Source organism: Mytilus californianus, unplaced genomic scaffold (genome assembly GCF_021869535.1).
Source record: "Mytilus californianus isolate M0D057914Y unplaced genomic scaffold, xbMytCali1.0.p SCAF_12, whole genome shotgun sequence".
Classification (NCBI taxonomy): Eukaryota; Metazoa; Mollusca; class Bivalvia; order Mytilida; family Mytilidae; genus Mytilus; species Mytilus californianus.
In genome coordinates this window covers 65,231,680-65,375,858 of record NW_026262604.1, presented here as the reverse complement: position 1 = coordinate 65,375,858, position 144,179 = coordinate 65,231,680, and the positions used below count along the sequence as shown (strand labels likewise).

Here is a 144,179-nt window from a genome sequence, read left to right as displayed (position 1 = left end):
TTGCTTATCAATTATCTCTTTACTAAGTAAGCTACATTAATAAGAGCAAACACTAGCTTTTCAAGTCAAACAAGAAATTAATTCATAGAGATGTGTGCTTACAAAATTGAATTTATTCAAATGGCAAAATCTTGTCAAATTTAATCATCATTGTTCATTATTAAAGTAAAATGCACAATATTTGTCATACCAACTTTCATTTCTGAGATTAATATCCAATTATTCATGTAAAATATACAATACTTTGTTTATAAATATGTAAAGCAGCAGATACAGTCAGCAACCTGAAGAGAAGAAACCCCAATTTTTTTTTCAAAATGTTTACTTTCATAATCTATAAAATGCAAAAGTTTAAAATAGCCTTCCAAGACGTCATAATTATTTGGACTATAAAATACCCTGAGAAATTGGACAAGGGCTACTGTGCTAGCTAATCTAATAGTTTTACATAATAATGATCTTAAAATTCAAAATTATGTCACTTTCACTTATAATTTTAAGCATTATTTTTTTACAGAATTTTTGTCATTTTTTTGGTAAACTTATCCTTTTTCTGTATGATATTTTCTAGGCTTCAACTTAGAAACATAGGCTTGAGTTAAAAGGCTTTTTTACTTTGAAGAAACTAAATTGTGACTCTTGGTCCCACTTTATTAAAATATAAAATATAAATGGTCAGTATTATTATTTTTCAGAAAGATTATTTAAATTGTATACAGTATGTTTTATTGAATTAAACATTGTTAGAAGAAGTTACATTAGGAGTGATCCCATATCCCATTATAAAAATTACAAACTGAAAGTAAATTTCATCAGCCAGGGCTAATTTATATCAATTCAGCTAGGTTTCTAGATGTAATTTTTACCAATTTTTTGTCTTTTAATTTTTACCTGTAATCCTTCTCTGAAAAGTAGAGAAGTATCTCTTCTTAATATTATAATAACATAGTTGTTAATCGACTTTCTTTTAATTTTCTTCTTGATTTTTGTAAAATAAACTCCTTTTTATTCATTTTGGTGGGTTTTTATTTTTGACTGGTGATATCAAGGGGAGATACATGTTACCACTTGCACAAATCGGCAAAAAAAACAACCGCTTCGTGTTGAACATAACTTGACGTTTGCGTATCCAAAACTGTATTGCCTAGATATTCATATCGAGTGTTTGTCTTAATGAGATGCTTTATTAAATTTAAATTCAGCCCATCATTTTTAGTTTCCTCGAAAATATTTAGATTTTTCGATCAGGAGCATTGACAATTTTCTCACAAACTTCAAGTTTGAAGATAAAATAAAGAATAAAGGACTTTGAGTTGATGTGTAAGTTTTGACGAGTTAAATGTATGTATATTCAAGATTATTTTGGTCAATAAGTTTTTACCATGACAGTAGTATTTTAGTGAGTAAAAGTGAGGTTTGTCTCATCCGTAGTTTTACTGAATTTTCACGGTCACGTGACTCTATTGTTGCTGATAGACTTGGGGTCAAACCGTGACCTGCTTTCCAACTGAACGTAGTATTTACAAATCGGCCTAAAATCGGCCCGTGGCACAGAATACGTTAAAGTTATGACTGTCCATTCAAAATTCTAATGCAACTATTTTGTATCAATGGTTCTGATTGGATGACAGTAAGCGTAAAATTCTCTATGTCCTTGTCTGTAACTAGGGAAGCCGACATTTTGAATTCCGGAATGTATTGACATGTAATTTCTCCAATAATAAGCAAAAAAAACTTACATTTTGTACCTAAAATTTTCTTTTAATCAAATTTTATTCCATTCTGAAGCGGACAAAAAGCCAGAAAACGCCCGGTGTTTACGTTGGATGCCGGAAGCTTACCTATGAAGTATTGTTACTTTCCTTAAAAGTCCTTATTTATGAAATTTCAGCATTTTACCTTCAAATATGCAAGAGTCGAACCAAATTATCTCAAAAAGTAAGTCATGAAGGTATATTTTGTTTTGCATAATTCAAAAGAACACATCGAAATTGACCTTCTTCCAAAATTTCAAGAAAAAAATCAACGAGGGATCTCTACTGTATCATATGCCCTTAAAAACTATTGAACTGTCTAGATATTTCAAAGAACCATGCTCTACACAAATTGATTTTTTGGGGGGATTTCAATTTAATTTTTCATCATTTTTTTTTGGGGCGAAAACTTTTAGCAAAAAAAAGAATATAGCCAAATATCAGATGCATGGGGATAAGAATCTAGGATTTTTTTGTTATAGCCTCAACGTGGAATTACATTTTGCCAACTTAATACGAGTTCTTTTCGGTTATTATGGAACGGACACTGTAATTTAGATTTACAAAGTTGGGATGTAAGAAGGGAATTAATAAAAAAAATTATGATCATTGAATAGCAAAGAAGAAAAAATCGACAGCAAATAAAAGAACCACTGGTATTATACATCTACTCTAAGATCTCCATTTTTTTTTTATTTTTTAAGGCCTTCTCCTAATTTGAACGAAAGAGATAAGATTTAAGTCATTTGATTAACCCCTGAAACACTGATGCATTTGTTTTATTTTACGTGTTTGTCAAAAGTTACTTAATCATAAACTCACTTTACTATGTTAAGTTTAGGGGTGTGTCTTTTAGTGAACAGTCCTTTCTGCAATACGGAACAGTTATGAATAAAAGGAGATGCAGGGGGTATAAATCAATGAGACAGCAAGCAAACAACAAAACCCCAAATAGACATATAGATGACATTTTTTGGTATTAACGCAATGTGTCATGCCCTAAATAAGTTTTTCCTCAGTCTGGTTAAAATGAAGATCTGTCGTAATTTGCTAACTCCTGTTTATAAACATAACGAAACCAGAGATCTATATTATTTTAAGATGATTGGGTTTTCGTTTAGCAAATGTTGTTGTCTTCTTTATGATCTTACAAGAAAGGGGAGAATATTATATATACAGACAATTTTCAATTTATATTTTGATTGATTGTGGCTTTCTAAACATCTAGTTTGAAACATAATATTTTATTAAAGATTTTTATTTTAAATTTCTTTCGTTTAAATGGGCCATTTAGAATAATATATTCTTCAACAATGGTTACAGTGTGAATGTGCTTTAATATTTAACTAACAGATATAAAAAGGATGAGGAATTAGTATATGTATCCCCCCTTTCTCCTGTAATAGTTATTTAGATTTTGATATATCGTCATGATGTTTTGTTATTGTACAGAAAAAATATATCAGGTTGAAGGCCGTACGGTGACCTACACTTGCTCACTTCTACGCCATTTGATCTCTGGTGGAGAGTTGTCCTGTTGGTATACTATTATATAATAGTCTATAATTTTTTTTTTTCACTACAAAATCATCGGAAAACAATAAACTTTCCCCTCAAATTACACCGATTATGTGTTTGATTTTACTTATTTTGGTTGCTCTTACTTGACCGAGTACCATGATGTCCAAGGTAACCAGTCGACAAATTATATAATACGGAGTCAAAAGTCGGTAATATGAAAATAGTCTTTTAAGTCCACAAGACGCCTGTTTTGTCTGTTTCAAATGAAAAATTGGAAACCAAAATAGTAACAAAATTGAAGAGCATTAAAAAGAAAAAAAAAATAACAAAATGCAAATCAAATTCAAAACATAAAAATGCACTAGTTACGTAGTATACATAAATATACAGCCTGTACTGATTAGTTACTAGTATTTTTTATTTACTCAAATCATAAAGATGCAAACTACTAGTAAATCATATTTTGCAAATTCATTTCATGATTTGTTATTTATATTTGAACTTAATTGCATCTTTGATTCAAATTGTTTTTTTCTTTTTCATAATTCAGCCTCTTCTGATAAAATTTTTTTCAAAATACTACTGTTAGATTTTATACTGAGTGATGTGCTGATTTTGTGAAGAATAAAGAAGAACAAAAGAGTCAATTATGACTTAAATATCTATATTTTGGCCTATACGTAACGTTTATGCTTTTAGAAGTTCGGAAAATGTCATGACATTGAATTTTTGTCGATTATTATTTTATTTTTGTGTGGTCTCACATTTCAAAATTTGAAATGAAAATCTTTGTATATATATATATATATATTTTAACAACAAAACCTTTTTAGAACCAGTTTGACAAATTAAAATATATATATATATATATGTTTAGTCACAGTCTTTATGGTGTTTAAGATTCGGAATTTAAGATTATTCAAAATTATAAATTGTTTAGAATACTTTTATAACACCTTTCATAAATAAGTATACATAATAATGAAGCTTATTCACTCAAGATTTGGACCCTACAAGTTTTATTTATGTACGAGTTACAATTAGACGATACGAGGTAAAAAACCAAGAGGTGTACACGTTCACAAGAAAACGGTAAACTCTGACCTTTTATCACGTGACCAATGTCTTGAAATTAGACGCCATTAAATCGTTTGCCGTTCAACTGAAAAAATAAGATGTTTTATGATTGATTGTCAATGAGACATCCCTAAACCAGAGACCAACTGACATATACTATTTAAAAAACATGTTTTTTGTCAAGCTTATCCATAAATACTAAATATGTCTATTAAAATTGTGTTGGTTATAAATATTTATCAAAATCTTTATTAATTTATTCTTATAAGCATTTTGCAGCCATCAACTACTAAATGAAGACGACGGTGAGTGCCCGATAGTATCCCCGAGGAACCAGTAATGACGCACCTAAGGTTGTTTTGTCTCTGCATTTAATCTACCATTTAAAAGAATTAGAAAAACGGAATGGAATAAAAGATTGGTAACTTGTTATTATATTTCAATCATTAAACAGTTGATATTTGAAACAGTAATAGCAATAAAATTCATGTTTGCTAACATTACAAACGGACTGCCAACTAATGATGGGTACCAGTAATGACGCACTGTAAACAAACCAGTAAAAACCACTTGCACGTAACTGATAATCGAAAAATTGCTTCAATCCGGATTCTTTAAAATTAAAACTGTTCAACAGATTCAATTTTATTAACAACTTTTGATATTTTCATTCACTTTAATGATCATAATGATTGTAACACCAAATTTTTAATCAATTTAAATGTAACCTATATTTTGGTATATAATTGTTCAAAATTTAAGAAAGTGATATACATATTCCATATATTTGAAAATAAAAAGTAATTGCATTCATTAAACAACATTGACAATAATACATTTATCAATGTATACTTCATACATTGAATGAAAAAAAATCAATAAACCATAGAAAATTATATAAGCGACGATCATTTGTTCTACAGTGATTCCCGCTTAAATGTAAAACCATGTCACATGACAGTCACGTGATTTGAAAAACACAAAATGGGGAAGCATACGGTTACCTACTTTTCTTGACCAAAGTGGAGATAGGACTGATAATCTTTCGGGGAAGGGTAGAATTTTTTTGACCTTAATAAAATGGCGGAAATTGCATTGTCTTTAATATTTTAAGCAATAATAACATTTCTGGGCAGAGTTTTAGGCATCTTTGTTGTAGTCAGATGACCTTCAACATCATGTTATGTACAGCAAATGTTGATGACGTCACGGCTTTTGTTTAGAAATATAAAACCGTTAACTAAATCGGTGCGTCATTTCTGGTCCGCGTCAAAACAGGTACCAAGACGATAATTTATGACATAATATCTGACTTCATTTAGATGAATTTCGTTGACGTCACGAAACGCCAAACCCTTAGTACAAAACTTGTCAATATTCTTAATTTTCATAAAATCTTCTGTTTGTAATGTATGGTTTCACCCTCAGGTTTTGTGTAATGCGTGTCCAAAATACACCTTATCGCTATTTGTCCGCCATTACTTGACATCACACAAGTTCCCGTAAAATTTTGACGTAATAATAGAAAATATCTGACGCCACAATGGAAAAGTGATTGTTGTATGACGTCAAAAGTTCGAGCGGGACTGATTCTCGGGTCAAGCGGGATTAGCGATAAGGTGTATATTCTACTTACCTTGAACTTTCTTGAAATGGCATACCGCTTCACAGTAATAGACGGTCAAAATATACACCAAGAAAACTAGTTTGACAATATTCCTCATATTAATACCTCTGTATAACAGCTGATGTTATGTAGTAATAAGTCGTTAACTCGCCTTTTGCTGCCAAAGGGACGGTTTCTACACACAAAACTTGCTGATTGTTTAGAGCGTCAAAGATTCATGGTGACGTCACAATACAGAGGAGCACTGAACAACGTCAAAATACGGCACCAAAAGGACGATTTTGGCAGGAATGAAGCAAACTGAATTTAATGCATTATTTTTATACTTAAAACTGATGTCAACAAATGATACAGGATCATAAGCTTGTTAGTATTATAGTACCAACTCAATTAACGTGTTTACTAGTTATGAAGTTCGACATTTTCATGCAAAATGTCGCAAACTTTCGAGAAATTTGTTAAAACTTTTATTCATATATCTTTTAATCAGTATATGGGTCATTTTCAAAAAATGTCGAATTTTCAGTACACCCATGCTAAAAATTTTTATTTCTAATGGGAAATGCATTTGTAAGTGTTTAAATGAAAGTTTGTAAGATTTATGAGTCAGAACATTAATAATAAACACGATTTAATCTATTTTGATAAGATTAAAATATATTTAAGTCCTATTTTTGCGTAAGGGGACGACCATTTGATACTCTGGTGGGGGCCAGGAGGATTTGTTTTGGATTGGTTATTTTTTTTTGTGAACTAGAAGAAGAGATTATCTATTTTCTGCACTATTGAAGCATGATTTTTCATTTTCATTAAAACAAGGGACTGATTATTTATTTTCAAAATCATATTTATAATATTTGAAAACACAATTTTTAAATTATTTTTTTTTAATTCCTAAATAGATAATACATGTATAGTCAAATCATTATGTACCATTAAATCAGAATTAATCCTCCTCCTCTTTTAAAAGTTATGTCCAACATATTTGCCGAGCGGAGCGAATCGGTGAAGGTTTTGGGAGCCGCTGAAGATATAGAAAAATGATGCAAAATCTTGCTTTCTCTGCGTTTCCCAGATCCTTTCGTAATCTGAAACGCAAGTTCTGTTAATTATTTTTTCAACAATGTTTTGGTCACACAGCAAAATATATAGATTCAGTGTAAGACTTTTAGTTTTTTATGGGACAACATCAAAAAACCAATATGTAGGATAAAGCAAAAAGTGTAATTCACAAACTTAAGTATGTGGCTGCTTGTTTTTTTTTCTTCTCAGTGTTTTGGCTTGCAGATAATCTTTTTAATATACCTGTCAATTATGTGTGTTTTTTTTTCTCAAATTAAGTTAAGAGGGGCTGCTTATCATTGCTATAACAATGTCAAGTAAATTTTTATAACACATTTCAATTACAACTTGATGAACTTCCTAACTGAGATACAATTTGAAATACATGTAGTTTGTAAAATTAGATAAAAAGTCCTTAAATAAAATAAAACTCAAGTTTTAAAAAAATTACTAAATTACGAATGGAATGTAACACTAAGTGAATAAAGAAGGGCAATAAATGAACAAAAGACAAACCCTGGAAAAGATAAAACAACAAACAACATTATAGACAAATAACACTGAAAACTAAAATTAAATGAGAAATATGGATCCCGAAAAACGGGGGCTATGTCAGAGGGTAAACAGAACTTGCTTCTTGCAAGGCGTTTGAAGTAAAAACAAATTGATATGAAGACAAGCTTTTGTTTTTGAAATTTCCTACCTGAGGCATTTGCCTCAATTTATAGTTACAGCCCTATACTGAAAGTGAGGTAAATGTTCCTAAGATAATATACATCTAGTTAAATGAAACCCGTTTTCAGACATTTCAAGTACATTAATATTTATATAATGTATTATAAAAAAATTTGGTAAGTTCCCGAAAAAAAATAGGAAAAAAGACGAATTTTGGAAGAATCTTGTGCGATTTCTTACTTTAGAATAACATTTATAAAATGGCTTAAAAGACATGCCGAGTTATTTATTTTCAAACTACCACAGAACAAACCATTCATTTTTGTTATTATCAAGGCTGAGTTATTTATTTTCAAAATCCTCCTGCCCCCCCCCCCCCCCCCCACCAGAATATCAAATGGTCGTCCCCTAATTTATGTGCGTACAGTGTCCGAGTAACACATTTCAAATGATTTTTTTCCGATTTTCTGATCGCCTTGATATCTGCAAAAGGGACTTTTTAAGAACGTAAATGATAACTCTAACGAAAAATCGTAGCTTCTTTATTATTATATGTAAAAAAAAATTCTACAAACTAAATTCAATCGTCCTCAGTCCATATGCTTCTCTTAGGTCGATATAACCTCGTATCGACCTCACACAAAGGCTATAATTGTATAATATCACTAACGTACATTCCTGTTACCAATAAAATAAAGACAAAAGTAAACCAACGTGCGAGGGATTTACTTGATGTTGGGTTTATTTGAAAGAAAGAACAATTGCTGAACATTATGAATTGCTATCTTAGACTTGCATTACTGGTGGTTATTTTTATAACCTTTGTAAACCAATTTTTAGAGGCATTTTTCAGTACAACATGGAAAATTGGCAAATAATCTATTATTTCACAGAATGAATATATATAGAAGTTTTTACTATTGAAAACCATCTTATTGGCTACGAAAAACAAGCTTAAAATTTTATCTAAACCTTTTCTAAATAACCCGAAATTTCGTTTGAACATGGTAACAGGAGAGACAAAATATTGCACCACCCATCAAAAATGTTTCAATATATTCTTGTATGACATTATCAAGATTGCACCATTTTATATGTTGTTCTATAAGTATACTGTTTGTTTTGATTTGCTAATGACGAGGGTTGTTTGAATAAGTAACTTTAAATCAATTTTGCAATTTCAAAATTCGACATTTTTTGAAAATGACCGTGACCCATATCGTAATTAATATTATTAAATATTATAATCGCAATCCTTATAAATAATCACAGTTAAGAGAACTGGAAAATATTTGTAGGGCTCAAATGCCGCGATTGACTTCTTAAGTATTTTTTGTAAAGGTACACAAATGTAACACGATATACTTGTATTGTGATATGATATTTCAATACATTTCAGACCTGTTTCATCATGAAGGCAATAATCTAACAATATTTATTTTCATTCGAAATGGGGATGGTTAATTAATAGGTGACCCAACGATTTCTCTTCCTATCCAACGTATCATCCTTTCCCAGTGGCAATCTCATTTTTCAGACATTAATCTCAGATATTTTACTTTTTACTTTATAGGACCTACTGAGCATCAGATTTATTGTTCATTAGATCTCAGCCGTCCTTAATATTGCATGAAATATTATACCTGCCACTGAACGTTGAACAATTTATCAATGAACGAATTTTAAAAGATATTTCATGTATGCCAATTCAATTACAATGTGTATTTCATCATAGAAAATGGAAATAAAAATATAATATTTTCAAGTCATGAATAATAATTGATTCAGGTTCACGTGTAAACAACAGCAATTAATTTTAGAATTTCTACACTAATTTTTCTGTTTATCAAATTCATATTTCAAACATTTTTCTATAAAATTTTGTGCAATAATTGGTCAACAGAATAATAATAAACATGATTAAGAAATAAACAAAATGAATATGGATAATAACGTTTAAAAATTCTTTCATCGCCTACCGAAACAAGGCTTGGAATGAAAAATGTAATCTGACACATATAATACTTTACAACACGAAGTCGGCTGCTCGGTGTTTTATTTATTTTTATTTGTGACGGCGTGCACAAAGTTGAAGGCACCTCAGTGTAAAAGGTGCTTTTAAAATTAGTTTTATACAACCGTGTTTAAAATATCTTTTAAATAGGAAGTTTTTTTATGATAAAATGTTGAATGCTAGCCATTAAAATCCACATTACTAATAAGGTTATCAAAATTAAATCTATAAAGTATGAAACGAACATATAGAGAAAACGGCAAAAATATGTGAAACTTGTAACATTAAATAAGCATAAAATAGAGTTTTTGACCTAAAATTTATACAAATTCAACATATTTTCCCGCATTTTCGTATAATAGAATTTTTCGGATTCGGACTATGACGTCATACGAAATTCACTGTAAAAAAATTAAAAAGCGGCCATGGAGGATGAGTTTGGAATGTAGTTCGTTATGTGTAAGAAGTAGTAATTTGGAAGTATTAATATTCGAAAATGGAAGAATCGGTAAGAAAAATATTTAATTGCTATTTTTTTATTTCAAAATAACTTAATGTTCCAAATGTGCATAACAAGAGGTTTAAAAAGATCTGCAAAATATGAATGATTCGATAGTCCAGGCTGAACACCTGAATTTTTTCAATGTCCAGCTATTATGTTACAATTTAAAGAAATGACGTTTTAACGCTATTTTCTGAATAGGGTTCACGACATAGTCGCTTATTATTTCCATTACACTGCTCTTAGCATATATTTATTTATATTTCCAGAATGTGCATATGCTGTACTTTGTTGTTAAAAAAAAAGAAATATGTTGAACGTTTATGTTTACAGATATGTGTCCAGTGTTTTTGTTACACGTTTGTTTTCTGGTGAAAAATGCCGACGTCGTAAATGATTGAAGTAATTTGAAGACGTTACGTTTGTTGACTCAGTTTTATGCACGCCGTCTTGTATATGCCTATTCTTATTGGGTGCCGTTGTTTTGTTTATACAATTTTTTGAGAGATGCTTTACGGTATTTATCATTTATAACTAAGCTAATCAGATAACAAGGATAAATATATTCTAGTATTTCAGAGGTGGTTAATAATCAGCTATGCATATTACTTGACAAAGATAAAAAAAAAGCGCTTGTAAAATTAATAGCAATGAGTATATTATCTTCATTTTTTAACAATAAGAATAATAAAAAAAAAACTATATTTCAAGTTAAAAGTTGTATTTTGAAATAATGTTATATTAAAAACATAGTTTATAACAAACTTAAGAGCAATCATTTTTATAAAATTACTTTTACGTCGCTTTTTCTAATTACGGCTAAATTGACGCGGGAAAAATTATGGACAGCGGGAAAGCGCTGTTATACAGAGAGGCACAAGTTTCGCAACGTCACATATAAGAGACGTCAAGTTGCTTTTTGGCGCGAAATACAAGCGGGAAGCCACTGACGCAGGAGAGTTCCTTTAGACGTTTTTGATCACGTGATTTAACGTTAGAGGTAAACAAAATGACGATTTTGATCTGCAAAATCGGGAATGAAGTTTCCGTTTTTGCTCTTTATGTGTTGATTCTATGTTGGTATCCAAGCATAATAATCAAATAAAATCAAACTTATACGATTTGTGACAAAAACAACATTAACATAATGACAAGAAAAAAGCATGTATAATTGGGGGGTGGGGGTAGGAGAGGCCCTGATCCCGAAATCCCGGGCTTAAAAACATGGAATCCCGAGGTCCCGAATTTAAAAAAAAATAAATCCCGTCATCCCGAAATTCGAAAAAAGAATTCCCGGATCCCGAAAGGATCAATCCCGAAATCCCGAGCTTAAAAACACCCGATCCCGGAGTCCCGATAAAGGTCCTACCCCCCTCTATAATCATATTAAACAAACTAATGAAAATAGTTCAAAATTCAATTATGAGTCCGCTATCCTTAGTGCCAATGACTTTTTAATAAAGGAACCTATGCTTTCTACCTGTTTTTGTGTTGATGGGCAAAGAATATTTATCATTTTTTCATTTTCATTGAGGCTATCAAAATTTTCTATACTTTTAGCCTTTGTTAATTTTTCAATAAAAACGGGTCTAAAGGAAGCGTTTTTCCTGCAATACAAAAGAAAATGGTTTTCATCCTCAATTGTATTGCAGGACTGACACAACCGGTTTTCCCTAGGGATTTTTAGGTGTCTCCCTTTTTCTATTAATAAATTATGATCACTTAATCTTAATTTAGTGATATTACGTCTATTTTCAAATATATTAGAATTCAGATATGTTTCTATTTTATTACTTTGTTTTAATGTTTTATATAATAGAAGCTTACTGCTATTATCTATTTTCTCAAATTTATGTTTATATAATTTTTCTTAATGATTAAGGAGTTTAACTTTTAACTCAGTTTTAAGTGTTTTTATTTGGTTTAGATTCTTACACTTCTCAATATGTTTAAAATCTACATTTGCTTCCTTTGCAATGTTTTTTTATATACGTAAACCATGTGTAACATCCTGCTGAGTCTAGATTCTTTGATAGAGCGAAAGCCTCATACAATAAGGGATTTATACAATTATTTAGAAGTCTTGTTAAATATAGTAAACTTTGGACATTTATTTTTAATTCTAATGGATAGCGACTTAATTCTTTCCTAACTTATAAATTTGATGCATTTTTTCGTGTTCCCAAAATATATTTACAAAATGATAAATGAAGTTATTCAAAACAAGTTTTATCAGTAAAATCAAGAAAGTCAATTTCTTTATGGGATACATTTGCCCTCTGGACAGCTCTATATAATGTTATATATGTATCCATAAAAGTAACCTCTGAATTATATGTAGCAATTGGTTCCACCATAGTATTAAACAAACTACATGCTACTTTAATAGGGATATTATTTAAAGAACCAGCATAGGATTTAATAGCAAACATTACCTTTTTCGCCTTTTTTACTAGTTCTTCAGAGCTATGATTAAAATTACCATTACATTTAATAAGAATACCTAAAAATTTATATTCTGAAACATTTATCAAATTTATATCTTTATATTTAACAAAAGATTGTTCTAATTTAATGTTTTTGTTTTGCAAAATCATAGTTTTAGTTTTGTTAACATTTAGTGTAAGTTGCCAGGTGTCACAATATTCTTCTAAATTATTTAAGCTATTTTGCAAACCTTGTTTATTTTCTGAAAGTATAAGTAGATCATCTGCAAACATAAGACAATTTACCTCAGAAGAAACTAATTTTAAAGGATAATTATCATTTTTTTGAGAGTTTACTTTCAATATCATTTATAAAAAGTTAAACAAAGAGGAGCTTAAAGAATCTCCTTGTTTCACCCCTCTTGATATTTCAAAAAAGTCTGAGTGTTGATTCTGCACTTTGATAGCCGATTTAGTGTTAATATATTGTTGTTTAATAATATTTTAAAATTTTTTACCAATTCCTAGGTTATAAAGTTTATAAAGGAGGGCTTTTCTCCATACGGAGTCAAAGGCCTTCCTTAGATCTACAAAGCATGCATATATTTCCTTTTTATTGTTATGTAAATATTTATTTATTAATGATTTTAATACAAAGACACTGTCAGAAGTCCTATGATTTTTACGAAAACCAAATTGACTTCACTGACAGCAGCTTCCATTTTTTTATAAGTCTTTCATTTAAGATAGCATTAAATAATTTTGGTAGACAATCTATTAAGGAGACACCTCTATAATTATAAGGGTCGCTTTTATCTCCTGCTTTGTGTAACAAAGCTACAAATGAGTTTTGCCATGAAGAAGGATAAATACTTGTATTTAATATCAAATTAAAGAGTTTGACAATACTTTTCAGTGTTACATTTTTACTATATTTTATAACTTCATTTATTATATTATCTGGACCTAATGATTTACCCTTTTTTAATCTATGTATTAAATTTTTAACCTCTTTACATGTGATGGGGGCATCAGTTTCTTCTTTAAATTCTATGTATTCTCAAACTCCTTTAATTTATTTTCTATTTCCTGGCTAAAATTTTCATCACATGATTTTGGATTGCCTTGTTGTTGAATGTGTTTTTTAATTTTATTTTCATCTTGTAAAATTGGTGGAATTTCCTGGTCAACTTCTTTTTTCTTTTTAAATTTTTTAATTATATCCCAGTAGTCTTTTGGTTTTTTATTAAATTTATCTGTAAGATTATCAAAAATGTTCTTCTTATATTCTGCTTTCTTTATTTTAGTCATTTTTCTTAGTTTTTTTATCATTTCAAAGTATTTGTTTTTCAAATGATTACTAGGACATTTTTTAATTTTATTTCCAATTCTGTTTATTTCTTTTTTGGTTTCATCAACTGAATTATCTGACCAAACATGTTTAAACTTTTTCTTTTTCCTTTTTATTCCTGTTTTTTTTTTATTTTACATGAAATTTCAGAGATTTTTTCAAATATTTGTGTTAACTTTTCTTCTGCTCCATCAACACCTTTTTGACATTCAGAAAAATTTTCTAGTTCAAAATTGATTATATTATTTTTTATTTGTTCCGAAATTAAGGCCCCATATAAAAGATTTTCAGAATCCTCTTTCCAAATGTATTTTTTTACATTTTTCCATCTTTTTTTATCCAACTGTATATTAGGATATATTTTTATATCACACTTTAAGGTGACCTGTATCTGTACATGATGTTTACTTGGAACATTATTTATCCCCTTTTTAAGCAGTTCTGCTCAGAAATCACAATGTGACGTAAAAATGATGTTCTGGCAAAAGTTACATCAATATTTTCTGGCTTTGGCACCTTAGAAAATAGTAAAATATTCCCTTGAATTGTGATATACTGGTCGCATTTTATTTATTTCCACTAGAAAAATTATTAGAGATCGTGTTCATGCTAATAAAATAAGGATATTTGTTAACCCTCTGAGTACCAAGCGGACATATATATGTCCTCCACCGGCCGAGTCCCAAGAGGACATATATGTCCATTTCACCATGGACCACCTTGTTATGAAATACAATCGAGTAGAACTCTGTAAATAACCAACAGAACTTATAAGTATGTACTCGTTATAAAACCTTGTTCTCCGCAAACATTTTATACATATTTCATGCAGATCTATCCGGGCACTACATCCAAAAGACCGTCAATATTTTGAAAAATATTTTACATTTCTCCATTTTATAGCTTTCATTTTCTTTCCGATTTTACTTCTTATAATCTGTGAGGTAATTTATTCTCAAGCTGGATTTTGATTTTATTTACAACAGATTCGATATTTGCATTTGAATATTTTTTTGGTATATTTAAAAATTAAGAATATTGACAAGTTTTGTACTAAGGGTTTGGCGTTTCGTGACGTCAACGAAATTCATCTAAATGACGTCAGCTATTACGTCGTAAATTACTATCGGGCACTCACCGTCGTCTTCATTTAGTAGTTGATGGCTGCAAAATGCTTATAAGAATAAATTAATAAAGATTTTAATAAATAACCAACACAATTTTAATAGACATATTTAGTATTTATTCTTGGCATGGATAAGCTTGACAAAAACATGGTTTTTGAATACTATATGTCATTTGGTCTCTGGTTGAGGGTTGTCTCATTGACAATCATACCACTTCTTATTTTTTATAATTTTGAATAATCTTAAATTCCGAATCTTAAACACCATAGAGACTGTGACTTAACATATATATATGTCAAACTGGTTCTAAAGAGGTTTTGTTGTTAAAATATACAAAGATTTCCATTTCAAATTTTGAAATGTGATACCACACAAAAATAAAATAATTATCGACAAAAATTCAATGTCATGACATTTTCCGAACTTCTAAAAGTATATACGTATAGGCCAAAATATAGATATTTAAGTCATCATTGACTTTTTTGTTCTTCTTTAGACTAGACAAAAAATCAGCACATCAGTATAAAATCTAACCGTAGTATTCCGAATTTTTTTTATCAGAAAAGGCTGAATTATGAAAAAGAAAAAACCCAGTTTGAATCAAAGATGCAATTAAGTTCAAATATAAATAACAAATGAATTTGCAAAATATGATTTACTAGTAGTTTGCATCTTTATGATTTGAGTAAATAAAAAATACTAGTAACTAATCAGTACAGGCTACATATTTATGTATACTACTAACTAGTGCATTTTTATGTTTTGAATTTGATTTGCTTTTTGTTATTTTTTTTTCTTTTTAATGCTCTTCAATTTTGTTACTATTTTGGTTACAAATTTTTCATTTGAAACAGACGAAACAGGCGTCTTGTGGACTTAATTAAGGTTAAAATGAGAGGAAGTGGTATAATTATAGTATACCAACGGGACAACTCTCCACCAGAGATCAAATGGCGTAGAAAGTAGCAAGTATAGGTCACCGTACGGCCTTCAACCTGATATATATTTTTTGTACAATAACAAAACATCATGACGATATATCAAACTCTAAATAACTATTACAGGAGAAAGGGGGGATACATATACTAATTCCTCATCCTTTTTATATCTGTTAGTAAAATATTAAGGCACATTCACACTGTAACCATTGTTGAAGAATATATTATTCTAAATGGCCCATTTAAACGAAAGAAATTTAAAATAAAAATCTTTGATAAAATATTATGTCTCAAACTAGATGTTTAGCAAGCCACAATCAATCAAAATACAAATTGAAAATTGTCTGTATATAATATTCTCCCCTTTCTTGTAAGATCATAAAGAAGACAACAACATTTGCTAAACGAAAACCCAATCATCTTAAAATATTATAGATCTCTGGTTTCGTTATGTTTATAAACAGGAGTTAGCAAATTACGACAGATCTTCATTTTAACCAGACTGAGGAAAAACTTATTTAGGGCATGACACATTGTGTTAATACTAAAAAATGTCCTCTAGATGTCTATTTGGGATTTTGTTGTTTGCTTGCTGTCTCATTGATTTATACCCCCCGAATCTCCTTTTATTCATAACTGTTCCGTATTGCAGAAAGGACTGTTCACTAAAAGACACACCCCTAAACTTAACATAGTAAAGTGAGTTTATGATTTAGTAACTTTTGACAAACACGTAAAATAAAACAAATGCATCAGTGTTTCAGGGGTTAATCAAATGACTTAAATCTGATCTCTTTCGTTCAAATTAGGAGAAGGCCTTAAAAAAAAAAAATGGAGATCTTAGAGTAGATGTACAATGCCAGTGGTTCTTTTATTTGCTGTCGATTTTTTCTTCTTTGCTATTCAATGATCATAATTTTTTATTAATTCCCTTCTTACATCCAAACTTTGTAAATCTAAATTACAGTGTCCGTTCCATAATAACCGAAAAGAACTCGTATTAAGTTGGCAATATGTAATTCCACGTTCAGGCTATAACAAAAAAATCCTAGTAGATTCTTATCCCCATGCATCTGATATTTGGCTATATTCTTTCTTTTTGCTAAAAGTTTTCACCCCCCAAAAAATGATGAAAAATTAAATTGAAATCCCCCAAAAAATCAATTTGTGTAGGGCATGGTTCTTTGAAATATTTAGACAGTTCAATAGTTTTTAAAGTATCACTTATCACATGAATAATCCTATGTCAAGCTCTGGGTATTTTTTTTTAGTAGACTGTTTTTATTTTTTCTCGCCTTGGTGAACGGGACGTTTACTCCGGCCTATTTTTTTTCCGCTGACGACCTGCGGTCTGAAAATGTTCTCCCCGCTGTCGACTGAAAAGCCGGATGAAATCTCAAGTAATAGCAAAGTAAGAATAATTGAACTTTATTGAAAATAATAATACCCCAATGGGATTGATGGCATACGTGAAACGTGAACACATTACACGATACATCACAAAAATGATAAAAAAAAAGAAGAAATGAATTATTGTGCGGCCAATCTATTAATTCACAGCATATTGTTTAGTTGCTTGTGTAATGATTTTGATACAATGTTCCATTTATGAAGAGATATTGTAGATTTCGGTACTATTTATATAGTAGTATTCAAGACTTCGACACTTTACTTCTGAGTTTTTACAACAAAAGAGTAATAAATATCTTTTTTAGTATTTTGTTTCTATAATAAAACCTTCTTTAAGTTAAATATATTTCAGCAAATATCAAATATATTTCAGGAAATCAAACTTTGATAGTATGGAAAAAGAACTTTTGCAATCAATAACACTTTACACTAAACAAATCGATAAAACTATAACCGTTTTACAAGCCATTGACTGTACAATAGTATACTTGCGGTATTTTCAAGTACCTGCAAGCTATTTTATTTCGACGTTTTACACATCAACGTCACGAATAACACTCTTTTTGATGACGTCATATGCCTTAACGATACATTTTCATTTTGAAATGAAAATAAAATAACAATGTTTTGTAATGTCAACTAAGTAATCTTGACGTTTACAAACTCAAATACACCAATAACGGCATACTAGGTCAGGAATGTGTATTCAAAATATGCAGAAAATATGCATCTTACCTCGAAAGAAATAGGGTTTTCCATGTATGAGGGTTAAGGTGGTACCTAACACTACAGGGAGATAACTCTGTAAAAATCAGCTAAACGTTTTAATCACGTTGTATTGTTAAGGAAATATTAAGCTTCTCAATGATCAAAATTAGTTTTTGTCAAACTGCTATATAACCAATGAAATTTTTCTGATAAAGTGGTTGGTTCAAATTTTTTGAAATTTTTATATTTTTGTCAAAGGGTCAAAGTAAACATTTTGTGAAAATTTTATGAAAATTAAACGAGCCAAATTAATATTAGTCAATGTGTTGGGTACCACCTTAAGGGATGAAAATGTGACAGTTATCAATGCCAGTCCGTAGAGTATGAATTTGTCTCGAAGCGGTAGAAATCCCGGTGTTCGTAACACCTCCGGATTTTTCATAATACTCCTGAGAAAAAGACGTTTCTCTAATGATGCCCGAAATTAAAGAATATTATTCCACTTTCTCAAACTTCTTTCAATATTATAACGTTCTATCGTGTTTTATTACATATTTGTGCACTGAACAGTTACACAAAATATATTTAGAACAATTACTGTATTTATTTTCCTTTTCAAGTAAGACATTAGGACACAACCAATTAAAAAATCATAAGAATATATATAATATTCCATAATTTTAGTATAAGTACACAACACTTTCTGATACCAAATTTGGACACTTCTTTCTCTAATAGTGATTTTAAACACAAAATCAATGTTCATTATGCATTTGATAATAGTTATCAAAGGTACCAGGCTTACAATTTAATACGCCAGATGCGCGTTTCGTCTACATAAGACTCATCAGTGACGCTCAGATAACCGCAGAAATAAAAATCAAAGCGCGAAAGCGCTGTAAAGGCAGTTAATTACAGGTTGTGTATATTTTTTGTCCAGTTATATCATTATCTTGCATAAGACAGTGTACTTATCAGAGGTGGCTTCCAGTATTTAAGATTTAGAATTCTCTAATGATATTGAACAAGTTTCATGAATGCCATATGCATATTTTGAGCATTATATGAAGGTGATTGTTCCAACTTGTTTATGAACTAGTGCATTATGTCTAGTTTGTACCTTGTTTATCTATGTTTATAGTCAAATACTGTTTAGGCATTTTCTTTTTAGGAATAAATACAAGTTATCAAATGTATTTTATTCAAATGTGCAAATGTGGTTTGTTACTAGTAAGCATGGATGATAGTTGTTTAATTGGCAATCATACCACATCTCCTTATTTGTATTATGATCTATATTAAACGACCTCAGGTACCAAAAAAAATGTATGTAACTAAACTATGATGGGAAACCTTTGACTTCTTTCTTTTATATAAACTTTGGATTTGGTAGCATAGAACTATGTAGAAGACTCCTGTTGAACTTATCGTTCATAGATGACGTTGTCTATCTATCATTCTATATATGTATGATGGTATTTACCTGCTATCCTTCGATTCAACAGCTTTAAGAATATGGTGAAAACTTGTGTATATGCCATGTATATGCAACACAGCTCATGGTAAAGTATGCCAACAAGAATGCTGGTATTAAATCTCAGTACACGTTACTTTGATATAATTAACTTGCACATAGTATACATTTGTATGTGTGTATCTGTGGAGTTACATATTGGATATACCAATCATATATGGCATGGTTGATGATAATAGATATTGGCATAATTATAAAATACACTTTATATGGATATGTTATATTTATTTCATTTGTAATCTATGGTAACATACAGTCAATCTCAAGATATCTATTTTAATCTTAAAAGCAATGTAATTTAACAATGGGTTACACATTTTCTTCCTGTACATCAGAAAATAAATTTGAACCTTGTATATATGATTTTCTGTACCTCACCATGGTACGCACTTTTAAGACATAAAAGAACTTTTCCTTATTAATATAAATGAACTATTCTTTATTATTGATTATATAAGAATATTCAATGACTTCCATCCTATGAAAAGTAGCTCATAACGATTGCTTAGTCACTGTATTGTGTGTATTGCAAGAACATCAAGTAACATAATGTTAAATGTACATTGCAACATGTCAACTCTTTCGATGACAATACTTTTTCTATAAACGATATGTAACTCCAAGCAAAATTATTTAAGAAATAATTCTTTCATGCCATGCTTTATGCTCATTTTAACATGGGTAGGCATTATATTTGTAAATATCTTTATACCGAGCGTTAGCGAGGTGTAAAATATTGACAAATATAATGCCTACCCATGTTAAAATGAGCATAAAGCATGGCATGATAGAATTATTTCGATTCTGATAGGAATATTTAGAACTTTTGTACTTCGAAGCGGACCTATAATACACATCCAAAAGGCAGCCATTTTGATTTGATGAACCAAAAACGCTATATAAAATCAACAGTTGAACGATCAAAAAATTAATATATAAACGTAAACTTACTTTTAGAATGATTTTATTTAATTTCCTAGCGAGAAACACAGACAAAACTATCCATTTCGACCTCCGGCGTTGTTCAAAATACAACTGACGATGCAATTTAAATTGTGACGTCAATCACGTGCAGCCCATGTTTTATTATAATTAGAACATGGCTTTGTTTCCAAAGCGAAAGAAGGACGTCATATTAGAATTCCAAGTATAAAGTAATTTATGAATGAAAAAAGGAGTTCTTAATTAAGAAAAAATGACATCTTGAAGACTCGTTGTTTGGTCACTGTCATAATAGTTGTCTCAATATATATATAGCATTTTAACAACCTCTCCATATTTGTAAGACAATAGAAGAAAATAATTCAACCCAAAATCAAAAGTTGTAAGATCTCTAAAATTCTCTACACGGTATGTGTTTATCTCATTGTTAGAGATTGTACGGTTACAGTTACACCTGTAACTGCTTAAGGTAGATAGGGTGTCTTCCTCCATTTTGGATTTTGAAATACCAGAAAACAATCGGTCTAAATCTTTAATAAAAGGTGCAAATTTTGAGAGTAGTGGGTTATTCATGTGTAAGAATTTTCATTTCAATATAGAAAATGACATAGTTTATCATATTTATGGTTGTATTTTACAAAAAAACAGAATGCTTTTGTTTGATTCTATTTTTTCCAACTTTGCCACATAAGGGGAGGCAACTCAGATAAAGTTACTTTTACAATAGAATGTGTTAGGAATTTACCTATTTTATTATGTAGCAAGAAAACGGGTCCCGTGACCCCATTTTTTCTTTTTCTTATCTGAAAGCATACTATTAAAGCTATCTTCTCATATTTTATCAAAATTCTATGGTGTAGTTTTCGTTTTATGGCAGAAAATTGGGTTTTCCATGCATAATCTATACAAAATCTGTCAATTTTGCACAACCTGTAGCGTAAAAATAAGCCCCGTGACCCATTCTTTTTATTATTTTTTTTAAAAGCATGATATAAACTACATTTTGGCATATTATTAAAAAATTCTATGGATTATAATTTAGACACCCCATCTACCGTAAACCCATTTCTTATGCACTTTGGTTTGATAAACTCACTCAATATATCATACCACTGTGGGCACATCTCCTTATTTTGATATGCATAATAATTTACATGTACATGTAATTGTAAATATATATATCAGAACAAAATTCATTGCGTCACTTTCATTTATGCATCCTTTGGCACAATACAAGTTCTAAAATTACACCACATAATCAAAACAGCTAAATGTTATTTCAGATGAAAGTTTTGTTTCAGTTCCATTCATAGGATTTGTTAGAATTTTGTATGTTTTGCCAAGTCCAATAATTGGCTCTACATGCATTTGTTTATTGGAGACTTTTCTATCCCGTATAAGAGTTTTCGAACTAATTCTGTTTCTCTTTTTGAAAAAAAGTTGAAATATTGACGGCAACATCCATTTTAGCAAACAAATCTTGCACATTAAAACCTTTATCTGCCATCACACTGTCACCTGGATCACATAATTGAACTATTCTACATCATTCAACTATTTGACGGTCACTGGTACAACCAACATTTGCATTAGAGATATAGTTGACTAAACCACCAGGTGTCGAACATACAAGTATTTTCAGTATTTCTGTTTTAATATGATGAAAAGGTTGCCTGTTGAGCTCTAGGAGCTTAACCGAGCTTTCGGTTTTTTCACGGGACATTCTGTGCTGTCAATAATAATCCTAGTTGTAGGAAACATTATTTGAAGTCAGATGGCGAAAAATATCTGACTAAATCACTAGATGGCCAAGTGTTAGCTCTAGCCTCTCGCCACTGTTTAGACATAAAAACAATCCATGTACATACACAATATTCTTAACACTAGATTCAGATATTGTTTTACAGTTTAGTTCTTTTGTTTTCACGGGAAACTGCCCTGATTTTTCTTTTTGCGGACGATTCAGTCTCTTGCTCATTTTGCTTGGTCCAGGAAAATAGGCTGTGAATGGCAGTAGACATAAGTCTCTGTATGGTGGGAACTTCCATTAGCAATGTATACTCTGTACTACCTGGCAAAATATTAACTAGACTTATTCGTTAAAGTGGATTAAACTATGTATGCCTGATTCAATGTATGTTATGCAAGTCCAAAGCCTAAAAGGAAAAACAACGAGAGACTAATGCGACACACGTACCTAGATAACTATAATTTAGATGAGAGCATGTCATTGTTTTGTTCCTGTTAACATTGTCATTGATTTTTCAAGAAAGCCTATGAGGCATAGCTTATGCATTCCTGTCATTACTACATTATCATAATTACTGCTAAAATAATTCTCAGTATGATATACCTCTTGCAAGAAATCATTATAATTGTAGCATTCACCAAAAAATCTCAAACAGATCACATTGAATCGTAATCAAAATAATTATGACGTCTTGAATTAACCACCCCCCCTTTTTATTCTAAAACGATAATTGCGGTTGTAAACAGACTTTGGTTTATTCGCAAGGCTATTATATATATAACTGTATATATTTCAAAAAGAAACTAAAGTTTTGCCATGAATAGTTTCCTGCACGTAGTCGTTTTCAATCAAATGTGCCTTGCAAACAACAGCTGATAATTTGAGATGGACTCCACGATTTCATCGTGTTCTCGTCCAATCTGGAATGGGCCATGCCGTTGATCCAACTTTTCCTTCTTGTTAAAACATTTGGAAATGCATGTCATCCTCTTAAATGACATCCAGGTACACAACAACAAGTACTAGGCATCGTTAATTAAAAATGTCATTGTAAATTTGCCCAGTGCAGAAACTGGAAGTTAAGGAACAGGACCGGGTACCACGGCGCCACCTATTCAGGAATGATAATTTGCCACTTTTTATAACTGATACCGAAATAACAATAACGTCATACGGCTTCACGTGCATAAACAGAAATGCGCTTTAAATTGTATAATATGCATTATAATTCATGTTCAGTTGACCTTTAATTGTTAAATCAACGACTCACTGAAATGATTTGAAAACATCTAGATTGCAGATAACACTCGAATTAACCCAACCTCTTTCCACACGGAATTAAAATAATTCTAGTTTGTCAATCGGTTGACTGCTAATAATGCAAAATACAAATATATCAAAAGTTTTTAAAACTAACAAAACACAATGATCGTTTCTTTATTTCCCAATGTAAATGAAATGAAACAAAAAACATTTATTATCACAAAATGAAGAGGAGAGAATTCAACATTTCCGGATCTACTTAAGGCCAAATAACCCCCTACGTAGATATGACGGATATCGCGGAATGAAATATTAACCCGGCAACCAGAAAGGCATTAAAGCACTGCCTTTAAAAAGCATATTACTTAGGGATTTCTACACTAGTTATATGTGTTTTACCCCATTTCAAACAAGTTAATGCAAAAGTTGAAGTATTTTTGTGGCTGATGATGATATATTTGATTTTGTTTTAATCAAGTTTTTTGTTTGTGTTCTGTCATTTTGCATTGTTTTTGTTTTGTTGTATTTTTTTTTTTTTTTGGGGGGGGGGGGTCAAATAAATCTGTCATTTGAATAATATGCATTTATGCTTAGATGTACAACAATATTTGATTAGTAAATAGAACCAATTATGAAGTTCTGGGAAATGTCTTCTCAGGAACAACCCTTTTATTGAGGTTCTTCATTTTGAATGTTGTTGATATAGAAGTTCTGAAATCGTCAACATACAGAGATTTAATCAATCTGAGAGAGCATGCGTGTTATGTTCCAGTTTTGCATCATTAAAACATGATAAATTTGTTCCAACCTATTTTTTAACAAGATTTCAGAGTTTGGATACTTGGTATCTAGTACTGATTTGTGTCTGTACCTTTGTCATATCAGACAACAGAAAACAGCATTGTAAAATTCTGCTTGTATGTCCATTTTATTTCAATTTGTTTTTTTTTTTTGGAATACAAATGAGATAAAACCATTTGAATTTGAGTAACATCAGCTGAACAGAATGTACTGGAACCAGCAGATTTTCCGGCAATTAGCATTTTTTTCTACGTCTCAGCCAAAATCAATCATTTAGTGATTTTACTTTTTAGTAGTCTAAGAGCAAAGAATGGTAGGGAATATGAAAATTGTGCCATGGTACTCAGTACCTTTCGAGCTATCATGTAAAAAAATGACTCATAATGTCAGATTTTACAAACAACATTGACATTAATTATCCTGAATGTCGTATAATATAATAATCAACCAATAAAAATAGAAACCGTTGAGCCCATTTTGTAATCTGTAGTTTTGCACTGTCTCAATACAGACAGCCATGAATGTAGTGTATACCTTTGGCTTTCAATTGAATCTTTGTGATGATTTAGCTTTAAATTAAATTATGTCTTGTATTTTGATAAGAATTGCAAGACTTAGGTCTTTTATAGCTTAACATATGGTATGGGTTTCGCTTATTGTTGAAGGCAGTTCAGTGACCTTTAATTTTTTACATCCTCATCCTTTGGTCTCTGGTGGATTTCTTTTCAATGGCAATCATACCACATTCACCTATATCTATAATAATGATTGAAATGCTTAATAGTTCTTGTTATGATAGACCAAATATTTTTTTTCATCACTATTCCTTTAATTTCACAAAAAAAGACTGAATTACCAGAACTGTTTTTTTTTATGAAACAACTGCATTTCTAGAAGACACAAACTATGGTTTATGATTTGAATATATCAAATACAACAATAGTTCAAATCCATAAATGAGCAGGTTACAATTGATTTTTTCACTCTTAAGATAAAGAAGCAGAAAAAAGCAGCCAATACTTTTTTTAAACCAAATTCAAAGTCTTAATAGCTACCAGGTTGCTGAGATTAACTTTAATTGTCACAGAAAGTTGGTGTGTCCTCATTTTCTAACAACAGCTGGATATTTGTTTAATATACATGTATAAATTGATACATACAAAAAAAGATAAAAAGAATGAGAATACATGATGAACAATTTATTGAACTACAAGAAAATTGTAACTGAAACACATGCCATGGAACTATACACATTTTATACAACTTGCCACATTTTCAGAAGATCCCACCGAAACGGAGGTTTAAATTTTTTAAATAAAACACAAAAGAGTATGGTTGTCCTGTTTTTAGCAAAATATTTTTGAAAAAAACATGATGATCTGCCAGATCTGGTCACAAATACATGTATAAAAAGAAGATAATTACACCAATAAATAATGAACTGGTAACATTCACATCAAAAAACGACAGAATGACCAGCAATCACAAATACAGGTACTAAAGGTGCAATACCAACTTTCCCAAGACGGCATAAAATGACTAGCATTCACAAGTACAGGTACTAAAGGTGCAATACCAACTTTCCTAAGACGGTATAAAATGACCAGCATTCACATATACAGGTACTAAAGGTGCAATACCAACTTTCCCAAGACGGCATAGAATGACTAGCATTCACAAGTACAGGTACTAAAGGTGCAATACCAACTTTCCCAAGACGGTATAAAATGACCAGCATTCACAAATATAGGTACAATGTACTAAAGGTGCAATACCATTTTTTCCAAGACGGCATAGAATGACTAGCATTCACAAGTACAGGTACTAAAGGTGCAATACCAACTTTCCCAAGACGGCATAAAATGACTAGCATTCACAAGTACAGGTACTAAAGGTGCAATACCAACTTTTCCAAGACGGTATAGAATGACCAGCATTCACAAATACAGGTACTAAAGGTGCAATACCAACTTTCCCAAGACGGTATAAAATGACCAGCATTCACAAATACAGGTACTAAAGGTGCAATACCAACTTTCCCAAGACGGCATAAAATGACTAGCATTCACAAGTACAGGTACTAAAGGTGCAATACCAATTTTCCCAAGACGGCATAAAATGACTAGCATTCACAAATACAGGTACTAAAGGTACAATACCAACTTTCCCAAGACGGTATAAAATGACCAGCATTCACAAATACAGGTACTAAAGGTGCAATACCAACTTTCCCAAGATGACATAGAATGACTAGCATTCACAAATACAGGTACTTAAGGTGCAATACCAACTTTCCCAAGACGGCATAGAATGACTAGCATTCACAAGTACAGGTACTAAAGGTGCAATACCAACTTTCCCAAGACGGCATAGAATGACTAGCATTCACAAGTACAGGTACTAAAGGTGCAATACCAACTTTCCCAAGACGGCAGAGAATGACTAGCATTCACAAGTACAGGTACTAAAGGTGCAATACCAACTTTTCCAAGACGGCATAGAATGACTAGCATTCACAAGTACAGGTACTAAAGGTGCAATACCAACTTTCCCAAGACAACACACAATATTACCAGTATCATTAAAACATGAAATAAGATACCATGGAATGACATGTAATAAGCAAATGTTTCAAGGTAAACAAATGTTTAATTAACTATATTAAACATTCAATCTTTTCTCCTTTGAACTTTTCAAGAATATCTTTGAATGTATTGTAAATAACTTTTTTTCACATAGGATAAAATTAATTAAAACAAATTTAGCACATTTAAGCCTCTTCAGATTTTTATTGATTAAATTTTGTCTCTTGTCAAAGGAAAACTATGATTTTCCTATAGTTTAAAATTTATTTCTTAAAAGTGGCAAATAACCTAAACAGGTAGTAGAGAAAAATACTATGCAAGATATCATATCTTGTTTTTGATTAAAATGTTCATTCACTATCTGTGGAGAGTCCTTCAAAGACAGTAAACCAATATCTCTGAATTCCCATTCACTTTCCTGAAATAAAAAAGAAAAATGAACATTTTATAACTTAAGTTTTTGCAAGGCAAGTATCAATATGCCTCTTTTATTATCATGGCATGCAGAAAAATATAATAAACTCCTTAGCTTTCATAACGTTTTCATTTTAAATCCAACAACACCATCACTTACTTATTAAGTACAAATATTATAGAATCGATAGTAACAAGATTAGCTTGATAAAGTACAAGTTGTAGAACCTAGTAACTGATGTACATATAATAATTTTTATTATACTTCACGTAAAAATGCAATATTTTGATTGGCTTATACGAGGGTGTTAATTTACTCTATTCTATGGTAAATACTCTATTACCCTTCACGGAGACGCTTGATCAAGTGTGCGCTTTATTGAATACGACTCTAACTCTATTACCCTTCACGGAGACGTTTGATCAAGTGTGCGCTTTATTAAATACGGATGGTTGTTATTTAGTCATAGTTTATTACTTTGAATTTGAAATTTAATTGACAGTAATAACAGAACATTCAGTATAATAAATTAAATAACACATATCTGAGAGGGTGATAGAGCAGATTGTTACCCCTCGAAAAGACATTGTCAACCTTGGCTTCGCCTCAGTTGACAATGCTTTCTCGGGGTAACAATCTGCTCTATCACCCTCTCAGCTATGTGTTATTTATATAATATACATATACATACAATGATATTCAATTGCAAGACATTACAATCCAATCCTTATCAATAAAAAATAATGTATATTTACAAGGCCTTATTCTGTAAACAAGTTAGAAAACTATCAGATCCCTAGTCCATTCAAAACATATAATAACTTTAAGTAAATGCATGTGTACATCTAATCAACACTGTTAAAAATTGCTAGTCAATTTATAAAGTTATTTGTGTAATTGCATTAATCTTTGTACTGATTAAATCCACATACAAATATATTTGAATGTTATGTGTCGCTATTAATAGGCACTTGTATAATCAACATTGTTGATATACTTTGCATTGAAAATTAGAGAAAAATATTTTGCTGTATTTACAAACTACTGTACCTGCCCTTTCAACTTTTTATATAATATTATACATACCTTTATTATCTGTACATCCACCATAAAATTTTCTCAAACCAGTATTTTAAGGATCTGAAACTTGTACAAAGCATAAAGCAAATTAGTAAATTTAAGGTAATTGTTCTTGCTCATTTATGGTAAAAACATAACACAGGAAATTATCTCACATTGTCTAAGCTCAAATTATCAAGTAATAAATGATGTTATCTGGAAATAAAAGACATGGAAATATGTACAGTACAAAATTTGTATTAGACATAAATATTTGCAAATTCCCATTGATGTCTGTTTAAAATAACACCAAAGACAGCCATTCAGTAGTACTAAAAAAATATAAAGTGATTAATACAGTTGTCTCCAATATCTCAAATTTTAAGAGTTATCTCTCTTTTGTGAAGGTTTCAATATATCATTAATTGAAGCCTCTAAATACATGAAATGCACAAAAAACTGAGGTTCAAAGGTTGAGTAAACAATAACAAATTTGAATTGGAAACTTGCAAATCTAGTGGTAGGAATTTGGAAACAAAACTATTGTTAAACAAGACAAACATGACTAATGAATATTGATAAAATAAAAAAAAAATCAGTGAATATTATCAATTTTGCATGAAAGTTATATACAAAAATGTATAAAATAAAACATCCTCATTAGTCCTGAACATTCATACACCACAAAGATATCATATTATTTTATACAAATGCAGTTTATATAACTGGATCAAATAATGTTGACAAGCAAGATTTCAAAACTTGCAAATTGTTCATCAAGTTTAGGTTCATGGCTTCTCTATTAAAACATTCTTTCAAAATAGAAGTGTAAATATCAGTTAAAGCAGAGGTTGGATATAGATTATTACGACAGCAAGCCAACAACACAAATTTCCAGAACATAAAAAAATAAATATGCAGAACTTAACAATTTAAAGAAGAATTATTACAATATATCAAGCTCGATTCCACTTTTCATCTAAAAGCACTGTGATAAATTGAACAGCTTTGCCATTAACAACATATTCATGAAAGTATATTTGTCTGAAAATAAATAAAAAATAAAATCTCTTCATTACTGAAAAGCCAGTAATCATCTGTTTGATCAAGTTCCTCTACTATCCCATCTACTTCAGGTTGTTCATCTTCAACTGGATCTTCGAGGTCTTCTGTTTCATCTGAAATGACATCATCAAGGTCAATAGACATATCTAAAACTTGATCTCCACTACCTGGAACATTAAAACAGTTTACACATTTACAACCTGGACCACAAAAACCATCACAGTTATCATTTTGTGCCTTCTTACATTTACACCTATTTGTTATGCATCCAGTTTTACATCCACACCCTTTAGTATACCATTCTACAGTTTTCTCAACTTTCTGAAAATTTAAAACAGTGTCCCAAACAATTTCTAATCTATTATCAGTGATTTGCCATCCAGATTTTGACAAATCAGATAGTGTATAGGTATTGCTGGTACTCTGACTCCAATAATCAAACACCCAGCAACACCGCATCCAGTGTAGTTTGAGGGCTTCATGGTTTGGCATCATTTCCACTTCAGTGACCACTCTTTCCCACAGCTTTTCTCTGATAGCTGAAAATTCAAGATAAATGTTTTTCATGTAAGTCCCCCTCTGAAATAGAACCAAATAATGATTTGGGAGTAGAATATGGCTGAAATGCAGCACGATGTTTATTAAAATAAACAGAACATATTAACCTGTAAAATGAATGAAGGCCATAATGACCACGAACATCTGCAAAGCTTCCATTTCCTACAATAAAAGAGGCATGCTTTCTAAATACATCAAAAAAAGTCTTCTTACCACAACCTCTGAAATATGACACAAAATCACATCCACTATAGATAAAAAGTAACTGTATACATATCAAAACACTGTTAATTCCCTGTAAAAGTGAATAATTTAAAGTAATACACTTTACAAGTTTGTCCATGGAAAGAAATGAATTATTGTATGGTGAATCTCTCAACTGCACATATACAGTTTTATTCAAATTAGGTACAAGTGGTAAACCTATACAAAATACATCAGTATCAGGGCTGTAGATTATGACTTGATCTGCTGTTGTAACTGATATGCATGTAACCATACTCTAGTATCTGCCTCTTCATGATTACCAGATGCCAAGTCATAATCTACAACCTGACCATTAAATATGGAAATTGCTCTGTCTTTTCTGTCATCATCAAATCCTCCAGCTGTAACAAAACAACATTGGTTAGTAGAAAAAAAAGTCAATTAAAGAGACAAAAAATATTCAGACAAGAAGTTAACCAAAAGTCGTTTTTGATAGCAAACTGCAATAAAGTTTCTCCAGTTTAATAGCAATGGTGTGTCGGAGGAAATACATGTACGTACAACTGGTTCCTGTACAACTGTATTCCTCCGCGTTCTTTCAATGTCTTTTGGGCTAACACCATTCCTATTTGGATCATCAAATAGTAAATGAACCTCATTTGCTGTATATTGATTATAATACTTTATAATCCATCTATTAAAAAGAAAATCACCATAGTCACCAAAGGTCTGGTGTGAGGCAAGTGGACTGGTATTGATAATAAACATACCATCAATAATGAAAGTAGTTTCACTTGATAGTGGAGCCTTAGGAACCTGTGATAAAAAAGCATCAGAATAAATATGTTTAAAGACATTAGCTGCAGTGGCTTTTTGGCCTTTTTCTGGAATCCCTTTTGCATCACACAAAGCAGTCGTGGCAGCTGTAAAAACTGGTCCAAATCCTTGACTGCGCAGTGGCGGATCCAGAACTTTTCATAAAGGGGAGTCTGCTAACTGACCTAAGGGGGGCCCGTTCCAGTCATGCTTCAGTAATTCCCTATATAATCAACCAAATTTTTCCTATGAAAAGGGGGGGGGGGGGGGGCGGCCCCCCCCCCCCCCCACTTCCCTGGATCCGCCTATGCTGCGTTACCACTATGCTTCGAAAATGCAATCTTTTTTCTCAAACAAGAAATCACTGTATTTTGATCTTTAATTTCTTTTTTTTTGCTTGTGAATGGTTAATTTAATAGGGGCAAAAGTTTTAGAATTTCTTCTTTTTCTAGGGGAGGCTTTCCTGCTGTTTCACAAGTTTTAAATAAAAAGCATTTTAAATAATTTGCCAAGTCTTCCTCACCATGCTTTCTGTAATTTGTCAAACTGTCAGTCTGTTCATTGTCAGTCTCAGTTCTGGTAAAAATATGATGTAATTTTTCATTACAGTTTATGACAAACAGTGATGATGTTTCTAAATTGGACATGTATTTGTAAATGCTCTTTTGTTCCGACGTTGGAAAGTTCCGGGCGGAAAAAACTAACTAGCCGAAAAGTTCCGGAGGAACTTATTAACTATACTTACTGTGTTCTTCCTCTGGTTTAAAAGTTCCACCGGAACAAAGTGACTAGTTGAAAAGTTCCAACGGAACATATCATGATTAACTAGTTAGAAAGTTCCTTTTTGCCAAATTAGTCAAAACCGGAACTAACAAACTAGCCCAAAAGTTCCAACGGAACTTATCAACCAGGCAGAAAGTTCCATTTGGAGAATTGATGCAAAGTAAAAGCGCAACATATTATATTTGAACCTTTCAAAGGGAAACCAAGATACTGATTACAAAAGTCAAAAGGAACTTATCAACTAGCCACAAAGTTCCTCTTTGGCAAATAAGTCAAAACCGGAACAAACAAACTAGCCCAAAAGTTCCAACGGAACTTATCAACCAGTCACAAAGTTCCATTTGGAGAATTGATGCAAAGTTAAAGCGCAACATATTATCTTTGAACCTTTTCAAAGGGGAACAAAGATACTAGCCACAAAAGCCAAACGGAAATTATCAACTAGTCACAAAGTTCCTCTTTGTTAGGGTTAGGGTTAGGGTCAGGGTTAGGTTATGGTTAGGGTTATGGTTAACTATTCAACTAGCTGCATTGTTCCGGGACTTTTCAACTAGGTACTTTTTTCCGGAACTTTTCGACTGCACTCGGAATAAAACAACTAGTTTGAAAGTTCCATCGGAACGAAATAACTAGTTGAAAAGTTCCGCCGGAACAAAGTAACTGACGGAACATAGTGGCTGTTACATATTCACAAACTGTTTTTTCTGCATTTTTAACATAAGACATTGTACTTTCTCTCTGATATAAACCTTCTTCTCTTTCATGTTGTAATTCTGACTTAAGGTTATGCAATGTCTTTGCTCTGTAAGGTAAATAAAAAGTGAGATAAGCCAAAGAAGACTGGCTGAAAGAGTTAAGAGCATTTTTGGACTTTAAATTTATTTCCATTTCATGTGCTTCATCTAGTGCTACAGAATACAAATGTTTACCTGAAATTGAAACTGAAAAGCAGCCAGCTGCAAAATGTTTAATAACAGGTTCTGGAAAGGTGTGGAGATCAGCAAGATGGTAGGGTATGAGTCTCTGATAATTTTTCCTATCAAAAGCATGAAATAGACCAGTAATTTTTTTCAGCGACACATTGCGCAAGTGCCAGTTTCTACTACGTATAGAGAAAAACAAACCAAGATAAGCCATAAAATCTAAATGCACAAAATTGTCCCAAAAAGCAAAATTTTGGTTGACTGAGGAGTTCTCATGACGCCAAGTTTTATACTCTTCTAATAACTCATCTGTAAAAAAAGTAAAAATATCCTTCTTTTTTTTCACAAACCTTCTCCCAGACATCAGTGTTACAAATATCAACTTCTCATTCATCTAATGACATATCTGAATAATATCGAATATTAAATCTGAAATTTGAATGTCATAAGGTGCCTCACATGATTTGTATTCAAAAAATTATTTCACCTGATGTCTCATAACTGCTTCCCAAGCTTGTATAAAAAACCTATGAGTTATTGCAAACTTGCTACACTCAGTTAAGACTTTTAACGTAGCTCCATGATGATGTTTAGTAGCAAGTTGCTTCAATCCAACATCAAAATAAATCTTGACATATGGGAAGGACATTTTTTAATATATGCCAATGATGGCAATCCCCAGGGAAGGCAAGTACCCAATCCATGCTATCCCCATATTCTGATTTAAGTTTGAACAAATGATCGTAACTTTTCCCGTCACCTACAACAACAACATAATTAGTCAACTGACCAACTTGAAATTTATCATTTAAAATATATATTCAAAACCTTCAATACCGTTTCTTTGCTGTCTGCTGTGTCATCCAAAATGGCAACTGAAGAAAAATCTGATTTTTCAGTGGTTTCAACTGGAATAGAGAAAAGGTTTTAATACCTGGTAAAACAATATTTTCTTTTTTGAAAAAGTTTTTGATGAAAATCCATATTTTGTTACACTTGTATATAATTCATCCCATTCTGAAATCTCTGCAGATGTTTCATCTAAATCTGAGGGTGACATTACTTAATCTGCTTTTTTACTGGTGGAAGCCCAAATTTGTCTTCTGGATTTACAAGTTTCTGAATAATATCTTTTTCCAGTTTACGGTCTCTGGAATTTTTAACTTCAGATATGTCATGTTTGTTGTTGGTCTGATTTAGATGTGAAATCAGATTGGAGTCATCAAACATATTAATTTTTTGAGTTGGCTTTGGAACCACAGTCTGTATTGTGGTTCCGTGGAACCCACTTATATGTCTTTTCCAGCACATACTACAGAGTAAGCCTGGTTTTTATTAAGGTTATCAAATAATTACATTAGATGTATGTTTCATTATAATACGTTATTCTGATTGGCTAACAGCAATCTCGCGTTATTCCTTAATCAACTTCATTACACAATGAAATTTATCATTCACGATGACACAAGGTCCCACAATAAAGTGCACATGTAAATTAAATAAAAACTTGATAAAAATCGTGTTTTCATGATCCTAGCTAAAAATGTAATTATAAGTATTGAATGCTTCTTTTTGTAACCTCATAGGGTTGTAAAAGCGTTTACCGTGCGCACATTTTTAGAATGAAGCGCTTCGCTTCATACAGAATGTACTTCGGTCAACGCTTTTACACCCCAATGAAGTTACAAAAAGAAGCATTCAATTCTTAAATGAGGCTACAATAAAACTATCTGATAAAATATACCTCTGTTTTTGTTCTAATTCTCTACACCTATTAGTTATGTATCTTCTGAGAGAGTCCTTTGAGATACCAGCCCCTAATCTAGCATTAATGGAAAGAAAAGTACTAGATGAATTAGAAAACTTATCAGCTATGTCTGTATATAATAAATGCAAAGGTTGCACACACTGGGAATTCTGTAAATGAAAAATACAACTTAAAATGTACAAACGTGGCATCATTCTGAAAATATTGAAAAGAGGTTCAGAATAATGTGAATTCCAAGTAAATTGTGACTTCTGCAACATTTTCTCTTCATTATCAGTAGAACAAATTATGAAAATAAAATTCCATAATATAGGGGGGATTTTCAAGATTTCATCTTTACACTTAAAATTGTCAATGTCAGGTAGTCCATCCATCTGGATTTTATCTGATACATATATCTTAACATATTTTTTTAAGATTTTTACAGCATCTCCTAGACTTTGCTCTTGTTTGTTTTTTCTACTTTCTGTTTATACAGTAGAAGCCATTTTTTCTGCTTGAATTATGTTTTCTTTTTTTAATCTTTTGTTATCGTCAATACATCATTTTCCCTAAAAAAAATTTCTTTGGCACATAATGTGATAGGGCTCTGCCAAGACACGACTTCAACATGGTAATTAACCACTGAGGACGATGAAAAATCTTCTGCTCTACACACATGACACATAAGTCTATTTTTTTTGCATTTTTGTGTAAAATACATTTATACTGTTCGTACAAATTTGGTAAAAGCAAGGCTTTTTCTTCTACAAAAGAATTTATGACAGATTCTAGGACAGACCTGAAGGAAAATGAATCTATATTCTCTGTTGTTACCTTTTCAGTGTCTATAACTGTAAAATTTTCCAAACAACTGAATAAGTATTCAGTTGTTTGGGACAGCTGGTCCTCTGCAGCATCTGATCTAGAAAAGGAATTAAAGTTATTGTAACAATAAGGACAACAAATTAAATTTTCCAGATGCATATCAAAGTTGAAGTAACGAGTAAATAGCTCACGTTTATCTTCGCTGACAGTTTTAAATGAGCCAGTGTTCTTTCCAGAAAATTTGTCACATACTATACATTGTACAACAGTTAGGTTAATACATTTGTTCAGTGTATTATAGTGGGAATGACAAAGATGAGAAAAAAAGGTATCACTGGTACTGTATTCTGGAAACTGTGTATGCATAGAAACTGAAAAAGCCTTTTCAAAAACTGCAACATTGATTTCAGTATAATGGTGAATATCTGAACTAGTGCAGCCATCAGTATCTGCAAAATTGGACAAAAAACACTTATTAGTCTCTGTACGGTTTTTTTTTAATGGGGAAACCTCTGGTTCAGTGTGGGAATCATTCTGTACTGTAGAAAAAGCTTTTTTCAACTTACCCTCACATTTTCTGCATATGCAGTCTAATTCAGCAATTTTATAATTTGAAGAAACAAAATTAGTAAAATCTGGCATAAATGCAACACAAAAAAACAAAAGGACAAATAACAGGTATTCCTAACTGTTAATAAGATCATTAGTCAGCAGAATCTGTGCCACTGTGAAAATTATATCAGATAACCTGTACATCATGTACAACTGGACAGGTAAGTCTGTACTCAGAGTAGTTTTTGACGTGTAAATACAGCCATATTTGTCCGTTTGTTATGATGAACTTTAAAAGGAACATTTCACTGAATGAATACATAAAACAGAATATATGAGTGAGGAGCTGGTCTGAAATACTGAAATTTCACATTAAAAATTATAAAAGTTCGTCCTCCTCAGCCTGTTTAGTGTTTTTATGGGGTAACCTCTCATAAACTGGTAAGGAAATTTGTATTTGTGGTCTTAAAACATCTAAAAATAATGTTGTATCATATATTTAACTTAAGATCAACTGTATCTGTAAGGAAACCTATAAAACGGAAAATGGTTTATAATGGGTGCAATAAGGGAAAATATCTGTAATCTTGAAACTGCTTTCTGAAGGTTAATTTGCGGAAGCTGGCGATTGATCTGGGTAGTTATGTGGTTTCACTGATGCATTTATATATAATTCATTTATTTTTAGCATCTACCATTTGATTGGTTTAGGAGGATACAAGTGTGCCAGTTAAATTTAGGCTGGGATTTTACCCGCCATAAATTTAGACACAGACGTCAGAGCAAAATTGACTCGAGAGAACGGCTTGAAATTTAATATTTTCCAAAGAAAATAACATTTCAGCTGTGCAGTCAAGTCTCTGTGACATTTATCTTGAAAAAAGACACGTACAAACAGTCACGGTTAATAGGCAGTAACGTGTTCTCAGTGTATTCCCTGCCACTGTTGCCGCTAGCGATAGAGTTGTTTTGTTTTTGATACAGCGCCACCTATAAGAAAATTCCCCCGATTATCTCCACTTATCGCGCGAATTTTGACATGCAATGATCTGATTGATCCATTCGATCCGTGGCTTCCCGGCTGATAGTTTTGAACGGATGTAATTAGAAAACTGTATACGTAGTACAAGATCAAAGGGCGTATGTTGATTGTTAAATATATAAAAATCGTTACTTATTTTAGTAGTTTTACTATGTATTTCAGTCACTTGTAATACTTGATTTTCAGCCTAATTTGTGTTTTTTGTATGTATTTTACTACGTTCCGATTTGACCTTTGTTGTCTGTTGTTAATTCTTTTTTTAGAAGGGGGCAGAGGATTTGCCACATGTTAGATGCTGTGAGTAAGCTTCACGTATTTCAGGTAATGTGGTACGATTTTTTAACACCCCTCGTCAATTCTAAATATGAAAAAGATCGGTTCGATATCAAATATACTCTTACATCTTCGCTATTCAAAGGTTACGATCCAGTCCCTTCCTATGACGGAAACATGGGAAGTTTTCATATCGAAAGATTTATAGATTACCGAAAAATCCCTTTCACATCAAAAAGTAATTACAGTATTTTTTTGGTGTATTTGTTATTACTATATCATCATTATTTTGTGTGCGTGTGTGTGTGTGTGTGAGGGGAATATTTATGTTATATTTTACTATATGAATAAAGGAGATCAGGAAACTTTAACAATATGAACAAGCTCCACAAATATCGTAAATTGTTTTCTGGAATCTGATTCCAAATTATGAGCGAACGAAAATATTGGTGTTTACACAATAGGTCTCTTCTTCAACAAAAAAACGAGAGAGGAGGTGTCGTGCTTTTGATGGACTTTCAGGTCACAAATTAAATATAATATTAGGGTGTTGAGGAGTAAGCCAGGCTACCAACACACTTCAATAACAACGCTTGCAAACATAGACGTAGGATTTTTCTTAATTTACATTGGAAATCACAACTTAACCACTCTAATGGTTGTGACTGTTATTTACCTTCGAGTTTACCGTTTAATTTTCACTTATGGTTTTGGCTATATAAATATAATAGTTAACTAAGGTTTTCCTTTCCCGTTGGTCGTCGTGAACATGCAACAACTAATTGCTACTGGACGTTAAGCAACCAGAAATCAATCAATCCTTTCCTACTGTTTTCCTCTTCAGTCTTGGTTTGGTGGTAATACTAATAATATGTTACCTGTTTTTTTTTTATTAATTTCTCAGTTTTTATTTCCTTTGTAGTTTGCTCTTTGTATTTCTCAGATGTCTTTCTGTAAGGGAACTCAATGGTCGAGTGGTATAAGAAGTCCAACTACTATATCACTAGCCTGTCATCACTGAGCTTAAATCGCGCACGGTTCGACTCCAATCTTAATTGACTAGGATTGTCGCAGTTTTCGTAACGAAGGTCGGCGGTAACTCCGGGCACTCTGGCTTCCGCCATCAATAAAAAACTGACATCCACAAAACAGCCAATAATGCAAAAAGTTGCGTTAAACACCAATCAATGATGAATTATCCTGTAAGCACTGTTTATTACTTTGTTGTATAAAGCTTCTTTGTAGTACAGTCACCGATTTTAGGAAGTAGGACGGAATTTTATATTAGCAAGTTCAGTCACCGATATTAGAATGTAGGACGGAGTGATTTTATATAAGCAGGTTTAGTCACCGATATTAGAATGTAGGACGGAGTGATTTGATATTAGTAGGTTCAGTCACCGATATTAGAATGTAGGACGGAGTGATTTTATATAAGTAGGTTCAGTCACCGATATTAAAATGTAGGACGGAGTGATTTTATATTAGCAGGTTCAGTCACTGATATAAGAATGTAGGACGGAGTGATTTTACATTAGTAGGTTCAGTCACCGATATCAAAATGTAGGATAGAAGGAATTTATATTAGCAGATTCAGTCACCGATATTAGAATGTAGGATGGAATGAATTTATATTAGCAGGTTCGGTCACCGATATTAGAATGTAGGATGGAATAAATATATATTAGCAGGTACAGTACTTTGAGCTTTCTCTTAGTAACTGAACATTTACTAATATGGGATAATATTGTTTGTTATGTTTTCTGTGTGTGCTTGTGTCCATTCTATTTCATATCACAGATTCATATATTCAACAACAAAAGAAACGCACCACCTCCATTAATTTCTTTGTAGTAAAAAGTTCTATTGCATATAACTTTTTCTTTAAAAGACTGAAATAAGTCAAAATTTTGGCAGAACGTTTCTGAAGTCATAAACACCAAATTCTGTTAAAAGGATTTTTATTTTTTTTAATAATTCTATTTATATTTCTGACATTAAAAAAAAAATGTTTAACCAAAAACAAAATGTTGCCAAATTTGTGAAAACTAAAGTCGTTTGTAACTTTTCATCTGAAAACAATTAAAAGAACTTTTATTTTCAGTTTCTTAATAGAATTCTTGTCTAATGACCAATCTGAAATTGACTCCTCAGACTTTTGATTTTTGTGAAGGAAATCTCCATTGTCGCCACTAAAATAACACTTTCTCTGTAAACTCTGTGTTAATTTCAAGATTATGCTTAAAATATAAGATTTCTATAAAGGACAAGGTACGATAAGCCCCCGTTTTGGCCCCCTATTTTCTCATTTTTCAAATTTTGTTTTGGAAAGCTACTTATTATGTTGAAATATTCCCTTAGGTTTGCAGTTTGTTTGGATGAACTTCAAAACCAATAATTTCAGCAACTAGGTGAGGTGATGGGGGTGAAAGGGCATCAAAAACGCCAAAAGTAGGAAAAATTACGATTTTTGGCCTGTGTTTCTTAAAATTTAATAGCGTGCGCCTACGTGACCCGGAGAAAATTATGGCGATCTAGACAGCAAAAACAGTGATAATGACATTGTAATAAAAAAATTCCTGGGTCACGTTGGCGCAGGCACTTAAAAACTAAAAAATCGTTGTATGGAACATCTCCAAAGTGAATAATAATTACAATATCTGAAAAATAACGGAAAGTTTACCCCCCTCATCTCACCCAGTTGCTGAAATTAATGGTTTTGAAGTTCATCCAAACAAACTTCAAACCTCAGGGAATATTTTAACATGATAAGTAGCTTTCCAAAACAAAATTTGAAAAATAAGAAAATATGGGGCCAAAACGGGGGCTTATCGTACCTTGTCCTTTGAAGCAAAATCAAGAAATTGTGAAACTACTATATATGGTCAGATGAGGTGCGTTATTTCTATTTTTTTAGTGTCCATTAAAACAATCGCTGAGAGTATTGCATGGCAATACATAGTCCCTTACCGGTTAACAAATCATTGTATTGCAAAAAAAATCATCTGAACGGAACAAAATTTGAACTTGATCTATAACTTGTAATGGTTAAACAATATAACAAATATCAAATCAATATCTTAAAGCATAACGAAAAAAGTGTCGAATACTGATTACTTGCGTGAATTTTCTCAATCCAAGGACTATAACTCTGCACAAAATCATCAGACCGGAACAAAATTCGAACTTGATCTGTAACTTATATACCAAATATCAAATCTATATCTTCAAGCACGAAGAAAAAAATTAGAAAACTGATTTGCCGGACTTACGGATGGACAGACAGACAGACAAACCTAAAATCCCCTTCGACTTCTTCGTTAGGGGACTAAAAACAAGAAGATTGAAATCAAATGATATAAAAGTATCAGCACAATGTTAATCCAGCACAATTTACACCATTGCTTTAAATAATAACATCAAACATGTTGGTGGTTTTCTTATTATTATTAAGAAATAAGTGATAATAGTCATTTTGGATAAATATTAAATAATTGATCTTCAAAATAAATATGCATTTAGTGAAAATCAATCGAACAATTCGTCAGTATAAAAATATCATGTGGTAGGATTTCCGAGCAGACAATTATCCATACAGACCAAAGGACAAGAATATGCTCAACTGATATGGCCTTCAATAATGAGCAATATACAGTATAACATGCCACCAAGGGCCGCAGTATTAAACATTTAAATAAAATGCTCCGCTGAGGCGCAGCTTGATACGACCGCAGAGGTCGAACCCTGAACAGTTGGGCCAAGTATGGACACAACATTCAAGCTTGATACAGCACTGAATTTGGATTCTTATTAAATATTTGACACAGCATAGGTTTCTCACACAGAATGAAAGTGGTCTAAGAACTTAAAAAATTTTAATTTACCTATTCAAACCATATCATTATTATTTGCTTTTATATATAAATCAGAAATAACCAATTTTAACCAATGGAAAATTTAAAAGAAAAAAAGGAAAAAAAAAATCCCCCCCAATTTTTTGAACCCCCTTATGATTCATCACCCCCAAACTCAATCCAAGCTTTCCCTGTGTGGTATGGTACCTTGCAGTACAATTTCAGAGAGATCCATACACTTGAACACAAGTTATTATCTGGAAACTAGAAAAATGCTTGTTTTTTGGCCGCTTTTTGGCCCAAAATTCCTAAACGTCTAGGGCAATTACCCCCAAACTCAAACCCAGCTTTCCCTTTGTGATATGGAACCTTGCAGTACAATTTCATACAGATCCATACACTTACACACAAGTTATTGTCCTGAAACTAGACAAATGCTTGTTTTTTTGCCCTTTTATGGCCTCTAATTACTAAAATTTTGAAGGAATTACCCCCAAAATCAATCCCAGCATTCCCTTTGTGGTATGGTACCTTGCAGTACAATTTCAGAGAGATCCATACATTTGAACACAAGTCATTGTCTGGAAACTAGAAAAATGCTTATTTTTGGCCCCTTTTTGACCCTTATTCCTAAAATTTGGAGGCAATTACCCCCAAAATCAATCCCAGCATTCCCTTTGTGATATGGAACCTTGTGATACAATGCCAGAGAGATCCATACACTTACACACAAGTTATTGTCATGAAACTAGAAAAATGCTTGTTTTTTGCCCCTTTTTGGCCCCTAATTCCTAAAATTTGGAGGCAATTACCCCCAAAATCAAACACAGCATTCCCTTTATGATATGGAACCTTGTGGTACAATGTCAGAGAGATCCATACACTTACACACAAGTTATGTCTGGAAGTTACAAAAATGCTTATTTATGGCCCCTTTTTGGCCCCTAATTCCTTAACTGTTGGTACCATAAACCCCAAAATCAATCCCCACCTTCCTTTTGTGGTATTTAACCTTATGGTAAAATTTCATTGAGATCCATTCACTTAAACTAAAGTTAGAGTGCGAAAACTAATGTGTCTTCGGACGACGACGACGACGCCAACGTCATACCAATATACGACCACAAAAATTTTTTTGCGGTCGTATAAAAATGTGAAACCATTTGGAAGAGAAAACGAACGAACTGGTTTATATTATAACAATAACCGAAAAACAAATACATGTGTATGGCAGATAGCAGCAACAGAAACCACTGCCACTGGGATACAGGCTCCTGGCTTGTTACAGGGACATTTAACGTGTAGCAGGGTAAAACATTTTAGTAAGTCTCCGTAATCTTGGACGGGGTTGTACCAGCACTACATAAGCATAACATGAACAAAAATATATCTCTGAAACAATGGTTCTGATTGGCTTATAACTTAATGGACGATCACAGATTATAGAACAGATGATGATAACTTACAGTGACCAATGAAGGAAGTAAAAATACTCCGGAAGTGAAAATACTTCCTGGGTTATAGTAGTGGCGCCCGTAGATTTGATTATGGCGAGTATACATCCGGTGATAAGCCTCGTTCGATGATTTTCATCAACGCGGAAGATTGGACGGGATTGAATATGTATTTTATACTACATTATGTGTTTTATAGCATATTATGATTCATTATTAACAATTTGTGTGTTGTCTAATTAATATTGATATCAATCTATGCAAAAAAATCATCTAAACAAAATTGCAAGGTTAACTTTTTCGGGCAGCTCTATAGAATTCAAGCAGGAACTTACTTAATAAATATTCGTAAAATGTTTAACAGTTCTTTATTTCTTATTTTGTGTTATTGTAAATATACATATAATGTTCAATAAAACAATTGCATTGGATATGGCACAAAGACGTAATACGTCATACAATTGTTCACATACCAAGTAATAATTGTTTCATACAACAAATCCTTTAATTCTTCTGTAAAGGTCCATATAACACAATCATTTGCTCATAACTCAGATTGTATAAACAAATCATAACTCAGAACTACATGTAAGTGCATGCAAGTTAAAATGGCGTTTCAAAAAATATATCAAATAATTACTAGTAAATCCTAAATGGATACAAAATAACAAACATTACATGCAGACAAAATATCTAGAACAAGACAAAATAATATCATAATTTTGAACATGTGTATATAAAAGAAGACAAGAAAGCAGATATATATATATAATAGTCATTGTGGAGTAATGGTATGATTGGACCAATCTGTATTGGAGGAAATTAATGTAAATTCAAACTCCATAAGACATTGGTCATAAATAAACAACTAGGCTTATACTAAAAAAATCTCAATTCAATTAAAACTAACTTTCCATCTAATCATTCAACAAAACGAACTAAAAATCTAAAATTTAAACAAAACGAACTTAAGAAATAGTCACTAATTATCTGTCCAATTTCTTATGTACGTACGCAGAAGAAATTCTGACAAAGTTTGAACTTGATATGATCTGTCAATGAGTTCGGCATGTATGCTGTATAATCCATATCGCATTACAGTTTTCATTTCGAGGTATCGTTAATATTAAACAATACCGTTTGTGACTGTGCGCAATTTCGTGCGCACATGTTAATGACATATCATGGTCGTACTTCGTCTTTGGTTAGAACTCCATGAGGGAACCCAATAGCTCAGGCTACAATATTTTCGAGAATTCAGATTTTCTCAAGAGGATGCCAGAAGTCTTCTGTAATTCGTTTGATATTTGTAATGTTGCAATTACCATCGTCACTTAAAAACCAATGTCCCCACTTTTTGGCACGTAATATCTTATTTTTGTTCCCAATGACCCAGTTATTGTTGATTACATACGGCCGGGATGCCTTTCGTTTCGCTTCTGACATCACATACCATTTCCCGTCTGGATAATCTGCTAATGGCAACTCTTTCTTTTGCAATCCTCCAAGCCGTTTGTTGATTATTCCAGACACATATATCTGGTCGTTGTCTCCTTCAGAAATCAGTTTTCCTGCAGGCATGGATTTAATTTTCTTATCTAACTCATATAATCTTCTGTTCAACTCTTTCCAAGTAAGAATCGTAGGGTTAGTTGGGAATAAATATAGAAAACCAATAGCTGTTAAACCAGGTCTCTCAGACACGGGATTTGCAAGAATATCAGCGTTTTTCGTACTAGATAATACAGGAACTGGATTTTTTATCCACAATGCATCAACCTCAAATAAAAATACCTCTTGATTGATTAACAATAATTCTAACAATACATGTGCTCGAAAGTTTGTTAACCTAACGTATCCTGCATGGCTATATGATTGGTCGCCATTTAATGGCATACCGGAAATAGCTACTACATTTATATCCGGCCATTGGTTCTTTATCGTATCTTTAGTGTCCAAATCTGTACTGATAATCAATACCTAAAATAAAGATTTAAATGCAAATTATACTACATAGCACTAACATGCAAAATACAAAGTTAGTGCTTTTCTTGATTGCTTGTTACCTCAATGACCTATGTCGTCCAAAAACCACAATAACAAGAGGTTCCAAGTAGCGTTTACCGCTTACATCGCATTTTGCCCCCCCCCCCCAAAAAATAAAATAAAATGATACAGTGGAAAAATATAATGTGTGTTGTACATTATTGTTAACCTTTTAAAAATATATTATCATCAAGTTTAACTTAAATTTACAATTGAATGCGTCAAAACTTTGAAATTGCAATTGTGTACGTCAAAACCAGCCTTCATTGTTTTTGAAAGAAAAGGCAATCTATTCCGCTCAGATAAAGAAAGAATACCAACAGCTCATCAACACTAAAATAAATTGCTTCGCCGAGCACAGCTGGATACGACCACAGAGGTCCAATCCTGAACAGTTGGGGCAAAAATGGACACAATATTCGCGCTTGAAACAGGTCTGAATTTGGATTGTAATTAAATATTTGACACATAATAGGTTTCTGACACAGAATAACTGTAGTCAAAGAACTTAGAATTGGTTATATGATTTGAATTTATATTCAATTTTTGCTTTTGTGCAATACACCATGCTGTTGCGAATTGACCCCCCCCCAAAAAAAAAAAAAACACCGTCAAAGTGAGACAAAAATGACATACATAATCACGCCTAAAATTAATATACCTTAATCTGAATTTTTAATAGTAACTTCTAAAAATAAATTGACAGCCAATCACCTCAAGACAATACAACATTTCTTTATACATAATTTAAAAGCAGTGTAAGGGAGGTAATCCAAAATGTTGTGTTTGGATTACCCTCCTTACAATGCTTTTAAATTGTCTTAAGTAATAGTCCATAACTAGGAAACCCTTGTTTCTCCCCCTTTTTGCCCCTCATTCCTAAACGGTTTGAGCCATAACCCCCCAAAGCCAATCCTAACCATCCCTTTGTGGTATGGAAACTTGTGGTATAATTTCAGAAAGATCCATACACTGTTCCACAAGTTATTGTCTGGAAACTAGAAAAATGCTTATTTGGGCCCTTTTTAGACCCCTTATTCCTAAACTGTTAGGACCATAACCCCCAAAATATATCCCAACCTTTCTTTTGTGGTAATAAACCTTGTGTTTAAATTTCATAGATTTCTATTAACTTATACTAAAGTTATTTTCCGGAAACCAAATGTCTTCGGACGACGCTGACGACGACGACGCTGACCTCAACGACGACGACGTGATACCAATATACGACCGCAAAATTCTTTGCGGTCGTATAAGAATGATATGAATTGTAAGGTAAATGAATTTTGGAAATAAAAATAAAAGGCCAGAAAATAGAAAAAAAAATTATAAATCCAGATAAAAATCTGTCTTGTTTATTATTTCAGCATGATTCAGTTTCTGTATTTCCATTATAGTCAATGATTTTAAGCAAAAAATTAAACTAGAGGCTCTTTAGAGCCAGTGTCGCTAACTGGGTCTATGTGCATCTTTATGACCAAGATCTCTTTTCGTGATTTTGTATTGCTGATCCTTTTTATGTGTACAATTTCTCTTTCTACCTACTTGTCCAAAACAAAAAAGAGTAAAAGCAAGCATTCTGAGAGTATTGCATGGAAATACATAGTCCCCAACCTTTTAAAAATCATTGTTTTGGAACAAAATGCTAACTTAATCTATAACTTGTCATGGCGTAAACTCTATTACAAATATCAAATCAATATCTCCAAGCATGACGAAAAAAAGTGTGGAAAACTGATTATTTGCCTGAATTTTTAAGTCTGAGGACCATAACTTCGCACAAAATCATCAGACCGGAACAAAATTCAAAATCGATCTGTAACTGGTCATGATTAAAATATGTACCAAATTTCAAATAAATATATTCAAGCACGAAGAAAAAAAGCGTGGAAAACTGAATTGCCGGACTGACGGATGGACAGACAGATAGACAGACGGACGGAGTGTAAACCTAAAGTCCCATTCGACTTCGTCGGTAAGGGACTAACATTCACCAATTAAGGACACTAATAATCACTCCTACAAAGAGTCTACTAACGATCTCGGCAAAACTTGATCTTTTATTTATTTTTTTTTTTTCAAGATAATAGGAAAAATTTTTATTCATATCACACTATTTTACGTGTGATGATACTAGAAATATCCCTTCAAGCGTGAAATAGATATAAGGCCAAAACCAAAAGAGAATTATTTGTTCCTTTTCATAATGTGTTTTAAACACTTGATATTAAGTCGTCATTTTGAGAGGTGACCTTATACAATGTACCTTTGCATCTCAGTTAAGCAAAGAATAATTTATGGTTAATGCGTATTCTGGAATTATCATTGTCGAATAAACAACTTACAATTTCTATATTATATCACTAAATTCGTTTCAGAAAAATATTTAGTTATTGAAAGTATAAATCAAAAGTGTTTCAAAAGAAGTTTGATTTTTATTAATTTATTGATATGAAAATATTAATGATTTAACTGTTTACAAACCTTAGAATTGTTCGTAATATTAAGGATTTTCTAACCCAGGAAAAGATTACCTTAGCTGTATTTGGTATGACCTTATAACTTTTTCTATTCGAGCGTCACTGATGAGTCTTTTGTACACAAAACGAGCGTCTGGAGTACAAAATTGTATTGAACGGAATAAGCCTGTGACTGTTTTCACAAAAAATCTTACGATTAAAATTGATCGTAAGTTATACTGAAATGTGTATGACTTATACGAGTATTTTTACTCTAAAGATTATTTTTTGAAAAGAGCCGCTGGTATCTTTGAGGAGTTATAATTTTTTTATTTTCAAGTGTTCGAAAATCACAGTATATATAGACAATAACTGTTTAGTGTCTTTAAATATCAGCTGTATTTGTACGAGGCTAAGAAACAGGTGTAATGCGAGCTTCGGCGAGCTATTACTCCTGTTTTGAGCTGAGTACAAATACAGCTGATATTTAAAGACACTAAACAGTTATTGTCTTTATCCTGCAATTAATTTTGTACATTTTTTCCATCCCAATCGTTGAATTTGTTTCTGATAGAAATCGACATGACTTATACGCGGACCGCAATGAGGACCCCGAATTGAACTGTGACGTAAACAGTAATTTAACATAACCGTTCGCTCGCAACAGAAGTGGGATACCAGGAGACTATATACGTCTAGTATACGTATATCGCTTCGTGTTATCTGTACACCTGTATTAGTATAGTAGAAAGGTCGATTGCAGGATAAATATATATTTATAACGGTTCCCATGATCTCTAATTAGGCATCTAATTAGTTAAGACGTAAATTGATTATATGGTAATAGTTTTGAGATTATTTTCAGTAAAATCTAAGAATATATTATTGGTTTCTTATCTAAGATAATAGGATTGCTACAAACATTTCACAATAGACAGTGTATAAACATAACACAAAATTAGATATGGAGTTGAAATGAAATCATTTGCTTTTGATTTTTTTATCCTGTTTCACAAAGGCAACGTGACGACAGCCGTGATCGTATCGACGTATTATAGAAGCTTTCAACCGGAATCAATTTGTCATTGCAAAATAACTTTTATAGACTATTTATTACAGGGAGGTTTATATTTAGATTTTTTCTCCAAACGGTGATGATTTTGCCATTTTCTATCAATCAGACAGAAGTGGTTACCGACTTTGTTCAATATGATAATGTGTCACTGCTGACGAGATAATAATTTTGAGAAAGCCATTGTAATTTGCAACTTATACTTAAGAAAGTTTCATATTTCTAGAATACAGCGTTGAAGTGCCTGTCCCCAGTCAGGAGCCTGTAGTTCAGTGGTTGTCGTTGTTTCATGTCTGTCATATTCGTTTTTTGTTTTGGTATAAATTAGGCCGTTGTTTTTCTCGTTTGAATTGTTTCACTTTTTTCATGCTGGGGCCTTTTATAGACGACTATACAGTGTGTGTTTTCTCATTGTTGAAAGCCCTATGTTGGCCTATAATTGCTTACACCCATTTTATTTGAACTCTGGTGGATAGTTGTTTCATTGGAAATCATACCACATCTAATTTTTATGTTGAGAACATTTCCTCAACCCCTTCTGCTTAGATTTGTTTATTTTCTTTTGTCCCTGTAAACTGTACAGTGAAATTATATTACTTTATTGTACAGTATTGTAATAAATATGATAATAAATATTTAAGCTAATTTCAATTGAAATTATATAGTGTGTCTTTCTATGTTGTAATGTTAAAACGTTGAAACCTGCTGCATTTGTTTGCACCTGTCCTAAGTCAGGAGCCTGTTGTTCCGTGGTTGTCGTTTGTTGATGTGGTTCATAAGTGTTTCTCGTTTCTAGTTTTTTATATAGATTAGGTTTTCCTGTTTGAATTGTTTTACACGGGTCATTTTGGGGACCTTTATAGCTTGCTGTTCGGTGTGAGCCAAGGCTCTGTGTTGAAAGCCGTACTTTGACCTATAATTGTTTACTTTTTACAAATTGTGACTTGGATAGAGAGTTGTCTGATTGGCACTCATACCACATCTTCTTATTTCTATGAATTCCCTAACAATCGGACATATCTCTCTTGCTACTCAATATAGTATGATGGCCAATAAGACAACTATCCACCAAAGTTCAAATGAAGTGTATGATTTATACCTGTTGGTGAATTCCCATGTGTTCTGTGTTACACAACCAACTTAAAGCAAATTGAAGGTAAGCTCCATTAATCAGGGTAACCAGTAAAGGTTTGACATTCATTTGTCTCGCCACAGCCAGGACATCTGCAATTTCTTGTCCGTAAGGCATGGATGAGTTAAATGTTGGTTTAATTTTGGTATCTCTCTGATCTTTGTCTGATTCTAAAGGACTGTTTCCTTCCTTGTCTGGAAAATTTACAACATTTTGCACAGAATTACGGAAGCTTTTGTCCTCAAACAACAGGGTGTATGCCATGAAGAATAATGCAACTGCTACCACCAATAGAATCAGGATTGATGACTTTATTTGCCTCATGGTTTATATCTGTGCCGATGTCATGAATGTACTAAAACTGAAATCAGAAATCAGAATTGAAAATTGGTAATGGTGTCGAGTTCATGCAGATAATGTCTATATCAATACATGTATTAAAATAAGGAGTTGTGATGTGATTGACAATGAGACAACTATACAAACATAATATGAACATAATTTGCCGTTTCAAAATTAAAAGGATTCACTGTTCGTCTACTTAAATAAAAAAGAAACTGAAGGGGACGACTATTTGATATTCTGGGAGAGGGGAGGATTTTTCCATATTGACTTCTAGTATTCATTTACATCAATTGCTACACATGCTTATTTTTTTTCCCGCAGCAAGATCTAGCTAAAATTTATACTTTTGTTCACAATCAATTCCTATATTTTGTGTTGCAGATTATTTATTTTCATCCTGTCTTTGGGCAAAATCATTTATTTTCAGCTCCTACGAGGCCAGCATATTCATTTTCGAAATCCCCCTCCCCCTTTCCGAAACCGAAATACAATGGTCGTCCCATTAGTCATTGGTCGCCGATTTTGTTGGCCAGTATAAAAGATAATGATATGTCGTATAATTGCCAAGGAGACAATTATTCATTAAAGGTCAAAGGACAATGATGTAAACAATCATTTGAACTTTGGATGATAGTAGTCTCATTGGCTAACATACCACATCTCCTTATTCTTTAATTAAACAGGTTACTGTTCGGGCTTCAACAATGAGTAAACACCATACCGTATACTGAAAATGAATGAACATACTAGACTACATATAACTTTTATAAATCTAGGACCTGTCATGCCTTAAAACTTAACTAGATGCATCAGTTTGTCTGTACTCATAGTAGATTTTGTGGTGTAAACATGGCCATATTTTTTTAATTCCTTTTGATGAACCTTAAGTATAAGTGTTTTGTAACTCGCTCAGGGGCGTTTTTAAGATATTTGAAAGAGGGGGCGTAGAATGAAATATTTCGCTGAGCGGAGCGAGGCGAAAATATTTTTGGACCTTTTTTTGCTTAAGAAAACATAAAATAATTAATGAATATGATATATTGCCATATTCAATATAATATTAGCAGATTACGATAGTTTTTTTCTTTTTTTAAAGGGGGGCGTACGCCCATTACGCCCTCACCTGGACCCGCCCCTGTCGCTTGTCTTACATTTAGCGTCACGTGGGTGTTGAGCGCCCACAAACGTATTTAATCCCGCCATATTAATTCATTAATTCGTTATGTGTCTGTGCCGGGTATTTTTCCCATATGATATGGCTATATGAATAATTCGTAAATCCCCACTAATATTTATTTTGTAATACAATAATAGTTACAATAGGTATAAATATACCACTGAACAATAATATTCAAAGAATGAAAACAATTATAAACGAAAATATTAGAACCGAATATTAAAACTAAGAAATAGAAAAACCAACCTGTAAATATACATGATATATATTATATAGCTAATGGCGCATGAGTACAGAATACAGGTATGAAAATATATCACAGAAGGGATTATTTGGCGGTAACTAGAAAGCATGCAGGTAAAAAGGTGTGCTTGATTTGGGTTTGTCATTCGTTAAGCGTCAATGTGATATGATAATGAATATGAATACATGTATAACATGTAAAAACATGCACGATTAACAATCATAAACATAAAGAAATATTCTATGCGGTAACATGTCTGTCCTCAGCAAAGAGTCTGTAATCTAGTACGAGTGAGATAGAGGGGGCGTCTCTTCCTACATAAAGGTATACACAGACGTGACGCTGGTATGGGAAATGTCAAATGCATCAATGGGGTGGACTATCACAGAGATTATATAACAGTGGGTTGAAATTTATTTGTTAATGGATCATAACTGTTCATTTTCTGGGAATATGAGAGTGGGTTATGAAATATATGCACGGGTAGGGATTTTCGCAGAAATCAATATATGAAATGGGGGGGGGGGGGGGGTCGGGGACAACCAGAGCCGGATGTCTGTACCCAAATGTGTATGCTGAAATCCCTCCGTGTAATCTAGTGGTTGTCATTGATTGTTTTTTGCCTTTTATAATTTTTCGTAATTGTTGTTATATAAATTAAGCAATGATTTAATCCTGCATGCACTAACTGTATTCAAATTTCTACATAGTCCTGTCACATTTGACCTTGGAAGCAATGATTTAATCCTGTACTAACCGTATTTAAATTTCTACATAGTTCTGTCACATTTGACTTTGGAAGCAATGTTTTCTTTTTCGTGTAATTTTTCTGATATTTCCTTTCTAATTATTTTGCTATTTGTTATTTGTTATTTTTCATTTGCTGTTTTTACTATCAATGTGCCGTCTGAGGTCATATCGAACTGGTGAAAATAAAAATATCAGCATAAAAACGTGAAAACTGGAATAAGAATGCGAAGTCATATATAGATCCATCGGCAATCAATGACCACTATGACGTCTTGGAAGGCTATTTTAAATTTTTGCTTTGACGCCTTCCTGCGTCGATGTAAGGCGTCAAAAGAAAAAAAATATAATAGCCTTTCAAGACGTCATAATTATTTGGACTATCAATGACCATGATTGTTTATTCCTTTGTTGTTTAACGAAAGAAGATGAAGCCTTCGATTTTTTTTCATTTGAACATGTTGAATGGTTGCACAATGTAACTTACAACTTACTAGTTTATTATAATAGTTTAGGTTTTACTAATTGTTAGGCCGTACCACGACGTAAGGTGCGTGCTCAAACCTTTGTCTTTTTTGTCTTTATACATACCACATCTCCTCATTTATTTATTTTCTTTTAGGTCATCGTGCTAGATATTTTTCTGGCACGTGGCTATCTTTTTAATCGTAATTTTCAGGGATAAATTATATCATCATGATTATTGTTCTTCATCATGTTCATCAAATCATACTTATCATGATTATGAAGTTAAATACCAGACGTCATTACCTGAAGAGCAAATTCCTAAAAGGTTTTCTTCATGACGTAGTAAACATATTGTATAAAAGTATGACCAACATCGAGAACATTTCCGTATTATATTTCAGTTGATGTTTTAGACCTGAAAAATGGAGACCATGTTATTTTTTGGAGATCTTTTGTATTCCGGTTGTACCAACCGAGTTGGCATTTCCACCCATATGCGTGCAACAATTTCTTGTTTATTATAATGTCGTGCACCGTGCTCGGGCATGGTAAGCATAATTATACTGACCATGCAGTGCATTTTTGGAAGTCTGATTCATTGAGGTGGACGTGATTGTATAATCATAATGACCATGCAGTGCTTTTTTGGAAGTCTGATTCATTGAGGTGGACGTGATTGTATAATTATACTGACCATGCAGTGCCTTTTTGGAAGTCTGATTCATTGAGGTGGACGTGATAAGTGATTTCATTTGTTTGTCACTTTGAAAGAATACGAAGTATCTAAAATAACATTTCTATTTTTTCTTCAAATTCCATTTAGAAAATAATTAGATGTCTTGTTACTTATAACATGCCATCATATTTGTACACGATACATGTATTGATATTTTAATAAATCATCTAAAATAGTGAGCTATAACACATAAAGTGACCTATACTTAATAACTTTGTGACTGCATCATAAATAATATATAACCCTAGCTATTGATTTTGTAGTCACTTGGTCTACGATCAAGATTATAGTTACTAAACAAATTATTTAAGACAATATACATGTAACTTTCTAAAATCATAACAAAAATGAATCATACCTTAATTTAACAACGAAAACTATGCCATCAGACAGATCACTATAAACTTCCCCTTTCATACGGGGCGTGGAGTAAATGAGCTTGAAATTAACACAATAAAGGGGTAAAAAACTCTAATAACATTTTTGAAGGTTATGGAAAAACGCTTGTGTAGTGCATAGGACTTTGGGACAGGAAAATTGTGTTAACCCCTCCCCCTTTTTTCCTAAATCCGTTATTTTTAGTGTATAAGTTTCATAACATTTGGTTGAGGCAAACTTAAGTTATAGAGAACGGAAACGAAAAATTCAGCATTTTTTTCCATTTGTAAAGGGGCATAACTCTAGAACAGTAAAAGTGACGCCACCGAAATTCAAACTTGATCCGTGTTTTGTGGTAATAAGCATTTTGTATAAGTTTCATAACCTTTGGTTGAGGCAAACTAAAGTTAGGGAACGGAAACTACTGAGTTTGATAACCCAAAGTTTAAAGCACAAACGGGCTCAAATTAGATAAAGTCAACTATTATAATCATTTCAGATTCTATGATTTAACCTTTTCTTTCAGTACTTAAATTAGAGAAAATTTAAGTATAGTGTTTTATTCATGCATCCATCTGTTTTATTAGTATGCAATGTCATAAGCAAATTATTTACTATACATATTTATAACGTGATAAGTAAACAAACAAACAATAATCAAAGTTGTGTATGGTTTTTAAGAGCAATTCTCTGTAATCACCAAAATATTTCGGCACGCACTAAAAAATATTTGTTTTAAACTTTATTAGTTCAATAGAGTCACATGAGCTTAACAAAAAATATTATTACACTTAGCCCCATATGTTTACCGTTTCCTTGGTAACAGGACTTAAAGTGGCAAGAAAGAGGGAAAATGCAGTGTTTACAAATTATGATCAATTATGTCTAATAAAAAGAAAATGATATAGATATTCAGACATTTAAAACTTTTTTCAGTTTAAAAAAAACAAATAAAAATTGTGTTCAACAGTAAACTTTCTTAAAAAAAATCTATATAGCTAAAATAGGGTAAAAAGTGCAATAAAAGGGGGGTTTTAGAGCCTATTTTGATCAGGTGTTGTAAAAAAATGCAGCCATTTCTTATATTGTTGATTATATGAATAGAGAGAATGGATTAAGGTTATACAAGAAAAGAATAAAAATCAGTGGGCAAACTTGACTGTGTTGAAATTAATTGACCCTGAAAAGTTGAGTTGTCCTGTATTTACCTAATCAAATTACCTCCCTTTACGGAGTTCTCTTGTAGAGAAACAAATTAAAAACAGGAGGGAAAATGTAAACAAATGCAGACAACAATGTTATTTTGCGAATTTCTGAATGTTTTATATTCAAGCATAATGGGAAATGGGTAAATTTTTCACAGTGATGTTAGCCTACACTTATATATATGGTTAAGTTGGTGTGATTTGCTCATATTTTGAAAATATTGTCAGAACAATGGAACTGTGTCTGTACTAAGACAGTGTATTTTATAGTTTATTTTGCTTACCGTAACTAACTTTTTTAATGTATTTATTTATATAATCTTCGAACAATTGTTATAAAATGTGTAGCATAAAAGATTTCGTAGGCAATTGTGGCAACTGCAGTGACGACAGGTATTTTTGAAAATGCTTCCATTGGAAAAAGAGACATGTATAAATTTTTGTCAGAATTTTTTTTACTTAAATCTGACATTACATTGTACGTCACAACTGAGGATCTGTGATATTCATAGAAATATTATCATCGAAACAACTAACAAGAGATATAGAAGGAAAAATTGTGGTGTGCCTTCAGAAAATGTCATTTTGAAATATCATAATACTACAAAAGCAGTGGATCGACATGTTACACCCGAGATGTTTCAAAGAATTGTTACAAAGACAGGCATTTTCATTCCTATTGGAACATGTAAGTAGATACTATTTACCTAATACCATTTTTCTTTAAAAAAGATACAGTGATAAACCTCTTATAAAAAAGAAATCAAATGCAGCTGTCAGGTACCCCCCCCCCCCCCCCAAAAAAAAAAAAAAAACAACCAAAAAAACCTTAGGGTTACTAATTATCTACCATTTGGCTATGAACCTTAAGCTTATTGTTTTTAGCATGTGACAGCCATATGAACTTCTTTAATACCCCTTTTTTAAACTTTAAAACATAAAATTATGTGAAGTTCTTTGAATCTTGTTTTTGAGAGACAAAAATTATAACATGAAAGCTGTTTCACGTTTCCTTTCCTTTACCAGATTTGTAAGGTTTTGTACATGATAATCACATCATTTCATACCGGTCCTTATGAAATAAAAAATGTTGCAGCAACAATGCTGCAATGTTGCGGCTGCTGATCAGGTTGCCAGAAAATTGCTGCCGGATAAGTGCTGAATGATGCCGCTAGCATCATTCTGGCTACAGTGCAGCGCTATTTCCTTTCATGACAAAAAGCGCCACAATGTTGCCATAAAGCACACATATAATTTTCTCATTCTTAATCTACTAAAATGATGCCAGAATAGAGCCAGAATAGAGCCAGAACATTGATAATGTCATTGATGATGTCACCAGTGTTTGAGCTTTTTACTGTGGTCATGGTGGTGTGTTAGAAGTGGACCATATGTTGCTTGAGCTTATGATTTTAGTGAAGAATTGGGTGTTCATGTGAAGACTTGTATGTAAACTTAGATTAACATGATTAATTAAATGCATTATATAAAAGTTCAATCTCTCATTTAATTAAATCAAGGGAATTGTCTTCTTCCTGATAGACCTGGAGAGCATTTTCAAAAAATCCTAATTAACAGGGACGAACTATCATCTAATGGGGCGAATTGGTACCTTCTGAAACATAAGTGATGGTTTCTCTTCCCTTTCTCAATTTAACCCTCGCTAAAATTTTACAGAGCATCATCATCATGCTGAAAGAAGTTTGGTCAATTATGTCTTTGTAACCCTCTAAAGACGGCTTGAAAGTGCTATTTGTTTGGAAAAAAATGTAGTATAATCACAAATTTAGATTGCTAATCAGACAAAACACAACACCTTTGACTGAAGTGAAGGGGCTCCTGTTGGGATCATGGAAATTACGTTGGTGTTATTGAAGGTATAGATGTTGCATGTTGACAGTTCATGAGTTACACATTTTAACTTTCCTTTTCCTCAATGTGGGAAAATTAAGTACATTACATATAGGAATAACTTCTGAGGACAGAACTTTACTTTCTTTAAAAGAAAAAGTTATAATAATAACCCTGAGCACACAAAAAAATCATAACGTTAACTAAAGGAGTTAAAACTTTTTCTCGGGTATACTTAGCACTAAACTTGCCTGGTCAGACGTTACTTTACCTTTTTAGTCAATAATTAAAGGAAGCCAGAATTTAAAGGCATTAGTGGCGCAATAGTGCCAGAAAACTAATTTGCATACAAAATAAAAAACAATATATGCATTGAAGCCACAACATGTTGCGGCAACGAAGCCACAGCATTTTCTGGCACCAGTGCCAGAAAACTTATTTGCATATGAAATACGCTAATGCAGCATCATTGCCACAACATGTTGGTGCAATGAAGCCGCAACATAGCCCTAATGTTGTCACAACTACATGTATGCACCAGAAGGCTTATATTCCGATAAGGGCGCGGACAGCCTTCTTTTATTCATGTTTACTTGAGATACATGTATGTTTTAAAATTCATGTTTTTATGTACATACATGTACATGTATATGACCCAACAAAAAAGTATGTGGGTTTACTGTACACCTACCTACCCTAATTTCAGTATATGACCCAACAAAAAAGTATGTGGGTTTACTGTACCCCTACTTACCCTAATTTTTGTCCCCTACCCTAAAGTTTTTTTGACTATTTTTGATTAAGTACTGTCAAAGTCACAATGTTGCTCCCATAGACTCAATGTAAAAAAAAAAAAATCCCTACCTACCTACCCTTTTTTTTTCAGCAAGTGACAGTAAACACACTTTTTTTTGTTTGGCCTAAATAGTTTTGATAGTGATACACAGAATGAGATCAATTGTGTATCTATTTTCTTTTATATTACAGCAATTTGTAGACTGTGTACATGGTGTAGAGAAAAACTATTTGGAAATAACAGTATTGAGCATGTTGAGGAGGTATGTCTTTTCATATACATGTATAAATATGATTCCCTGTACACATGTATACTCAATAGTCAATAGTGAGTTTATTGTTATGTCATGTATATATATATATATATATATATGTATGGGATCCAAATTGTAACTACATGTCAAACTGCATATGTACTCAGTTTTACTATGACAAGAATAAGAAGATCTTTCAATTCAGAAATAACATTAAACTTTAAAGTTCCAATTTGGTCTTCATATTCACTAAGCTTTTGCACATTTTATTTGGTAAACTAGTTTCATCATTAAGCATTAGTAAAAAATCTATTAAAATAAAAACCAAGGTTTTAATTGATCTAATTTACATGTACACTTAGGGCCAATAGGGGTTAAACTATGCATTCATACATGCATAATTGAGGGTAAATTAAGGGTAAATTTCTAAATCATTTGTGTATAAAACATACCTCAACTGAACCCTAACCCATTCATATATTACTAAACCCTCTAAGATACATGTAGGTTGGTTTTTGCTTCAATATTATCATGTGTATTCCAGAATTCATTATTGTTCCAATTTCAATTAGAACCTTGTTTAAAATATTCTTAAAAAGTTTTTCTTTTCTTTTAACTTAGGAGAACACTATTGAGACAAATACAAAGAACAAGATTGCAGAAGCTGAAATACTACCACCTTAGAAAGAAAGAGGGTAGGTATGACTGTATATAAAATAGTATCATTGCATACACTTTGTAAGATGTCTCATAAACTTGACTTTATAAGATATCTTGTAAAAGTATTTAAGATATCTTGTATAATATCAGATTATTACATGGCATTTTTCATATCGCATGTATTATCAGCCCTAGGTTTAATATCAGCCCAAGAGCCGCATTGCTTGAGGGCTGATATTGGCCGAGGGCTGATAATACATGTGATATGAAAAATGACATGCTATGATCTTTTTATCATATGCTTCAACAATGGAGAAAAATAACAGATTAATATATTGATCTTTTTACGTGGTTCTTAAATAGCAGTTCAAAGAGTGAAATATTATAAGTTACATAGTGTGCTAGTGACCTAATACGGTATATATGGGGTCAGTAAATTCCATATGGGGTGAGAGCAAAGCTCGAATCCCCATATGGAACTTACTGACCCCATATATACCGTATTACGTCACTAGCACACTATGTAACGAATTTATCTTACCGACTATCTTAACGTGTGAAATTTAGACTAGTGACCTATCAAAATGAGCACTGAAGTTTTCAATACTTTGAGCATTAAGACACTTCTCTCATTGATCATACAAAAACAGCTGCCAACAATAACAACTTGTTAGGTTTAAATGTGTTTTATGAATTCATTTCAATCTTAATCATCAATTTCTTCGTCTGTTGAAATCTTTAAGATGTTTTCTCAATACCGTTTTGTTTTTATAAAGGGACGCAACACCACTTCTAACCGTGTATGAAATAAGCCCCGCCTCCTTTCTAACCTTATATGGAATATAAAGGGGACGTAACTCCACTACTAACCGTGTATGAAATAAGCCCTGCCAACCTTATAACCTTATATGGAATATAAAGGGACGTAACTCCACTACTAACCGTGTATGAAATAAGCCCCGCCTCCCTACAAACCTAATATGAAATATACACAGTCTCCACGCGGACGCTTTAAACCAATCATTTTCCTAGAAATGTATAGGAGGTAAGATAATCACGGATGTCAGACCCCAAATGTTGTACAATCAATATGAAATCTTTCTATCATATGCCTCAACAATGAAGAAAAAAAAACAGTATGGTATATTTTAATACGGACGATAAAAAAATAATTCAACAATATACATAATAAACACTGTTTGGAAAAGTCAACATTTTTAAAGTAACTTTCTTAATTATGTTAAAAATGCATTTATTTTATCATTTGTGTATTGTTTGTTTTTTTTCCATTTTACACAATATACTTTCCAGTATCCAAATAATTGTTTTGTACCCTACTTTGTAATGTTTTTCACTGAAAACGTACCATTGAGGTGTATTTTTCAGAATTTGCCGAGTATTACCGGAATGCCATGTGATAACGTTACGGAAAGGCATGTGATAAAAGTCGAAGCATGTGATAAACCGGAGGGGACATAGAAATACCGGTGTCCGTCCGTCCGTCCAAAATCGGTTTCTGGACTGTTACTTTTGAACACCTTCATATTATTTCTTCAAACTTACACAGTTGAATGTTATTAGGTAAGGAAGATCCCTATTGATTTTGATGTTTCTAGTCATTCAAAGGTCAAGGTCACAAGTGCTTTATGGAAATATTATATTTTAGCACCAGTGGGGGACCCCGGAGCCTCCTCTTGTTTAGTTTATAAGATATCTTATTTATTTTTTTAGATATCTCATAAATTAGATATAAGATATTTCTTTAACTTTATTTGATATCTTATCTTTTTATTCAGACATAGGAGCCCTATAGTAATCAGCTTTCCGTCTGTCCGTCACAAACAGTTTTCACAAAATAAATCAAAAAGGCTATCACAAATCAATGTGAAAGTTTGATGGCTACCTATCAAAAAGCAGGGATATCACTAGTGAGCAATGACTCACAGCACATCTTGTTTTATATTGTGTCTATCAGAATTCATTTAGTATCCAATCTTTTGTAGGCACTTGATAAAGTACCAGGGAAGCGTTACAGGGTGAAGGTTGTTGACACAAATCTTGATTTAGATGTAACCAAGAATAAGGAAACAATAACCAATATTACAAGTTTTTACAACTTTAGATTTAAGAGCAGTCATTTGAGGATGTGGCAGACATACAATATTGATGAAGGTATTACTTTTATATTCAACATAAAGAAAAAAACAGATTACAAATAACATATAGTTTTAAACATAACACAACCACTGAAAATACAGGGTCTGGCTTGTACACAGGTGGGTAAAAGAAGTCTATAAGTACTCAACCCTCCTCCGAAATCCTGGTTCAGAGGTTAAAAGTATATAAAGACAATTAAAAGCAATACCAATACTAAATTCAATAAGCTCAGCACTTCATCTTAAAACATAAAAAATTAAATAATCTTAATAAAAAGGTTGCATTAAGCCTATTGATAAAAGACCACAAACTCCTAGACTAGAATGGATGCTATAAAAATTCACGTAATTTTATATCATAACGACATAAAAAATCTATAGAGTTTATGATATTGAAGTTGGTTATTTTTTTTAAACTTCCATATTGATCAATTTAACAAACAATAAAATGAATACAGGTTCTTTAATTACAATTTTCATTTCAGGAAAGCTTGTGACTTTAAAATCAACAAAGAATTCTGTGCAGTTAAAAGTACTCAATGACTGGACAGAGATGTCTTTTAATGACCTCATTACTGAAGGTAATTTTATAATTATTTCATTTACTAACTGTCATGTGCAAAACTTAAGCACACTTGTAAGACAATGATCATTATTATATTTTGTCACAACAACCGAGAAAACCAACACAAAACTCAATAAACATTGTTATGCATCATTTAAATTCCCTGCTTGTGGGTTACAGGATTATGGGTATCGACAGAATCTTATTATAGATAATCAGGCTGCCCATTGTTGAAAGAGAAATTTATACATGTTGTATTGTTGTCCTTTTTAGGTCACCTGGCCCATTTTGAGTCCGTCTGGCATAAACTTTTTAAAAAATCTTCTGATACAACTTGGCCAATTGGAACTGAACTTGGTTAATGTAGTAAATTTGAATTTTTCTATTTTTTTGGGAATCAATTTTTATTTTATTTATCCTCTTTTTAGGAACAGAACAGGCTTCAAAACAACAGAAGCAGACATTCATTTGGCTGCATTCAAGAGTTCAAGAACCAGATTAGTCTTGATCAACACTTCCTTCAAGTCAGCTGTGAATATAAGCTAGAGAAAGGCCCATTAAAAGATCAGGCAAAAGTTCTATATGCCCAAAAGCTGTCAAATAATGTACATCATTGTCCTGATATGCAAGCAGTCTTACTAGAAAATGCATGTACTACAGACTTGAGTGCCAAAGAAATGTGACGGGCATTGAAAGTGAAAAAGAAAACGATTTTCTTTAGCATCAAACAGAAAGAATTCATGACGGATTTATTTTATTTATCTTGAAAGGATGCAAGAAGCAGCCATATTGGATTCAACGACATTATATTTTCCCAATAAATAGGCGAAATAGAAAAAAAAAACGCCTACCTTAAACTACTTTTTATAGCTTATATCCAAATTTGAAGCATAAACAAAGCCCCAAAACATACTATGTTACAGTTTTACACTTGAAGTATTCATATGACGTCATGATGTTGCTATGAAGTTTATGTGTCAAAGAAGTCAACAACATTTTGTGGAATTTTTATTTTAAGCAACTATATGTCCAAATAAAAAACAGAAACAATATCTTTATTGACTATTGCATTAGAATGGATATAACTGTATTTTATTTTAAGGTTTGTGGACGTAAATCTAGATTTTACTGTTGCAATTATTCGTTTACCTAGCTCTGCTACAGGTCGCTAGGTAAACTCAATTTGCGACAGTAATATCTACGTTTTATGTCCGTAAATGTCAAAATACAATACAGTTATCTCCTAAATTACCTACACATGATTGCACCAATATGAGTTTAATATAATGAAATTTGCATGTACTTAGAAGGTGTTTTACTTTATTTTAAATATTTAAGTCGGACCAGCATTTTACCCACATTGCTTTATAAATAGCAAACTTTGTTGATCTGTATCAGTTAAAAACTAATATGCACAATCAGTTCTTTCTTCCCTCTGTATTCAATTACAAAATTAAATCTTTAAAAATGTAAAGATACATACTTAATTTTAGAAAGAAAAAAAAATTGTAAAATTTTCAAATTCGGTTACCATAGCAACCATTTTTATTAAATTTCATTAAACAAAACTATTTTTCTGGACTGAAAAATTTAACTGATCAATTTTGTTAAATTGTAAGAAATTTAATGCCATCTTTGTATTGTTTAAATATGGAAATTACTTGGAACATTATTGACTTGTAGAAAAATACAATTTACAGAATTTGAAAATCTTGTGTTTTTCATTCATTAAAAATATTTTTTGCAAATATTTGCCCATTGATTTTATTTTATATTCTGGAAGACCTATATTGGTTCCTTCTAAATATACCTAACATTTTACTAGGAGACGCTGCATTCAAGAAAAAAATTCACTTGAATACCCTGTATTTACGCATTTTTCACTGAAATCCAAATTTGCCATATTAGCATATCTTTACTAGCTGGTAGCAAAATAACTGATAATGGTAAAAGTAAAACATATGTGAATTTCAAACAGCTTAAAGGTCAGTTATATTATATTATTCAGAAAAAAAGGATATGTTACACATAAATCAAGTACTAAACAGTGCAAAATGTTGTTTTTTCACTTTTTCAAGAGTTAAAATATGACCTTTTATTGCTAAAATCAACTTATGTGGTTTCCATGGCAACCAGAATATTCCGGAACAATTTGTTGCCTGTTATTGCCTTTAGGTATGGTACTGGCTATTATATAAAAGTTTCATCAAAATCTGAGACCATGTGTGCCAGACCCTATTAGAATTTCTTTGGTGGTTACAGAGAATTGCTCTTAATCATTAAGAAAGTCATTTTGCTGGAAAACTTAAGACTTACTGTTTTAAACACTTTAAAATGTATTAGGTAAAGCCTGAGACTATTATACTAATAGTATAATAATCCCAGGTGAGGCACCGTCTATATTACATGGACACATGTTATTTAATCATTTCTACTGCACTTGTCTCGGCACACTGGGTTATTCTAAGACGTAGAAGCTGACTTGGCTGCTTTTAATACACTTGACTATACTAAAGTTATCCTTATCCTTGTAACAATTTGTGAAGTTGTTAATCCTAACACTTATAATTAGGAGGCTGTGAACTGTCGTTGAGTCAATGTTTTTCTGCTGTCAGTTTGGATCCACTTAGTCCTAATATCCGCATTGAAATGTTAAATAGCTATTATTTCTTTGCTGAATAGAAAGTTCATAAATGTGTTTTGGCATCAAAATCTTCCTATCGATGTTTTGACAAAAACAATGCACTTTTCTATCAAAGCCGGTATTTACCTTTACTCATCCTTTGCGTGTGACATAGACAGAAGCTATATGATTATCAAGTATTTAACTATCCTGTCACCTGTTTATTTTTCAATCAAACTATTATCACTTGTTAATTTATAGCCGCCGGCCTGGTCAAAATATAAACATGTTGCGTAATCAGTAATGTCAATTACGCTGCTGGATAACTCGGACTAAAACAAAATCGGCCTATCACAAACTCGGACTAGAACAAACTCGGCCTACCATTATCTATATGCAGAAATATATCTGAACAAACTCAGACTACGATTAGTAGATTGTGTGGTAAACGTTTTTTTCAGATTTAAAAAAAAAAACAAACTTAATATAAAATAAAATGCTTCGCTGGGCGCAGCTTGATACGACCGCAGAGGTCGAACCCTGAACAGTTGGGGCAAGTATGGACACAACATTCAAGCTTGATACAGCTCTGAATTTGGATTGTGATTAAATATTTGACACAGCATAGGTTTCTGACACAGAAAGAATGTGGTCTAAGAACTTCAATTTTTTTAATTTACCTATTATGGTCCAATGTCCAAAATCAAAATACATGGTTAGATTCAGCATATCAAAGAACCCCATATATTCAATTTTTGTTGAAATCAAACAAACTTTAATTTTGGACCCCAACTTGGACAAACTTGAAAACTGGTCCCATAATCAAAAATCTAAACACATGTTTAGATTCAGCATATCAAAGTACCCGAAGAATTCAATTTTTGTTAAAATCAAACTAAGTTTAATTTTGGACCCTTTGGACCTTAATGTAGACAAATTTAAAAAACGGGACCCAAATTAAAAATCTAAAAACACGGTTAGATTTGGCATATCAAAGAACCCCAATAATTCAATTTTTGATGAAATCAAACAAAGTTTAATTTTGGACCCTTTTGACCTCAATATGAACCAATTTGATAGCGGGCCCACAAATAAAAAATCTAAATGCATGGTAAGATTCAGCATATCAAAGAACCCCATATATTCAATTTTTGTTGAAATCAAACAAAGTTTAATTTTGGACCCCAATTTGGACCAACTTGAAAACTGGGCCAAAAATCTAAAATCTAAATACATGTTTAGATTCAGCATATCAAAGAACCCCATTATTCAATTTTTGTTGAAATCAAACAAAGTTTAATTTTGGACCCCAACTTGGATCAACTTGAAAACTGGTCCCATAATCAAAAATCTAAACACATGTTTAGATTCAGCATATCAAAGAACCCTAAAAATTCAATTTTTGTTAAAATCAAACTAATTTTAATTTTGGACCCTTTGGACCTTAATGTAGACCAATTTAAAAAACAGGACCCAAAATTAAAAATCTAAATACACGGTTAGATTTGGCATATCAAAGAACCCCAATAATTCAATTTTTGATGAAATCAAACAAAGTTTAATTTTGGACCCTTTTGACCTCAATATGAACCAATTTGATAGCGGGCCCACAAATAAAAAATCTAAATACATGGTAAGATTCAGCATATCAAAGAACCCCATATATTCAATTTTTGTTGAAATCGAACAAAGTTTAATTTTGGACCCCAATTTGGACCAACTTGAAAACTGGGCCAAAAATCTAAAATCTAAATACATGTTTAGATTCAGCATATCAAAGAACCCCATATATTCAATTTTTGTTGAAATCAAACAAAGTTTAATTTTGGACCCAACTTGGACCAACTTGAAAACTGGGCCCATAATCAAAAATCTAAATACATGTTTAGATTCAGCATATCAAAGAACCCTAAGAATTCAATTTTTGTTAAAATCAAACTAAGTTTAATTTTGGACCCTTTGGACCTTAATGTAGACCAATTTAAAAAACAGGACCCAAAATTAAAAATCTAAATACACGGTTAGATTCAGCATATCAAAGAACCCCAATAATTCAATTTTTGATGAAATCAAACAAAGTTAAATTTTGGACCCTTTGGACCTCAATGTGGACCAATTTAAAAACGGGGCCCAAAATCCAAAAACTTAATACACGGTTAGATTCAGCATATTAAAGAACCCCAAGAATTCAAGAATAAAACCCCATTGAAATTGATCAAGAAATAAGCAATTTATACGAAGTATCTTCTTTTGCACAATACTGTGCAATTGAATATTTCTTGCTATTGCGCAATACTGTACAATTGACAATTTCTTGCTATTGCGCAATATTGTGCTATTGGATATTTCTTGCTATTGCGCAATACTGTGCAATTGAAGATTTCTTGCTATTGCGCAATACTGTGCAATTGAAGATTTCTTGCTATTGTGCAATACTGTGCAATTGAAAATTTCTTGCTATTGCACAATACTTATTATATAATAATTTACACATTCTGTTTGGTGTGTATCTCCTACCATATCATTATAATTTGCTTTTAAATATAAATCAGAAATAACCAACTTAAAATGGAAAATTTTAAAAGAAAAAAAAAAGGAAAAAAAGAAAAAAAAAAAAAAAAAAAATCCCCCCCCCCAAATTTTTTGAACCCCCTTATGGTTCATCACCCCCAAACTCAATCCCAGCCTTCCCTTTGTGGTATGGTACCTTGCAGTACAATTTCAGAGAGATCCATACACTTGAACACAAGTTATTGTCTGGAAACTAGAAAAATGTGTTTTTTGGCCCCTTTTTGGCCCCCAATTCCTAAACGTTTCGGGCAATTACCCCCAAACTCAATTCCAGCTTTCCCTTTGTGATATGGAACCTTGTAGTACAATTTCAGAAATATCCAAACACTTACACACAAGTTATTGTCATGAAACTAGAAAAATGCTTGTTTTTTGCCCCTTTTTTGGCCCCTAATTCCTAAAATTTTGAGGCAATTACCCCCAAAATCAATTACAGCCTTCCCTTTGTGATATGGAACCTTGTGGTACAATGTCAGAGAGATCCATACACTTACACACAAGTTATTGTCTGAAAGTTACAAAAATGCTTATTTTTGGCCCCTTTTTGGCCCCTAATTCCTTAACTGTTGGTACCATAACCCCCAAAATCAATCCCAACCTTCCTTTCGTGGTATTGAACCTTATGGTGAAATTTCATGGAGATCCATTCACTTAAACTAAAGTTAGAGTGCGAAAACCAATGTGTCTTCGGACGACGCCAGACGACGCCGGACGACGACGACGACGACGACGACGACGACGACGACGACGCCAACGTCATACCAATATACGACCAAAAAATTTTTAATTTTTGCGGTCGTATAAAAACAAAATATATACGAATTTCGTTATAGTCCGATTTTGTGAGGCTGATAATGTTATAGGCCGACTTTGTTATAGTTTGATACGGGCCGAGATATCAGGATACTTTCGATACACTCGGGCTTTTACGTCTTTAATAAACATTTGTAAATATCGTAGAAAAAATGGCGCCGGAAAATGTTCATTCACGAAATACTTTAAACACGGTTTTTATTTTCTCTTCAACTGGGGGGACGGGATGAGACCCCTGTAACAGGGATTATTGTACTCCCGTCGGGAGGTTCACATATATGGATCTCATGCATGTCTGGGGACTGCCGTAGGAAAGCATACGGGTAACATAAACATACAAAATGGCTGACAGTTCAAAGTATGCATAATTTATAGAGGTCAGACACACCTAATACCATTTACAAACGTAAATATTGAAAAGATTACTATATTCTTAACAATAAGAATTCTTTAATTTCATGAATAAATTAAAAAAGAAAACAACACACACCTCGAAATAAATATCAGGCCCTCTTAATTTTCAATGAATTAAACGTAGAAACTGCTGTCTAATGTAGATGTGTATTGATTTTATCTTCCGCGCAGGGCAGATCCGCGAAGTAGTGTTTGTGATGCCCATTTTCAAAAAATGAAATTGAATTCATTTGAAATGTCGGTGAACATTCAGTCCATTTTTATTCAAGCTGTAAGCTTATCAAAATAGAAGTAACTCAAAATTTCAAAAGCATCTTCCTAGAATTAGTATTCAATCACTAGTTCTACATTATCTTGGAGTCGAACACACATCCTAAAGTAAGATAGTCTGTCCAACTTCCGGTTTGAGGCCGTTGCCATAGGAAAGTAAATTGCTATAGCAAGCTAAAGCAAACTTTCCAAAAATCAGCAATTTTCCATTTGTAAAGGGGCATAACTCTAGAACGGTATAAGTGACGCCACCCAAATTCAAACTTGATCTGTGTTTTGTAGAAATCAGCATTATGTGTAAGTTTCATAGTATTTGGTTGAGGCAAACTAAAGTTAGAAAACGGAAACCAATTTTGGGACGTACGGACGGACGTACAGACGGACAAGGGTAAAACTTAATGCCCCCTCCGCTACGGCGGGGACATAAAAAATCAAAGCACTGTAAGCGCTATAGGCAGTTAACCAAAAACCAAAGCAAAAATAATTATGAAAACTGTGGCAGTGTTGCTTCATTTTTTTTTTAAGATTTGAAAGAACAAACATTAAACATTCGTATATTGTACATGTATGTTTATTTAATGAATTGATTATTAAGGCAAATTAATTAATATTTTATCAAGGTTCTCAAAAGCAATGCATATATCAATGTATATTTTTAATGATGAGTTTGCAATGGTACAAGTTCGCAATGATTGCAGTTGTTCTAGTTGGTAGTTAACGTTGGTACCAGTTGACTTTTAGTGGTACAAGTTGACGTAGTACGAGTTTGTAATAGTATGAATGGACTTGCTTCCCTGGCAGTAACACTGCGTTTGGGTTCTACAGTACAAAAGTTTTGAGACACAAATCAGCCAAAGGTTTACTACTACAGGGATCAAAGGTGAGGTCTGATTGACCTGCCCATAGTAAATGTAAATGATCCTTACCTTCACCAAGCCCATGATGTCACTCCATCCCAAGTTTGGAGTAAAATGACAGGTGATTATAAAACAGTTGGTCAAACATTCTTGGGCTTTACACTGCTTGAAAGATTTATATGTTTTCTTTAAAATGAGCCATAAATAAAAATTTTCATAGGCCCAGAAATTATTAAAAAAATAAGTAAAGTAAATTCAATTAACCTAGACTTATTTTTGCATCAGTTAAATTTTATAAGAAACAAGAAATAATTGTAACAGGATGATGTTACGAAGTCTTCCAAACAGAGCTCCCATAATTCTTCATTCCCATGGTCGCCTGACATTGGGCAAAGTCCAGTACAAATTGGTTAGGTCTAGTAAAGTGATATGCATATGTGACCCCTAGGAGATTGACCCTGTATATCATTCAAATCTTCTTGAAATGACGAACAGGAATAAATATGGTTTAGGGTTGGGTATCTCACCGTTTACAAGTTCTCAAAAAAAGGGGGGGGGAGTGATCCCCAGGGGACTTACCCTGTATTTCATTCGATTTGTTTTATTGTCCCATACAAAAATATATATGGTTTCGGGGTGGGGATCTCAACCGTTTACAAGTTTTCAAAAATAAGGGGGGTGGGGTGACCCCCGTGGACTCCCCCTATAATTCATTTGATTTGTTTTATTGTCCCATAAATGAATATATATGGTTTAGGGGTGGGGATCTCGACCGTTTACAAGTTTTCAAAAATAAGGGGGTGGGGGTGACCCCAGGAACTCCCCTATATTTCATTTGATTTGTTATCTTGTCCCATAAATGAATATATATGGTTTACGGGTGGGGATTTCAACCGTTTACAAGTTTTCAAAAAGAAGGGGGTGGGGGTGACCACAGGGACTCTCTTTATATTTCATTTGATTTGTTATCTTGTCCCATACATGAATATATACTGTTTAGGGGTGGGGATCTCGACCGTTTACAAGTTTTCAAAAAACAAGGGGGTGACCCCTGTGGACTCCCCTATCTTTCATTTGATTTGTTTTACTGTTCCATACAAGAATATATATGCAGTAGGGTGGGGATCTCGACCGTTTTACAAGTTCTCAAACATAAGGGGATGGGGTGACGCTGGGGATTCCCCCAAATTTTCATTTGATTTGTTTTATTGTCCCAACACAAGTATATATATGGTTTAGGGGTGGGGATCGCGACCGTTTACAAGATAAAAGCACATTTTCGAATTGAAGGGGGTGGGATGACCCCCAGGGACTCACCCTATATTTTATTTGATTTGTTCTATTGTCCTGTTATTATTACTGAAGACCGTGTGCGTCTATCACTTACCATTTTCAAGTAATAGTCATTTGAAAATTGAAAAAAAATAAAATCCCATAGGGTTCTATAGTAAACTCCTCCCTTCTTAAGGCCCCTCAAAATACCCCTAAATAGACCCCAAGGCACAAACGAAAGATTGATGGCTCCGCTAGACATGTTAGTCTAACATTTTATGAAACCCTAAGTAAATCTGACAAGCGGTCCGAGTTGTCTCTGGGACGAGTTGTCCACATTTTATAAAACATCCGATCAACGTCGATTTTCATCTTTGTCATTCATAAAACAACAACAACTTTATTGGCAAGTTCAGTCGGAATAATTTAATAAAAGAAAGGAATTTAAATGTGCATACATTTAATTGAAATTAATTGATTAATCACAATCTTCTTAAACGAAAAGAAGATCATGATAAACAAAACTTACTTTATAACATCAGGACTGGGTTGCTCAAAACTATGGCTAAATTTAGCCATTGGTTAGCTTATCCAACGGCTAATTATGTTATCCAGTGGCTTACTATCCGTTGGCTATTTTTCCATTGCTCCAAGGCAAAATGGGAGTCTGGTTAGTAAGCCACTGGATAAGTTACTTAACCAATGGTTAAATGCTACATATTACCCATAATTCATTCTTTTCCTGGCAATATGGAAGCAAAAGAGCAGAAGACAGAACTGAAACGCAAAAGAAGCGAAAACTTCCCCAAGGCTTCCTTGTCATATCTAGTGGATCTGGTTGAGGAAAATCATGAAATCATAAAATCAAAGCACACAAATTCAATAACAAATGCCAAAAAAAATCAAGTGTGGTTAAATATTACAAATTCTGTCAATGCCAGGGCCGGGGGTCCAAAATGGACAGTAGACCAAATAAAAGAGAAGTGGAGGAAGTCTTGCTCCAAAGCCAAACTTGAGGCAAGTGACGTGAAAAGAGTCCGCAATAAGACCGGCGGGGGACCACATGTAGAGGATATTGACGACACGTCCAAGAAAATAATTCTTCTACATGAAGATGCTCCACATTTCTTTGGGATAGACGGCGGGATAGACGTGGGAGTGCTGGAAAAGATGTTTCCAGACGCACAGGGTTTGTATTTATTTTGATTTGCTACTATTTATTGTCTCCCTTTATAAATACGTCACACCCAGTTCATTATTTGGAACGTGGTTCTGCAACACGATAAGATAAGTCCGACACTCAAGTTTGCACACAAAGTCCCATCTCATTTTGATTAATAGCAAATTCTGTTTACAAGTAAAGGTTTTATGTAAGTCTCACCTTTTCCCCGTGGCCATGGCATCGCGTGTATACAAGATAAAGATTTTTTTGTTCACATGATCAGCAATGCTTCAATCACAGGGATTTGTGACAATTTGCCGGGTTTACCTATCCATACGAACCCCAAAAAAAAAGTTCGTATGGATAGTAAACCCGGCAAATTGTCACAAACCCCTGTGCTTCAATGTGATTGAAAGACATGCATATAAATATGGATATAGACTATAACCACTTTATTTCTAGAGCCATAAGCATATAAATATGTGTATACATGCATTAAAAAACAGATATAAATTATAAATATTAATAGTGTGTTACATGTACATATAAACATGCACATAAGTTAATTACACTGATTGAATACCCCAAGAAAAATAATAGAAATTACCAAATTTTTCCATGCACTATTGACCCCCTATAATCGTAGATCCACCTTTTACAATAAACCCCCTCCCCCAACACCACCAGAAAAGAAAAAATATATTTAAAACAAACAAAAAAAATAATTAGTTCATGTCTGCAATTAATTTTTTTTTTTGCCATCCCCTGTTTAAATTACAGTATATTATCAATCATGAGTGTATGATGCAAATATGAGACAAACCTATTTTATTCTGTATGTTTTTATTGTTTTCAATTTTCTTCTTCCCAAGTTTCAAGAAAAAATTAATCATACTAGACCAAGTTAATAATTAATATGTGTCGTTTCTGTTTTATCTAAAAAAAAATAATTTAATAGATAGATAGGAAATTCTCAAGGGGCACTTCCTATATACAATGTGATAGGACGTGCTGCTGGAATAGGTCATCTTTTCAAATATGTGAATAGGTTGGGAAAACTATCAGAAATATATGATTAGGTCTATAAAGTTCCAATAACTTCTTCGTCTGTCATCTTTCTTGGTGTTCCCAGTTGTTTTTATCAACCATTTGTTCTCTTTTGGCACTTTGGTATACCACTCTAACATTACAGACCATAATACTCCACATAAAACCCAAACAATATGGGAAAGGGTTACATTTTTACCTTTGCAATATATAAAAAGGTATATATTTTTACAATCTTGATTATATGAAAAGGATGGGGTAACAGAACCCCAGCGGCACCCCCTATCAATTAAGAATTGGACTAGCCCCCCTCCCCCCTGAGAGGAAATTGTTTTTAACTACATGGTTTTTTTTAAGGCTATGGGGGAAACTTTATAACCTGAACAGTGCTAATTGAAACTTTAGGGTAACTTATTTAGTATAAGCAAAAGTATAGAAAGGAAAAAGGTTTTTTTTTCTGATTCCAAAATGTTTTTGAAGGAGGAAAAATAAATTTTCTAATATTTTTAAATTAAGCCATTTAACATACTAAATTGAAATCTAAGATATTAATTTTTTTCACATTATTCATTTTGCTTAAGGAGAAATATTTAAATTTTAACATGAAAAGGAACCATAATCCCCATCAATGTTAAATGTTTTTTTCGCTTTTATTATATCTCATTATAAATCTGTATGATGAAAAAAAAACCAACAAAACAATGTAAGATGCTGGATTGCTATGAATAATAAAAAAAAATGCCAAATAAAGTTGAAATGGTCATTCTCTAAATTTATATTAGCCCATTGATGTTGTTGTTTTTTAATTTGCGGACAATTATATTTAGACCTTAATCTATTTCTAGAAATAAAGCACAGCAATGAAAGTAGAGAGGAAAGGCCTGTTTTTGAGATGTCACTTCCTGTCAATCCACATACTGCATCTAGTACATGTTCTAAAGGTATTTACTACAATATTTTGTTTTATTGTTTTTTGCTATTCGAATCAAATATCCAAGTCCCTTTGTTGCTGGATATCTGTTTTTGAGATGTCACTTCCTGTCAATCCACATACTGCATCTAGTACATGTTCCAAAGGTATTTACTACAATATTTTGTTTTGTTGTTTTCTGCTATTCGAATCAAATATCCAAATCCCTTTGTTGCTGGATATCGATGATTTTGATGAAAGCCCATTTTATTCATGTTTAATTGTCTAAAGGATATAGACACACAAAATACTGAAGGTTATAGTTAGAAGTTACTCTTTAACCTATACATTTCTATACTAACATGACAATCTTGAACATTAAACTTTTATATATTTAATCTAATGTGTCCCCGTAATGTATTCGTTCCCCCCCCCCTACCCACCCCACGCGCTCTAAAAAAGTACAAGGAGCCTTTTTTTTTTAATATAAACAAAACATTGTCATGACTGTGCCAAAGCCTGTACAACATGTATATCTTTTATAATGTTTTAAAACAATCTTGTTTTCCAGATAGTACCATGAAGAATGACGTAATTACAACAGTGACCAGTACTGAAGTAAATGCCAGTATGTATATGTATTAGATTAATCTAAACTATCTTTCATATTAAATAAGATTTTTTTAGCACAGCTCGAACTGGGTTCTGGTAAAGTGGTAGAATAATGTCAGAATTGGAAAATATCTGTGAATATTATAAGTTCTAGAATTCTCAGAAAATATACAAAACATGTTTTCGGACCATTCCGTTCTTTCAACAGAATTTTAAGATATAATATTCAATTCTGGCCTATACAGGTTACAACATAAAGACCTTCAATTCAGTGCTTCCTATGGCATTTTTATTAATGTTAAACCTAATGTACAAAGGTTAAAAAATACAACCCACTTATTTTATTGTTCTGCAGGTGTAGGACATTATTCTGTTATTAGTAAAGCAAAGGAAATGGAGGCAGATATAATGAAATTTCTGAAAAATTACAAACATATAAAATCTCTACCAAAGATTGGCAATAGCATACTCAATGAGTATGATGATGTAACTAAAAGCATGTCAGATGATGAGCGAGATGAACTAACAGAGTACTTATGCACTTTTAAAGAAATCAACCCTACAGCTTTTGATGTACCCTCCATGATTCATAACACCATTGCATATATCATAAACTATTCTTCAATAAAAGGTATATAATAACTAAACATATCGATAGAAACATAAAGGAAATGGGGCATCCATCCATGACACAAAATCATTACATAGACAATAAACTGCTTTGCTGAGCGGAGCTGGATACGCCTGCAGAGGTCCAACCCTGAACAGTTGGGGCAAAAATGGACACAATATTCAAGCTTGATACAATTCTGATTTTGGATTGTAATTAAATATTTGAAATACTATAGGTTTCAGAATAAATGTAGTCAAAGAACTTGAAATTAGTTATACGAATTGAATTTATATTCAATTAAAGATTTCTTGCTGATGTACAATACACTGTGCTGTTGCGCAATACTTAGTAAATCTGTTGTCAGACTATAAACATATAAAGTTCAATTTATTCTCAATGTCATAATTAGAAATTTATGAAAATCAAAAGGGAGCTTACATCAATAGATATAAACAATTCACCAAAGTTTTATAAGAACTGCTGAAAGCATTTTTGAGTTTTTGTCCCAAAACTGGAAAATCTCCCTTTTCTTATGAATAAAACCCTTTAACTCGGAAACGTAAAATCTAAAATTTATAAAAATCGAAAGGGAGCTCATCTCAATAGATATAAACAATTCACCATAATGTCTTGCAAGATGGTGAAAGCATTCTTGAGTTATTGTCCGAAAACTGGAAAATCCCCCTTTTTTTAATGAATAAAACCCCACAACTCGGGAACGTAAAATCTAAAATTTATAAAAAACGAAATGGAGCTCACAACAATAGATATAAACAATTCATCAAAGTTTTATGCAAATTGGTTAAAGCGTTTTTAATTTAATGTTCGACATGTTGACGACGGACGGACAGACAGACAAAGTATACCATAATACGTCCCGTAAACGGGCGTATAATAATAATACAAAAAGCATAGAAACAGTGCTTTTATTGCTGTTCTTCCTCTTAAGTTTTCATGGGGGTATAAAGGAGTCACCCATTCTATATGTCAGTTGTTTTGCCATGTAAACATACCTACTCCTAAACCTTTCTTTGGATTTTAATGAAACTTTACATAAAGATAGTATACAATGAAGATATGCATGAAAAAATATCACAAAGGACATTTATTTTTAAATCCTCATAACCCTCCAAAATGACAAATTTATTATATTTTGTAAAATAAATTGATGCCAGCTTGAAAACAGTACAAAGAGTGAACTGTACAAATCATATACGCTGTGTGGGACAGACAGACAGATGGGGGTAAAACAATATGCCACATACTCTTTATCACTGATAAGAAATTAAATATATTTGTTCTCTGTAATACATGTACCTTAGTATGCTTGAGTTAACATAATTTAAATCATCTTTTAACAGGTATGACAAAGTCTTGTGAGAAGTTAACAGAATCTAAAACTCAGGAAATACATGTGGTTGAAGACGATTCACTAGTAAATATGACCAGATATGAAAAAAGAAAAGTTGTCGAGGATTACCAGATCAAATGTCTAAAACAAGAGCACATCAAACTGAAAAATGAGAACATTAAATTATTGAAAGAAATTGATCTTATTAATGAACAGAAAGGAATCACAGTTTTGAAGAAGAAACTAATCAAACTTCAGTTAAAAAAGATGAGACTAGACATGAAAGTCGAGAATGAGTGTTAAAACATTTTAGTTGTTCAAAATTATATTTATTTCTGGAGATTACATCTTGAATGACAGTTGAAAGAATTTTAAGTGTACAAAATTGTTTATTTATTAATTACATTTTATGTAATGAGAATTATGAGACATATGAAGTGATTTCAGTTATTTTCTTAAAACTCTTAACTATATTAAGAGAAGAATGTTCGTGTGATATGTTCCCGTACTTGACGCCTCTCATCTACATGATTTCTAATAACAGGGACATCATTTACTTCTTGATTGTCATCTTCCATCTGTTCCCTTAATTTTAACGCAATGTTATGAAGCACTGCACAAGCAGTGATAATTTTTACTGCTTTTTCTGGTTTTGTTCTAATCTCTCCATGTAGGATGTTAAACCTCCTCTTCCACCATCCAAAACACCTTTCTACAATAGCCCTTGTCTTTACGTGTGCTTTGTTGTATCGAACTTGTGATCTGTAAAAAGGAATTGATATTCACATTATTCCAGGGTAAAGCTGTTTTGGATGGTATACATGTATGCAATAACTATTAAGGTTGTTTTAACATTGTTGTCGTTGCAATAGTTCACAAGGGTAGCTCAAAATAAATGACAAATGGTTTAATACAAACATGCACTCTAAAAAAAAAGTTATTGCTCTGAAGACTGCGGCTTGATACGACTAAATAAATTATTTACATGCAAACCAAATAAAAAATTACGACCGTTTTAAACGGATTTTCGAAGGAAATATCGGTTATTAAAATGGTGATGTACGGCAGGCGGCTGGGCAGACCTATGGGCGGCTGCCAAACAGTGTCAGCACAATAACATGAAAACACTTTAACAAATTTAAAAAAAAATTAAATATGTTGTTTCTTGGGACTTAATGAAGGTCTAGTTCAATTTTCAAGATTTTAGTATATCTCCTTTGTGAGTTATCACCATTTTTAGTATCCCAAAGTGGAATTTTTAAATATTTTACCCTTGTTATCTTTTTTATGACTAAGCATAATGTCTTATCTCACAATAATAATTGGAGTGACAGATTTATTTGAAAATTATCTATTTCCTAAGTGGTAATGATTATAAGCTATATTATTAGACATTTTGAAGTTAATTACATTATTAATTATTAATTAAATCTGGGTTATATCTTAGCATATAATATTATTGTAGTGACAGATTTATTTGAAAATTTTCTGTTTCCTGATAAGATCTGTAGGACTGTATATATAAAGTTTGAAATTTACTAGAAGGACTGTATAAATGAAATTTGAAATTTACTATTCATTATTAGACATTTTGTAGATAATTAAGTCTCCCTAAACCATATATATTCCTACCCCCACCCCCCTTCAATTTGAGAATGTGCTTTTATCTTGTAAATGGTTGAGATCCCCACCCCTAAACCATATATATTCTTGTATGGGACAAAAAAACAAATCAAATGAAATATTTGGGGAGTCCCCGGGATCACCCCCGACCCCCTTCTTTTTGAAAACTGGTAAACGGTCAAGATACCTTCCCCAAAACCATATATATTCTTGTATGGGACAATAAAACAAATCAAATGAAATATAGGGGAAGTCCATTGGGGTCACCCCCACCCCCTTCTTTTTGATAACTTGTAAACGGTCTAGATCCCCACCCCTAAACCATATATATTCTTGAATGGGACAATAACACAAATCAAATGAAATATAGGGAAAGTCCATGGGGGTCACCCCCACCCCCCTCCTGTTTAAGAACTTGTAAACAGTCGAGATCCCCACCCCGAAACCATATATATTCTTGTATGGGACATTTGAACAAATCAAATGAAATACAAGGCGAGTCCCCTAGGGTCACCCCCACCCCCTCCTGTTTAAGAACTTGTAAATGGTTCAGATCCCCACCCCTAAACCATATATATTCTTGAATGGGACAATAAAACAAAGCAAATGAAATTAAGGGGAAATCCACTGGGGTAACCCTCACCCCCCTTCTTTTTGAAAACTTGTAAACGGTCAAGATCCCCACGCGGAAACCATATATATTCTTGTATGGGACCATAAAACAAATCAAATGAAATATAAGGCGAGTCCCCTAGGGTTACCCCCAACCCCTCTCCTGTTTAAGAATTTGTAAACGGTCGAGATCCCCTTATTATTTCCCTTTGCACAGAAAATATTATGGATAAAATTAACCTGTGTTTCATTTCAACATAAATTAAATATATATAGGGTTCTTTCAAATGCTGAATCTAAACCTGTATTTAAATATTAGATTTTTGGGCCCAGTTTTCAAGTTGGTCCAAATCAGGGTCCAAAATTAAACTTTGTTTGATTCAACAAAAAAATAATTTATGGGGTTCTTTGAAATGCTGAATCTAACCATGTATTGAGAGATTTTGGATTGTGGGCTCCTTTATCAAATTGGTCCACATTGAGGTCCAAAGGGTCTTATGTTCAACTTTTGTCTGATTTCACCAAAATTGAATTCTTGGGGTTCTTTGATATGCTGATTCTAACATGTACTTAGATTTTTTATATTGGACCATAATAGGTATTTAAATGTCCAATTTCAAGTATTTCAGTTTAACCACATTCATTTTGTGTCACAAACCTATGCTGTGTCAAATATTCAATCACAATCCAAATTCAGAGCTTAAATGTAGTGTCCATACTTGCTCAACTGTTCAGGGTTCAACCTCTGCAGGAAAATCCGGTTTGCTGTCACCCTGACAGCCTCTTGTTAATACATTTAATGCTAAATAATTTTGTTGGAAATTTTTATTTCTATTAGCCAAAAAGTGGGTATTTTTATTTTGAACCCATGTGCGGCAAAAAAATTTTAAGGTAAAAATCGGGGCCAGATTTATTTTTTCTAAAATATCTCAGACCCCCCCCCCGAAAATCAAATGGTCCGTAACTTAGACTTTTAATCTATCTAGAGATTACTGAATGGAGATCATTATTCAGCAATGTTATTAATGGGCTGCGGCGTGTTGGGTTAAACATAATGTCGTAGGTAAATACTGAAGCTGTTAAATTTTTGAGTGAAATAGAGTATAACCTCCTCTTGGGTGGAATTGTGAAATAGGAGTCAATACATCCTTGTTCCATACTTTGTTGTTTTGAAGGCGTCATGCTTGTCATCCTCAGCCTTTCAAATGTGTTACTGTAGTTTGAATTTCAAAATGACTGAGTGACGTTTTTTCAACGTACTGGTCAACTCCACAGTAGAGGATCGCATCATGACTGACATAATCAATAATATATTACAGACTTACACGTAAATACGAGCGAATAATATCTTTATAAGTAACAAATTGTCGCATAAAATATACGCAAACTGTACGGGAAAGTTAACGAAATCTAGTCTGATTAATCATTTTACAGTCTTAATTTAAAAAAAAATGCAAGTAAAAGGAGGCGTACGCCCTCTATGCCCCTCTGATACGCCACTGAATTATATTATAACTAATAATTTCTGTCTGGTATTGGCACACATTTCTTATAACTAGCAATTTTCTTGGGATGCACATTTTAAGCATTAATGGGAACAGTTAAAAAATATTTAATTACTTACTCGGAATTTGGACGTAAATAGGGTGTTACAATATATCTCTTGCACGGGTAACCACTGTCACCAAGTAGGACGCCATCCATATCGTAACCTCTATGTCTTGTTTCCATATATCTACCAAGATTTGATGTCTTGAAAATGAAACTGTCATGACAAGAACCTGGCCAGTTGGCGACAACATTTAGAAATTTTCCTGTTAAATACAAAATGAAAATAATCAATAAATAAAGCAATTGGAATGTATTGAAGTTCCAGAGCAATATAATATTATGGTTCTGGCATTGTTTTAATCTACTTAATACTTGATTAAGACAGATTTTTTTTCCCAATTGCAGATTTATAGTTAAAGGGTCGGGAGGGGGTGAAGATGGGTTGATCACTTGTGTAAGTAATAAACACGTAAGGATATATATATTCCAGGATATTATTTGAGAGTTATAGACTGAATCAAAAACTACAATGTATCCCGCTCAAATAGTTTTTCCTTCAAAAAATAAAAAGAAAAGAAAAACCAAACTGGACTATTTTCTAATCTTGCTCCGTTGGCTTGATCATGGAGGGGTGAATCTATTTTTGATAAAGGGGTGCAATTCTGCATGTCTCTGGTATTTGAAAATATACCCAAATTCCGGCATAAATTGACGCTGTCCTAAAAACTGGCTTATTCACATGTTTTGTCCTGTAATCAGGGTACAAGTGCATGTGCACATATACATTTTTGTTTAATTTGTACTTTTACATATTAAGTGTCATGTTACTCCGATTCCATATCCAGCAAATGTTAATTTGAATATTTCTTTTCAGGTAACAGTTCCTTTTTCCTACTTTTAAATTCTGTCGATTTCTTTGAAAAAACAGAGACAATAATTTGAATTTAAACGACTATTACTTTAAGAGCTAGGTGTAAATTACAGGATAAAACATTATATGAGGGTCTGAAAGCGGGTTTAGAGAAAAGAGAACCACATGGACCCAAAAAAATAAAGAAAAGAGAATAATGAGGTGCTAAAATATAAAGAATATATTTATATATAGAAATTACTGAGCCAAAATATAAAGAATAGATAAAAATTCCATGATAAATAAAGAATACTGATTAAAAAAAATAGATTAAAATTACTGTTTTAGTGGAGGAATTTTTTTTTAAACATTTGTATTGATATTTAGACCTGTTAATATATTTTTTCCCCTATATAATGTGAATACTTAAATTACCTGTGTGATCACACACTCCTTGCACATTGATAGAGTGGAAACCTTTTCTATTCACAAACGCGTACTCATTATCTCCAGAAGGGGCCTGTATCCTAACATGTGTACCGTCAATTGTCCCAACAACACCAGGGAAGTGTGCTACATCGTAGAAACCATCTCTAATTTTGTTCTTTTGTTGTTGCGTTTCTGGCCACTGAATGAAATCTTGTGATATGTTACATAATGCACTGGATACGTCCCTTACAGCTCTTGATACACTGGATATATGGTATCCCATTGTATCCCCTATTACCCTCATTGGGCTACCACTAGCAAAATATCTAAGTGCTAATTGTACTTGAGTGAAAGCTGGTATAGCATGTGACCTCAAAGTTGGTCTGCATAAGTTTGGCTCAATTAAATCAGTAATAAACTGCAAACTATTCTTAGTAAATCTAAATCTGTCCCTAAACTCATTATCATCATATTCTGGTTCCATATGTCGATACACTCGCTCTTTTTCATGTCGTCTGCCAACATTGTAAATCAATCGAAAAGCCATTTTTATCCAATGGCTAAAACTTAACCAGCCAAAAAGTACCGGCTAAATTTATCCAGCGGATAGCACGTTTTATCCACTGGATAACTTTTAAGCAATAGAAATTATCCATTGGTTAAAAGTTAGCCAGTGGATAAGACGTTTAACCACTGGTTAACACTATCCAACGTTTTGAGCAACCCAATCCAGAATACTTACTAGCTTACGTTTCGTGTAAGTTAAAATTACCGCCAACTTAGACTACTATGTATAACTTTATTTCCTCTATCATAGAGATTTGGTGTACATGAACAATATTGCTGCGCCGTTTGCCATTTGGAAAATGTAAACGACTTGCAATTAGAGATTTTCGGCGATGAAATATTTCATACAATTGTTCTTTGTCATCTTAGCCAAAAGCACATGGGATAATAAACTACGTACGGATTTCTATTGAGCACTACTTCCTATGTGCAACTTCAAAAATTTTGGGTGGTTCGACGATCATTTAAGGTTTTTCTGGTCATATTTTTTGTATTCCAGAATTGAAAGTATGAAAAAAGTGCCCAATTAGTTATTAATAACATATTCCCCAGCTAGATAATAACAATAGCACTTTTTACACCATTCAGTGGGAAGAACACAAATCTAGGGTGGTAGCATAAGGCAGCTTAACTGCCAAAAAATGTTCCGATGCCCCCCCAATTATCTATCCTGGACAGTGACTGAGTGTAGTGGATTATATCTGAAAATTAGCCGACAGTTTTTGTTGTGACAGCATTATTTTTCTTCTACTTATAAATCTAAAAAGATAAACCGTCAAAAATGACAAATAACATGGCAAACTTTACAATAATTTCATCAGAAGTCAGTGATCATCTTGGATTTTGAAATACCAGAAAACAATCGGTCTAGATCTTTAATAAACTGTGCAAATTTTTTAGAGTAGTAGGTCATTCATGTGTCGGAATTTTCATTTCAATATAGAAAATGACATGTTTTAGTTGTATTTAAAATCAAAGCATCGTCGATGTTGTGATCCAACCATATTCATAGCTAGTCTGATATTCTTTCTGACCAAACTTTTTCCAATATTTTTTTTTTCTCTTTTCATTTCCAATCTAACTGTAAAATTTCTGTGTTATTGTCAAAAGGTAGGGAATTTTGCAATATCGATGCAAATATTGAAATATCGATAGATATATTAATATTTCAATTTTAAACACTGTCAGATTTTTTTATAAATATTTGCAATTTAATGGAATTGACAAGAATGGAAAGGGAAATCTTCAAACAAGTGTCATATTTTGTATATGCCATTAATAATAATTGGCTTAATAATTTCCAGAAAGAGGCCTTGGAAATGTGCTTTCTCAAAAAAAAAAAATAAAAAAAAAAAATAACTGTTTTTTATCTAAATTGTTGTTCAATTTTCATTAAGAAAAAATTCATTTCCTGTATTCAAATTTAAATGTACAAATACCTAATGCTGAGATATTTCCAATTACTGTTAATTAGCAATATAATGGGATATAAATGGAGAACAAACAAATAAATTGTATTGCAGAAAATGCTCAGGTAAGAGTTATGCAATTTTGTTTATTGTTTCAACCAAATTTCTGATTATTGTAACTAATTAAGCCTGGGGTTGTTTCTAATTAACGCTTACACCTTTGAGTGTAATTATTTGAAAATCATGACAGTTGATAATCATACTGACTCTTACTTGCCTATAGATGGAAAGAATTGGAGTAGCAGCATTTCAAAAAAGAGTGGGAATCAACTTAGATATATTAATACACATGTTGACCTACATTATATTGAACAACAACTTACACTAAACTGGACCCCTGTTGTGTTCACTTATCGCTACACTGACAACAGGTACGGCCTAAATCCCGTGGTCAGAATTCTGACCACGGGATTTAATAATTCGACGAGACTAGTGCATCATGTGCTATGTTTATTATGTAGTATACTGTAGGAAATCAAACGAAAAATTAGCACATTTATAACCCTACTGAGTTCTTAAGGAAATGAAAGATACCGGCTCATTTTGTCAAGAACATGATAACACGCTCGTTGGTCTTTTGTCTGCGCTACCACCAAGGGGTTAATTAACAGATACTTGTTTATTTTGCGGCATCGCAGTATTAATAATTGAGGTCAATTTCCTATCACTATAATTGGTCTATTTTATTAGCGAATCGTTGAATTTGTAAGCTTCGTCCAATTAATGCCAATGTGACAATGGCTCCAACCCGTTCCTTCGGTGCGAATCTATAGATAGAACGGCGGACCAGTTTACAACTTACACAAGCTTAAGATACTAATATAATACTTTCAAAATTCTTATCAACTGATTCAATTGATGCACAAATACTTTTTCAAATTAGTTCATAAATAGTAAATCATTATAAATTTTGATTTACAACATTACAAAGGAACTATATGCAAGTGTATATCTAAAATAAAAGGGTTGTTCGACCAATCTTTTCTCAATTTAAGGGAAAATAACATGTCAAAAGTTGGCAGTTGATAATTTAAATGGTGTAGAAAGTTTCTGCAAGTCATATAAACACATAATTAGTTTCATGTTATGTCTTCAACTTAGTATTCTGCACCATCTCCAAAAACAGAGTGATCGCATAGATCCAGCATGGCTGAATCAAAAAACAGAATACTTTTGTTTGATTCAATTTTTTCCAACTTTGCCACATTAAGGGGAGGCAACTCAAATGTAAGGGCAGATAATTCAAATAAAGTTACTTTACAATAGAATGTGTTAGGAATTTACCTATTTTATTATGTAGCAAGAACACGGGTCCTGTGACCCCATTTTTTCTTGTTCTTATCTGAAAGCATAATATTAGAGCTATCTTCTCATATTTTATCTCAAAATTCTATGGTGTAGTTTTCGTTTTATGGCTGAAAATTAGGTTTTCCATGCATAATCTATACAAAATCTGTCCATTTTGCACAACTTGTTGCGTGAAAATAAGCCCCGTGACCCATTCTTTTTATTGATTTTTTTTTAAAAAGCATGATATAAACAACATTTTGGCAAATGTTTAAATAAAATGCTTCGCTGAGCGCAGCCTGATACGACCGCAGAGGTCGAACCCTGAACAGTTGGTACAAATTTGGACACAATATTCAAGCTTGATACTGTCTGAATTTGGATTGTGATCAAATTTTTGACATAATATAGATTTCTGACACAAAATAAATGTGGTCAAAGATCTTACAAATCTATTGCCCAATACTGTGCAATTGAAGATTTCTTCTTGAAACTTTTCAAAAATTCAAAATTTGAAAATTTTTGGAAAAAAAATCTCCCCCCCCCCCCCCCAACTTTTTGAAACCCTCCTTGGAGCAATAACCCCAAAACTCGATCCCAGCCTTTCCTTTGTAGTATGGAACCTTGAAGCACAATTTCAGAGAGATCCATACACTTAAACACAAGTTATTGTCTGGAAACTAGAAAAATGCTTGTTTTTGGCCCTTTTTTGGCCCCTAATTCCTACATATTTGGGCAATTAACCCCAAACTCAATCCTAGCCTTCCCTTTGTGATATGGAACCTTGTGGTACAATGTCAGAGAGATCCATACACTTACACACAAGTTATTGTCTGGAAACAAGAAAAACATGCTTGTTTTTGGCCCCTTTTTGTCCCTTAATTCCTAAACTGTTGGCCCCATAACCCCTAAAATAAATCCCAACCTTCTACTTGTGGTATTAAACATTGTCGTACAATTTCAGAGCAATTGAAATACTTATACACAAGTTATTATCCTGAAACTAGAAAAATGCTTGTTTTGGGCCCCTTTTGGGCCCTTAATTCCTAAACGATTGGCACCATCATCCCCAAAATCAATCCCAACCTTCCTTTTGTGGTATTGAACCTTCTTACAAAATTTCATAGTGATCCATTCACTTAAACTAAAGTTATTGTCCGGAAACCAATGTGTCTTCGGACGACGACGACGACATCATACCATTATACGATCCCAAAAAATTTTTTGCGGTCGTATAAAAATTCTATGGATTATAATTTAGACACCCCATCTGCCTTAATTGACAAGGATTGTCAACTATGGTGTAACGTTGTTAGTTTGTCTACAATCTTACTTGACAAGGATTGTCAGATTTCCTACCGATAGTCGGTAGTTCTATTCGGTTAAACTCAAGCTTCCTCCTCAAATATAAAAAATGGCCGCCATAATATAGGCAACAAACAAACAAACAAACACTTGGTCGTGCTTTAACACCAATGACCCTGAAGGTTTAGGGAAAGGAGGGGGGTTGAACGCTCGATCACAAACATGGTTATCCCCGCCACATTCTTTATGTGCCTGTCATAACTCAGAAGCCTGTTTATTCAGAGGACATCGTTGCAGTTGCTGTTTGTCATATTGCTTTTCTTTTATTGTCAAGTCATATTGTGATCACCAGTGTTTCTTGATTTATAATTTCATAGTCATTACATACATTTGACTGTAACATCAAACGGAAGATCTACATGTAATTAATAACGAACGATGTTTAATATTCGATAGATATCCTTAATGGCAACAAATAGATCAAAGATCCAAATTGCCGGGTTGTCTAATCAAAATGGTCTTGTAGGATCAATAAGAAAACTTGGATTGGGGAAGGGTCCATTACACACGCAAAGGTACATTCTTGTATACATTTTGCTGAAAATGACTAAATTGCAAAGTCTAGGAAAATATGAAATTATTAGTCAAACAATTCCAAAATAGCAATTAAGTGCAAAACTATCATTTATCAATATATATACAATATTTCTGTAAAGTTTCCATGATTTAGGTTGTAAACTGTATAGGAGGGGTAGATTACACAAAGCTGGTACCAACTGCCGCACTGTAATTATACCTGACGCCTGACGCGTCTGGACGCGTTCAAAATTTGTACACCGAATGTTCAATATTTTAACGTCATATGTTCATGCTTAGAGACGTGTTCAAAGTTTTAACGTTTGTGTTAAAAAATATTAACATGTGTGTTCAGACGCAGTGAACACCGGTGTGCAAATTCTGATCTAAAAAAGAAGATAGTCGTTTGTCCGGTTTTCTATCCTTCCAATTGGCAAATTCAAAAAGAAATTCTTTAAAAAATATGAATGTATACGCAGGATGATGATCTTGTGAACTTTTGGCTAATATTTTAGTAATTGTGAAATATTAAACTTCCAAGCTGGCATATATGTATAGTTTATGAATTTATTTTATTATTTATTTATATATACTAGTTTTACTTATAAGTGACATAATTATGCATATCAATGAGGCCTGTTATGATAATATCGTAATAATCAAAGCACGGAAGCGCTGTAAAGGCAGTTAATTACAGGTTGTGTGTATTTTAAGTCCAGTTATATCATTATCTTGCATAGTACAGTGTACTTATCAGAGGTGGCTTTCAGTATTTAAGATTTAGAGTTCTCTAATGATATTGAATAAGTTTTATGAATGTCATATTCTGAGCACTATATGAAGGCGATTGTTCTCACTTGTTTATGAACTAGTGCATTATGTCCAGTTTGTACCTTTTTTATCTATGTTTATAGTCAAATTAGTTATCATAGGTACCAGGATTATAATTTAATACGCCAGACGTGTGTTTCGTCTACATAAGACTCATCAGTGACGTTCAGATCAAAATAGTAACAAAGCCAAACAAGTACAAAGTTGAAGAGCATTGAGGACCCAAAATTCCAAAAAGTTGTGCCACATACGGCTAAGGAAATCTATTCCTTGGATAAGAAAATCCTTAGTTTTTTCATTGGCAATCATAACACATCTCCTTATTTATATAATGATCTATATTCAACGACCTCAGGTACAAAAAAAATGTATGTAACTAAACTATGATGGGAAACCTTTGACTTCTTTCTTTATATAAACTTTTGATTTGGTACCATAGAACTATGTAGAGTAAATGTACATTGCAACATGTCAACTCTTTCAACTCCAAGCAAAATTATATTTCCAAGCATAAAGTAATTTATGAATGAAATAAAATGCTCCGCTGGGGCGCAGCTTGATACGACCGCAGAGGTCGAACCCTGAACAGTTGGGGCAAGTATGAACACAACATTCAAGCTTGATTCAGCACTGAATTTGGATTGTAATTAAATATTTGACACAGCATAGGTTTCTGACACAGAATGAAAGTGGTCTAAGATACTTAAAAAAAATTAATTTACCTATTCAAACCATATCATTATTATTTGCTTTTATATATAAATCAGAAATAACCAATTTAAAATGGAAAATTTTAAAGAAAAAAAAGGAAAAAGAATCCCCCCCCAAATTTTTTGAACCCCCTTATGATTCATCACCCCAAAACTCAATCCCAGCCTTCCCTTTGTGGTATGGTACCTTGCAGTACAATTTCAGAGAGATCCATACACTTGAACACATGTTATTGTCTGGAAACTAGAAAAATGCTTGTTTTTTGGCCCCTTTTTGGTCCCAAATTCCTAAACGTTTAGGGCAATTACCCCCAAACTCAAACCCAGCTTTCCCTTTGTGATATGGAACCTTGTAGTACAATTTCATAAAGATCCATACACTTACATACAAGTTATTGCCATGAAACTAGAAAAATGCTTGTTTTTTGCCCCTTTTTGGCCCCTAATTCCTAAAATTTGGAGGCAATTACCCCCAAAATCAATCCCAGCATTCCCTTTGTGATATGGAACCATGTGATACAATGTCAGAGAGATCCATAGACTTACACACAAGTTATTGTTATGAAACTAGAAAAATGCTTGTTTTTTTTCCCTTTTTGGCCCCTAATTCCTAAAATTTGGAGGCAATTACCCCCAAAATCAATCCCAGCATTCCCTTTGTGGTATGGTACCTTGCAGTACAATTTCAGAGAGATCCATACACTTGAACACAAGTTATTGTCTGGAAACTAGAAAAATGCTTATTTTTGGCCCCTTATTCCTAAACTTTTTGGGCAATTACCCCCAAACTCTATTCCAGCTTTCCCTTTGTGATATGGAACCTTGTAGTACAATTTCATAAAGATCCATACACTTACACACAAGTTATTGCCATGAAACTAGAAAAATGCTTGTTTTTTGCCCCTTTTTGGCCCCTAATTCCTAAAATTTGGAGGCAATTACCCCCAAATTCAATCCCAGCATTCCCTTTGTGATATGGAACCTTGTGATACAATGTCAGAGAGATCCATAGACTTGCACACAAGTTATTGTCATGAAACTAGGAAAATGCTTGTTTTTTACCCCTTTTTGGCCCCTAATTCCTAAAATTTGGAGGCAATTACCCCCAAAAATCAATCCCAGCATTCCCTTTGTGATATGGAACCTTGTGAGATCCATACACTTACACACAAATTATGTCTGGAAGTTACAAAAATGCTTATTTTTGGCCCCTAATTCCTTAACTGTTGGTACCATAACCCCCAAAATCAATCCCCACTTTCCTTTTGTGGTATTGAACCTTATTTTAAAATTTCATTGAGATCCATTCACTTAAACTAAAGTTAGAGTGCGAAAACTAATGTGTCTTCGGATCACGACACTGACGACGACGCCAACGTCATACCAATATACGACCACAAAATTTTTTTGCGGTAGTATAAAAAGGAGTTCTTAATTAAGAAATAAACTGATTCGCTGAGCGCAGCTGGATACACCCGCAGAGGTACTACCCTGAACAGCTGGGGCAAAAATGGAAACAATATTCAAGCTTGATACAGGTCTGAATTTGGATTGTAATTAAATATTTGACATATTATAGTTTCTGAATAAATGTAGTCAATGAACTTGAAATCGGTTACTAGTATATGAATTGAATTTATATTCAATTAAAGATTTCTTGCTGTTGTGCAATACACTGTGCTGTTGTGCAATACTTAATAAATCTGTTGCCAGACTATAAACAAATAAAGTTCAATTTCTTCTCAATGTCATATTTGAAATTTATGAAAATCAATAGGGAGATTACATCAATAGCTATAAATAATTCACCAAAGTTTCATGTGAACTGCTTAAAGCATTTTTGAGTTGTTGTCCAAAAACTGGAAAATCACCCCTTTTTTAATGAATAAAACCCCATAACTCAGAAATGTAAAATCTAAAATTTATAAAATTCTAAAGGGAGCTTACGGATTGATAATTTAGTCTTAGATGCAAGATTTTTTTATCAGTTGTTAGTGGCTTTGAACTAGCTGTCAGTAACTGCGAGTACTCTCAGATTTGTACTTAGTGTCTTTTTGTTGTTTGGATGTACAACTACCCGACCACGTCCACTTGTATTTGTATTTATCCATCTGATGAGTTTAGCATCTTTCAACTGATTTTTATAGTTCTTTCTTATATTGTACTGTTACACCACTGTCCCAGGTTAGGATCCCGCTAACATGTTTAAGCCCGCCACATTCTGTATGTACATGTATGTGCCTGTCGGGGCCCTGTCCCAAGTCAGGAGCCTATAAAAGTGTAATTCAGTGGTTGTCGTTTCTTTATGTGTTGCATATTTGTTATATTTGTTCATTGTTTTACATAAAATAGGCCGTTAGTTTTCTTGTTTGAATTGTTTTACATTGTCATTTCTGGGCCTTTTATAGCTGACTGTGCGGTATGGGCTTTGCTCATTGTTGAAGGCCGTACTGTGACCTATAGCTGTTAATTTCTGTGTCATTTGGTCTCTTGTGCATGTGTGGAGAGTTGTCTCATTGGCAATCATACCACATCTTCTTTTTTATATTTACATCAACAGATATAAAAAATTCAACAAAGTCAAGGTGAGACAACAAAACTTAGTTGTAAGATCTCTGAAATTTTTTACAGGGTACGAGTTTTTCTCATTGTTGGAGATTGTACGGTGACAGTAACACCTGTTACTGCTTAAACCCATTTCTTGCACTTAGTTTGATAAACTCACTGAATATCATACCACATCTCCTTATTTTTATATGCATTACAATTTACATGTGCATGTAATTGTAAATATATATATATCAGAACAAAATTCATTGCGTCACTTTTATTTATGCATCCTTTGGCACAATACAAGTTCTAAAATTACACAACATACAACAACTAAATGTTATTTCAGATGAAAGTTTTGTTTCAGTTTCATTCATAGGATTTATTAGAATTTTGTATGTTTTGCCAAGTCCAATAATTCGCTCTATGTGACATAGAGACATAGTTGACTAAACCACCAGGTGTCGAACATTCAAGAATTTTCAGTGTTTCTGTTTTTATTTGATGAAAAGGTTGCCTGAGCTCTAGGAGCTTTAGGTTTTATCACGGGATATTCGGTGCTGTCAATAATAATCCAAGTCGTAGGAAACTTTAATTTGAAGTTGGATGGTGAAAAATACCTGACTAAACCACTAGATGGCCAAGTGTTAGCCTCACACCACTGTTTAGACATAAAAATAATCCATGTATACACAATATTCTTAACACTAGATTCAATCTAGAATCTAGACAGTTCAAAGTTGGTTGTATGATGCCTCAATTTCATCAAAGTCATAAAAAAACTGATTTTCAACTGACACCCTATCAATTTGAAAATATATGTATCTCAAACAATGTGCTGCTGGACCAAGTGTGGTCAAAACAAATAAAAATTTAGTATACAACTCTAAACCGGTATAAAAATGCATGGCTGTGTCACGTGTCTTCATTTCAAAATTCTCTGCTGAAAACATAGGCATTGATGGTGTTTGCGTAATTCCATCTGTGAAGCTCAACATTAGCTCGGCAGTTGGTGGTGGACAGTCATAAATCCTTTCTGTAGTATGAATGACTTCTTCAGGAAAACCAACTTTACAATCAAAACTTTCCTCTAGATTTCTACTACAATATTCATCAAGTTTAGTTCTTTTGTTTTCACAGGAAACTGCCCTGATTTTTCTTTTTGCGGACGATTCAGTCTCTTGCTTGGTCCAGGAAAATAGGCTGGGAATTGCAGTAGACTTAAGTCTCTGTATGGTGGGTTTGCGCCCTGAAAAAGGTTATAAAACATTAGATTTTTTATAATTAAATGAACTTCCATTAGCAATGTATACTTTGTACTACCTGGCGAAATATTAACTAGATTTATTCATTACAATCTGGATAAAACTATGTTTGCCTGATTCAATGTATGTTATGTAAATCCAAAGGACAAACAATGAGAGACTTATGCAACAAACGTACATTGTTTGTACCTAAATAACTATAATATAGATGAGAGCATGTCATTGTTTTGTTCCTGTTAACATTGTCATTTATATTTTTCAAGAAAGTCTATGAGGCATAGCTTATGCATTCCTGTCATTACTACATTAGCATAATTACTGCTAAAATAATTCTCAGTATGATATACCTCTTGTAAGAAATCATTATAATTGTAGCAATCACCAAAAAATCTCAAACAGATCACATTGAATCGTAATCCAAAAAATTATGACGTCTTGAATTACCCACCCCCTTTTATTCTAAAACGATAATTGCGGTTGTAAACAGACTTTGGTTTATTCGCATGGAGATTACATATATAACTATATATTTCACAAAGAAAATAGAGTTTTACCATGAATAGTTTCCTGCACGTAGTCTTTTTCAGTAAAACGTGCCTTGCAAACAACAGCTGATTGCATATGAGGCACAAAATGTGCACCAGAATTAAGTAACCTTGTTTTGTAACCCCCCATTGACATAATGGTTACATTGGTTACACTCATACAAACTATCATAAATCATCATATATTCAGAAATTCTCAAATCCTGGTAGATTTGTAAGCTCCATTGACCTAATGGTTACATTGGTTACACTGGTTACACATATGCATATCTAGCTGATTGAGATGGACTCCACGATATCATCGTGTTCTCGTCCAATCTGCGTATGGGCCATGGCGTTGATCCAACTTTTCCTTCTTTTTAAGTCATTTGGAAATGCATGTCCTCCTCTTAAATGACATCCAGGTACACAACAACAAGTACTTGGCATCGTTAATTAAAAATATAACTGAAATAGTTGCACAGTGAAGAAACCGGAAGAAGAGGAACAGGATCCGCTACCACGGCGCCACCTATTCAGGAACGATAATTTGCTACTTTATATAACTGCGAAAATAACGTTAGACGGGTTCACGTGCATAAACAGAAATGCGCTTTAAATTGTATAATATAATTCATGTTCAGTCGACCTTTAATTATTATATCAACGACTGAAATGATTTATAAACATCTAGATTGCAGATAACACTCGAAATTAACCCGAGCTCTTTCCACACGGAATTCAAATAATTCTAGTTTGTCAATCGGTTGACTGCTTATAATGCAAAATACTAATATATCAAAAGTTTTTAAAACTAACAAAACACAATGATCGTTTCTCTATTTCCCAATGTAAATGAAATGAAACAAAAAACATTTTATATCGCAATAAGAAGAGGAGAGAATTCAACATTTCCGGATCTACTTGGAGTCTAATGACCCCCCACGTAGATAAGTTGGATATCGCAGAAGGAAGGATTAACCCGGCAACTAGAAAGGCATTAAAGCACTGCCTTTAAAAATATGTCGATGTTTATCTTATTTCATGATCCGTTCATTTTATTAACATTACATGTTCAATCAGTGTTCAAATCGCTCGAAATTTTGAACACCTCGTGTTAAAAAAAATATACCAGGATACCAAATACCGGAAACAGATATCGGCTGGCGATTTAGGCGGTTAAACGAAGAATAGATACACATAAGAAAGAGAACTGGAGAAGGGACTTCTATCCCATATGAACACGAAAGAAGTAAGTAACAAGTTAGAATAATCTCCATAGTTAGTTCGATGGCTTCCTTGTTATTTTCTCATGCCAGATATATATTTGTAAAATATTCATAACTGTTATATCCAAATTTTCAATATTCAACATAAAAGACGAATTAAAAAACGGGCTTTAGATATAAACGTAAATAACTGTCAGCTTTGTTCTGATGATTTCCTAAACTGATGAATAAACAGTCTGTCTGTTATACAGAATAAATGATGATTTTCGACATCCACATACATTAGCTGAACACTAAGTGTTAAAAGAACTCTAACATCAAGTGTTAAAAAATGAAACACAAAGGCATTAAAAACTGAACACCACACATTCAATTGATGAACACGAAGTGTTAAGAACTCTAACATCAAGTGTTCAAAAATGAAACACAAAGGCATTAAAAACTGAACACCACACATTCAATTGATGAACACTAAGTGTTAAGAACTCTAACATCAAGTGTTCAAAAATGAAACACAAAGGCATTAAAAACTGAACACCACACATTCAATTGATGAACACTAGTGCAAACATTTGGAACACCATTTTTGACTTAGAAAATGCATTTGTTTTTTTATTTGCAGGAATTGTTAGATTAAAATGTTTGAATTAGGAACCGGTAGCCAATAATCCCAAAAAGGTCATTTCTGCATGCTATAAAGTGGTGGAAAAAAGAAAGATGTCGAAAAAAAGTATGACAATATATGTATATTAATAGCTTATGTGGGTGTATCATTTCTATCTGTTCACCTTAGGTCAAGAAATCGACTTTTGTAATTTATAATGTCAAAACTTGCATTTCATTGCTATAGAATATCAATTTGTACACTAGTATATATCGACATTAAAGCATAACAAGCATTGCATAATTTGATGCTTTATGAAAAACTCTCTTCTATTAATTTTTAATTTTATTTTGCAGGATATATAGGCTCATAGACATTCCTTGTTGTGGATGATTTTGACATTGGAAGTTGATAACAACACATAAAATGCCACCCAGTTGATAGCTTTAAGTGAAGATGCACTGAAAAGTGGAGTGTACATTGTATGTGATCGTACAAGAACTGTTGGAATTTGCAAACTTTTAAACTTTCATTGTGACAAATACCTATATCATAAACTATCTAATTATCACATTGACATGCTTTTTTGGTTAGGATACAAATGATGTTGCAACTATCTAGTCATGTAGGGGAATATCATTATTTGTGATATATATTTAAGTCAGTTTAAAAACATTATGTATGTGATTTCACTGACTGTTACTTTGAACACTTATGTCAACTGTTCTGAAAGTTAACATTTGGTGTTCTGAATCTTAATACTTTGGCTTTAAACATGTTCTATGTGTTCAAAAAGTGTTACATGGTTGTTGAACGCGTCGACGTATTAAGATTTTGAACATTCGGACACGTTAAATCGTTGAACACTAAGTGTTAAGAACTCTAACATCAAGTGTTCAAAAATGAAACACAAAGGCATTAAAAACTGAACACCACACATTCAATTGATGAACACTAGTGTTAACATTTGGAACACCATTACACGTTCAAAAAGTGTTACAAAAAAGCGTTCAAGCAGTGTTCTATTTATTAACACTTAGATTTACAGTGCGTGAATTTTGTGGAAAAATGACAAAAGCTGGGGGGAAAAGGGCGAACATCCTTTAACAATATCCTGATATATCAGATGCACTTCAATATATATGTGTCCAATCTATGTGTGCAGTTTCAAATGTCTAGGTTGAAAACTGATCGAGTCGAGTCCATTACATAAATAGGTACTGTCTTCAGTAATTTTTTATAAAATGACTATACGTTTCCAAATTAGGAAAATGAAGAAAAATTCCTCGAGCAATTTCGTAATAGTAGGTTCACAACTTCGCTATTTGTCTGTTAAATGTCTAAGACTATAGCTAGGAGAAGCTGATTACACAAAACAGGTACATACTTTCCCCCGCCAGTCCACCCGAAATCACCATTTTAAAAACAGGTTCCGTACTTAGTCTGCGCAACCTAGTCCGAGACTGTTCTGATGTCTGGTGTCCCTTTTTAGGCCTTGTTGATGCCCTAGCAAGTCACAAAAAAGGCCTTCAGACGTCAGAGCAATCTCGGCTACGTACAAACCTGCTTAAAAGATAAAATTCAATACTTACCACATATTGAATGGTATGGTTAAATCCGAAGTCATACACGCAGTACCACATATTGAATGGTTAAATCCGAAGTCATACACGCAGATGTTGAACCGTTTATCATGTTGAAAAATTAAAGAAATTTAACGAGTTTAAATGACAATCGTATTATGCTAATTTTATCACTAGTTGTGTTCATTGACCAGAGCTATTGTCATCGACCATTTATATAAGAGGATATAGAAGGGGGTCCTCCATTATTTTACTCCTTTAATTTTTATACCATTTTTCTTTATTCTTTATTTATTTTACCATGTTTACCATTATTCTCTATTCTTTATATTTTAGCACCCATTATTCTCTATTCTTTATATTTTAGCGACCATTATTCTCTATTCTTTATATTTTAGCACCCATTATTCTCTATTCTTTATATTTTAGCACCCAATTATTCTCTCTTCCTTATTTTTGTGGCCTATTTTTCTCTATTCTGTATATGCTTGCCCTTTATTCTGCACTTTTTACCATTATTCTATATTCTGTAAACCCCATCTAGACCCTAATATGAGCAACGCCTTTTTCATTAACATATCTAACTTTTACTTAGAGGTGCACTATTAGTGCATTTGTATAAATCAATTCTTTGTCATATGACAGTTTCAATGGGCCATTCCATTTAGTATCTGAAAAGGGGGATGAATGTTTTTTTCTGAGGGGTATCAAAAGTAATTTCTTAGGAGTACCGATTGGCTCATGATATATCTGAGAGGTACCAATTTTTTGTTTTGTTTCTGAGGAGTTTTTTCTTGTCTAAATATGTAAAAATGGGGGGTTGATGGCAAGATTTTTAAGCCATGCATCTGAGGGATTGAAATTTGCCTGAAAATTTCTTAAGGGGTCTTTGACAAGGTAACCATCCCCCTGTTCAGAAATTAGATGGAATGACCCAATACCGTAACCAAGGGTCACGATTGGTGTGCTATCTTTTATACTGGAATTTGCTGAAGATTTATAATAATTGAGGATCTGCATAGAGTTTACATGTTAAATCAGGGATTATATTAATTAAATCCCTGAAATATATCACTACGATAATAGTTATAGGGATTATATTAAATCCCTGAAATATTTCATTACGATAATAGTTATAGGGATTATATTAAATCCCTGAAATATATCACTATGATAATAGTTATAGGGATTATATCAAATCCCTGAAATATTTCACTATGATAATAGTTATAGGGATTATATTAAATCCATGAAATATTTCACTATGATAATAGTTATAGGGAATATATTAAATCCGAAATATATCACTATGATAGTAGTTATAGGGATTATATCAAATCCCTGAAATATTTCACTATGATAATAGTTATAGGGATTATATCAAATCCCTGAAATATATCACTATGATAATAGTTCTAGGGATTATATTAAATCCCTGAAATATTTCACTACGATACTAGTTATAGGGATTATATTAAATCCATGAAATATATCACTACGATAATAGTTATAGGGATTATATTAAATCCCTGAAATATATCACTATGACAATAGTTATATATATAGGGATTATATTAAATCCATGAAATATTTCACTATGATAATAGTTATAGGGATTATATTAAATCCCTGTAATATATCACTATGATAATAGTTATAGGGATTATATTAAATCCCTGAAATATTTCACTGTGATAATAGTTATAGGATTTTACCAAACTCCTGAAATTGTCAGGAATTTCATGAAATCACTATAAATATGGCTTAAAATTTGTAAAATCACTACTTAAAATATTAAATCGACATACATCTATCGGAAGTTGTATTTTTCCAGGTATAGCAAAAGATGTTATTTTTTCACAAACGTAACCAGTAATAACTATTTCATTTATTATGAATAAAGGTCATGTAAGAGGGTCTGGGTGGGATTTAGAGAATAGAGAGTAAAGGGCTTAAAGTGCAGTATGAAGAGCTAAAAAATAGAGAATATATCAAAATAGACAAAAATAATAAATAATAGAGAATAATGGGGGTTTTAATCATATAGAATAGAGAAAAATGGGCAAAGGAGAAAACTAAGAATAGATGAAAATGGTCTTGAAAATTAAAGAATGTCGAAATAAAAGCCCCCGCGTCCAGACTCTCATATATGTGCATGTATACATTGCAACATACGTTGTTGTTTGTCGTCTTTTTTGGATTAAACCTTTACACCTAAACCATGACGTATTGAGATTTGTTTTGTACAACCTCTCTGTGAGGGTCTGGATTGGGTTTACAGAAAAGAGAATAATAGGTAAAAAGTCCAGATTAAAGGATAAAACATATAAAGAATAGAAAAAAAAGGCAAAAAAAATAGAGGATAGAGATAATGATTAATGGGGTGCTGAAATATAAAGAATAGAGATTAATGGGGTGCTGAAATATAAAGAACAGAGAATAAGTATCAAAAGAAATAGAGAACAAGAAATGATTGTAACAGGATGCTGTTACGAAGTCTCCCAAACGAAGCTCCCATAATTCGTCATTCCCAGGTTCGCCTGATATTGGGCAAAGTCCAGTAAAGTTATATGCATTAATGATGCCTGGGGACTGACCCTGTATATCATTCAAATCATCTTGGCATGACAAACCAGAATATATATGGTTTACAGGTGGGGATCTCGAACATTTACAAGATATAAGATCATTGGGGGAGGGGGGACCCCTGGGGACTGACCCTATATATCTTTCGAATCTTTGTGACATGACGAACAGGAATATATATGGTTTAGGGGTGGGGATCTCAACCATTTGCAAGATATTAGAACTTTCTCAAATGGCAGGGGGTGGGGGTGACCCCTGGGGACTTACCCTTTATTTCATTTGATGTGCTTTATCATGATGAACAGGAATATATATGGTTTAGGGGAGGGGATCTCAACCATTTACAAGATACTAGAACTTTCTCAAATGGCAGGGGGTGGGGGTGACCCCTGGGGACTTACCCTTCATTTCATTTGAAGTGCTTTATCATGACAAACCAGAATATATATGGTTTAGGGGAGGGGATCTCAACCATTTACAAGATATTAGAACTTTCTCAAATGGCATGGGGTGGGGGTGACCCCTGGGGACTAATACTTTACTTCATTTAATGTGCAGTATCATGACTAACCGGAATATATATGGTTTAGGGGTGGGGATCTCAACCATTTAAAAGATATTACAACTTTCTCAAATGGCAGGGGGTTGGGGTGACCCCTGGTGACTAATCCTTTTTTCATTTGATGGACTGTATCATGACAAACAAGAATATATATGGTTTAGGGGTGGGGATCTTGACAACTTGCAAGATATTGGAACTTTCTCAAATGGCAGGGGGTGGGGGTGACCCCTGGGGACTAATCCTTTTTTTCATTTGATGGACTGTATCATGACAAACAAGAATATATATGGTTTAGGGATGGGGATCTCGACAACTTACAAGATATTAGAACTTTCTCAAATGGCAGGGGGTAGGGGTGACCCCTGGGGACTTACCCTTTATTTCATTTGATGTGCTTTATCATGACAAACCAGAATATATATGGTTTAGGTTTGGGGATTTTGACCACTTACAAGATATTACAATTTTGTCAAATGGCAGGGGGTGGGGTGACCCCTGGGGACGAACCCTTTATTTCATTAGATGTGCTTTATCATGTAGAACATTTTCAATTATAAAAATTGTGTCTATCACTAACGGTTTTCAAGTTATAATCATTTGAAAAAAAAAAAAATCCCATAGGGTTCTATAGTAAACCCCTCCCTTCTTTTGGCCCCTCAAAGTACCCCTTTTTAGACCCCAGTGCACAAACGAAACCCTGATTGCACCACTAGACATGTTAATCTAACATATTGTGAAACCTTAAGTAAATCTGACAAGCGGTTTTGGAGAAATGTTGCGGACAAGTTCATTAAAAAAAGTGGCGGAAGAGCAAGAATAATAATAATAATAAGAAGAACTGAGCAAAACCAATAAGTCTTCTTAAACTTCGTTTGGGAGACTTAATAAAGAATAAAATGCTCGCAGGGCGCAGCTTGATACGACCCCAGAGGTTGAACCCTGAACAGTTGGGGCAAGTATGGACACAACATTCAAGCTTGATACAGCTCTGAATTTGGATTGTGATTAAATATTTGACACAGCATAGGTTTCTGACACAGAATGAATGTGGTCTAATAACTTAAAAATCTTAAATTGGACATTCACCTATTATGGTCCAATATCCAAAATCTAAATACATGGTTAGATTCAGCATATCAAAGAACCCCAAGAATTCAATTTTTGATGAAATCAAACAAAGTTTAATTTTGGACCCTTTTGATCTCAATGTGGACAAAGTTGATAACGGGGCCCAAAAATCAAAAACCTAAATACATGGTTAGATTCAGCATATCAAAGAACTCCATATATTCAATTTTTGTTGAAATCAAACAAAGTTTTATTTTGAACCCCGATTTGGACCAACTTGAAAACTGGGCCCATAATCAAAAATCTAAATACATGTTTAGATTCAGCATATCAAAGAACCCTAAAAATTCAATTTTTGTTAAAATCAAACTAAGTTTAATTTTGGACCCTTTGGACCTTTATGTAGACCAATTTGAAAACGGAACCAAAAATTAAGAATCTAAATACACGGTTAGATTCAGCATATCAAAGAACCCCAATAATTCAATTTTTGATGAAATCAAACAAAGTTAAATTTTGGACCCTTTGGACCTCAATGTGGACCAATTTAAAAATCCAAAAACTTAATACACGGTTAGATTCAGCATATTAAAGAACCCCAAGAATTCAAGAATAAAACCCCATTGAAATTGATCAAGAAATAAGCAATTTATACGAAGTATCTTCTTTTGCACAATACTGTGCAATTGAATATTTCTTGCTATTGCGCAATACTGTACAATTGACAATTTCTTGCTATTGCGCAATATTGTGCTATTGGATATTTCTTGCTATTGCGCAATACTGTGCAATTGAAGATTTCTTGCTATTGCGCAATACTGTGCAATTGAAGATTTCTTGCTATTGTGCAATACTGTGCAATTGAAAATTTCTTGCTATTGCACAATACTTATTATATAATAATTTACACATCCTGTTTGGTGTGTATCTCCTACCATATCATTATTATTTGCTTTTAAATATAAATCAGAAATAACCAACTTAAAATGGAAAATTTTAAAAGAAAAAAAAGGAAAAAAAGAAAAAAAAAGAAAAAAAAAATCCCCCCCCAAATTTTTTGAACCCCCTTATGATTCATCACCCCCAAACTCAATCCCAGCCTTCCCTTTGTGGTATGGTACCTTGCAGTACAATTTCAGAGAGATCCATACACTTGAACACAAGTTATTGTCTTGAAACTAGAAAAATGCTTATTTTTGGCCCCTTTTAGGCCCCCAATTCCTAAACGTTTCAGGCAATTACCCCCGAACTCAATTCCAGCTTTCCCTTTGTGATATGAAACCTTGTAGTACAATTTCAGAAATATCCAAACACTTACACACAAGGTATTGTCATGAAACTAGAAAAATGCTTGTTTTTTGCCCCTTTTTTGGCCCCTAATTCCTAAAATTTTGAGGCAATTACCCCCAAAATCAATTCCAGCATTTCCTTTGTGATATGGAACCATGTGGTACAATGTCAGAGAGATCCATACACTTACACACAAGTTATTGTCTGAAAGTTACAAAAATGCTTATTTTTGGCCCCTTTTTGGCCCCTAATTCCTTAACTGTTGGTACCATAACCCCCAAAATCAATCCCAACCTTCCTTTCGTGGTATTGAACCTTATGGTAAAATTTCATGGAGATCCATTCACTTAAACTAAAGTTAGAGTGCGAAAACCAATGTGTCTTCGGACGACGCCGGACGACGCCAGACGACGACGACGACGACGACGACGCCAACGTCATACCAATATACGACCAAAAAATTTTTAATTTTTGCGGTCGTATAAAAATGGTATACAAAGTAAAAGACTAAATAAATAAATTATGCAGACTAGTTATCATCGCGGACCCGCCGGTATCGTTTTTCGTTATTGTTTGTGGCTAAATTAGGCATTGATTTTTATTTCTGACTATTTTTTATGTGATGAGTTTTTTAAAGCTATATCTTGGATACTATGATATTTAATATTGTCAAACCGTGAATGCACACAAGGTCACAATACACAGCCAAACTTCTATATGGTTTGATATTCTTTTATCCTCCTTGGATCAATATATATACAATATATAGAAAGTCAATAAAAAAATTGTTTAATGCAAGTATTGAGTTCTGAAATGTGGAGATGTGAACAAGGTTATAAGAATAGAATTCTTCAGATGAACACAAACCAAATATTTTGCAGACATGCAGAATTTTGGAGGAGGGTCGAGATAGGGCAGGTAAAGAAATGGAAAACAATTTTTTTGTTTGGCCTTATCTAAATTCTTATGCATAATTAATGATAGGTCTCTGTTAGAAGACTTTAATTTACATAACTAACTCATTTTATTCAGTATTAAATATCCAGTGCAAAAGGATCATTTGACACAGAAATACACATAAATAAATATAGCTAACAATTTAAGTCACAAACAAATAACCAATAAGAAATACATAAATGTGTAAGGTCCATGATACCATGGACAAGATGGAGGTATCAATAATTTCACTTCGGAATCCATGATTATACCAGAATAGAAAGAAATGTATTATATGTCTCTGATTATACCCACAATATATACCAGATAACATTGTAAATTGCACTTCTGTAGACTCTTTCAAATCTTCAATTTCAAAGCATCAATATTAACTCAAGTATTTTTTTATTTTTTCGTATTTTTTAAAAATTGTATATATCAATCTATGTCTTGTTGTAAGTTTCCTCCTGTGACATAATCTTCAATTTGTTGAAGGCGGTCACTATATGGTAGAATAGAATAGAATATATATAGACTGAATATATTATTGTTCTGCAAATATTTCTAATCGTATTGTTTATGTGTTAATATGTGTTAATATATGCCCTCCTGGGGCCATAATTTGCTAAATTGAAATTCTTATTCTTAATAGTAGAAGATATACTATGCTAAAAACATCTAAGAGAACGATCATTTCAGATTCTGAAAGAAAGCGGGGGGCGGGGGAGGTGGGGTTTGAGGGAATATTCCTTTCACGTTTTGCGAGTCACGCTTTTTTCGTTCTGCTTTACCGCGCTAAATTTATTTTCACTTTTTTAGACGATCTTCTGTTTTGCGTAAGGTTATTTATTTTCAGTGCCAAACAGACCAGAATATTCATTTTCAAAATCTTCCTCCCTTATAAATTTATAAACTTAATTTCCCTTCCCCTACTTTGAAAAACCTGTATATGATGATGTTTGCCAAGCTATATATACACAGGAAACCCATTGCCCATGTTGACATATGAATTTCTACCTATTGTTTTGGTAAATATGACATTAAAAAAAAGTGACCCATACCAGCGGCACGTCTGTGTATACCTTTTAACAGAATGAGACCCCCCCTCCCCCCTTTTTGTGTCCTAGCGTATATCATCATCGGTTACTTTCGGGGGTAGGGGGTGACTGATCACAAAATAACCTGAGGAACAATATAAGATTCTCTCTTCCATTGGGAGTTCAACTGTTGTTTTAATGTGTGACTCATACAGTACATGCTATGAAATCGAATAGTTACTTGTCTCCAGGCAAAATTATGTTAAAAAAAATGTTCTCTCATTAACTTTCAGCATGTAGCCGGGGTTATGTGCTACTTTGTTGATATAAACACACCTTACTGCACGTTAAACTACGACTTAATTTTATTTATAAATAAAGATCATGTATAAAAGGTTTCTTTTATTTAAATTTCTCTTGGTTTGCAATACTCAAGAGTTTTGACTATGATCAACGTTTGTATAAACATGATAAATGAAGTAAATTTTCCTCATTTTTAGATCATGTTGATCATAACCCTTTATCATTTTATAAGTGAATACGTAATGAAATTTGAGGAAGATAATAATATATGTACTTACACCATGTACACAATGTACACAACATGTCGTTCAAAATAGATATTTCCCCGTGAGATATTACACAAAAACTACACCATGTTTGTGGCATGCAAGGATGTACAATTCTATAAATAACCGCAAGTATGCAGAACTACACCACTGTTAACGCATTACACAAAAATCGATTGGCGTAAGGCACTGCCATGAGGGTGTGGATGGGGGTTTATAGAATAGAAAATAATGACCAAAAACATAAAGAATAGAGAATAATGAGGTGCTTTAGAATATAAAGAATCGAGAAATGGGCAAAACGTATAAAGAATAGAGAAAAAATAGCCTACAGAATTAAAGAATATATATAGAAATCAAGGTCCCCCATCCAGACCCTCTGCCATTTGAAACTGTGTACTGACGGCCACACAAAATTAGTATGAGTTTCTCATACATTTATGATTAGCATAATTAGTATAGACCATGCAAAGGTGATATGAAAAGTACAAAGTTCAAATAATAATTATATTGATAAAAACGTGATTTCTTGTCCCAGCCACTTTAAAAAAAATATGTTTGATCTTTACAAGTAATTTTTTGTGCAGTTAATACATTGAATTAGATTTCACATTTGTAAGCAAAGAAACATAACTATTTTTAGAGGGATTAATAAGATATTGATTCCTGAATGGTTCAAAATAACCAAAATGGCATGTCCCTAGACCTCCTGTTCAACATTCATACTCTAAAATATTGTAAAAAAAGGTAGAAATAAATGTTATTAATACTTAATATAAGTTCTTTAATTATTCAAAAGTATGTTTAGAGCTAACATATTTTATTAAACAGTTTTTGACAAAGAATTTTTAATTTTAGAAGGTGTGTCCCTTGACATTCCTGACACAATGTCCACTACGAAACGAAGTCATTAAATTTTGCTAATAAACAGTTTTATAAAATCAATGTTTGCAAGAGATATAAACATTAGGGTCTTACAAAAGAAGTGATGCTTTTATAACGGCAGTTAAATTGTTGGCAAAAAAAATTGAGCACATCAAATGGACCAGAGTGATACCGTATTTTTGTTAATGTCCACTACGAAACGGGTCAAATCTCCTTCAGTATCTGGTTTTAAAATTATGAAAAAAATAACAGTGTACAGCTTAGTACGTGCTTTGATGAATAGAATCATTCTTGTTACTACATGTATAGGGATTGTGGGGGAAAAATAAAACATGTGAATGTGTCCACTACGAAACGGTCCCCTACGAAACAAGTATGGGAGAAAAACGTTTCGTAGTGGACACTACCACTACCATGCAGTCGTTTTTTACTCTTTTTTTCAATTATATTCGTGCAAAACAATTAACAAGGGTTAGTTTCATGTAATTTTCAGTATGTTTTTATCAACATAGAATAGGGTTGATGTCAACTACGAAACATTTTGTCCACTACGAAACTGTTTTGTCAACTACGAAACTCATCAAAATGTCCACTACGTAACATGAGTTGTACATTCATATGTGAAGTACTGTCTAATCTTTATCGATAAAAAATGGTTCTCCAATTCAGAAAAAAAATGAGATCTTTCTAGTATATAAAGTAAAATAAACTGGAATGTCTATAGGAGACATTAAAATGCAATAAGATGTGCGTTTAGAAGCAGTTTCGTAGTGGACAAATGTCCCCTACGAAACAGTACATAAATTATGAAAATAATATCATTTTAAAGAGTATTTAAGACTGCACTTTTTATTTACAAACAGGTCTATAATAGATGTATTCAAAATAACTCTTGAAATAAAATTTTAGACAAGTTGATTTTCCATTTTTTTTAGGTCTGAAATTCACACTTTTATTGAAAAACGCCCATATACAGCTTAATGTTATCACAAAATATATCAAAGTTGAAACACAATTAATTAATGTACAATTATAAATCTTCATTAAGTTTATTAAGCAGTAGAAAGTGTTATGTTACATCTCAGATCATCTCAGAGTGGGATTTACTGTGTACATATATAATGTGTGTTAATGATGACCCGCTGGAATAGGTCGATTTTCCAGCTTCCTGACTTTTGTGATAAGGTTGGGAGTTAATAATATGAAATATATGACGAGGTCGCTTGATTGGATCATGATTAAGTAATTGAAACTAATAATCAGGTATGGAAGGAAATATCCGCCACAATTATACATTTCTTGATTTGTAAAATGCAATTTTTTTAATTTGTAAAATGCAATTTCTTAATTTGTAAATGTAATTTCTTAATTGATAACATGTATTTTTTCCATCCGTTACATGGATTTCTACATTTCTTGATTTGTAAAATGTAACTTCTTAACGGCGTGAATGCTATTTCTCAATTTGTTAACGTATTTTCTTCGTTCGTTACATGAAATTCTACATTTCTTAAGTTGTGAAATGATATTTCTTTTATTTGTTCAATGAAACTTCTTCATTCTAAATCGTAACTATGAATTATAACTTTTATGATTTGTAAAGTGGAATTTCGAAGTTTGTATAGGACGTATATTTGTTTTTTTTTTAATCAAAATAAAGTTTGTTGAAGCAAATCGGCAGTGTGGAATGAAAAAGTACATATTGTGTCTAACCATCCTACAAAATTTCAAAAAAATCCAACAGCCGGTCTAACACGTCTAAGAAGAGTTGCGTCCGAAAAGTGTTTCTATAGTTTCAAATGCACAAAACCTTTTAAATCCAATAACTCCTGTAAAATTTGTGGAATCAAAACGGCAGTTTGGAATGATCAAATCCATATTCTGTATACCTATCGTACAATATTTCAGTAAAATAAACTTTCCGGTCTCAGAGGCGTTTCTTCCACAAAGTACCAGAGACTGACAGACGCATGGATGGACAGACAAATGGACGGACGCAGAGGCGGGGGACATTATAGCACTGTTCTTATTGGTTAAATTTCTAAAATATTAGGATTTTTGTTCCTATCAAAATGGCTTCCTATGTTTTGGTATGTTTGAAAGGAAGACAACATTGCTAAATTTTCTATAACCCTTCACTGTATACTTCCAAGAAAAACCAAGAAGCGGCTTCTTCATTTTTCTTGGAAGTACAGTACATACACGTGTGTATGTTTTTGGTATAACAAAAAGAATGACTAAACATTTTGATTTGCTATTATTGAATTGTTGGACATATAAAGCAACTTGAATCACATTGTAGTCACATTAACATTAAAAAAATAGAAAACTAGAAGACACATCACAATTAAGTTCTCAAAAGTGTGCTTTAAAAAATTTAAAAATCTACTTCAAATAAATATTTCTTATTTATAATATAACTTTAAATTCAATAAGTCAACTAACCCATACCATTTGAATCGCAACATTATTAGTCATATATGAGGACAGATCTACTTAAGTTCTGGTGAAGATCGACTAGGGGGACTCATTGGCTGGAGATGGATTGGGTGGGGATGAATTGCGGCGGGGCCAGAACTACATGATAACGTTTTTAGTAGTAATGTTCTACAAAGAACCATGTTTTTGTTACAACACAACGTTCATTTAATGAAAGGGAGCACCCTTTTTTTATTCGAAACAGTGCATGTATCTATTGCTAAACTGTCTAGATATGGACAGAAAATAAGGACACTTGCAAATCAGCTTCTCTAAGACATGTTTTGTATCAAAGTATGGAAATATTATTATTTACCATGTCTGTTTAAAATGTATGTTTCTTGATACCAAGAAATGTACAGCAGTTAAGATAATTATCTCCGTGTCATTGTTAATATTGTTGTATTTTACAGGAATGGGGAGAGGGAATCCAGTGTTAGAGGAAGAAAAGGGGATAATTGTCCGTAATGGTATAGGTATTGTCGAGCGTAGCGAGCCGAAATTCTTTTTGACGATTTTACGCGAATAAAAATAATATTCTTTTCGATCAAGACATACATCTGATTCAAGATTTGATAATAAATAATTTTTTATAAAAATAAGGAGATGAGGTATGATTGCCAATGAGACAACTATCCACCAAAGTTCAAATAAAGTGGATGTAAGTAATTATAGACAACCGTACGGCCTTCAACAATCAGAAAAAACCCATACCGTATAGTCGGCTATAAAAGGCCCCGACATGAAAAATATGAAACAATTCAATTGAGAAAACTAACAGCCTAATTTATAACAAAATAATTAACGAAAAACAAATATGACAGACATGAATCAACGACAACCACTGAACTACAGGCTCCTGACTTGGGACAGGCACATAAAGAATGTGGCGGGATTAAACATGTTTGTGAGCGCTCAACCCTCCCCTAACCTGGGACAGTGGTGTAACAGCACAACATAAGAACGAACTATAAAAATCAGTTGAAAAAGGTTCAACTCATCAGATCGATACAAAGCAGAAAAAACATCAAACATAAACACAGATTGGACATGGTAGGGTATTTATCCATCCCTCATCTCTAACATCTCTTGACACTTGAGTACAGAACTGAGAGTACTCGCAGTTACTGACAGCTAGTTCAAAGCCATGCAATAACAACTAATAAAAAAAATCATGTATCTAAGACTAAATTATCAATCAGTACACATCCAACATTCAATGGATTTAGTGTAAAGACGTCATTAACAGTCAGAGAAAAACATGACCTTGTGCAATGCCAAAATGCCAAACGATCGACAGATTGTAGTACTGTTAAAGTGCATATGTGTTTAACAAAACTATTAGTATGATTTTAATTTACTGATAACGAAATCGATATTTATACCAATAAAAACATTATTCTAAGATCTAATTACAGTGCTGAATTGGTAACCTTTTAGAATAAGTTTATTTAAAGGATTGATAAGTTTACCCGGATCGTATATAAATTTCCGGGCTCGGTAAACGACATCACCGTAAAATTTAGGATGTGCTATTGAGTATTCCGTCTGAAATAAGTTTTTTACATGTACAGCCAAACCAAATCTTTGTATCTATGGAAGAATTTAGTAAAAGTTTTAAGTAATTTTTGGTAACGAAATCCCTGACTTAATAATGTACCTGTGATACATAGATTACGCTCATTTAAATCCAAAACGTCACTACAGACACGGGCATAACGAACGAGCAGGGATAAATAAACACCGTAAGATGGTGCCAGAGGAACATCACCGTCCAAAAAAGGAAAATTAACAATAGGGAAAGAAAAATCATCCCTTTTGTCGCAAATTTTTGTGTATAGTTTTTCTGGTGTAAAACTGGAATATCTAAATCTACGAAAGGACACTTATTGCTGTTAATATTTGATTTACTTAAAGTAAGTTGTTGTTGGTAAATTTCGGCAGTATATTTAGAAAATTCTTGATTATTCAACGAAAAAATATCGTTAAGATAACGGTAAGTGTTGTTGAATTTATCAATTGAATGGAATTTAGACGGGTCTTTACTGAGTTTGGCCATAAACTGTGATCCATAACAGTACAGGAACAAGTCTGCTATTAAAGGGGCACAATTGGTGCCCATAGGAATACCTACAATTTGTCGATAAACTTAATTGCCGAAACGTACATCAATGATGTCAAGGAGAAATTTAATGGCTGTAATACCTTTTTGACAATTTAATAACATCAAATAAATATGATTGACGAGTGTTTTTGTGCGTGTTCGACACAACATGTTTCCTTACACTAGATTCAATAAATAATACAAGGTCGTGATACTCAACGATGTTTATCTAGTCTAATCAATGGTTACAAGCTGTGATTATACTCTAAACTGAGGACTTAACTTCTTTATTTTTGTGTATACCATAAGATACAATCAATTATTTTGCTGTAATAATATAATCGCTGGAGGAACGAGAGTACGCCCCCTATAATGAAAAATATGTTTTTCACGATATATATAAAATTTTAGTATAAAATCGTCCAAAGTCTTTTTCGCCTCGCTTCTCTCGGTGCTATATCTTCAAATATCGGGAATTACACCCCATTTCAAACATTCTGGACCCGCTACTGATAATAATAGTCTTTATTCTCATAAACCATAAGTTACAATGATGGATTGCTGTCTCATTGACGTATATGAAACATCTTCATCAATTCTCTATTCCTTATAAATTTTGCCTATTATTCTCTATTCTTTATATTTAAGCACCCCATTATTCTCTATTCTTTATATTTAAGCACCCTATTATTCTCTATTCTTTATATTTAAGCACCCCATTATTCTCTATTCCTTATATTTATGCGCCCTATTATTCCCTATTCTTTATATGTTGCCTCATTTGTCGATATGTGACTGAGCAGTGGTGGATCCAGGGGGGGGGGGGGGGGGTCCGGGGGTTGGAACCCCCCTTTTTTGAACGAGCAATGCATTTGAATGGGGACATATAGTTGGACCCCCCCCCCCCCCCTTTTTAAAAATGGCTGGATCCGACCCTGCTGAGACACAAATTAGTATGCACATTTTTTAAATGCTCACATAAAGCATCAGAAAATACTGCGTATTTATACATCCTCCCAGAGGCAATCTGTGACTCCAAAGGGTGGGTTTGGTACAGGGTCGGGAAGTCCAGATGTTAATGCTTATATACCCAATCAATCCTCGGGTGGTATCAAAAAGCAAATCAGAGTACAAAACAAAGACATGGTGTACAGAAATTTACACAATCAAGAACCTTCATTTAAAATTAAAATAAGGGCAACTTTTACGAACAATGGATAACTTATTCACTGACGAAATCAAAGCAAGACAAGATATATAATATTCGGGATAATAGGTGAAACTGTATTTTTTCATTGTTATAATGTTTCATTAACAAATACTGTTTAAACTAAGACACGATATATTTTAGATTGTAAGAATGCCCTGTGATACCGGTATTTCTTTTCTCTCTCTCAAGAAGTCAAAGTCAAAATCGACAGGAAATGTGTACCACTGAGAGAAATATTTAGATCTTACAAAATTATGGAAATGACATTATAATAACATGATATGTAAATTTAGACAATTTACCTGTCAAACTGGCAAATATCCATGCAGTACAAATATTCAAAATACGGTTTAAAGATACAAGATAAGAATTTCAATTGTAATCTTGTTATATTGATTTTATAACTGCACACTTTATTGGGTTATAAAAATCTTGACACTAAAGGTTATACTGCTGTTTCAATAAAATCATCGAAATCAACACACAATATGGAAAAACAAACAAAGGGCTACGCCTTCATCTCGGTCGGTCTACCTTGAACGACCTACAATAGGACACTATGCTAGCTCACAACTAATCCAGTACATATTATACTTGTATTAATTGTTAATGGTTTCTGAACCTGAATATATGCATGCAATAGTTGCCACTGGACGTTAATCAATTCAGATGTAGATTTAGGGAGAAGAGCTTATGGCGCTACACATAAGGTTGATGAATACAAGTCCCACTCCTAACGTTGCCTTGGTGGGTCTCCTTTTTCAAAATTCTAGATCCGCATCTGCAATCCATCAATCAATCTGATAACCTATGGTTTAACAGGACCACTAAGACTTAACGTTATTATGATATAACCAGAGGCGACCTTAAAGGGTAGTCCCCCCCCCCCCCCCCCCCGCCCTCTTTAATGGAGCTTCATATACATGTATGATAAATGCATAGACAATTTACAAGTACCACTCCAAACGTTGACTTGCCGGGAGCCCCCCTTTTCTAAATCCTGGATCCGCACCTGATAACTAGTCCTAGTATACTGGGAAATAGGATAAGCAACATCATATGAAAAGCACAGGAACGAGGCTTTAATTGTTGTTCTTTATCCTAATTCAAAGTGAGACCTTCATCACAGAGCTAAAAGCTCACAGACTTCCCTGCATGTCAATAAATACTTTGTGCTAGGAAATATTGTGCTAATTTTGATATGTTGACAATTAAAGATGAGTTTATTTGGTTAATGAGTAATGAAAACAAGGATATCTTGTACGAAATGTGTGCTTTCATAAAACAGAATGAAAAATACTCATAATTCATACCATTGTTTGTGTTTTTTGTGTATTTTCTTTTTTCTCTCAGAGCATTGGGACAAGTTGTGCTAGAGGCTGCATCCAAATCCAAATATTTTTACACAAAAATTTTACACAATATATTACTATGTCCTTTAAGCACCCGCCCTTGGAGGCTCCTGCATTTGGATAACTACATATTAATCTTATTTATGTGCATTAACCACAAGGAGGACTATAATATAGTAATTCTTTTTTAGTATTAGTTTATGCTTGTGTTGTAAAGTTTTCATATTTCTGTGTATTGGCTTGAGTGTCCTTTAAGCACCTGCCCTTGGTGACTCCTGCATATGAACAACAATACTATTCGTTCATATGCATTAGCCACGAGGAAGGACTTGACTCAAAAGCTTTTTTTATAATGGATGTGATGCTGCTTCTGGTGCATGGTCAATAAACACTAAACATACTGTTTTACGTGACTATATGTATTATTAACTCAATTTGTATTTCATGTTTTTTTCAGTTGTATTTATTTTTTTTTATTTTCTTGTGTAGTCTTTTCCAATTGTGTGATATAAAAAGTCAATGTACTGACTATGTCTATAATGGATCCTCTATTGGAAATAAAATGTATCTCTCTCTTATACATAAATCTGTTCTGCATGTATATACAACACTATGCTTATATCTGACAAAGTTTAGTCTACTACATTTACTAACTACATCATGCACCAAAAAAGTTGACTTACTCCTTATAGTATCAGAGAAAGTTACATAGTCATGGATATTTATCATAGACCAATGAAGCATAAAAATGATCGAAGTCAAGATCAAATGAACCTCGCCATACAGATATAAATCATACATCAAATATAGTTTACCTTTTGCCTATAGTACATGTATCTGTGCCAGAAAATTTTGTACATTTTAGAATCATGTCATACGCCAATTATCAGAGTTCGCGAAAAGAAAATTTCCCTGATGGTCCTTGAAGTAAACCTGCTGGTCCTCACTATTATTTCTATTGCAAAACACAAAAATTATGTCGGTCCTTTGCAAAATTTGGTGGTCAAAACTTTCGGACCACCATACACTTTTCGGGAACTCTGAAATATAGTTGACCTATTGCTTACATTTAGTAACTGAGAAAAGGACCAAAGCTATAAACATTAATACTGACCAATGAACCATTACAATAAGGATAAGGTCAGAGTTCTCATAAATAATTTAACAGACGGCTAGAAAAAACCAACAAAAACACTACAACTTTTTAGTTGGGACATTCCTAACAATTAGCAAAATATGGTAGTCTCGCCAGCTTATTCTCCACGATTTCGGGAGATTTTTTGTTCAAAAACCCAACACGCTTAATCGAGATTGATATTTTCTTCTCTTCCACAAGCACGCAGTATTAATGTGTATATGTGGAACATAGGTTAATTTGGTTTGAATTCACAATAATGTCTTCTGAGACATAACTATTGTTGACATACGCCCACCGTTTCAGTCTAGAACAAAGCAATGCACATATTGATGTGAATTTTATTTGTTCCTCGACACAAATGTTAAAATATTTGAATTAAAGGTCACAATTGTAGCATAACAAACTGCATTTTCACTGAATCCAACTTTAATTTTCTGTTCAATCAGTTGAACATCTAAGTGGTGATCGATGTGTAATAATTGCCGCTGGACGTTAAATAGTAACCAATTAATCAACGACGATACAATACAATCAATGTATATCTATCTATCATTTATTACCAGTAAAATACTTTTGAATATACAAGTATGATACAAATACTTTTAATATAGTATAATTGCATTTTTTTTACAGAAATTAAAAAATGTTATTAACTGCTCCCAGTTATTAGTGCATGCACATCAGTTCGTTACGTTACTATATAGCTCTTTTGACCAATTCCGAAAAATCATAAAGGAAAAAAAAATGTTCCCATGGGAAAATATTCAACACAACATTGACCATTGAACCACGAAATGAAGCCAAGGTCAGGTGAAACCTTCAAATCTGACATGTACACCTTACAATCATACATGTAACATGCAGTATACAGTTGACCTACTGCTTATAGTATGTAAGAAATTAACCTAATCATGTTTAGGTCAGGTCAACCCTGTCTAATGGACATGTACACCTGGCAAGGACCACTTGTAATACCAAATATAACTATTCTAGTAATCATAATATTGAAGTGAGAAATTTACATTACATAAAGCAGAGACATATATACACTATGTATAAAATAGAGTCTCTAAAGAGCCTGTGTTGCTCACCTGCATCTTCAACAATGGCCACTTTTTAGTAAAAATCATCATTAAAGGGGAATACTCTATTAAGAGTTAACTGATAATTTCAGTCATGTTGGCATAATTGTAGATCTTATACAGCTGATAATTTTTCCTTTTTAAAGTTTCTATTCATCTATTAAAGTTTTCTAGATAATAAGCAAAAATGGGAAAAATCGTCATTAAAGGGCAATAACTTCAATAAGGAGTAGATTAACAATTTCGGTCATTTGACTTATTTGTAGATCTTGTCTTGCTGATCATTTTTGCTATTTATTTCTAGCTATCTAATACAGTTTTTAAGATATTAGGCAAAAATGAAAAAAAAAGTCAAATCGTTTTTATAGGACAATCACTCTGATAAGGAGTCGACTATAAATTGCTGAACCATAAACATGAGGTCAGGGACAATGCATATATGACAGAAGGAAATTTTGTAATATAAATGTATCTATATACAAGGTACATGTATGAAGCATTTAGGTATTGTACCTTCAGAAATACAAAGTTATATACAAATAGTTTACGAAGCTGGAGCAGACAGATTATCATACCTTTGTCTTGCATTCTGTGACTCAACTCAAAAAGCATATTTCCAGAGGGTTGGGTGCCCTCAAATAGGTTTAATCTTCCACCTTCTGTAAATGACTGTCCCAAGTCAAGAGCCTATAATTCAGTGGTTGTCATTTGTTGCTCTATAGTATATTTACTTTTTGTACAATGTTTTGTACATACATTAGGTTATTGGTTTTCTTGTTTGAAATGTTTTAGATTTTGTTCTGTAGGGACATTTTTATTAAACCAGCTATGTAGTATGAGTTTTGCTCATTGTTGAAGTTCTATAGTTGCTAATATCTACATGTATGTCATTTGGTCTCTGGTGGTGGTGAGTTGTCTCATTTGCATTATATTTCTCATCTCCTTATCTTTTACAAAAGACAAAAATCTCGTATGGTCCATTAGGCCAGGTGAGTACAGTGAGCTACATATTTTGTAAATTTATAAACTGGACATCACCTGCAAATCAACCAATTAAGGATGTTGGCTCCTCTGTTTCAAAATAACAAGCTTTTAAAAAGACTGTAATAAATTGATAGATATAAGAAGACGTGGTATGAGTGCCAATGAGACAACTCTCCATCCAAGTCAAAATTTATAAAAGTAAACCATTATAGGTCACAGTACGGTCTTCAACACCGAGCCTTGGCTCACACCGAACATCAAGCTATAAAGGGTCCCAAAAATTACTAGTCTAAAACCATTCAAACGGGAAAACCAACGGTCTAATCTATATAAAAAATTCGTAAGGGTTCCGCGGAACCCAGTGTCTCGCCTACTTTTGCTGTTAATCGCAGGCTCAACAAAAATGAGGAAAAAAAATTAATAAAAGTATTCCTCTCTATACTATGTTTTGATTGTAAGTAGCTTCTGTCCAAGTTTGGTAAAAATCCAGGATAGTTTATGAATGTAATAAATGTTTTAAAAACTTAAACTGCAGACTGTATGTAATGTTAACTTGAAGAAAAACTAAGTCCATTTATAAGTAAAATACGGAAAAAATAGAACAAAATTTTAACAAAATTTCCTTCTAGATACTAGCTTTTAATCATAAACAAGCTTCTGTCCAAGTTTGGTACAAATCCAGGATAGTTTAAGAAAGATGTTAAAATTTTAAAAACTTTAACCACAGAGTGAATGTAATGTTTCCTGGCAGAAAAACTAAGTCCATTTATAAGTAAAATACAGAAAAAATGGATTTTTTTTTTTACAAAATTTACTTCTGGATACTATCTTATGATCATAAACAAACTTTTTTCCAAGTTTGGTAGAAATCCAGGTTATGTTAAGAAAGTTATTAAAATTTCAAAAACTTTAACCACAGAGTGAATGTAATGTTTCCTGGCAGAAAAATTAAGTCCATTTATAAGTAAAATAAGGAAAAAATGGAATTTTTTTTTTTACAAAATTTACTTCTGAATATTATCTTATGATCATAAACAAGCTTCTGTCCAAGTTTGGTAGAAATCCAGGATAGTTCAAGAAAGTTATTAAAATTTCAAAAACTTTAACCACAGAGTGAATATTTGTGGACGCTGCCGACGACAACGACGACGGAATGTAGGATCGCTATGTCTCGCTTTTTCGACAAAAGTCGAAGGCTCGACAAAAATGAGAAACGAGAAACACTTATGAACCACATCAACAAACAACAACTTCTATTCCTGACTTAGGACAGGTGCAAACAATTGCAGCGGGTTTAAACGTTTTAATGGTAACAAACCTTCACCCTTATCTGAAACAAAAGTGTAACATCACAACATAGAAAGACACACTATAAAATATCATTTGAAATGGCATAACGCAATCAAAAGACATAATACCAGTTAACATACACTGAACAAATAAATTTGATCTATGATACAATGTAAATACAAAATAAATAAACTAAGGGAAGAATAATAAAAGTAACATGTTATACCGCTGTGAAATGTTAAACAATTTAAGAAAAACAATATGCTTGAACAAAAATATCAGCCATTTGCAATTACTTTAAACATAGGTAAATGAAAATAATTTTGTTGTTAGGTATACGTGTACAGTTCAAATAGAGAAAGGAAATATTTTTACAAAATAAATAATTCTGATATTCATAGTACATGTAGTACGAAGAAGTGAAAATTTATAGTAATACCAAACACTTATCAAAGCTGGTATATAGACCAGATATAACCCTGAATAACATTAAATAACAAAAAAGCATTACAATTAGTATAACACGCCAAATAAACAAGAAAGTACGATTTGAGAGTATATAAATAAAAGAACAGAGTTCCAATGTCCCCTGCGTTGCACATATTTTATCTATCCAAGGTACAAGGGTAATAACTAAAAAAAAAAAACACTTTTTTTTTGTTCTATAAAACTTTTTATTAATATCTTGGAGAAATAAAGGCTTCAGAGCAAATGCAATGTGATTTCCATTATAATTTATATTTCCAAGGGGCATAACTCGTTCAAAATATTTGATCAGCACTTATTTTCAAAAAGTGTCAAAGACATTGCTGATACAAACCTATGATATATGTTTAATAAAATTCTGGCAATAATTGTACACATGAGAACGCTGACTTTGCAATTTTCCATATAATGAATATTTCCAAGGGGCCTAACTCTTTAAAAAATAATTGAATGGCAGTGATTTTCGAATTTGACCAAGACAATGCTGATATAAACCTATTATATAAGTTTTATAAAAATCTGGCAAGAATTGTACATGTGAGAGCGCTAGGAAGACTGGACAGATGCCTGATGTTTCTATGTATCCCACAATGCATTGCATGGGGGACAATAAAGGAACATAAAAAGCAGAAAAAACCGAAAGGTCCATGTTCTTGTTTTTGAGATATAATCGATTCAAAATTTGGCAGGAAATGATTCTCTCTAGATTTTTCATACATTTAACATTGGCACCTTTTTTCTTTCAAAAAATGAAAAAATAACAAGGTTTTTATAAGATTTAAAAAAAAAATTACAGACTTAAACTTTATGTTATAAAACTATGAAAAGAAAAGTAAGGGTAAGCAGGCAAAACTTTTATTGGAACTACATGGATAAAACTAGAGGATTCTGAATATCTGACAATAAGACAAAAAGAAAGAGCGCATGATACGCCCATTGCTTTTTCATTGAAATAAGTTCCGTTACTCCTCAAACATTGTCAAAGTCATAGCAGAAATTTAAAAAAAACTACAGGGAGCTTATTTCAATAGATACAAACCAGTCACCAAAGTTCATGAAAACTACTGAAAGCATTTTTGCATTATTGTCGGTAAACTGGAAAACCATTTTTTTTATAAATAAAATCCAATAACTCGGAAACGGAAAAACCAAAACTTATAAAAATTGAAAGAGAGCTTACATCAATAGACATAAACAATTCACCAAAGTTTCATGAAAATTGGTATAATTTGAGTTATTGTCCCGACATGTTGACGACGGATGGACAGACGAACTGACAGACGGATAACAGTGTACCATAATACATCCCGTAAACGGGCATATAACAAGAGTAGCGAACATCCTTAAACATTTATTTATATAAAAATGACAAACTAAAGGCTCTAAAGAGCCGGTGTCGCTCACCTAGGTCAATGTACATATTAATTGAACAAAGGACACTCATTGTAGAAGAGAATAGAATTCATGACAAACATATGTGTTGATCTTGTATTGCTGATTGTTTTGTCTGTTTAGCTTTTCTCTATCTTCATAAGTTTTTGCTCAATACACAAAGAGGGTAAAAAAATCCTCATTTAACATTTTTAAGGGCAATCACTCCAGTAAAGAGTGGCAGTGTACTAACTATATCGGCAAAATTTGACTTGTTTGTAGTCAAAATGCAAAAGATTGGTAAAAAACATCAAGAGGCAATAACTCTAACATTGAGTGGCCTGATGATTTCGACAATGCAGACTTATTTGTAGATCTTGTATTGCTGATCATTTTTGCATTTTAAAGTTTTTCTGTATCTATCATAGTTTTCAAGACACTCATAATAGGCAAAATGAAAAAAAATGGTAAAATCAGTCATTTAAGGGCAATAACTCCTATAAGAAGTCCACTAATAGTTTTAACTTAATCAAACAATTGGTAGAGCTCAAAATACTGAACATTTTTGCTCTGTCAGATTTTCTCTAATTATTACGGTTTTCAAAATATTAGACAAAACTTGCATTTTACCCCTATGTTCTATTTTTAGCCATGTCAGCCATCTTGGTTGGCAGGCAGGGTTATCAGACACATCTGTAAAACTAGACACCCTAATGATGATTGTGGCCAAGATTGGTTAAATTTGGTCCAGTAGTTTCAGAGGAGAAGATTTTTGTAAAAGATAACGGACGATGAAGACAACGGAAGCCAAGTGACGAGAAAAGCTCACTTGGCCCTCTGCATCATGTGAGCTAAAAAAACAGAAATGTGGACCTTCAATTGTTAAGGAAAATCTTATGTATTTTCATAATTATTAGTCTCTTTCAGAATTACAACTGTACCATTTTCCAAATGCTTATGATGCTTATTTTTCAACAAGAGTGCACACGCTGAAATGTCTCGCCTACTATACTGACCATTGATTTTGTTGATAATCCTACACATAAAGTTTTACTACAAGTATCACATTAACATTTATGATCCAAGAAATGAGGTCAAGGTCAGATAAACCAAGCCAGAAATACATGTACACCTTAAATACAATCATTCCATACACAGAATATAGATAACCTATTATAGTATAAAAGAAACAGACCAAACCATGGAAATTCTATACTGACCAATGAACCATAAAAATGAAGTCAAGGTCAGATGAACCCTGCCAGACAGACATGTATACCTTAAAATCATTCCATGCATCAAATATAGTTGACCTATTGTTTAAAGTATCTAAGAAACAAAGTTAACCAGGAAAACTGAACATTGACCAATCAACCATGAAAATGAGGTAGGTACCAGACAGACATATACACCTTACAATTATTCCATACACCAAATATAGTAGACCTATTGCTTAAAGTTTAAGAAAAACAGACCAAAACACAAAAACTTAACATTGAGCAATGAACCATGAAAATGGGTCAAGGTCAAATAAAACCTGCCAGACTGACATGTACATCTTAAAATAATTCCATACAGAAATTATTGTTGACCTACTGCATACAGTATTAGAAAAACAGACCAACACAAAAAAACTTAACATTGAGCAATGAACAGTGAAAATGAGCATGATGAGGTCAAGGTCAAATGAAACCTGCCAGACTGACATGTACATCCTAAAATATTTCCATACACCAAATATAGTTGACCTATTGCATAAAATATTAGAAAAACAGACCAAAACACAAAAACTAAACTATGACCACTGAACCATGAAAATGAGGTCAAGGTTAGATGACACCTGCCAGTTGGATATGTACACCTTACAATCATTCCATACACCAAATATAGAAGACCTATTGCTTATAGTATCTGAGATATGAACTTGACCACGAAAACTTAACCTTGTTCACTGATCCATGAAATGAGGTCGAGGTCAAGTGAAAACTGTCTGATAGGCATGAGGACCTTACAAGGTACGCACATACCAAATATAGTTATCCTATTACTCATAATAAGACAGAAATTAACATTACAAAAAATCTTAACTTTTTTTTCAAGCAGTCACTGAACCAAGAAAATGAGGTCAAGGACAATGATCATATGACAGACGGAAACTTCATATCATAAGGCATCTATATACAAATTAAAGTATGAAGCATCCAGGTCTTCTACCTTCTGTAATATTAAGCTTTTAAGAAGTTAGTTAACGCCGCCGCTGCCAGATCAGTGTCCCTATGTCGAGCTTTCTGCAACAAAAGTTGCAGGCTCGACAAAAACAGACATTTTTTTTGCATTTAAATGTGTGTACATTGAAACAAAATTTCTCCAATAAATATCAAACTTTCTTATGTTATTCTGAATATCAATCATCAGTTGGTGGACTTTACTTGAACAAGTAAAAATAGTTCTTATTTCTAAATATAAAATTTCAAATGTAAGAAATGATCTCCTCTTTTCTTTCGTCTTAAATTTATAAATTTTATAGAAATAAATCATAAAGTGTATTTTCATTACCATGATTACATAAAGATATTTTTTTTAAACATGAAAACTGAATTCAAGCCTTTTACGTTTACAATAAAACAAAAAATGTCAATATACACAGCTGCTCTAAACATGCTAAAGGCAATGAAAGGAATGTATATTGTATGAACATGCATTGACGTAAACATGGTAAATCTACGAATTTGATTATTTTTATGTCATGACTGTTGAGCAAATTACAGAATGGTTTACATGGAGAATTGATTTTTTAATTCAATTAACTTTTGTAGATAAACGCAACAGATTGGTGATAGGAAAATTAATTCAATGAAATGACAGATAATATGGTACACATATTTACATTGATAAATGAGTAAATATTGTTTACATGGTTAAGGTCAATTGGTACAGTAAATGGGCTTCGTCACAGATTTTGGTTAAATTTTGCATACAACTTTAAATTTAGTTTGTTGAACTATTACCATGATTACTAGAAATTAAAAAAATAATTATATATTATTTTATTTCAATCAAACAAAATTTATGCATTATGATCAACAACATATCAATTTTGAAGAAAAATCTATGAGATTGTAATTAGAGATTTGATGATTTTAAGACAATTGAAGTATATTTATGCAAAATTTTACCAAAATCTGTGACATAGCCCACTTACTATACATTTTTGTACAAGCTGTACCATGTATACCTTCATATTAAGGAATTGTATTTCACCCATACAAAAATAACATGACCTTCTATCAATTGTTTACACATTGACACATGAGGTCCCTGATGGTTCATCTTTACACTCATTCATCATTTTATATGTATTTATAATACATCAAGGAGTCACTACACACTACCGTAAGGATATGTCACTTCAGGTGTAATATTTGTGTCTTTTATTTACTGGTACAGGTAAATTATTTTGGAGGTAGAGTTATATCCCTTAGACATGTTAGACATTCAGATTTTTTTACATTTATAAATTTAAGTAACAGTTGTCTTTACTAATACTATTCATAAAAGTATAAATTTATAAACAATGAAATCTTCTTTTTCTGTTATCTTAAAATTCTGCTCCATTTACAAGCCCCCAAGGAGCAATATTTGAAGGCCTTGCCCAGTTACCACGGTTACTTAACATCTGTGCAAATAGATTTCTTTTTTTAGTTCTTGAGATAAAAGGTTGAACTCTATTTTAAAAATAATTAGCAAACCAAAAAAATGTTGTTAAGGCATGTTTTGACCTCCCTAAATTTCAGGTAAAATAAATTTACTTACAGGTTTAAGAAAAAATTTTAAGAGAAGATTAAGGGGAGATAATTCAAACCTTGAAAATAAAGATCCTACAAATTATTTTAAACAAGTAATTATTACTTACATCTTCAAGTAAATAAACATGACTTGTATACTTGTTTTACCCCTGACTGACATGTCAATGGACAAATTCTTTGTGCCATTTCTTTTTAATTTTATTACTTCAGAACACTATTGAAACATACATGTAATTTGAGCTCTTGTATTCCTGTATTCAATATCTTTATTGTATTTGGCCTGTTATAAACTTTGTGAAACTGAAAGTTATATGTAATACACCAATATTTGATCCGGTAGAACATTAACCCCATCTTCTATAATCACATTGTTAGTCTCCTGAATTGCTATGATGTGATTACTCTCATTTTGGTCTGTGCCTTTGCCATGTTCATTCTCCAGATGGCAACTCTCATTTTGATCTTTACCTTTCCCATGCTTATTTTGATCTATACCTTTGCCATTTTCAAAATGTTCAAGATGGCCATTCTCATTTTGCATGTTTTGATCTAGACCTTTGCCATGGTCATTCTCATTTTGATCTATACTTTTGCCATGCACATTCTTAAGATGGCGTTTTAAGCTTTTATGAACACTGAAGTTTTTCTGACAAATTAAACATTTAGTTGGTTTAGTGTTAGCTGGGTTTTTTCTCCTTCTATCAATCCTGTTAGGTTGGTGTATCTGCTCATGTTTCTTGAGGTTACGCAGCGCTCGAAAAGATTTCATACAAACTAAACACTTGTGTGGTTTTTCGCCAGTATGGCGACGTTTGTGTACTTTAAGTGTGCCTGCATCAGCTGTTTTAAATCCACAAGTTTCACATACATATGGTTTGTCACCAGTATGGGTCATCATATGACGTTCAAGCTTGAAATGATGCATGAATGCACGTCCACAAATATTACATGTATGACCTTTGACATTTGTATGAATTTTCATATGTGATACCAAGGCACCAGAATGACTCAAACCCTTCCCACATAAATGACAAATAAAAGCTTTTTCATTGTTGTGTATCTTGACATGATTTTCTAATTTTCTCTTCTCGAAGAATCCTCGACCACAAATTTCACATATATGAGGTTTTTCACCTTTATGTCTACGTAAATGTTGTTGAAATTCATATTTTGACCTTATCTTACGACTACAAATGTCACATTGATATTCTTTCATACCGGTATGAATTTTTTCATGTTTTTGCATGGTATATTTTAAAATGAATCTCATATCACAATAGCTGCATTTAAATGGTTTCTCGCCATTATGCCTTTTGTAGTGGATCCTCAAAGTATCCCTCCTTTTGAATGACTTATTGCAGATTTGGCATGTAAAATATTTTACATTTTTCTGTTGTTCACCTGTGTGATTTTTTCGCATGTGTAGACGACATTCACCACTGTTGCTGAAATTTTGTCCACAAATATTACACGAGTATGGTGTTTCCCCAGTATGTACTCTCTCATGGACATGTACACTACACAACTGATTGAAGGTTTTATCACAGTATGAACATTTGTTTTGTTTACCATTGTTACTTTTCCTGTAATGAATTTTTAGACTATGACTTCTTTGAAAAACCTGTCCGCATTTCTCACATTGAAAATTTCTCTCGTGTATTTTCCTGTGTAATCGCAATTCCAATTTTCGAGGAAAAACTTCTTTACAAATATCACATACAATTTTCTTGTTTTCATCTTGCACAAACTCATTTTTCACATTTTCAGCTTTCCTTTTCTGATTGTTCAAAATAAGATTATCGTGATTATCTGAATCCCCATCGTTTGCCTCATTCACAACAAACATGTTTACATCATTAATAACGGACTGTAAATCAAGGTCACTAAAAAGCTTGTTTTTTTTTGCTTGTGTTGTTGAAAAAGGAGGGCATGGCTTACTTATCTGTGAGTTTGTATCTAACATACTGGTACATTTTTCTGACTGTTTCTGTAAGCTTTTTGCACGTGTGATAACTTGTTCTGCTCTTTCTTTCTTAATTTCTGGTACCCGGTTTTCATGGTTTTGGTCTGTAATATCAATTACTTCAGCAACAAATTCAACATTTTCATTTTCATCACCAGAGGGTTCTGCCTGATCGCCTTCAGAATTAATAGATGATTGGTCAACTTTGGTCACATGACTTAATTTAAGAATTTCATTTGCCGATAAGCATTGAGCAGAAGCTGTCAAATAAAATTTGGGTTTGGCTATATCAATTACTGACTTGGTCTTTTCACAGTTTTCTTGTTCCCTAAGGGCCTTAACAGAGTCTATACTGAAGGGATCGTTTATAATCTGTTTTGTTAAATCAACATTCCTGGCAGTTATAACAGTGATGTAGACATCAACCTCTGATACAATGGTTACCTCCATAACTCTGCAAAATATAATTAAATGACAGATATTACAATGGTTAGTTACTGAAAACAAATTTCGGAGTTTAGTGTGACGTCCATTTTCTCTGAACTAGTGCACATTTTTGTTTAGGGGCCAGCTAAAGCCCCCCTCCGGGTGTTGGATTTTCTCTGTGTTGAAGACCCATTGGTGGCCATGGACTGTTTTCTGCTCTTTGGTCAGGTTTTTGTCTCTTTGACACATTTCCCGTTTGCATTCTCAATTTTATTAAACAAGTTTTATACTAGTATCCTTGTATATAATATGTAAAGAATTACAAATCTATATATAGCTAGGACCAATTTCCCCTGTAATTGTTTCACTCACAGCTGGGTCAAAGTCTATAAGTTGTCAAATGCTATTGGAAAATGAATATTAAAGATACTATATTTATACATTTATGCTTAAAATATTGTTTAACCATTTTGCATATTAACCATTTGTTAACACAAGATCAAAATACTACTCAGAGAAATGTTTTGACACAAAATAGCAAATTTTATAGGTTTTTATCAAGGAGAAGGTAGGATTAGGCCACTTTTATTTTTTGTAATGTGTTTATTGGCAAAATTACATGTATCAATATCATATTGTATAGTTACCGTATTTAGTCCATAGCTACACGTTACATAGGCAAAATCAAAACAAATACATATGTAGTTGGTTTTTTGAACATTTGACAAACTTGTGAATAAATAATAATTGTAAATAAATGGGGAATGTGTCCATGGGACACAGATGATGCCCCCGCTTGCATATTACGTTATGAAGGGCCATAACTCAAGAACTGTAACAGTGACTCTACCAAAATTTGAACTTGATCTGAGTTTTGTGGTAATAAGCATTGTTTATAAGTTTCATAACATTTAGTTGATGTAAACTTAAATTAGAGAACAGAAACGAAAAATTCAGAAATTTTTCCATTTTTAAAGGGGCATAACTCTAGAAAAGTAGAAGTGATGCCACCAAAATTCAATCTTTATCTGTGTTTTGTGGTAATTAGCATTGTGCATAAGTTTCATAAAATTTGGTTGAGGCAAACTAAAGTTAGAGAACAAATACTAATATTTCAGCAATTTTTCCATTTGTAAAGGGGCATAACTTTAGAATGGTGAAAGTGACACCACCAAAATTTGAACTGATCTGAGTTTTGTGGTAATAAGCATTGTTTATAAGTTTCATAACATTTAGTTGACGTAAACTAAAGTTAGATGGAAATGAAAAAAATCAGCAGTTTTTCCGTTTGTAAAGGGGCATAACTCTCGACCGGTAAAAGTGATGCCACCAAAATTCAAACTCGATCTTATTTTGTAGTAATAAGCATTGTGGATAAGTTTCATAACATTTGGTTGAGGCAAACTAAAGTTAAAGAATGGAAACAAATTTTGGGACGTACGTATGGACAGACAAGGGTAAAACTTAACATGCTTAATGCCCCTACCGCTACGGCGGGGGCATAAAAAATACCCAGGCAGTCTATAGATTGGGAGGAATTTTTTGATTTCTTATAAGTTTACTTGTATTATAAATCTTCCAAATAACATCTATTGGATGTCTATAAGACATTAGTCTGTCGGACGTCAGTATTTATATTTACGAATTTTGTTTTACATGTTGGCTTTTGCTCATAAATATTTTGACCTAAACATATTGGTGAAATGGCCATTTTTATAGGTCAAATCTATACATGTCAATGACATTATAGGACATCACCAGCATGACCAGTGTAATAAAAAGTTGAGATTATATAAACCTGTTCATTTATCAATAAAATTAAACTAATTTTGAGAGACTGTCTTTAAAATTTCTCCTTTTGCATCCAAAGACAATGCTAACCAAAATGAATTAAGTGTATCAAAAACACAGTACATAGTTTTTATTTTATATCGTTTAAGTCATTAAATCTGTGTCAAACTTAATCCTTTTTTATATCCTGATTAAATCCAAAACTCAAGTTTTAAAGATGGTCGCCTTTACACACTTTCATGTACCACCTCAACACAAAGATAGAACATTTAGAAGTAACCAAGAGCTTTCACTCAACAACACTAACATAGATCTTTGTTAGAGAAAGCTACAGATTTTGGAGTGAAGGTACAAGTAATCAGGCGATTATAATTTGGTGATCTGTTAGAACATATGCTATAATATTGTTGGAACCTTAGGGATTTGATTGATTTGATTGTTGGTGTTTTAACACCACTTTTAAGCACCGCTTTTGGGCTATTTCGTGGCGGCCAGTTTTTATTGGTGGAGGAAGCCGGAGTGCCCGGAGGAAACCACGACCTTCGATAGGAAAACTGACAATCCTAGTCAATTAAGATTGGAGTCGAGTGCACCTGCACGAGCGGGGTTCGAACTCACAACCTCAGTGTTGACTGGCTAGTGATTACAGTAGTAACTACTTAGACCACTCGGCCACCGAGGCCCCTGGAACCTTAGGGTACACACATTGGGCTGTGATACTATGAAGTTAAGTTAAGATATTCTATGAGCTGCATTGTTTACAAATTAAGTGATAATCATTATACAAGATGGATAGAACGGTAGTATATACATGATATACAGTATGTATATAATGGACCAATTGTGTGCTACACAATATATTATACTTTAGTTGTAGTGAGCAAAGGGAGGCAATCCAATCTCAAAAGTTTAAAATTCACAAAAGTACAACATGCAATGCACATCAGTCTTCACAATAAACTTATAAATCTACAAGCCTGCGACTCTTTTCACAATATATCTTACGAGTAAAAACACTTGTAAGTCATGAACATTTGAGTATAACTTACGATCAATTTTACTCGTAAGATTTTTTGTGAAATGCACCCCTGGAGCTTAATTTTTGGAAAATTTTAGTTCGGTTCTGTTGGCCTGTAGAGCATGTAGAGATGATTTTACAGGCGCAAAAGCAATTATACAAGTCTGGGCTGCTGGGCTTGTGGCTAAGTGTGAAGACTTTAGTACATGAACATGTATCTCTTTGAAGTGTAAATAGGTTGATTTACCCTCAGTGGTTTTCAGTTCAGTGTTCTCTCCAGTATCTTTAAGCATCATGCCATGGTAATATATGTTTTGCTTGAATGGGATATTATCTGAAATGATTTTCTTAAAGATTGTGTTGTTGATGTGATGGTACAATGTATATAATTGCTAGAAATGTTATAAGATAAACTATTTCCAAATTCCCAGTTGCCCAAAATGCTACATAGAATTTTATCGGAGAACACTGGTTTGCAAATATAATATATATATATATAAATGCCTAAAAAGTGTACAAAACAATACTAATATTAAAAAAAGGAAACATTAAATGTAATTATTTATATTCCTTCATCAGTATCATGAGTATGATTATGATGTAAAATGAATCATATCAATTTATTCTTATTTAACTATAACAATCTCGAAGAAATTTATACAATTAAAACCAAACACAAAAACACTTGTACAATTCTAAAATTTCAAAAATGACATAGGTTATATAGGTAATTACAACAGAGACTGCATAGATATACTTCTAATAAAAATAGTAATGTGCGATATAAACTTGTACATTTCTAAAATTTCAAAGGTGGAGACAGTTAAGATGTTACAGCAAAGACTGTGTGGAAATACATTCCCAATAACAGCACTGACTGATCTAAGCTGGTATAATATTTCAAATTTGACAACCGTAGAGTAATTACAACAGAGGTTGCGTATTCAAACATCCCAAATAAATAGCAGTTTGAAAAAGAAAAAAAAATGTTGACAAAGGTTAAGTAATTGAACGTGGCTGCGTACTTATACATCCCAAATGAATAGAACCCTGCAATATATATATATATACATGTATATGAAATAAGGTAAAATAGCAGGTGCACCATAGCATTATATGATTTTTTTAAGATTCTGAAAAGATTTCCTTTTAAATTAAAGAACCTTAGTGAGCGCGCTCACATACCTCACGTCCCCACTTTGTCACTGGAGAAATAAAATAACTAAGAAAAAAAAATTGTATAAGAAAAAAAAATTGAATCATAATTTCCTGTCGATATGCACATTTACATAGTATGTCCTTATTATCTACAAAGTTTCATGAAATTCTGTTGAGTGGTTTCAGAGGAGTTGGCACCCAGTTGCAATGACAAACTGTTGCAGAGGTATATTGAAGCAAATAAGTTCAAAGGGGCGTAACTCCTAGAAAAAAAAATTGAATCATAATTTCCTGTCGATATGCACATCTACCTAGTATTTCCTTATTATCTACAAAGTTTCATGAAATTCTGTTGTGTGGTTTCATAGGAGTTGCGATGACAAACTGTTGCAGAGGTATATTGAAGCAAATAAGTTCAAAGGGGCGTAACTCCTAGAAAAAAAAAATGAATCGTAATTTCCTGTCGATATGCACATCTACGTAGTATGTCCTTATTATCTGAAAAGGTTTCATGAAATTCTGTTGTGTGGTTTGAGAGGAGTTGCGATGACAAACTGTTGCAGAGGTATATTGAAGCAAATAAGTTCAAAGGGGCGTAACTCCTAGAAAAAAAATTGAATCATAATTTCCTGTCGATATGCACATTTACATAGTATGTCCTTATTATCTACAAAGTTTCATGAAATTCTGTTGAGTGGTTTCAGAGGAGTTGGCATCCAGTTGCAATGACAAACTGTTGCAGAGGTATATTGAAGCAAATAAGTTCAAAGGGGCGTAACTCCTAGAAAAAAAAATTGAATCATAATTTCCTGTCGATATGCACATCTACCTAGTATTTCCTTATTATCTACAAAGTTTAATGAAATTCTGTTGTGTGGTTTCATAGGAGTTGCGATGACAAACTGTTGCAGAGGTATATTGAAGCAAATAAGTTCAAAGGGGCGTAACTCCTAGAAAAAAAAAATTGAATCGTAATTTCCTGTCGATATGCACATCTACGTAGTATGTCCTTATTATCTGAAAAGGTTTCATGAAATTCTGTTGTGTGGTTTGAGAGGAGTTGCGATGACAAACTGTTGCAGAGGTATATTGAAGCAAATAAGTTCAAAGGGGCGTAACTCCTAGAAAAAAAATTGAATCATAATTTCCTGTCGATATGCACATTTACATAGTATGTCCTTATTATCTACAAAGTTTCATGAAATTCTGTTGAGTGGTTTCAGAGGAGTTGGCACCCAGTTGCAATGACAAACTGTTGCAGAGGTATATTGAAGCAAATAAGTTCAAAGGGGCGTAACTCCTAGAAAAAAAAATGAATCGTAATTTCCTGTCGATATGCACATCTACGTAGTATGTCCTTATTATCTGAAAAGGTTTCATGAAATTCTGTTGTGTGGTTTGAGAGGAGTTGCGATGACAAACTGTTGCAGAGGTATATTGAAGCAAATAAGTTCAAAGGGGCGTAACTCCTAGAAAAAAAATTGAATCATAATTTCCTGTCGATATGCACATTTAAATAGTATGTCCTTATTATCTACAAAGTTTCATGAAATTCTGTTGAGTGGTTTCAGAGGAGTTGGCACCCAGTTGCAATGACAAACTGTTGCAGAGGTATATTGAAGCAAATAAGTTCAAAGGGGCGTAACTCCTAGAAAAAAAAATTGAATCATAATTTCCTGTCGATATGCACATCTACCTAGTATTTCCTTATTATCTACAAAGTTTCATGAAATTCTGTTGTGTGGTTTCATAGGAGTTGCGATGACAAACTGTTGCAGAGGTATATTGAAGCAAATAAGTTCAAAGGGGCGTAACTCCTAGAAAAAAAAAATTGAATCGTAATTTCCTGTCGATATGCACATCTACGTAGTATGTCCTTATTATCTGAAAAGGTTTCATGAAATTCTGTTGTGTGGTTTGAGAGGAGTTGCGATGACAAACTGTTGCAGAGGTATATTGAAGCAAATAAGTTCAAAGGGGCGTAACTCCTAGAAAAAAAATTGAATCATAATTTCCTGTCGATATGCACATTTACATAGTATGTCCTTATTATCTACAAAGTTTCATGAAATTCTGTTGAGTGGTTTCAGAGGAGTTGGCACCCAGTTGCAATGACAAACTGTTGCAGAGGTATATTGAAGCAAATAAGTTCAAAGGGGCGTAACTCCTAGAAAAAAAAAATGAATCGTAATTTCCTGTCGATATGCACATCTACGTAGTATGTCCTTATTATCTGAAAAGGTTTCATGAAATTCTGTTGTGTGGTTTGAGAGGAGTTGCGATGACAAACTGTTGCAGAGGTATATTGAAGCAAATAAGTTCAAAGGGGCGTAACTCCTAGAAAAATAAAATGCTTCGCTGGGCGCAGCTTGATACGACCGCAGAGGTCGAACCCTGAACAGTTGGGGCAAGTATTGACACAACATTCAAGCTTGATACAGCTCTGAATTTGGATTGTGATTAAATATTTGACACAGCATAGGTTCTGACACAGAAAGAATGTGGTCTAAGAACTTCAATTTTTTTAATTTACCTATTATGGTCCAATGTCCAAAATCAAAATACATGGTTAGATTCAGCATATCAAAGAACCCCATATATTCAATTTTTGTTGAAATCAAACAAAGTTTAATTTTGGACCCCAACTTGAACAAACTTGAAAACTGGTCCCATAATCAAAAATCTAAACACATGTTTAGATTCAGCATATCAAAGTACCCCAAGAATTCAATTTTTGTTAAAATCAAACTAAGTTTAATTTTGGACCCTTTGGACCTTAATGTAGACCAATTTAAAAAACGGGACCCAAAATTAAAAATCTAAAAACACGGTTAGATTTGGCATATCAAAGAACCCCAATAATTCAATTTGATGAAATCAAACAAAGTTTAATTTTGGACCCTTTTGACCTCAATATGAACCAATTTGATAGCGGGCCCACAAAATAAAAAATCTAAATACATGGTAAGATTCAGCATATCAAAGAACCCCATATATTCAATTTTTGTTGAAATCAAACAAAGTTTAATTTTGGACCCCAATTTGGACCAACTTGAAAACTGGGCCAAAAATCTAAAATCTAAATACATGTTTAGATTCAGCATATCAAAGAACCCCATATATTCATTTTTTGTTGAAATCAAACAAAGTTTAATTTTGGACCCCAACTTGGACCAACTTGAAAACTGGTCCCATAATAAAAAATCTAAACACATGTTTAGATTCAGCATATCAAAGAACCCCAAAAATTCAATTTTTGTTAAAATCAAACTAAGTTAAATTTTGGACCCTTTGGACCTTAATGTAGAACAATTTAAAAAACGGGACCCAAAATTAAAAATCTAAATACACGGTTAGATTTGGCATATCAAAGAACCCCAATAATTCAATTTTTGATGAAATCAAACAAAGTTTAATTTTGGACCCTTTTGACCTCAATATGAACCAATTTGATAGCGGGCCCACAAATAAAAAATCTAAATACATGGTAAGATTCAGCATATCAAAGAACCCCATATATTCAATTTTTGTTGAAATCAAACAAAGTTTAATTTTGGACCCCAATTTGGACCAACTTGAAAACTGGGCCAAAAATCTAAAATCTAAATACATGTTTAGATTCAGCATATCAAAGAACCCCATATATTCAATTTTTGTTGAAATCAAACAAAGTTTAATTTTGGACCCCAACTTGGACCAACTTGAAAACTGGGCCCATAATCAAAAATCTAAACACATGTTTAGATTCAGCATATCAAAGAACCCCAAGAATTCAATTTTTGTTAAAATCAAACTAAGTTTAATTTTGGACCCTTTGGACCTTAATGTAGACCAATTTAAAAACGGGACCCAAAATTAAAAATCTAAATACACGGTTAGATTTGGCATATCAAAGAACCCCAATAATTCAATTTTTGATGAAATCAAACAAAGTTTAATTTTGGACCCTTTTGACCTCAAAATGAACCAATTTGATAGCGGGTCCACAAATAAAAAATCTAAATACATGGTTAGATTCAGCATATCAAAGAACCCCAAGAATTCAATTTTTGATGAAATCAAACAAAGTTTAATTTTGGACCCTTTTGACCTCAATGTGGACAAAGTTGATAACGGGGCCCAAAAATCAAAAATCTAAATACATGGTTAGATTCAGCATATCAAAGAACCCCATATATTCAATTTTTGTTAAAATCAAACAAAGTTTAATTTTGGACCCGATTTGGACCAACTTGAAAACTGGGCCGATAATCAAAAATCTAAATACATGTTTAGATTCAGCATATCAAAGTACCCTAAAAATTCAATTTTTGTTAAAATCAAACTAAGTTTAATTTTGGACCCTTTTGACCTTAATGTAGACCAATTTGAAAACGGAACCAAAAATTAAGAATCTAAATACACGATTAGATTCGGCATATCAAAGAACCCCAATAATTCAATTTTTGATGAAATCAAACAAAGTTAAATTTTGGACCCTTTGGACCTCAATGTGGACCAATTTAAAAACGGGGCCCAAAATCCAAAAACTTAATACACGGTTAGATTCAGCATATTAAAGAACCCCAAGAATTCAAGAATAAAACCCCATTGAAATTGATCAAGAAATAAGCAATTTATACGAAGTATCTTCTTTTGCACAATACTGTGCAATTGAATATTTCTTGCTATTGTGCAATACTGTACAATTGACAATTTCTTGCTATTGCGCAATATTGTGCTATTGGATATTTCTTGCTATTGCGCAATACTGTGCAATTGAAGATTTCTTGCTATTGCGCAATACTGTGCAATTGAAGATTTCTTGCAATTGTGCAATACTGTGCAATTGAAAATTTCTTGCTATTGCACAATACTTATTATATAATAATTTACACATCCTGTTTGGTGTGTATCTCCTACCATATCATTATTATTTGCTTTTAAATATTAATCAGAAATAACCAACTTAAAATGGAAAATTTTAAAAGAAAAAAAAAGGAAAAAAAGAAAAAAAAAGAAAAAAAAAAAAAATCCCCCCCCCAAATTTTTTGAACCCCCTTATGATTCATCACCCCCAAACTCAATCCCAGCCTTCCCTTTGTGGTATGGTACCTTGCAGTACAATTTCAGAGAGATCCATACACTTGAACACAAGTTATTGTCTGGAAACTAGAAAAATGCTTATTTTTGGCCCCTTTTTGGCCCCCAATTCCTAAACGTTTCGGGCAATAACCCCCAAACTCAATTCCAGCTTTCCCTTTGTGATATGGAACCTTGTAGTACAATTTCAGAAATATCCAAACACTTACACACAAGTTATTGTCATGAAACTAGAAAAATGCTTGTTTTTTGCCCCTTTTTTGGCCCCTAATTCCTAAAATTTTGAGGCAATTACCCCCAAAATCAATTACAGCCTTCCCTTTGTGATATGGAACCTTGTGGTACAATGTCAGAGAGATCCATACACTTACACACAAGTTATTGTCTGGAAGTTACAAAAATGCTTATTTTTGGCCCCTTTTTGGCCCCTAATTCCTTAACTGTTGGTACCATAACCCCCAAAATCAATCCCCACCTTCATTTCGTGGTATTGAACCTTATGGTAAAATTTCATGGAGATCCATTCACTTAAACTAAAGTTAGAGTGCGAAAACCAATGTGTCTTCGGACGACGCCGGACGACGACGACGACGACGACGACAACGACGACGACGACGACGACGACGACGCCAACGTCATACCAATATACGACCAAAAAATTTTCAATTTTTGCGGTCGTATAAAAATTGAATCATAATTTCCTGTCGATATGCACATTTACATAGTATGTCCTTATTATCTACAAAGTTTCATGAAATTCTGTTGAGTGGTTTCATAGGAGTTGCGATGACAAACTGTTGCAGAGGTATATTGAAGCAAATAAGTTCAAAGGGGCGTAACTCCTAGAAAAAAAAAATTGAATCGTAATTTCCTGTCGATATGCACATCTACGTAGTATGTCCTTATTATCTGAAAAGGTTTCATGAAATTCTGTTGTGTGGTTTGAGAGGAGTTGCGATGACAAACTGTTGCAGAGGTATATTGAAGCAAATAAGTTCAAAGGGGCGTAACTCCTAGAAAAAAAATTGAATCATAATTTCCTGTCGATATGCACATCTACCTAGTATTTCCTTATTATCTACAAAGTTTCATGAAATTCTGTTGTGTGGTTTCATAGGAGTTGCGATGACAAACTGTTGCAGAGGTATATTGAAGCAAATAAGTTCAAAGGGGCGTAACTCCTAGAAAAAAAAAATTGAATCGTAATTTCCTGTCGATATGCACATCTACGTAGTATGTCCTTATTATCTGAAAAGGTTTCATGAAATTCTGTTGTGTGGTTTGAGAGGAGTTGCGATGACAAACTGTTACAGAGGTATATTGAAGCAAATAAGTTCAAAGGGGCGTTACTCCTAGAAAAAAAATTGAATCATAATTTCCTGTCGTTATGCACATCTACCTAGTATTTCCTTATTATCTTCAAAGTTTCATGAAATTCTGTTGTGTGGTTTCATAGGAGTTGCGATAACAAACTGTTGCAGAGGTATATTGAAGCAAATAAGTTCAAAGGGGCGTAACTCCTAGAAAAAAAAAATTGAATCGTAATTTCCTGTCGATATGCACAACTACATAGTATGTCCTTATTATCTGAAAAGGTTTCATGAAATTCTGTTGTGTGGTTTGAGAGGAGTTGCGATGACAAACTGTTACAGAGGTATATTGAAGCAAATAAGTTCAAAGGGGCGTAACTCCTAGAAAAAAAATTGAATCATAATTTCCTGTCGATATGCACATCTACCTAGTATTTCCTTATTATCTTCAAAGTTTCATGAAATTCTGATGTGTGGTTTCATAGGAGTTGCGATAACAAACTGTTGCAGAGGTATATTGAAGCAAATAAGTTCAAAGGGGCGTAACTCCTAGAAAAAAAAAATTGAATCGTAATTTCCTGTCGATATGCACAACTACATAGTATGTCCTTATTATCTAAAAAGGTTTTGAGAAATTCTGTTGTGTGGTTTGAGAGGAGTTGCGATGACGAGAAACAGGACTGACGGACGGACAGACAGACCGACGGACGGGTCAAAAACATTATACCCTCTGCAACTCATTGCGTGGAGTATAATTATGATTAGGGGTTAAGGATGTGTACCAATAGTCATGATAGTTAACTTATTGTACATGTATATATATGGAAATAGTACAAACTACCAAGACAATGTAATATTAAAGGCAAAACCTAAAATCGTTTAAATGTCAAATTGAAATAAATGGTGCAAAAGAACATCACGTGATCAGGATTAGACATAAACTTTTTTGACAACTTGCCTTTCGGGTAATTGACCATGATACATTACTTGTCTGAAAGAGAAAACCACTTGTCCAAATTTTGTTCATGCTAAAGAAATGTTATTTTTAATGGACATAAAATCAGGTAAATGTAATCAAAAAGGAATGAAATGTAGCAGATTGCCAAATTGTTGTACTAAGCCACTTGAACCACACCAGTTCAATCACCGGTGGCCTATGAGAAAACTAAAGAAGAATATATGGTATACATGGTATAAGTCATAACATCATTATTTTGTAGTTTTCTGTGTTGTTGTCAAATTGGCTTTCTAATTCCTTTCAGAATTTTGGGTCCTCTAGCTCTTCAACTTTATAATACAGAGACACATGCAAACTATCAAAGATGGAAATTCAAAAATATTAATGTTATTTGTAAATTTTGAGATGGGATATTTAAACAAATTTTATAAGAGGTGTATAAACAAAACATTTTCTGATTACTTCAATCATTTTGTCAATAATGATAAAAGTATTTCCGAAACATGTCTTGAATTGCCAAAAATACCATGTTTGTTATTTAACCCTTTGACTGCAACGTTTTTAGAATGAAGATCAAAGTATACACAAAAATTTTCATTTTCATGATTTTCAGCTGAGTTCTTAAGAAAAAACAATCAAGTCAATCAATTGGGCTGACATTAATTTAGCTTTCCTAAGTCCGAATTTTACATAAATTGTCATCATGCATTTTTTTGTTGTTGCAAAGTGGCTCATCCTGCCTTTTTCTTTTACTCAAAAATCATGTCCTGCCTTTTTTTTTCTAATTTCATCCTAGCCCCCCCCCCCCATAAAAATCAAATGGTAGCTCCCTAATGTTAAATCATTTTTTTAATTTTAAACATCAATCGAATTCATATTCTTGGTATGTCAATATCTTTAAGTCTTTTTAATATTCTCACTCTGTTAACTATTAATCACTCCCTGTCTTAAAAGTTAATACCGTGATCAGTACCAGGAACGGACTTGATTATCCAGACAATCATGACAATAGTAAGATTGCTGGAATTTTAACAGGGAAAAAAAAAAAAAAAAAAGATTGCTGGAATTTTACTATTGGACCCCTGGACTGACATATAAGTCATGTTTGTTGAACCCTTTATTTTTTACCGGCCAAACCGACACTTTTCAAGAACTCTGTTCATGTTGTGGAAAGAGTTTCAGCATGTTCAGGAAACATGTCAAACTTATTATTTGATGTCTGTCATATATGTCATTATGACATTATACGTTTAAGTTTAAGGAATCCCATAACATTTGTATGTTATTTTAGTATTCAAGTTTGTAAAGTTCTATTTTTTGGTTTGTTTAGAAATCTCTCATATTCATAATAGACGACATTCAAATTCTTGCACTTTCCCATAAATTTCCTATGTCACAATACTTATATTATTTTGTCATAGTCATGATAGTAAGAACCGATTGTTTGATGACTCTGGTGTAACTCTAGTCCAAATACTTATGTCTTGAAAGGCTATTTAAAATTTTTTCTGTGACGCCTTCCTACGTCGTAAAAATAAAACCTCAAGATTGGTGACATATATTGTCCAAGTGTGGTGTGACAAGGGACACATATGTCCCTAGCACAGACAAAGGGTAAACATGTCTTAACATAAAACTTAATTGATTTAATTTGACCAAGGCCGAACTGGTTCCACCTGTCCATGGTTTCATGTTTCCTGCATCATGTGCATTATACAGTTAGGGGACGACCATTTGATATTCTGGGGGGGCCAGGAGGATTTGTTTTGGATCGGTTATTTATTTTTGTAAACTAAGAGGACAGATTATCTATTTTCTGCACTATTGAAGCAAGATTTTTCATTTTCATTAAAGCAAGGGACTGATTATTTATTTTCACAACTATATTTATAATATTCGAAAACATACAATTTTTAAATTATTTGTTTATTATAAATAATTCATGTATAGTCAAGTCATTATGTACCATTTAATCAGAATTATTATTCTCTGCAGAAATGATTCATTTATATTCCCCAATGCATATACATGTATTGCATACATACACAGTATAAAAGTTTGGTTGTAACTAAGGCTCTTTTAAAAGTATTGGCAAACATGTTTCGCTGAGCGGAGCGAGGCAAAATTTTTTTTGAAGGGTTTTTGAACCGCTGAAGGCCCAAGAAGCTATAGAACAAATGATGCAAAATCATGCCTTCTGGGTGTTCCCCAGGCCCTTTCTTAAACTGAAAATGCAAGTTCTGTTTTAATAATTTTAGGACAATATTTTGGTCTCAAAGCAAAATCACATTATAGATTCAGTGTAAGACTTAAGTTTCTAGGAACAACATCAAAAGACAAATATGCATGATAAAGCAAAAATGTAATTCACATAGTTAAGTCTGTGGCTGCTGTGTTTTTTTAAACTCATGATCAAGTTAATAATAAAATTACTAAATTACAAAATGAATGCAACACTAACAGAATACAGAAGGGCAATCAATGAACAAAAGACAAATAAATAAGAAACATTGATCCCGAAAAATCAGGGGCTACGTCTGAGGGAGAACAGAACTTGCTTCTTGCAAGGCACTCACGGTGAACACAATTTGATATTGAGACAAGCATTTGGTTTTGAAATTTCCTACATGAGGCATTTGTCTCAATGTAGTTACGGCCCTGATTTAATAAAAGTGAGGTAAGTGTTCCTGAGACAATTAACCTCAAGTTAAATGAAACCAATTTTCTGACATTTCAAGTATATTTAAATAGTATTTATACTTTTATTATTAAAAGATATGGGAAGTGTTTCCCGATTTTTTTTTTGGAAAAAAGATGAATTTATGAAGAATCTGGTGCCATCTCATACTTTCGATTAGACCTGCTGAGTTATTTATTTTCAATACATTGCAAGTCAGGTAATTTATTTTCAAACTACCACAGAACAAACCATTTATTTTTGTGATTATCAAGGCTGAGTTATTTATTTTCAAAATCCTCCTGCCCCCCCCCCCCCCCCCCCCCCCCCCAGAATATCAAATGGTCGTCCCCTTATACTGTATGAAAATAACAGGCTTAAAAGGAAGCTATTGAACCAATAGTTCCTAGTGGTGAATTGAAGTCATCCCATCGAACAGTTTAAGGACCATCATCACGAGTGGGTTGACCTTATGGATATCTATTTTACAGACGACGACGGATACATGTATGTTCCAATATAATGTCATAACTCCATTCCTGTCCTCTTTTCCTCGAATGTGACTAACCAAATTAGACTTATCACCGTGTTTTGTATTAACATTAGCAACATGACAGGTGCCACATGTGGAGCAGGATCTGTTATCCTTTCGGTTTTTGGTGGGGTTCGTGTCTCAATTTTTAGTTGTCTATGTTGTGTTTTGCGTACTGTTATACTGTATGAATACAGGACATCTCGGCACACTACAAACTCGGGACATGTTAAACTCGGCATAGTACAAACTCGGTCTATACAAACTCGGCACATTACCAATACATACTCAGCACATTAATGAATATATTTAAGGAAATGATTCATAAAAAGCAATTTTATATAATAATTACGATGAGAAAAAAATAACAATATTTTTTTAACCATAGGTGAGAAATTGAACATATTATAGGACAGAAAGTCATATGACAATAAAATGCTCCGCAGGGCGCAGCTTGATACGACCGCAGAGGTCGAACCCTGAACAGTTGGGGGAAGTATGGACACAACATTCAAGCTTGATACAGCTTTGGATTTGGATTGTGATTAAATATTTGACACAGCATAGGTTTCTAACACAGATTGAATGTGGTCTAAGAACTTAAAAATTTTAAATTGGACATTCACCTATTATGGTCCAATATCCAAAATCTAAATACATGGTTAGATTCAGCATATCAAAGAACCCCAAGAATTCAATTTTTGATGAAATCAAACAAAGTTTAATTTTGGACCCTTTTGACCTCAATGTGGACAAAGTTGATAACGGGGCCCAAAAATCAAAAATCTAAATACATGGTTAGATTCAGCATATCAAAGAACCCCATATATTCAATTTTTGTTGAAATCAAACAAAGTTTAATTTTGGACCCCGATTTGGACCAACTTGAAAACTGGGCCCATAATCAAAAATCTAAATACATGTTTAGATTCAGCATATCAAAGAACCCTAAGAATTCAATTTTTGTTAAAATCAAACTAAGTTTAATTTTGGACCCTTTGGACCTTAATGTAGACCAATTTGAAAACGGAACCAAAATTTAAGAATCTAAATACACAGTTAGATTCGGCATATCAAAGAACCCCAATAATTCAATTTTTGATGAAATCAAACAAAGTTTAATTTTGGACCCTTTGGACCTCAATGTGGACCAATTTAAAAACGGGGCCCAAAATCCAAAAACTAAATACACGGTTAGATTCAGCATATTAAAGAACCCCATGAAATCAAGAATAAAACCCCATTGAAATTGGTCAAGAAATAAGCAATTTATAGGAAGTATCTTCTTTTGCACAATCCTGTGCTATTAAATATTTCTTGCTATTGCGCAATACTGTACAATTGACAATTTCTTGCTATTGCGCAATATTGTGCTATTGGATATTTCTTGCTATTACGCAATACTGTGCAATTGAAGATTTCTTGCTATTGCGCAATACTGTGCAATTGAAGATTTCTTGCTATTGTGCAATACTGTGCAATTGAAAATTTCTTGCTATTGCACAATACTTATTATATAATAATTTACACATCCTGTTTGGTGTGTATCTCCTACCATATCATTATTATTTGATTTTAAATATAAATCAGAAATAACCAACTTAAAATGGAAAATTTTAAAAGAAACAAAAAAGGAAAAAAAGAAAAAAAAGGAAAAAAAAATAAATCCCCCCCCCAAATTTTTTGAACCCCCATTATGATTCATCACCCCCAAACTCAATCCCAGCCTTCCCTTTGTGGTATGGTACCTTGCAGTACAATTTCAGAGAGATCCATATACTTGAACACAAGTTATTGTCTGGAAACTAGAAAAAAATGTGTTTTTTGGCCCCTTTTTGGCCCCAAATTCCTAAACGTTTAGGGCAATTACCCCCAAACTCAAACCCAGCTTTCCCTTTGTGATATGGAACCTTGTAGTACAATTTCAGAAAGATCCATACACTTACACACAAGTTATTGTCATGAAACTAGAAAAATGCTTGTTTTTTGCCCCTTTTTTGGCCCCTAATTCCTAAAATTTGGAGGCAATTACCCCCAAAATCAATCCCAGCATTCCTTTAGTGATATGGAACCTTGTGGTACAATGTCAGAGAGATCCATACACTAACACACAACGACGACGCCAACGTCATACCAATATACGACCACAAAAATTTTTTTGCGGTCGTATAAAAAGTCACTGTCAGTTCTGACATAAATAAGAAAACACTTAATATTAAATAAAATGTGTTTTACTTTTATAAATAAAGCAACTTTTTTATTAAATTTTACTTAATAAATATCAATAATGATAAAAAAAGTTGTTTATGCCTAAAATCTGATAAATGTTCATTTATCAAGGCTAATAAACCTAAACTGTTAAAATGGATACATGTTAATGTATTAATAAAAAGAAAACATTGCAAAATCTTTCTCTTATATATTCAAACAAATGTTAAAAAAATATTTGTGACTTTTTGTCCTGTGACTTTTTTTGTTCTTTGACTTTCTGTCCTACATTCTTTTTTTTTTCTGGTCATTGATATATGCTATGCATATTTAAGGTGATGCAGTCCTATCCAAAATTGTGGCACTCGTTTTTCCTTATCTAGAACACCAATATCGACCTTCGAACCATGTTGAACTGATGTATACAACGAGCTCTTTTAATTCCTGGGAGTTTGCACGTTCTTTCAGTGTATTGAAAGCTGGTCTTATATCCGAGTGAGGCAAGAAAGGCAGAGCCATCAACGTACGGATGTATCTATATTCCACTCCTCTTGAGCTGTACGTTGTTTTCAGTCCCAAATCTTGAACTTTCCGCCAAATGGCTTCACCGAAATGGAAAGCACAACCTTTGATGCTTGCATTTGGAAAGATCTGTCGTATTGCTTTCCAAGCACCTGTTAAGAGAAAATGAAAGATTAAACCACTTACTAAGTCATTAAATAAATTGTTCATATAAAGTTCGACGATTTGGGATTTGGAAGTTCGACGATAATGTTATACCAATAGCATTATTATATCCATAACATATAACTAACTCGAATGTTTGCTAATAACTACGTTTTAATCCAATATTTACAATATTTACAATCATTGCGTATTACAATTTCACAACTTTGTTTTCGATGTTAACTTATCGCATGATAAAGACGAACTCTTTACGTCTGAACATTAGACATAAAATTTCACACTAATTTAACCTGATTCCCAGAGATGATCAAAACAAAGTAATTAAATCGCCACAGCTGCATTTGCAGACGACTATTATTTGAACTCTAAATGACTAGACTGACCTACTGAAGGTGTCATAAAATTTAGGAATCCCGTTAAGATTAACAATTAACTTTCTACACTGTAATAATCTCTTTTGAAAATACTGTTATCTTTAACTAATCTTAGCAGACGAAAATGTAACTTTATTTCAACATAATTATATTGAAAATTAACGATAAAATTAAACTTGCAAAAATATAAGTGCAATTAATAAAAACCAATTTCTACTCTATTAAAAATCATAACTAAAAAACAATCATACTAATAAAAACTAAAAACTATTGTCTTCAATCCACTACGCTCTTCTTAGTATTAATTTCAATAAAAGGAAGAACATTGGAATGACATTAGATGTGTTAACTATATATACTAGTATATATATGTGATACATTTTAAAGACAATTATTTCAGGTTAACGGACAATATGTCCCAAAATTGATAGAAAACGTAACAATTTATTACTAGTAATTATCCATATGTTGCATAAATAGTAACAAGTTCTTAAAATAATATTTTATTATAAATAAGATAACTGTATGTAGCATTTTTTTCATAAGCATTTTAAGATGATGATTCATCTTACTAAATCATAAACAAAATTGTAAGATAAAAATTCGTTGAAATAGTGAGAGAAAAAATTAAAAACAAATTCAATATATTAAAATGTAATTAATATATATACATACCTGTATTACAAACTCTGTGTACACATCTTTCACAGTTATCACAGGTCAGTGCTTGTTGTCTGGTAGTGACAACACGGGAACACTCGACACAATGGTCTGTGCCCATTTTTGGACGAAAGTATTAAATATTAAAGCGGATATACAGAGCAATTCGTGAAACAATTTGAAAATATTAAAAGACTATGATTATATTTTTAGTTTGTTACCAGATATATATGTACTTTTTACGCAATAAATTTAAAAAGAGGCGGTACTTGACATTTTAATTGGTATGCATTTGTCGCATGGAGTTCAGCAGCATTAACTCAAGCTGCTATACTAACGGGATATCATAAAAATGTTATCAGGCTGTCATTAAATACCGCTGTTATTAATTATCATGTGATAATTATACTGCAATATATAATCAACACCTGTTTCCTGAAACTTCTCTAATTAAAAGGATAAAGGTAGCCATCCTATTCTTTTTATTGCAGTTAATTGGAGATAATCATAAAATCGTCATAATACCATCAATAAAATACATAATTTAAATAGGAAACAATAATAAAATCATTGACAATGTTACATATTTATTACAGTTTAGTGTTACAACAGTTTATTAGATACGTTGAAAAACGGGTATGCAATTTTTAATGTTTATCTAACTTTTTATAGAAAAAGAAAAAGAAAAAAAATGAATTTCAGCGTAAAAATATTAAATACAAACACAAATATTTATTTATTTATTATGCACATTTATACCCCTAGGGGTTGGAGGAATATATAAACTATACAATACAAATATATACACAAACAATATATATGCAGAAATTATAACAGATTAAACATCATAAATAAAGTAGTAAATAACAGTATTATTCATGCAGGTTTTTTGTCTTCTCTCCTTTAAAAGTGCAAGTGATTTTTTTAATGAACGGAACAGTAAGCTGCATAATATCAAATGAAGATAGAAGTAATTGTAATCTATCTTTTTCAGACAATTTAAAGTATTATGGACATATTTTATCTATATCTTTTTCAAACTGATTACGTAAAGATTTATTAGTTTTACATTTTAAGAAAAAGAGGGTTTCATCTTCAACCTCATTTGTATCACAGTGTTTACATATTCTTTTTTCTCTTTTAACTCTTTTATACCTACATCTCTCTATTTTCAAGAAATTGTCACTTGTTCAATTTTACATAATGATTTTCTATTTTCAAAACTATTTTTAAAAAGCGTTTTTGTCTATAGGCACAATAATATATCTGATACATTATTGGACCGAGTTTGTAATATGCCGAGTTTGTAATGTGCCGAGTTTGCACTATGCCGAGTTGACATGTGCCGAGTTTGTAATGTGCCGAGATGTCTTGCTTCGTACTGTATACATGGTATAAGGACAGAATCAGTCTTCACTCTGAACCACAGGCCAGCAGCCCAGGCTTGTAAAATTGCTCTTGGGCCTGTAAAAATCATATCTACAGGCCAACAGAATTTAACTAAAATTTTCGAAAAAAATTATTGAGCTCCGGGCCTGTAGATTTTAAATGTTCATCATGAAGACTGCAGAACCTCAAAATCCAGAAAACATTGATGTTAATTTTTTGAGGGGATAATACAGAAGATTTTGCTTTTCAATAAGGTGTTATCATCTGATATATTTACATTCCGATCGCCTCGGCAAATCATGCATCTTTCAAAAATCTTTTCATCTTTTTGGAGAAAAATAAAACCGGAAGTGGCACAAAGGTAAATAAATTTTAATAATATCGGCTGCAGAACATATTTTCCGTAATTTGTCGAGCAATGATTAAGAACATCATGATGACTGCTGTACCCCAATTTTTGACATTTTCCCTATGATGTCTGTTTGTTTTGCTCATACATTGTTGTCAATATAATGAATTCTAGGGACCTCGGCACCTGGTAAAATCGGCACTCGATGTAGCCATTTCGGCACCCATGTTAAAATGATATGTTAAACTTATACTATGATAATATATATTCAGTATTTTAAGTAAAAAGATCAAAAGTAAAAAAAAAAAGGAATAGAGAAAAATGGGGTGCTAAAATATAAAGAATAGAGA

General features: G+C 32.7%; 6 protein-coding genes across 10 annotated transcripts in view; 2 read left to right on the top strand and 4 right to left on the bottom strand.

Annotated features, from left to right (window-relative positions):
- LOC127722211 (uncharacterized) overlaps positions 1 to 6,198 on the bottom strand; it is a 12,620-nt gene extending 6,422 nt beyond the window's left edge. Inside the window, exon 1 of the mRNA XM_052229116.1 lies at positions 5,989 to 6,198. Coding sequence (XP_052085076.1) covers positions 5,989 to 6,076 — 88 coding nt within the window. The 5' untranslated portion in view covers positions 6,077 to 6,198. The remainder of the gene's footprint in view (positions 1 to 5,988) is intronic.
- A 36,798-nt stretch (positions 6,199 to 42,996) lies between these two features.
- Positions 42,997 to 103,205, bottom strand: LOC127722203 (uncharacterized). 2 transcript variants are annotated; one of them, XM_052229104.1, is made up of 3 exons: positions 103,074 to 103,205; positions 49,320 to 49,713; positions 42,997 to 44,623 (listed from the first exon to the last, which is right to left on the bottom strand). In XM_052229104.1, the coding sequence occupies exons 2-3, from the start codon at positions 49,674 to 49,676 to the stop codon at positions 43,901 to 43,903; spliced, it is 1,080 nt and encodes a 359-aa protein (XP_052085064.1). In that variant the 5' UTR covers positions 49,677 to 49,713; positions 103,074 to 103,205; the 3' UTR covers positions 42,997 to 43,900. The 2 variants fall into 2 exon arrangements, with proteins under 2 accessions (XP_052085064.1, XP_052085065.1); XM_052229105.1 differs by lacking the exon at positions 103,074 to 103,205 and adding an exon at positions 95,069 to 95,193.
- Positions 54,216 to 62,445, top strand: LOC127722208 (uncharacterized). 2 transcript variants are annotated; one of them, XM_052229114.1, is made up of 4 exons: positions 54,216 to 55,340; positions 60,216 to 60,384; positions 60,854 to 60,949; positions 61,362 to 62,445. In XM_052229114.1, the coding sequence occupies exons 1-4, from the start codon at positions 55,275 to 55,277 to the stop codon at positions 61,433 to 61,435; spliced, it is 405 nt and encodes a 134-aa protein (XP_052085074.1). In that variant the 5' UTR covers positions 54,216 to 55,274; the 3' UTR covers positions 61,436 to 62,445. The 2 variants fall into 2 exon arrangements, with proteins under 2 accessions (XP_052085074.1, XP_052085073.1); XM_052229113.1 differs by lacking the exons at positions 60,216 to 60,384; positions 60,854 to 60,949; positions 61,362 to 62,445 and adding exons at positions 57,491 to 57,561; positions 58,174 to 58,242.
- LOC127722200 (uncharacterized) lies at positions 70,295 to 75,885 on the top strand. 3 transcript variants are annotated; one of them, XM_052229100.1, is made up of 5 exons: positions 70,295 to 70,942; positions 72,808 to 72,903; positions 73,444 to 73,500; positions 73,840 to 74,115; positions 75,459 to 75,885. In XM_052229100.1, exons 1-5 carry the CDS (start codon positions 70,456 to 70,458, stop codon positions 75,749 to 75,751), a joined length of 1,209 nt encoding a protein of 402 aa, XP_052085060.1. In that variant the 5' UTR covers positions 70,295 to 70,455; the 3' UTR covers positions 75,752 to 75,885. The 3 variants fall into 3 exon arrangements, with proteins under 3 accessions (XP_052085060.1, XP_052085061.1, XP_052085062.1); XM_052229102.1 differs by lacking the exon at positions 70,295 to 70,942 and adding an exon at positions 70,987 to 71,123; XM_052229101.1 differs by lacking the exon at positions 73,840 to 74,115.
- On the bottom strand, positions 75,922 to 81,243 carry LOC127722213 (putative nuclease HARBI1). The gene is made up of 3 exons (XM_052229117.1): positions 80,520 to 81,243; positions 79,308 to 79,497; positions 75,922 to 76,210 (listed from the first exon to the last, which is right to left on the bottom strand). The coding sequence occupies exons 1-3, from the start codon at positions 81,058 to 81,060 to the stop codon at positions 75,922 to 75,924; spliced, it is 1,020 nt and encodes a 339-aa protein (XP_052085077.1). The 5' UTR covers positions 81,061 to 81,243.
- Positions 103,206 to 112,759: 9,554 nt separating the features above from the next.
- On the bottom strand, positions 112,760 to 143,833 carry LOC127722194 (zinc finger protein 431-like). Its single transcript, XM_052229093.1, has 2 exons — positions 143,758 to 143,833; positions 112,760 to 123,664 (listed from the first exon to the last, which is right to left on the bottom strand). Exon 2 carries the CDS (start codon positions 123,658 to 123,660, stop codon positions 121,555 to 121,557), a length of 2,106 nt encoding a protein of 701 aa, XP_052085053.1. The 5' UTR covers positions 123,661 to 123,664; positions 143,758 to 143,833; the 3' UTR covers positions 112,760 to 121,554.
- Between the last annotated feature and the right edge of the window lie 346 nt (positions 143,834 to 144,179).

Coding starts and splice junctions, on each gene's coding strand:
- LOC127722203 (XM_052229104.1), bottom strand. CDS start 49,676: ATGAGGCAAATAAAGTCATCAATCCTGATTCTATTGGTGGTAGCAGTT. Junction 44,624..49,319: donor ACATGGGAATTCACCAACAG/GTATAAATCATA, acceptor TCTTTATTTTAG/GTATTGATTATCAGTACAGA.
- LOC127722208 (XM_052229113.1), top strand. CDS start 55,058: ATGCTTCCATTGGAAAAAGAGACATGTATAAATTTTTGTCAGAATTTT. Junction 55,341..57,490: donor TTTCATTCCTATTGGAACAT/GTAAGTAGATAC, acceptor TTTATATTACAG/CAATTTGTAGACTGTGTACA. Junction 57,562..58,173: donor GTATTGAGCATGTTGAGGAG/GTATGTCTTTTC, acceptor CTTTTAACTTAG/GAGAACACTATTGAGACAAA.
- LOC127722200 (XM_052229100.1), top strand. CDS start 70,456: ATGGTTAAATGCTACATATTACCCATAATTCATTCTTTTCCTGGCAAT. Junction 70,943..72,807: donor GATGTTTCCAGACGCACAGG/GTTTGTATTTAT, acceptor ATCTATTTCTAG/AAATAAAGCACAGCAATGAA. Junction 74,116..75,458: donor AAACTATTCTTCAATAAAAG/GTATATAATAAC, acceptor ATCTTTTAACAG/GTATGACAAAGTCTTGTGAG.
- LOC127722213 (XM_052229117.1), bottom strand. CDS start 81,060: ATGGCTTTTCGATTGATTTACAATGTTGGCAGACGACATGAAAAAGAG. Junction 79,498..80,519: donor AGGAGTGTGTGATCACACAG/GTAATTTAAGTA, acceptor TGTATTTAACAG/GAAAATTTCTAAATGTTGTC. Junction 76,211..79,307: donor TATTTACGTCCAAATTCCGA/GTAAGTAATTAA, acceptor TCCTTTTTACAG/ATCACAAGTTCGATACAACA.
- LOC127722194 (XM_052229093.1), bottom strand. CDS start 123,660: ATGGAGGTAACCATTGTATCAGAGGTTGATGTCTACATCACTGTTATA.